This window comes from Trachurus trachurus (genome assembly GCF_905171665.1).
Source record: "Trachurus trachurus genome assembly, chromosome: 23".
Lineage (NCBI taxonomy): Eukaryota > Metazoa > Chordata > Actinopteri > Carangiformes > Carangidae > Trachurus > Trachurus trachurus.
In genome coordinates, this window is record NC_139912.1 from 9543756 (window position 1) to 9679877 (window position 136122).

Below are 136122 nucleotides of genomic sequence, written 5' to 3' on the forward strand. Positions count from 1 at the left end.
GATAGCAGAAGCAGAGGCCAATAAACATGGGACCATATGGTGAACATGAGCATGGAGGCCTTTAAAAAGATGCCAGATCAGAGCAGTGAGGCGTTACAATGGGATGTTTGACATGAAGCATCCTCTTAAATTGATTATATCCTGATCAGCAGAGGGAGGAAACCTGCTATTCATATGCATTTTAAAACTAACTAAACAAGCGTTTTCCCTAAAAGTCTTGTTTTTATCCAGCAACACAATATTCAGCTTCAAAGTTTTTAAGATCTGTCGATCATATGGTGGTTGGGCAGAGTTAATACGATTCAAAATATTATATTGATGCTGTAAATACTTGAATAGCATTTACTATACAAATTTGGCTTGGAAGAAAGAGATCAGACTTATTCATTGATTTATGTTCTTTTTTTTAACCTTCAGATATGTTTTTGAAAAATGTGTTGTACATGCACAAAAAAATCCAACTTATGCCCATATAAGAGCACAGTGAATGAGAACTCCTCATATAGTGTGTGTTTTCTCTCTATGTGCTTCACTGTAACATTTCCTCGCATGTTACTATTGAAATATTGAGTGAACCTCAGTATTTATTTTCACTAGACGCAGATTTACGTGCGTTTAACTTGAAATAACGGTGAGAATATCAGAGTAGTTTTTAATGGAAACATCCAGACTGGCTGTAAAACGGGGTGATGTCTTCACCAGGCGATCCCGAGGCTCTCGGGTGCCGTTTGGCCCCTGGCCCGAGTCAGAAAGTGTCTGACTGGGAAAGACATTACGGGTCCAAGCTCTGCCATGGCACCGGTGGCAGAGACAATCAATCCTTAACAAGGGCCGGTTTGTGTCCGATCACCACTGTGTGCGTCTGAGTTTAAGTAAGTCACAGTGGAGTGTTTATGGACATGAGGAGCGCTAATGTGGTGATGATATTAGGGAAAGAGAGAGAGATTATGTAAAAGACTTAAGTGGTGAGAGAGAGTGAATGAAGTCACTCTGGATTTTTTATTTTTATTTTTTTACATCCCCTCTGCTAATAACAGAATATGAAATTACAGCGAAGTGTCGTGAGCTAGTACATTTGGACTCTAGTGAGCCAGCTCTTACTTTGGAGGAAACAACGGCCAAATAACTGGATAAACAGATGTTGACATAACACGCACCCCCGCATACACACACACTCATACACACAAACACACACTGGGGTAGTATTAAGCAACATTTAATGCACCATACCAATGCAGATAAGAACAGTCTGGCCTGTGCAGATGTTCAGATGACTGAGGGGCCAGGGGACATTTGTTCCTTAGAAATATTCCCAGTATTTTTCAACATGCAGCATTTACATACATGGTGGTTTTATAAACAAGCTGCAGACGAGATGACAGCAGCACATGAGGCTGCTGTCTATTATTCGCTGTCCATTTGAAAAAGGGATTCCAGCAAACACAGCAGGAGGTCAGTGGAAAAAAAAACAAAAAAAGAAAACAGTGACTTAATGGCTTTAAACAATGAATTATAACATAAATGGAAAATAACACATCATTCCCCTCAAGTCAACAATTTGGATCCCACATTCTCATAATTTCCATTGCAGTCACCGAATGCTGAAGATGGCAAAAAATATGGTACTGATCAGGTCACAGCTTGTTTTCGATAAACAACTCAAAATACAAAAAAAAAATCTTAAAGGAATAATTCGACTATTTGGGAGATGTGGTTATGAACTCTGTTTTCTGCAGCACCTCTGTCATACCTGTATGTTAAAATATGAATCTATGGCTAACCTACATTAGTTTTGATCTCTTTGTAGACTTCCCTACCTGAGCACATTTACATGAACATGAGTATCCATGTTCTGACTGTGTATCCTACAACGTGTTAAAAACCAAGCCTATTTTCTAGCCATTTTCTCTATCTCTGCAACCACAAGGTCTATTTGAATACTTTTGGTATCATAGTAAAGGGGAAAAAAATAGAAATAGCTGAGATGTACATGTATAAAGTTCAGTAGGCTATATGTGTTACTGGTGAAGAGTAAATGAAAATGGCACAGAAAAAATTGAATAAAATTAATATTCGCCCCCCCCCCCCAAAAAAAATAATATTTTAGATGAGTGTCCTTCAGAATGATGCTGCTAAAGCTCAATACCTCTATCAAATGATTGTACAATGTATGAACATTATCTCTGCAGTGGTTGATTCTGATAAAGTGAAGCAGTAGGGCCTACAAAATCATTGAGATTTTACTATAAAATATTCAGGCGAGCTCTCCAAAATGTCCATTTTTGGCACAGCTTGGAACCACCTCCACTATAAACCATTGTTTAATATTTATCTTCACACAATTTGCATGAACTAACTGAAAAAGGAACTACTTTCTAGGCCCTCTGTGTCCCTCTGCGTAAAGCTGCACTGACCTGCTTATTTGCATGCAGTTACGCCTGGCTCTATCTCTGCAGCGGATTGGTTGATTCGAGTGATTGACAGCTCGTTCGAACCGTTAGAGCCAATAGAATGAGGCTATAGCCACGTGGGTGTGATTGACTGTAGCCTACTGGCAGCCAATCAGAATCAGCCAAATTAAATGTGTGACGTGCACTGCAGGCTGTTGTGTGCGGCGGAACCTTTGTCCGCCGCTCATAAAGCCCGTCCGGACCGATTTAGATGTAACACCGGCCAAAGTTCAAACTGGAAATATTGTGGATTTACCATGGGATTTACTCATTAAACGAACTTTTCACGGCAAAACAGCAAAGGTAAGAGGAAATTTACAGCCATGTTTTGGCCATGCAATGTCTGTGTTTGCTCGACTTTGCTGGTTTTTGGCTTCTCTCTCTGCAGTGCTGTGTAGCTTCTGTGTTAGCCGTGGGTGCTATGTAACGTCCCAATCTTTGTAGCTGGGTCTTTCATATGAGCGGTAGCTGATGTGTTTTGCATAATGTACAGTAGTATACGAGCCAGAAATGTTGCGACTGGGTCCACACAGAGGTGCTTCATGAAGTTTGATGTTTAGCTGTTTATTTGAGTAGTGTTTGGGCTGTGTTTGGGTCATATAAACATGTTTTTTTACACGTTGTAGACCAGCTTCTGCTGTTTAGTTTCATAAAATATGACTATTCTTTTATAATTAGTGCTGTAGAGGCTCTGTGGTTGTTCTGTATGTCTGCCAGTTGCCCAAATGGGGGACTTTGGGGTATAGCAGGTTTTAATCAATCTAAGCCAATGTCAGAAACCTGAATAAGTTCATATCCCATTTTCTCTGGCCTTGTGACAATGTCATTCACTCTCAACATGTAGAGTTCAGCTCTCTATTATACTGTAGTTAAAAGCTGGATGTTAAAAATTGCCAATCACCACATGTAGGTCTAAAAGGAAAAGTAGGTAAAAGTTGTCTCACTGGTTTGATTCAGGTGGTTGATTAATGCATTTGGAAAAACAGCTTCATTTCTTTGTGCGCAGCACGTCAAGCTGTTATTTCTTGGAATATTTTTTTTCTTTTTCAAGCTGCTTCTCGTTTTTCCATCCTGTCCCCGCTCCTCCTCCTCTTCTTTCCTAGAAGTATCGACAGTGGGTCTCAATCACAAATCAAATTCGCAGTAGCCAAAATTTCCAGGTTGCTTCAAACTCATGGATGCAGTCGACACTTTTTTAGTTTATTTGACACCAGTTTCAGTGGGATCACTGCGTTTTGGGTTTTTCTCTTTCTACTCGCTGAGTGTGAGCCATAACTTGAGTGTTCTGGCCTGGTTGTTGCAAGCAGACCACTGCAGGCCCTATTGATTTTATCACCGACTTGGCAAAACATTTGCTGTGTTTGGCTAAAATTTCAGCAGATCTGCAGGAAAATTCATAGCAAACATCTGAAACTGTTATACAACAACATGGAAACTGTTTTAATCTATTCATAGACTGAAAAAAAGCAACAAATCAACTGATGTCATCAAATGTAGCCTAACATTGAGAGATTATTTAAGTTTTCAGAGCTTGTAACTGCTGTAATATCTAAACTTTTGAAACTTTACATCAATTTTTTTTCACCCTTCATCTTCAAACACGTCCATAACAAACTTCACTGTGGTATCCGGCCGACATAGTCCCTCATAAGCCATCGCAGCGTCCACACCCTGCATTGGCAGGATAGGAGCAGCGTTTGGTGAATAGAAGGTCAGCCATCTTTCCTCACCGTGAATTCAGGCCAGATGAGTCGGCACCGATCCTAATTGAACAGAGAGCGCCGGCTAAATCTCCTCAGACAAAACAATTCCTTTGTATACGTCGCAGGCTCGTTTCCAGCCAGACTGACACTAAGACAGACAGATGGCACTGTTTGTATTCTGAGAAAGGTTTTCTCCCGCTCCGTCCACATTTATCATCCCGCGTGCCAGAGGAGCGGCGGTCCAACTTCCCTTTTTAGCCGTGAAGTTTATTTCTTCAAGAGTGTGCGGCAGGAACCTGCAGGTTTGTCACAAGAGCAGTGTGCGTGTGACCGTGGGTAAAAGGGAAAGTGAAGCAAAACACAGGAGACACTTCTCATTGTTATTTGCTATACTTCCGAGGGGTTAAATAAATATTCTGTTCTTTTGCAGAACGACCGACAGAATGAAACAATGTTTGTGTATTTTGGTTGAAGGAGCAAGTGTTCCTCGTTTCCTCTGTTTTTTATTTGATAGGCTGTGCTTACTTTTCACTCCCAATCCAGCTGTGACATCATAGCGCAAGTATGAAGCCGTATCCTATCTCACCTACCACCGCTGCTGCTGCTGCTGCACATATACGTCCACACTCACAAATTCCACAACTCACAAGAGGTCGAAAAAGGGGAGTCGGTGGGAACCATCGATATTCCACGACGTGATTGCATTTCAGGTGGTAGGACCTGTTTGTACAGCGACACAAGGGAACGCTTTGCCAGACGATGGAAAGCGCTTTCGGGGGATGCTTGTAATGTGCGAGACACATGTTATTACGGCCAACTTGAAAACAAGTGATGGATGCTACTACGGCGGAGCTTTTGGTGCTGAGTATAGAGGATGAAAGCTGCTTTTAGAGGAAGGGAGTAGCAGGAGAAGGCAGAACAAGAAGAGAGTGGGGAAAAGCATCGGCAGACGGCGGAGGGTGTTGGTGGAGCCAATTAGGTGTTGGCCACATCTGTTCTCTTCCAGACTCTTGATAATTTATCTGTGGTCAATGGCAGACCAGCTTTGCATGGAACGGATGAGATGTGGTCGGACTTTTTCTCCAGCGTTCTCATGGCGCTTTCCAAAACGCCCTGAACAGTCCAAGCCTTTAAACAGTCCATGTGTATTCTGGTTTAAGATGAAATTAAATATTCTTGGATGGGCCGCCTCTGACCAACTCGCTGGTGCTGTAGCAGCCAGCGCATGGCAGGGAAACAGAGGATCTGAAGCCAATGACTAAGTCTAAGATTTTACTTATTGGGCCCGGTGGTTCGGATCCAGAACTTCTGCCTGACTGGTTGAATCTGGATATTTTAGTTCTTTAAAAAAGACCAGCGGGCCAGAGGATCATTCAGTTGCTCTTGGATCGGTCTGAGTTTACTCTAGAGTCTGCCCCCATTCTTTCCACATACTTCACATTTTCACGTCCAAGTTCGCGTGGCTTTGCAGTGTCTTTCCCCGTCTGAAGTCTACAACCGATGGGGAAGGTGACCACACAAAAAACAGAGGTGTGGTCGCAGTGTTTCCACCTTTAAAAAAAAAAAAAAAAAGAAGTATGAATCGTAAACCTGGACAGGAGCGACTCAAAAGAGCGGGACGCAGGTGTTTACATCTCCTCCGCTTGGCTGTGCAACACTTTTCTCTTGTTATACATTTTCGAAGAAGTCAAACTAGAGCAGATGTGGGTGTTATTAAAGGCCTTGACCGTAGAAGGACTGAGGTAATGGATGGCAGAGGAGCTGAGTCAGAGATCATCAGGTTTCGATTAAGATTCAAGGAAATTGGGGAAAGTACAAGAGATGGTCAGACCCAGAAACAGACTCGGATGAGAGCAATGAGGCCAATATAAACACACACACACACACAGTTTGGCTTGAGTTGCTAAATGATCACAACTCCATGAATATAGAGGTGGGTGCCTATATCAAACAACATTTATGCATTTCACCAATTGATGTCAATTAATTTATAGTAGACGAGTGACTAAGCAAAACAAAAATAGCTGAGTAATGGCTTTAGGAGATACGCAGGCTTATCTACTTGGACAGATGTGAATAGGGAGAAAAAACAACAAACTACAACCTGTAAATGTCTGGATCTGAGTCAGAGTCAAGAAAACTCAACGGTCCACTGGCGTGAGATGAGGCGTTTTCCCATAATCCTTCAGTGACATTCCTTCTTTGAGACATTTTGATAATCCTGGAGGAGGAAAGAAATGGGCAGATGTTAAACTTGGCTACATCGTTTTTCACACAAAAGCGGATGAAATATCGGAATTAAATAACAACCAGGGTGAACCGTTGTAAGTGCTGTAAGAAAGTGTTTGGCGTCAGGTGTCCGTTTCACAATAGCTGGCACAAACAGCCGTGTATGTACAACGTCCGTGATTCATTTTTGAAATTGCACACTAAGCAAGTTTTTTTAAATGGGAAGTTGGCTCATATGGTCTGTGTGTGGACTCTGTTTGGGAATTGTTGAATCAGACATTAGGCGTCTCACTTTACTGTAATAGTGTATTTCAGCACTGTGGAGTACAACTACTGTACTGTGAGTAAAAAAAAAAACACCTCATTAATGACTTATTTGATCAGAAGGGAAATAACTAGATACATTTAATGCAGTAAGTCCAGATGTTTTTACTGGTTTTTTGAATCTTTAAACTGTTCACACTATATTATATGGCTTTTCATGTCGGCACCATTTTCATTGAGGATAGAATGATAGATTTGAAAGAAAACTGAATTTGTGCTTTTTAATAATAATAAAAAGATAGTGATAAGTCCCAACTCTGTCGATGAAGATGGCTTGTTCGAGTGGGCCATCCTTCACCACTCTGGCCTTGTGTCTATGAGAGTTGTCACAAAATTTGACACATCTGTTTTCTGTCTCCCAGCTCCTCCTTCCTGGAAACTTTTCCCCTTGATGAGGAGTTAAGTGTGTTGTCTTGCTTCCAAGTGTTGCTTCACTCTCTCTGCTGATGCAGCGAGAGTAGTGAATCCTTGAAGACGGATCAAAGTCGCCATGACACGGGGTGAATATGTGCAATTGGGGTTACGATGTCAAAAACATAAAACATAAGGATTAGGAGCTCCAAACAGGAAATTTGAAGGACTAAATCATTAATTTGACTTTTGTAGAAATAAAATACAAACTAGTAGACCTTAAGTGCCAAAGTGCAGCTTGTTAGCATTAGCAGTGCTTATGCACTAAATGTCACATCATGTTCAGTTGATCTAGTTCATCAGTTGTGTTTTGTTGCAATGGAAATGTTTTTTTGCTTGCTGGACAAACTCCCAGGACAAACTTCCAGGTGAAACAGTGAAGTGTGTGTTCACATACCCCATTTCATTGCACTTTGTATGGCATCTCCTTGTGTTTAGACTTGCCTCCCTTTCAGCAACGCTTCCAGTCCCCTGTGCCCTCGCGCCCCATGCCTTCCCCAGCCTGCGTCACATCCCCCCGCTGCTCACATTAAAGCTGTGTAATACCTGCTGTGATCAGAGAAACGAGTCACTTCTAATTTGCCATCTTGTTGCCAGCGCTACTAATTCATTTTACGGCTGTCGAATTAGAGGCGAAAACAGGAAGTGGAGTCAACTCTGATGTCTCAGCGCCAGGTGATGACAGAAAATCATCATGTCATGACAGGTGATTTGTTGACTGTTTGAAAGCCTTGTAATGTATTCGGTTGTCATGTCATGTGGCGCTGCTGCTGCTGCTGCTGCTGCTGCTGCTGCTGTAGCGGCGTAGGTCCGGAGAAATGTTGGAGAGCTTTTTTAGTAGTTCTTTCCTCACATCCTCGTTTAATGACTCAACTGGTTTTGTCTGCCTCAATTTCTGCTCATTGACATTCAAAACAGACATCAGTAAAAATGGGAGTGGGGGAAATGATTGCTTAGGTAATGTCTGCTGCTTTGCATGGAAAACACTGTGTTCCAGTTGCCATCCTCAAGAGACATGCAAAATGAAAAGTCCTTAATTATCTATTTGAATCCTGTTACTTTCACTGTCTGACCCTTTATTCCACTATTCTTAGACCATTTTGCTATTATTGACCTGTTTCGCATCATACGAACCTGTCTAGACATGGATTAAGAGTGTTACCACGGTGATGGCCAACACAGGAAGCTGAAAAAAACAAGATAAGTGCTTCCTGTGATGATCTGGTTTTATAGTTAGACTGTCCTGTGCCTGGGGTTAGACAGATGGCTGAGGAAGAAATACGCTGAGTCGCGTAAAACCACCTGATCCGCTGGTTTCTTGTGCAATGAGAAATAACCAGCGCTAATTGAGTCAAATCAGATCAACAGGTAGAGACAGTTACTTTATTTAATGGTTAAAAACAGAAAATGCTTCCTTAATAGGACTTACTTAAAACCGATGGTCCATTAATGAACCCTATAAAAAATGTTACGAGTACAAAGTGGAATGCTATTAAAGGCCGTCTGCAGTTTTGACTTGCTTTCATTCACGTTTGGGGGGGGACACCTGGACGCCTTAGGGGTTTTCAGTTTCACTGGTCTGCGGGAGTAAAGCCAGGAATTTTCAGGATATCAATAAGGAAGATTGACCTTTGACTCGCAGGTGATCAGATGATCAAATCAAAATAGAAGATAAAATCTGCTCAGACTTGACAAACATTTCAGGATCAGGCTCAAATACCAACTCAACAAATGGGAGGGGACATATAATCATAGGGATGAACAACATATATTAAGATCCTATTAAATAAAATTGTGTAATCTTAACTTTGAAACACCCTTATAGATGTATGCTCTCCAACATACTGTATACTGTAAAAAAAAAAAGAAAGAAAAAAAGAATAATGAACAGGAATTAGGGTTAAAACTCTTTCAGGCAGGTTAAATATGGGCCAGAGATCCAGAGCGGCACAGAGGAGACTAGAGAGATTAGCTTTACCCAAACCTCAACCCATTTGTGGACTGATAAATAACCACTAATGATATGGAGGGGAGCACAACTTGAGCCTGACCACTGAAAATTTTAAAGTGGGGTCTAAGACCACATAAATTAAAGTGGGTTTCACATTAAATTCAGTGGAACTTAAACATTAACATTAAGTGTTCAAATACTTGATTGTTATTTGCTTCCATAATTACACTGTGGAAGTGAGCAACAACCATATGTGGAGCTTTCAATCACAGCGGAGAGTCAAGCTAATTCAAATACAAAACTGTATGTGAGGACAGATTTCTTTCAACTCTATGTACTACTATAATCTGAATAAGTGTGTCATCTGCATAGAGATGTATTTAACGAATAATTTATGGGAAATTACCATTCATATATTGTGAATAGTGAACAGCAGAGGGCCGAACACGCATCCCTGTGGCACACCAAACCAACAGTAATTTCGATTGGGCTTCCCTGAACTTCAGAAATTGATAAATAAAGAACAGTCCATGGAAAGGATATAAATTATCTTCAGAAAAATAAGTAATTGTGTCAAAGACTTTCAGAACGATACATGGAGACGGTGTTTCTTATTGTCACTACCAGTAATAAAATCAATCTGAACTAATGTAACAACATGGATACTGATTTAACATAGACCAAATACTGACTGTGATTTTCGCAAGTCTAACAACCTGCAGAACAAGTTGGACATTGGTCACCAGAGGTCAGTGCAATCTCCAAATTTATGCTGAGGGATGATATAGATTAATTTACTGCAAAAAAGGTGAGGGGAAGTGACATACTCATGATTGTTGTAGATGGAGAGGGGTCCAAATTGTGCTCATCCTGAACAAAGAACAGATTGCAGGCATGCAGGTTGACTGCATGCTATTGCTCACAGGGTAATTGCTATTTGCAGGAGTCCCTGTGCAAACAGTCTCAAACAAATGGCAGCTGCAGGGAAATCTGTTGAAAACTAAACAGATATTGACTTAATGGTAAACAACCATCAGGCTGAGAGCTGGCGGCTTCATTTTATGCGAATTTTTTTACTGCCGTTCAGCATTTGGCCCGTTCCAAGGTGGAACTTGTGAGAAAGTCTGACCGGTCCAACTAGATTTGGCAGGTCTGATCGTTGTGTATCCAACTCTGAAATACAAACATGTTGAAGGTGAATGTCATTATATTTCATTACCAGCAATAACTCCAAATTGCAAATAATCTGACATGTGGGTATTTCGACTGAGTGTATAAGTCTTTGTCGCTAATTGACATTTGAAGCCTGTCTCTTCTCTCTGGTGGGTATTTTGGCTCTCTTCAATATTAAAAAATCAAATACAACCTGGACCAGAAACAGCAAAGAAGCAGACTGAAGAGGGATGAAGAATTCATACTTGGTTGCTGGCAAATTACTCTAAAATGTTGAAATATGATTCCTCCAGATTCTGATGTAATACGTGTGAATCTCCTGCCAGGAGTTGTAGTGTTAATTTGGCGTAAACGTATTGAAACTTGTGACCAGGTACAGTAAAGCGACTCTAATTTAGTGCAAGTAGTGGCATCTATGTGTGATAATAGATCACTCACACATAGGCCCCCTTGTGGAGCCCCTGGATATCAAAGTGCATGCGTGTGCAGCAGGAAACAGGGTGCATCAGAAGTCTTCATTTAAAAGTCTTAAGTTGATTTGTGTATGGAAAACTTTACAATTTCACAATGCACAGCTTCTCATGCTGCACATGTGCACGACCTGCAGTGATATCCATGAATCGTATACGCTCTTGAATGTGTGTGTGTGTTGTCAGTGCAGGTCCAGACCAGGAGCAGATAGAGGTCCCTCTGGCTCCCATGGTTTCTCTCTCTATCCCCTCCTCCCTCTCGTTCTCCCCTCCCCCTTTGCCTTCCTCCCTTCTCAGTCTCACCCCTGTCTCTCGGCTAACTCAAGCGCCACCTCCCTCTCACACGTGCAATAGCACTCTGCTCGGTTCCCTGAAGAAGGAGCCATTTTAACCCTTCACAAGGACTTTTTTATTATATGTCCTTGTGAGATTAAGTTTGAATCTCAGAGGAGTGTGAGGTCACCGTGGTCAATCCTAACTTCAGAGTTTGGGTTTTAGGTTGGAGTTAAGATTAGGCTTGCTTTGGTTTGCGGTTTAAAGTCGAGTTAAGCTGAGATAGGTGGGTTTTAAAAGGATCGGGGTGGGCTTCAGGGATGAATGCAGTCAATGGGAGGTTTTCATGGTACAGTACAGCAACACAAACAGATGTGTGTGTGTGTGTGTGTGTCTATGACACAAGTTGACAAGCATGCCTGTATACAGAAAATCTACGTCTGCATGCAGATTTCTTACAGCTGCGTTCAATTGCTCTATGTGACAAGGACCGGCCGCAAATTACATGCTGTCAGCTACAGATCTACTTCATGTAGACGTTTTCTATAAAATTCTTACTGCAGCCCGTGAAAGTTAAAATTGCAGTATTCAAGGGAGCAAGCTGTCATTTATTAACCAAATGGACAAATTTCCTGATAGTCCCCTGTACTCGTGATGCATCTTGGGAACAAAGCCTCCAGGGTTCATCATCATGCATTTGAAGCCGACTAGTACCACAGCCCTGTCTGTTCGTCTGGCTGGCTCGCATGCAGGGTGTGGTTTAATATCCTGTTCCCTCTGTTCTTTCTCATCTTCCTATTCTCTTGTTGCGTGGTCAGATTCCTGTAAGAGCTTATTGAATGTGGTCAGCACTGGAACAAAAGAATGGGGCGAAGAGGGCTCAGTTTCAGCTATACTATTTAAATCTAAGGGAGTTGAAATAAATATATAAAATGTAAATTATGGAAAGCACGATGTCCCACTGAGGAGTTGTGCCATTTGCTTTCAAAGAGGAGACTGTTGGTTGCTTGATAATGATTGATGCTTTTAGCTGGAGCTTTATATCTATTCACACACTGAAACTGCAAATATTTCTTATGCAAGGCAGAAAATGAAACACCCACTGAATTATTCCTGCAGACATACATAAGAAATGTAACTTTAAAAAAAGAAGGAAAAAAAAGACAACAGGCTTTCCTGAGCAACCCTCACTACTACTAATCCTACAAACCTCCTGGTGGGATAATCTTAAATATCAGACTGCATCCAACACAGGATACAGAGGTACACAAATAAATTCAACCATCTGCCAAACTACTTAAATGAGCACATGGGTTCAGACTCTGTCGAGGGAGCAGTTCACATGATGATTACGTCTGCGACTCCTACGCACATACTCCAGACTACTTTGGAAATGAGTGTGCACACAGGTACTGTATACACATCTACTGTAGGTATGCACGTCTGCATGCACGGACACACAGTCCGAGCTTAAGAAGACAGAGTGAAAGAAAGAAAGAAAGAAGGAAAGAAAGACAGGGTGCAAGGGGAGGGTAAAAAAAAGAAGGGGGAAAGAAAGAAAGAAAGAAGGGAGAAAAAGCGAGACAAAAAGAAAGGAGGAGTGATTCCAGGGGATCCAGGTAGACATGTGGTGTTGTGATACGGGGTCGGGGTCCTGCTGGACCGTAGGGAGGTGCTGGTGAGCTCCCTTGCCCAGCCGGAGCTCTTCCCTTCTGGACATGCACTGAGCCAGCCTGCGGAGCCTGGATCCATCCTTCAAGCCCTCCCTCCTCCTCCTCCCCTTCACTCTCTCTTCTTCACTCCCCCCTCCCTTCCTCCCTCCTCCTCCTCCTCCTGGCCCTCCCTCTTGTCCCCCTCCTCCTGCTCCTCTTTCCCAGGCCCTGTGGGTGCAGTGCCACGTCGCTGAGTGAACTTATTAGACTGAGGGAAACAGTGAAAAGAGAGAAAAGTGCTAAGCACCTCCACGTGTGCTAATGCTCCGATTCCTCTGTTGCTTTTCTTCCCGCTTCTCTCTTGTAGGAAAACTCCACTTCTTCACACGTCGATATACATTTTCCAGGCTTGTGGTCAAAGTCAGACGCCCTCACGTTATTGAAAGAGACGTCCATATGTACATCTCTGCTCATGTGACTGTGAAAGTCTCTTATGACTCACGCCTGTGTGTGTAGATGTGTGTTTGCATTGCTGCTGTGAGTCTTAAATACACCAGTTTTTCCCCACAAGACAAACTTCCTGAAGCGTATGCATCTTAATTGCGACAATTTTGTATTTGCTGACTGGAAATGAGCCAGATTCAAGTTCCTAATATTTTAAAATCTCGTTTCACACTCTCTCCTCACAACGGCCACCTTCATGGAAACTATTTTCCTATACGTTGTTGCCATCTAGTGGATATTTTGTTAACGGCATGTGTAGATTTTATTTTTTATTTTGGCACATTCAAAGCTGTTTCTTAGACTTCTGTATAAAAAAAGGCCAAAAAGATTTTATACATTTGCAAACAGCTGCTGGACAGGGTGTAATAACATTTTATATAGCTTTATTTTAGGTGCATGTATAGGATTATGTAACCATTTGTATGATATTGTTTGTTCCACGCTGCCGTTCATCGTTTCCATCAGTCGACATGGCACAGATCCTGACAAGTTAATGACGTTGTGTGAACCCCCCGAGGAGTCGGCGCTGCACAAACACGGCGGAAAAACAACAACTTTGAGTGGTTTGTTTATGGAAGCAGCAGAACATTTGAACCATTTATCAGCAGAGTTTGGGGCTTTAAACTGGAGCACATCACAGCTGTCACTGATGTTTTCCCCCAAAGTTTCCCACACTTCTGCTGGGGATGATGGTACAAACCCAAAGGAGCTCAAAATAACAAATTTGAGTTTGACTTCAGTCTTTTGTGCAGAACGCAGCTCTTTGCTGGAGGTGGTTCTGTGGCAATAATTTCATGCAGAAACATTTTACATCTGTGCTGCTGCTTGTTTAAATTATTTGGCAGATGAAATGTTTTGGAGAGCATGTCTTCCTTTGTCTGGAGATGTCAAGATATTTTGGTTTCAGCTAGGCCTTTGACAATCTTGAAAATGTTCTTTCTGTGCATCCAAATGTTCGCACACATGTTGTCATCTTCAGGGGGAAAAAAAATCTGATGGGAAGTATTTCAGCAGCATATACAGGCCAGGTGAATCCAATCAGTGAACTCACATGGGGCAATCAACATGAACATAGAAGTAAAGTCCATAGAGAGGTAATTCATTGCCCAAGAAAAACAGTTTTATCTCCACATTTCGTATACGAAAAAAAAACACACAATAGACAACATCACAATGTACAAAAAGTATTTATTTATTTTTAATTTAACACAGAATATGAGCTCAGACAGATTTGATGATGTAACTCCCACTTGATTAATACTAATCTGCAGGTCATCTCTACATTTGCTGACAGGACATAATGTTTTCAGTCTTATCTTCTTGCCACTTTGCTTGAAAATGTGCAAGCCATTTTTTATAAGTATATTCTGTTTTGATGCATGATCTTCACAAGCTTGTATTTTATTTTTCCTCTGTAATTTGTGTTTAGTGAATCTCCGTGTTAAACATTTTTGGTTATTTAAAGAAGTTTGTGGATGCACTGTCTTGAAACCTCAGCTATTCCTGCCCTCCGCCCTATTTATATCACTCAGAAGAGTTCTGCTTTTTCTCCTGACAATATGTGCTGGGGAGTTTTGATCCATGGAAAACAAGAGCAAAAATATTAAATAATCTGAAGAATGTTTCTGCAACAGCCATCTTTCCACCTCCCATTTCTCAAAATTGTTTTATTTTCAGGAGAAAGCTGACTCAAGTCTCTTTCTGGTTTTCAAAATTCGGGAGCATAACAACTAGGACTAAACTGTTTCACATTAATGTGTACAGAGCTATTCAATTAATGTAATTTACAATATCTACAACATCAAATAAAAACAGCCAGTCACATATAAAGTAAATTGAGTGATGGCAAAAATTAGCTCACAAAGAAATAAATGAACAATCCTATCACTGTGTGCACAATTATTAGGCAAGTGAGTAACTCCAAGCTATGAACTTGAATGCAGATTGGATTTAAGCATTAACAGGTGATGTGTATTTGTGTAATGAGGGAGGGTGTGGCCTAAAGTGATGAACACCTTATATCAAGGTGTGCATAATTGTCATGCAGATTCTTTTACACCACTTTGAACAGCATTTGGGATTGCTGCTGAACAAAATGCTAATTGTCAACAGAACAAGAAACTAAGGCCTTGTTCACACAGCCACTCCAAATTGGATTTTTAGCAAATTCAGATCTAGTTAGATTTTTTTTGACAGCCTAAACAGCCAAAAACTGTATGTGACCATATACCGAGGTGGTTTCAAATTCAAATTCTGAGTGGATTTGTGTAGATCTGTTTCAATGTGAAAGGCTTCTAACAAACACCATGGATCGAAGGCCCATGACAGATACGGAAAAGAGGGCTGGCTAAATTGGTCACTGAATTTTAACTTTATAAATTAATAAATTAAATAATAATAATAATAATAATAATAATACATGAAAATAAACAAACAAAAAAAGTAAAACAGGTTACTTTGTGTTGTTGAAAATTCGTGCTAGGTTTTGACTAAAAGGAATCCTCAGGAATACAACTTGCCTATTGTGCATGCAGTGTGGTCAGGGGAGAGGATTAAAAGCCCAAGTTTGTTGTTTTTTTCCGGCAAATGACTACAAATAAGACCATATCAATTGAGGTTGTCTGAAAATATTCCCCAAAATGCAATTTTAACCAATTTACAAACTTGCATTTGTTTACCTGTGGTATGAAAAACATCCATCAGATGCGCCTTTTAAGCTACAACTTAAATAACGTAGGTCACTAGTCCATCAAAGGGCCGACATATAGAGACAAATGGATGAAGGAGAGGTGTCAGTTGCATCAGAATATACTACTTTTCCCCCCTCCTTTTTAATATGTGTGCATAGATAGTCATAGCAGCTCAATTTGTTTTGTTTTCTGAAGGTTCAGTGGCTCAGTAGAAGTGCACCACCTGAGATCCCCGTAAGCATCTAAACGCCTGAACATCCAGTTTCCCCATATCGATTAAATTGTTTTCCATTTGCACTCGTACAAGCCTGCTGAGAGTCGGACCTTTGTCGCCCCAGCAGAAAGCATCGCGAGGCACCGACTGGATCTTGTTGTGGGTGAGCGCTACTGAGTGCAAACCCTGCGGCAGCTGTCTGGGCACTTGGTGCAAGGTGTTGTGGCACAAGTCTAACTGGTGCAGGACGGGCAATGTCCTGAACGCACCTATTGCAACTTTGGAGATCTTATTCCTCGCCAAGCCCAGATGTTCCAGGTTTTTTAAGGCGCTGAAAGCCGCTTTCTTTATGGAAGATATGAGGTTTCCTTCAAGATTGAGCGTTTTTAAAGAGCGGGGAAGGTGTTGTGGCACTTGCTTCAGCCTGTTCCCTTCCAAATTGAGGCTTTCAAGGCGAGTCGCGTTGACGAGCGACCCCCTGAGAAGACCTTTGTTCGTCAGTTTGTTTGCACTCAGGTCCAGCACCAACAGGTCTGAAACCCCTTCGAAGACTCCGCCGCGAAACTGCTCAATGAGATTCCCTTTGAGATACAGCTCTTTGATGGTCAAGGGAAGACCCAGAGGAACTGATGTCAGCTGGTTGTGATCCAGGTTGAGGGTGCGCAGGTTGCATAAAGGAGAGAGCACTGCGTTGGGAAGAGATACCGATCCATTCCCCAGCGTGTTGTTGCTGAGGCTCAGCACCAGGAGGCCAGGGCATCGGGCCCAGGCTGCCTCCGACATCACACCCAACTGGTTGTTGTCCAGACGTAGTTCCTCAAGAGAAACTGGAAGGTCAGTTGGCACGCTCTGCAGCATGTTCCTGTCCAGGTAGAGGCGTTTCAGGGCCGGGACCCCCTCAAAGGCCCCTTCTATGGCGCCATCTGTCAGCCGATTGTTGCTCAACACGAGGAACTCCATAGAGATGTACTCATTGAGCAGGTCCAGCTGGATGCTGTTGATGTGGTTATTCATGAGGAGGACGTAGCGGGCGTTATAGGGAATGCCGTAAGGAACTGTATCCACACCTTTGTCCGAGCACTGAACCACTCTGTAAAACAAAAATGAAACTCAGGATGAACTTCAAACTTTTGGGAGACCAAGAAAACACCAGAGCTGCAATTTTCAACAATAGCTCTTGGAGATGTTCATATTTCTTCAAAAGACTTGCCCGAACCCGAACCCTAACCCTTCCCTGTGTTCAGTCTTTCGTCCTACGCTAAGCAGAGGCTCCTGACTCACCTGCTGACTCATCTGATACTTGGTTAAAAAAAAAAAAAGAAGCAAATTTCCCAAAATCTCAAACTCCCACTTGATGATTCATATTCGAAAAAATGTGAATTGTCTTGCTGTTAAAATGGCAAAAACACCCTGAAGTGTTCCCAAAACACTTAAGGCCACATTTCAAAATTGTTAGTTTTTATCTTGTCCTAAACCCCAAAATATTCAAAGTATGTGAAACAAGGGGAAAAACTGGGAGATAATCTTGATGGGAAATCTGAATGTGGTTTAGTAATCTTACTCTTTATCATCTTACCTTCCGTAGCAGGCGCACTCAGGTGGGCAGTAGTTATCCTTGAAGTATGGAAAGTACGTTGGTGTGGCGACCTCCTCCTCCTTCTTCTTCTCTCTTGGCCTTTGGGTTTTATTGTCCTTTTTTCTCTTCTTTTCCTTGGACTTTCTAATTGTCTTATTTTTACGACCTCTGTTGATTTTCGTTGGCGCTGTCGAAGGTGTCTTGGCAGTCGCCGGCCGCGGTTTGGCCGAAGGTTTGGTCAGTTGTGGTTTGGGAAGAGATGCTTCACTTTGTTTCACTGTAGATTTAAACATTTTGGGTTTGACTGTGGGCCGTGCCACGTTTGGCTTATGTGTAAGCTTGACTAGTTTAGCCGTGGGTATATTTTCACTAGATTGTGGTGTAGGATTTGGTTGTGTGATGTTTAAATCTTTGGGGTTTGGTGTTGATGTATTCGATTCACTCTCTGCTCGGTTTATCCCCTGGGCTTCGTGTGTGGTTTGCAGCTCTTTCTGTGCAGGTTTCAACCATGTTGTTTTGCCCAGTGCATCCTCTACATCTGGGCTAGCTTTCACTACCAGTTGATTCGGCTCGCCGTGATGTCCGGGAGTCTGCAACACCTCGATGAGGACATCCTCAAGGAACGAGACGGACCTCACCTCGCCAGGAACCGCTGTTGAGACTGAGGATGTGGGAGCAGTGACAGCGGGAGGAAAGAATTGAGGAGTAACTTTGGCGTAAACAGTGGAAGGGAATGTGGAGGGTGACGCAGGAAATGGTGGAGGGACATTATGATGATGACGAGGAGGAGGAGGAGGAGGAGGAGGATTTTGAGAGTGAGTGAGAATTTGCCGAGAATTTTCCTCCTCTCCTTTCTCTGCTACTTCCTGTTTTACACTTGATATCTTTTCATCCTCGTGAGCGTCTCCTCTCGTCTCCTCGTCAAGATGAATCCCAGCGACCAGCCTGCTCTCTCTCTCCTCTTCTGCCATTTCTCGTCTCCGCTTTTCCATGTGATAGCTTTTCGTAAATGTCACCTCAGTCTCATCAAACTTTGCATCCTTTTGTGACCCTGGACTATGACTTTTGACAGTTCTAGTTATTTTCCAGTTTTTTATTTTCACCTTTCCGTTCTCATCCTGATCTCTCTTTGAATTTGGAACCAAATTTAGTCCTTCCTCTGATTTCTCCTCTCTATCTATATCCTCCACTTTCTCAGCCCCTTTTTTCATTTCTTCCCCTAAAATAAAACTTTTAGAAAATGTCCCAACAGTCCTTTCTTCATTTCCTGTAAAGATTTCTTCACCTTTGATCCCATCGTTCCCTCTTTCCTCCTCAGTCTCCTCCTTCTTGACAGGCTTCCTCGCAGGATTTGTCTCTGGACTCATTCCTTCACTCCTCTGCTTCTCCTCCCTCCTCTCAGTGGATTTGGCTGATTTGTTTTCCCCGTCTTCTCTCTCCTCTGCTGATAAAACACCTCCCAACACAGACTGGTGGTCTCTGTCCACCACAGCTACCGCCACGACACTCAACTCTGTAGAACAACACAGATCAACAAAGACCTCAATTAGAAGCTACATTAGTCAGATACAGTAGCGACACTTATCATTTCCCCTTTTGAAAAGGCCTGTGATATAATTAGCATGGACGTGTTTATGACCTGTTGATTGCAGGATCATCATTAACGTCATTATATCAGGATGAGTGAAGTCAAGATTCTCACTATGGTAGATTTCACTACAAGCTTGAAATGTTTTGTCGATCTAATGTGATACTTACTTGGCTGCAATACGTGTGAACACCCAGGAAGTGTGAAGAACATGAGCAAGAGTATGAGCACTTTCATTGTATCTGTTGAAGGACATGCGAAAAACAATCAGCACATGATGAAAAACATTTTCCTGAACTCCTCCTTTAAAAAAAAAAAGAAAAAAGAAAAAACTATAATTAAAACAATTCTCTGCTATCTTTTGATGATCACACCAGCATCCTCAGACCCAGCATGGGCCTGACATTGTTGTATCACCTCGAAACTCTGCTACTGGCTATTTCAAATTAGAAATTAGATTAGAAAAATCAAACAAAAGACCGATCACATGTTTAGGAAGTTAATAATTACACTATTTTGTTGGCATCTCAGAAGCTGCCAGTTAAACCTGCTAATATAATATGTCCTTTTATTCATATATTCTAGTGAGTCCTGTGCAGCTCTACTCATAAAAAACAAAACAAATTTGTTCTGGCTTCTGTTGCTGGAGATTTTATTCACAGTTTATCTTCTAAAATGACTCTGTCTGATAGACAAGGTGTTTTTTGTAAAATAAAATAAAATGACAAAACAAATTTGAAGGAAAACAGGTGTGCATCAATACAATAAAACAATACGTAAGGTTTTAGACATTATATACACAGCCTGAAAGACATACGTTTCGCAGATGTTGCACTGAAGCCTTAATTAGGTTGATTTATGAGCGCTGCTTACCTGCCTCCTCGTGCGTCAAATCTGACTTCTTGCATTTGTCAGTGTTATCCGCTTGACCCTACACCTGCCTCTGTGTGTGGACTGAGAGAGCCCAGAAGAAACGAGGGCAACCTTTGAACCGCACACAGTACAGTACACCAACCGCCAGCAGCAGCAGTAATAGATGTCTTTTAATGATGCCCCCACCCACCCCTTCACCCCCTCACCCTCCCTGTATGGTGTGTTTTCACACACACACTCAGGACGAGCCATAGTTAATGACTCCTCACATGCCTCTACCTGGAAGAGGATTCTCACACTTACCCTCAATGTCAGAGGAATCTGAAGGATCAATAGCGGGAAAGAAGGGCAACTTTAGGAAGAGGGGTCAGAGGTGACGGTTGGTTTTTTACAGTGGTTACTGTTTGCCCCACTCAAGGGAGGCATTAGCATCCCAGTGGTTATACAGAGGGGGGGGACTGCTTGGCCTTTGACCTCTATGCTAATACACTGCTGTACCTCAGGAAGTCTCAGGGCTCATAATGCTAATGTGTAACTTAATAGAGGGCAGTTTCATGTAGTGAAAGGCTTAAACATGGATACTTGAATTGGCTTCATCTCAGTCATTTTTTAAATCTATTGTCCCTGCTAGTCTGTCAAATGTAGAAAATTCACAACCGAGAACTGATAGTCACTGGATTTGTTTCAGGTCTTCAATCATTTTTACATAAAATTGATGTTTTTTTCCCCATGAGAAATTAACTGTAACTCCAGACTTTTTGCCTCTTGGCAAGAAGATATCAACCCATTCATCACCTGTCCCACAGGCCTCAGTTCATATCGGGTCTGATTAGGGCTATAATGACTATTTTTTGATTAATCAGACCATTTGTGTTGTGTTGTGACATATTTCGGTATACAATCCGTTAGTCCACTGTTTCTAAAACACATTTACAAGAACCAGCAGACAGATGATTTCTTTTTCCTTCTCAGCTTCACCCTTATGTATTTCTTCTGGGAAGAAAAGGTAGTTTTCTAGTTCCCATAATCAGGTATCAGATTGTGTTTTGTTTTACAACCCACTGACTCTCAGGATATCAAGTTCCCATCTGTGATCCTTCATGGTTTGGCTACATTGTGCGTCATGTCGGCTCACGTCCTGTAAAACCTTTCCTTCAGATTTCCCCAAGGTCTGATTCTGTCATATGCATACATATTTTCACATATACATACTGTAGATGTCTATCAGAACCTGCACGCACTAAACCAAAACACATTTACACTGCATGACAACATTTATGTATTACAGCTTCAGTCCAGAGTGTGTAACAGATGAGGAAATGTATAAGATGAGGTTTATCTTAAGCTGTTTATTCGCTCAACACAAGTATTTGACTTTAAATTAAGAAGCAGTGACTGGTTTTGTATCTGGATAACTTTAAAAACCAAAACACACATCCCATAAATGCTAATATCTGGTGCACAGAGGCTGTGAAACAGAGCTGTAGTACCCTTTATACACCACATAGAGGCGGCACATCCCCACACACGACTGCATGAGTTGCCCCTGTCAGAGCTTTGTATTGCATAACATTGCATGGGAAAACAGAGCAGATGGGTTTTTAAATGTCTCGTCTGTGTCTGTGCCCAAATCGATTTCTGTTTTTCTGGACCATGACAAGCTTTGGAGCGATTCCACATGAATACCGAATGAATGACAGGGAAAAAGGGAAGACTGATTGAAAATAAAAAAAAATCCCACAAGGAGAAGTGGAGGAGTCGCTCTTAACAACTTGAGCTGTAGCATCTCATTTCCTGTGGAAGGTGACGTAATGTACAGGAGAGGAGGTGTGAAAGGCAGCAATAATGGAGGAGGCAGAGAGGAGGGGGTGGTTTGTCATTAGAGTAAAAAAAAACTGTGTCTTTCAGTCATTTTGAGGGATTTAAAGTGAACATACTGTATATAGGCCTATTTACCACAAATAAAAGGTCACAGATGGGAATCTTCTTATTTTGATGCCACTGTTTCTCAGGCATTTACAGACGTAGCAAAAAGCCACAAGATTATGATCATTTTTGTGTTTTAAAAAATGAATCCGTAGACGTCCCCTGATCTCACAGGACAAATAACAACCTCAGTGGTGAAGAGGCGACCTCGAAACAGTCATGTGTCATGTGTTTGTCACTGAAAATCTGAGGTCAGGGCAGCTGAGCGGCCTCACAGACTGGTGTGGTATTTCTATGGGGTTTTGAGGGGTCTGAATGGATATGTATGTGTTTGTCTAAATGCAGGGGCGTCTGGTGTGTATTGATGTAGGTTATGGTAATTGGACAGGTAATTGATGATAACATTAACACCATTTACCTCAGGGTTTTTTCTTTTTTCTTTTTTAGAAGAACACAACAATCTAATTTACAGAAACCAGACCAAACATCAATATTATGTTACTAGAGGGCATAAATACATGATGGAGGGTGACAGGAGATGGAGTGAAATGAAATATTTGGAAATACAGACGGCACAGAAGCTTGACTGACAACACGGCTGTGTCAAAAAAAAAAAAAAAAAAAAAAGGACCCTCCCCCATATTATCCCATCTGCCTTTCTGCTGGGAGCCTGTCTGCTGCCTGTAGCGGTGGCGGCGGCGGTGATGGCGTTGTTGGGTTAACAGGGGCAAAGGCCAGAGGTCACAGACTGATCAATTTGTTGGCTGAGAGCATCAGACACACATTTGTGCGGATTTCTTCCTCCAACAAACAAATATTCCTCAATCACACGTGTGTTTCAGTGTCTGACCTTGTTGCATTGGTCAAACCTGAAATACTGTAGCTTACTGTACGTGTGCAGTGTTTAAACTGTGAACAAAACCAGTGGCATGATTGAAAAACTGGGTCAAACTAAGAATAAAACCTCATTTTCAGGCATCATTTAGCCATTAATGTCTGCCTAATCAAGTTTTATCAAGGCTGAGGTGCAAAATACAATATCTGTTTGTGTTGCTTTGTTTCTATTAAAACACTGTGCAATCCTCACTTTTTGTTCTGTAGCTTCAATTTAGTTCATAGTCCTCAAATGATATATAATTAATTCTGGTTTCAAACGCGTGAGGATAAATTAATCATTAACAAACAATGAAAAATTCTAGTTCAAAGGGCATCTGGCAGCAGAATAGAGACCTGGTATTAGTTGATATTTTTTAATGAACATCCAAAATGCTGTTAGAAAATACCAGGCTGCCATGTGTTGTTCTTTCTTTAGTGTATGTTTCTTCCTAGGAACATCCAAATATTTTTTCTGCTTTATTTTTATTTCTTCATGCTACGGTTGTGGAGCCGCCTGTTGTCTTAACCCTGCCCAGAATAGCTCCGGCAAATTAAACTTGTGTTTTTGTTTTCAAAATGAAGTTCTTGTTTCAGTCAGTTCAACATGGCAAGAGGCTTAATAGGAAAAAAAAAGAGGGATGGAGAACGGAGGAGTGGGAGAAGAGCGAAGATAAATGGACTTCAAGCAGGTTCAAGGTCTTTTTTTTATTTCATTTTTTTTCTCTCAGCTTTGAAGTCTGTTTGAATCAAAGACACAAACTGGACTAGGAGTTGCTGCTGTGGTGTTAACTCATTGGCTGCCATTGACGTCTATAGACGTCAATCTAATTACAACCGTTCACTGCCATTGACGTCGATAGACGTCAATTGCGTTTTTCAACGGGAAGGGCTGGAGGAAGGTCTGGCGGAGCTTGTCCATCAATATCAGGCTTGTAAACTAGTGTAAAGATGTGTAGCGGCCTGTAGGGGGCAGCAGTGCCCTCTTTGGATGAGAGATCAGCATGTATTACGGTATGAGAAGAAGAAGCGAGATGACAAGAGATATGCTAAAGAAACTTATGCACGGAGCGTATGTGTTCCGCACGCCGGCACATTATGTAGCCTACCGTGTGTGTCGCGGTAGTTCGGAGAGGAAGAGGGTCGCGATCGTGAGAAAATGACGGAGATCATTGAAAAAGACACCGACGACCGACACCGACGCTGGACACCGGCGATCAAGCCGGGCCGAGCGGCCGGTGAGAATCAGCAGCTGACGGTGCGTCACCACAGACCAGAGCCCAGCTCAACTGACGGCTCGGTGGACGTGACCCGAGCGATTCCATCCGGATCAACCAGGAGCAGCAGAGACTCGTCCCCACGCTCCAGAAAGACATGAAGGTAATAATATAATACATCAATGGTAAAAATAATAAAATAAACTAACTTGCTAGCGAGCTAACTTTTACTGCTTAGAGAAGGGCGGATCGCTTTGATCGGAAAGGTTAAAAAAAAAAAAAAACTCCACATCACACTTGACTACATCTAAGAGATGTATTTTTATGGTAATTCTATATATTTCTATAATTTACAGGTGGTGGATCGAGCAGTGGTCGACCATGGGGCAGAGGTCATGTGACAGCTACAAACGTACAAAAAAGTTAATGCATTTTTACTGATATTTGTAAATAAATTATTATTTTGCCATCAAAAGTCCTTTCTCAGTGTTGTTTTTGTTGTTTTATAGAAGGAGAACACTGTTCAGATGTGTGAGGTGTCACTAAAGCAAAAAATATCAACGTCAAAGTCACTGTTCTGCTTGACATGTTTCTTTCCACAAAAAGCTCGTTTTCTCAGTGTTTTGGTCAAAAACTGCTGTTTTTGGCGAAACCAGCCTACGTTCTACTGCTGTTTACAAAAGAACGGAAAAAGGTAGAAACAAACTTTTTTTTTCCTATTGAACAAAGAGAGTCTACTTTTCTCTTGGTAGTTTCGGTGTTTATATAGTCATAGAACACAATATTCTGTGGGTCTTATAAGATCGTTCAAAATGCTCTAAAATGGCTGGCAGTATGGGGCTCTCTGATCTGAAAATGGCTGGCAGCCAATGAGTTAATGAAGCTTATCTAACCCGCGGGTCGCTCAGCTCCTCCAGCATCACAACCATGGTCAGGACAGACTGATCAAAACGAGGTCGGGTCAGGAGAGGCCGGACAGATAGGGGAGGCTGAGAAAGTAAAATGTTATCAAAATAAAGATTTATTTCATTAGAAAACGCAGTTCCACTGATTGTTTTTATCTTCCTGTTTGTCCACGTAGATGGATCCTCTCTTTCTCTCTCTGGAGAACACACTTAACCTCACAATCACAGATGTACACACACACACACTAAAAACTGATGTTTTCGGTGGTGAAGACAAACGATGCATTTAGTCTTTCTTTCCTCCCACTGTAAAAGAAAGAGAAGCAACAATTTTGAGGCGGCTCTGACATTTAGCCGCCGCATATTGAGTCGAAGCAGGAATACAAGAAGAGCTGTAGCAGAGCGGCTCCTATTGTCCTGTAAATTACTCCATTGTTCCCTCAGAGTGACTCATATGTTGAAATCTCCATTTAGAGCATAATGATGATACAGCTCAGTGTGTGTGTGTGTGTACATGGGTGTGTGTGTGTGTGTGTGCTTAACTGATTATTGATGCTATCAGCCAAGAAAAGCTCATCCACCATATGCTACGTGATGCATGTGTCAGCGCGACATATTCCAGTCGATCAACCGGTCTGCACTGTCGAACTCCTCCATCTTCTCGCCTCTGTTTTTGTTTTGTCTCTTTCTTGCCACCCTGTGCATCATCATGCATTAAATAAGATTTCTTGTTTGTTGTCGCTATAATGCAGAAGCAACAAGTGTCCTAAAGGCCTGCATGGTTTGGAAAAATGTACAGGATGTGTATATATAGAGGTGTTATTGTTTCAGCAGGACACGGGGACAGATGGACCAACAATGTGTTTTTTTTTGCTGGGTGATGTGGGTCATTGGGCCTGGTTAACAATTCTCCAGCGCTATTAAGCAATCTGTCACAGTGCAAAACAAGCCCAGGGAGTGACGGACGGACGAGGTCAGAGTGTGATGTGTTTTGTCATATTCCAGCTCCTGATTTCCTCTTTCAGATTTAAAGCAAGAGGCAGCAAAAAAACATACACTGCAAAAAAACGTGTCTTATTTCTAGTCGAAACAAACTCATTATACTTAAAATAAGACTCATCACATTAAAAGTAGCTTATTTTTAGATACTTTTTAACTTCTTTCAAGCATATTTTCACTTGAAATAAGTAGAAAAATCTGATAGTGGAGCAAGTTTTTCTTTCTTATTACAAGCACAAAAAAACTTGCTTTCACTGGCAGATTTGTCTACTTATTTTAAGTGAAAATTAGTTTGAAACAAGTGAAAATTATCTAAAAACAAGTGATTTTTAGGTGATGAGTCTTGTTTTAAGTGGAAAGAGGTTAGTATTGAGTAGAAATTAGACATTTTGACAAGAAATAAGACAAATATTCTTGGAAAGATCTGGGGGTTTTGCAGTGTACAGTCATTACAGAGCTTAACGCTGCTTAAAGTTTGTATTTTTATTTGTATTACAGCTTTTTAAGACATTGTTTTTGGTTGTTGTGGTTCACTCTCAGTGCTTTCATTAGTGTCACTTTCTGCAACCTGCCCGGCAACAAATGGCAGGCAGATAAAGTTAGTGAGCGTGAAGCTGCCGAGGAGCCGACAGCCCATAACCCTCCCCAGCAGCCAGCAGCAGTCGTTGGCACAGACACCAAAAGAGCAGCGAATAGTGGATTTTATCATTCTCCAGGTTTTTTCCGGGAACAACAACAACTGCACATTCTCAAGTTGCTCTGTAATGAGGAATTGTTTGCTAACCAGTTCACCGTATCTGCTTTGAAATGCAATAAGTGGTCTGTGCTGTTTGTTTACAGCATGACTGCATCTAAGCAAGAGGCCAAAAAAAACAAACAGACAAACCTGTCCACGCATGTTTAAAGCTCCAATACCTACCTGCCTGGATAAAGATGATCAAACTTTTCCTTTTTAAAACACCTCGGGTTGTATTTGTAAACCCTTTTTTCATTTAGTTCGGAGCTCTTTACTCTGAATTCAAGTCAGGATTTGAAAGAAAAACTTCACCCTGCTTGTGAACTCGGCCCTGTTGGCTTTTTCCTTTCATCACATTGAAAACACGAGAAGTGAAAACAGCAGAAAAAAAAGTCAAGAAAAAAGAAATCTCTGTCCTCTCACCTAAAGCTCCACCATGAAATTAATGAAACAAAACTTTTCTTTTTTTCAATCCAAAGTCCAAGTCGGCCTTCTTTGTGTATGTGTGAGTGTGAGTGTGTGTGTGTGTGTGCGCGCGCGTGCACAGTCATGGCGAGGGGCCCCTGTTATTATGTCCTGCTGCTTTTCAATAGAACAGCTGTGCGAGTCTCCAGTCGTCTCCAAACAAGGCACAGGCTGCCTGGCAACTGCCCTCCCATTGGTCAACTTTCCACCTTCTCCGACCAATCGGACGGGCCACGCGATGAGGAAGTGAATGGGGGAGAAAAACACAACAGAGAGAGAGGCAGGCAGGCAGACAGACAGAGGGAGATTGTGAGAAAGTTTGCCGTGGAGTAAAAAAAAAAAAAAAAGATTGAGAAAGCAGAATGTGAGCGTATAGAGACTAATCGCACTCAGAAAGGAAAACTTTGAAAAGCTTTAATCTCTTTCCAGACAGATTTGCATTGAAAGCTTTTAATGTTTCAGAAATCCAGTCTGCTATAAACTCCAACAAGCTGCCGTATTCGCTTTAACCTCATGTATAGGTGAGAAATGTGCAACTTTCTGAACTTTGTCTGTCTTTATCTTTTTTATCTAGACCTGGTAACAGCTTTTTATGGAGGTTTATAAACACAGATGAAACTAGACATGAAAAGTTTTGACAAAAAGCATAACTCTTGGATGTGGTTTGTGAATCAACACATGAACACTTTTGAGTTTCTTGAGGTTCTTGGAGCTGCAGCGACTCCATGTGAGGCCCCGTTTTCTTTTTCTTTTTCTGTTTTTTTCTTGTTTGAGGGACAACAAGAAAGTGGTGACTTGTCTTATTGATGTTGTCGGCTTTGTGTTTGGCAGGCTGAGACATGCCACCGCAAAAAACCTGCGTTTCCAGGGCTTTGAGTGGGATTACAAAGGGGATTTGAGTCACATCTCTTGGGGATAATAGATGTTTGTTTTACAGTAGCTGTGACGCATGCGGTTGCTAGACGTGAGGCTGGAAGACGAGAAGAAAACGGTTTGTGGGGCTGGTGGTGGGTGATAAACACAAGTTTGGGTACAGATGTATGTGCAGATGTAGCTTTTTTTTTTTTTTCAATCTGATTCCTTTTCAATACCTGACCTTTACGCAGCTATGTGGGTGAACAGTGTGTGTGTGTGTGTATGTGTGTGTTGAGGATAAGTGGGTGGGCGCCGGGCTCAGATGCATCCTGTAATTACCAATCAAAGCAGTGGGTAGATCTTTCTGAGAACGTTTTCGAAGCGACGCTCTCAGTCCCCCCCCCCCCCCCCCCTCTCCCCCGGAGGTCACACTTCCTACGAAATCACAATTGCAGCTTCTTCTCCTGAAAACAACACACAACACAACGCAGCACATAACACAAGAGACGAGAGCGAAGTCTGTGGGATGCGGTGAAGACGACGAAGAAGCCTCTGAACTGTACAGATCTGCTGTAGAAGTGCAAACACTCCTCTAATTACAGATCAAACCTGTTCCACACATAAACACCTGCTGGGTCGACACCTACGACATTTGTCACAGTCTTGAGTACACACACACACGCCGTGTAAAGATGGTACGCTATGCTATGCAGACATTGGCCAAGAGGTGGGCGACTCTGTGCCGGTGGATATGAGATGATAACAACAACAACCAGCAGCAGCAGCAGCAGCGACGTAACTGACACAGTTCTCACAGCTCATGGTACACACACACACATTACATAACCGGCGTCTGTCATGGAGATTTTATAAGTGACCTTAATGTGCTGCACAAACCAACAGCAGAACATTTATAATGGCGATTTACCGATGTTAATCTAAATTTAGAACGTTTTGATTAGTCAACAGCGTACGTTAAGTTAAGTTATGTAACCACAATCATACGGGATTAAAGGGAGGTATGCTGAGGTTTTATATCCACAGAGATAAAAACAAACCTTTAAACGTTTTTACTGTAGACGTTGATGTTATCATGTTAAAGGGATAGTTCAACATTTTGGCAAATTGGCCCATTGCCATAATCCCTATAGTCATAGCAGTAGGTTTGTTTCGTTTAATTGTCGGTGCAAGCTATTTTTAGAACGGCGGAGCAGAGCCGTGAGCTGCTCAGAGCTACGCTACATAGGCTCATGGGATTTCTTGGTTTCCCTCATCAAACTCATCAAATAGCTACACAATCCAACAACTCCAAAACGCTCTTGTGGACAAGTTGTGACCTGCACATTCACCACGCTATGAGATAATAACGAAACGTTACGAGACAAGAGTTATTTTCGAGGTAAATTCATGCAAATCCGCTGATGCGCGTTCCTGTCAGGGGCAGTTTTTCGGCAAACAGTCTCTGCATTTGCCTCTAAAACAACCAAGAAAATCCCATGAGCCTCTGTAGCGTAGCTCTGAGCAGCTCGCGGCTCTGCTCCGCCGTTCTAAAAATAGCTTACACCGACAATTAAAGGTAACAAACCTACTGCTATGATTATAGCGATTAGGGCAATTTGCCAAAATGTTGAACTATCCCTTCAAAGCAAAGTGTGATCCTATAGTGGTGTTGTGATTACACTGATGTCTTCATTTCATCTAAATGTTATGTACCATAGCGTGATGCCCTGACATGCAAAAAAAAAAAAAAAAAAAGATCCATAAATGAAGGCAGGTGTTGGCAGTTTGCCTGTGGCTGGTAATTTTCACGTTGAAGTAAAGCAAAAAATTTACCCCACATGTCAGTGTGACTGCAGACTAATGAAGGCTGGGGCCTGCGGGGGCTGCAGCTGAAAAATCCCTCATTTCCTTTCTCGCTGCTAATAATTAAAGCAGACTTCTGTTACTACCTCTGGTTTCGCAGCACTGGGACACTCACTTTACACTTTAATTCTCAGAACATAAAACATTTACATTTAATTATTTTAATTAACGCTACGGTGTCGCCGCATCAGGTCAGCGAAGTGTTTGCGGTCGCACTCCAGCAGTCGTCGTCCATCTTGACGAGCCGTCTTGCTCTGAAATGACGGCCACTGCAGCCTCGGGCCCCGACAGGCCTCGACTGTGAAGTCACCACAGCTGTTGAAGAGGGACACAACAAGTGTTGGCAAAGTGCCATTAAAGAAAATAGCAGCGCTGGGTGCTCAGCAGGGACGGTTGTGTGTGCTGCAGGGTTAGCACCGCTGCTCCGTCCTGCTTCCCTTCCTCACGCTGCTGTTGTTTCTGATGATGCTGCTGCACCGTGTTGCCCCCGCAGGTCTCTCAGCTCGGATAAACTCACAATAAATTGTATAAACCCCCCCCCCCCCCCCCAAACTGGATGTAAACTCTAATGAAAACTGCTCACAATATGGATTTCTCAGAGTCACCGGGACGTTTGTTGAAGGATGCTTAAATGAAATGTGGATGAATCGCTGTAACTGTGATGAATTAGCCAGGTTTTATCAGGCCAGAATCAGATCTGTGTGACTGTGTTTATGAGAGATTATTCTATATTTAGGTGGTTGTGTAAGAACTGTTATTTGTACCAGAATATATTAACAGTTGGCACTACTTCTGAGACATCGCTTGGGTTCTTTTCCAATCATTTTTATTTATTTATTATTCGGATTTAAATTCATGACGCCAGCAAGGTGTGAATGTCTCATGATGTTTTGTATCTGGTGTTTTTTTTTCTTTTTTAATCACCAGTGCGGGGCATCTACAGGGCATTAACCCATAATTGCCCCTCATTGTGCAGCGTTGAACAAAAGTCCAAGGGGAGTTTCCCGCGACTGACCAATTGCTGCTCGGATCAATAATTGACCTCGGTTCTTTCCAAGACTGCGTGTGTGTGTGTGTGTGTGAAAACAGCTTCAATCTGCTCCCACTGTGCTGCCCAGACAATCCCGGCTCTAATCCATAGAGTCCAGTCCTGGATTATCATGTCTGCTCCACCCACCATCTCTGCATTATGGAAATTAGACAGGATTATAAGAACTCTTAAAAAAAATGGGGAAAAAAATCCACCACACACACATACAAGGACATTGATCCTTGATATGCACAAAACTCACCAGGCATCTCTCTTGTTTTTCCTGAAACCAGTGAACACACCTGTCATTTCCTCAGATTAGAGTCGATTTAAGGAGGATCAGCTCCTCACTCACAACACAAACAAAGCCTTTCGGGCTGATTTCCACTTATCTGACAGGAAGGACAGGAGTGGGATTCGGCAACAACAACAACAACTTGGCAACTCTCAAATATAGATGTGTTTTGTTTTGGTGTCTGTGCATGGGAACATGTTGCCATAGTGACCGTGATGATATCTTCTTCTCCTTCTTCTTGGTGGGATGGGATGTGCAATGTGGATTCAAAAACTCTAGCAGATGGTATCGATTCAGTGTCACAGGAAGCGTGTGTCGAGTGAATGAGGGAGATTTTGGTGAATTTGTGTCAGACATTATCCACACCTGAAGACAAGACCCTGTGTGTGTTTCTTCGCGTGCTCTTGCGTGCGTTAATAGCCCTGAATTGGCCGATCTTCTGCAGATGAAAGCCCGCATCATTAGCAGATGGTTCAGCGACTGTTTCTGAAGCACCGGGCAGAAGTTTCATTAGCCACGTGATCTCTCTCCGTTGGTCTTATTTTTCTTTCTCGGGCCCAGCGTGAACGTGCTAAACCACTGATGTGGTCTCTCTTCACATGCACCCCTCATTTTCCACCAGCTTTATTCCCCCTTTCACAGCCGGTAGGAAATCTCTCAGGAAAGCTCATGCAGAGACTTTGAATTTCCTTCCCCCACCCTCCCAAAGGTGAATGGCTGTGTTTTTTGTGTCTTTGTTTGGAAATGAATGAACATGCAGGTGAGAAACTGCTGCTGTTCATAACGTGAAAAAGGTGCAGGATGCGCGGAAGGAGCAAAAACGTGAAATACGGCTCTTTATAAAATATGAGAATGCGCCACAAACTAGCAGAAAATGACAACCCTGACCCATCTTGTATAACATCTGCAACAAGTAGGAACTATTCGAGGCTGACAACACAACAAGGCCGACATCTAAAAGCATCTGCCTAAACAACCTTCAGTGCAAAAACTGTGCGCGCCGTTAACCCATCCACACATAAGTGCACCTAACATTCCCAGAACATAAAATCATCCTTTTTCCTTTTCCAATTTTCTAAATAGTTTCTTTCTTGCCATTATCTTTTAAACACAACCCTCAGTAGAAGTGGATGATGAGTGGTTTAGTGTAAATGATCCTGACTTAAACAGTGATTTACATCCCTGCGGAGAGACTCAGTGGTCCAGACACAGAGGTTGTATTTTCCCCTCGAATCTGCAGGCTCCTGCAAACCTCTGCGGGCAATAGACATTAAAGGGCAATGTATTTCTCTGTAATTAAACAGTGAAACGGCACATTGAGAATAATGAGCAGTGTGTGTGTTTGTGCGGAAATGCGGACGTATGTGAATTAGGAGTTTTTATGCAGGCGAATACCACTTCCTCTCCTCCATCTGAGCAGGATGAGTGAACACTTCAACGGGAGCTGATGTTGATCCGAATGAAAATTTATCTGAATAATGTGTGTTTTCTCGAGAGGTCCCGGTGCTTGTGCAGTTTTCAGCGCCAAGCTTCGCCATCCTCGCACAAGGAGGCCTTCTCTTTACCGAATAATTTGAGAGCAAATCTCAGCCAATTTCAGTCAGAGAGTTTTAATAAAAACAAAGTCGGTGTGATTTGTGAAATTGGCTGTGATCAAGCCTAACGCAGCAAGGTTTCTTCAAAGAGAGATGTATTGGACTCTTGAAGCAGAGTTAACCAAAACTCTTGGGAGCATGTGCATCGCCTTCACAGTCATTTGCCTTCATTTATGTACGCTGCAAAGTTTTTCCTCGCATTAGAGCTGAGCCGTTAAGGTGAGATTTTTCTGGTTCAGTGCAATTAGGAGACACAAAGTTTGTGTTGCATAATAAAAATTATGCTCTGTCTGGGAGATTTTCTTTTTTTAGTTTAATATTAATGAGGAGGATACACTCTGTTTGACCAGGTTAACATCGCTCCGGTGGGACGGCTGTGTTTTTAGCTGCACCCCATCCCCGGTATAATCCTGGCAAAATATTGACGGAAGGTATCAGTGGTGGTGGTATGATCTCTGCAACACCGGCAAATAAAGCAGTGCACAGTATATGTTATTGGTGTGTACATAAGGCCTCCACATATACCTCCAGAGAGCGGCTAACTCCCTATTCCTCTGCTTCCTGGAATTATAAAGCAATAACCTGTTGGTGTTTTCCATTTACCTCCATATGTACAGTCTGTCACGGTGCCCACAGAGTCAACAGAGCTGCAGATAGCGGCCGTGGATAACTGATATGCAGCAGGGATCTATGTGGGTCACCGAAGAGAAATTATACGCTGTAAAATGTTTGCAATGTTTGCTCTATGACCTAATAATATCATCAACCATTATTAAAAAGCTGCATTTCTCTCATGTGTGATTTCACTCACTCACCAAAATCTGAATCATTCAGCTCCGCTCTTCTTCTAAATCCAGTGTCTCTTTGTGAAGCTGCAGTGATTTCGGCGTCTAAACTTCAGCAGGCAGCTGAACAAATGTGAGATTAAACAGGCCGCGTGTTCAAAGCTTTGAGAGGGAGCAAGAGAGATTTTGGATGTGTTTTTTGTGTGTTTGCTTGTGTACTGTGTCTCTTTGTCTGCGCGACTACATGTGTTTATTTTCCCCATTCGCCTCCCACACACTCAGAAACATCATTTTTATAAAGGAGTTTGTATTGTCTCACGTTTCAACACATTTGTAAAACGAAACCAGAGCCTCAAGTCATAAGATCAACAACATAACATCCAAACAATATTCTCTCAAACATCTCATGAAATACAATATGTATAATATACCTTGTTACATTCATGGAGCTTTCTTCGTCATCAGTCATATCACATCGACAGAAATGCAATCAAATCATCTTGGGCGAGGATTAATTCTCAACAAAGGATTATTTGAAGCGGTGACATGCCATGTGGAAATGTGATGCAAACATGGAAATGGAAGAAACATGTTGACAAATTGTGAAAATCCTCTTAAAAAGGAATTATCTGAACATATAGGAGAATTTAGCTGTTATCTCTGGTTGCTTAGTGACTAATTCACCGAGCAGAAACCTCCTTTAGGGGCTATTTGCATATGCAAAGTACAGATAGGAGAATAAACAATCTCTGGGTATTTGGAGGTGTGTGTGTGTGTGTGTGTGTGAGTGAGTGTGTGTGAGTGGGACTGACATGGATCACGGGATATGTAGGAGCAGAGTGCATCAGCAGCTCCTCAACTAACTGCTGTGTGTGTGGAGATAGCATGTCAGTGTGTGTGTGTGTGTGTGTGTGTTTGCTCCAAAACTTTTATCTGCATGGAGCTCCTCAGTGAATCACTCAAGTGTGTGTATATGTGTGTGTGTGTGTGTGTGTGTGTGTGTGTGTGTGTGTGTGTGTGTGTGTGTGTGTGTGTGTGGGTGTGGGAGTGAAGAGCCCGCAAATGTGGTTGAACTCAAATTAGTTTTTAATTAAAGATTGACTTGTTTGAAGAGTAAATAGGAGAAGTTTGTACAGAGTCATCGGAGAAGTCGGTGACTCAGCGTCACAGCTCAGTTACAGCGGTGATGGAGACTGTTGTTATTGAAACAGTTGTTTTACTTTTGAAAACGACTGATGTGACTACAGGTTGTAATATTAATTCAACCCACGCTTGTTGCCTTACTAAAGTCTGTCAATACTTATGATCACAATCTAATTTCATGCAGCGTAATGGCACGAAGCTTTCCACACAATCCTCTGTAGGCCGGACCATCTCATTTCAGCTCATGACCTACAACCAGGGCTTCATTCACAGACTGAGTCGTTCGAAGAATGCAGCTCCAGTCAATTAATGATGTGTTTCGAAGACTTATCTTTGATGCGACTGCTGCACAATAAAAGCTACTTTAACACTTGTGATGGAGCAGTGGAGCAGTGTGTTTGCATTAGCAGTAACTTGACACTCCTTTGCAATGACTGTGGGTGAGTAAACTTCAAACATGGTAGTTTTATCCTGCTCACATCAGCCTCACACAGACAGTTTTAATAAAGCGCAGGAATGATGGCGTGTGCAAGGGAAAATAAAAACTAATACATACAGTAGAGAGATAGTTACGTTTACCATTTGACTTGCTAATGCTGAAAAAAAACAACAGCAGCAATGTCAAGTATGTTAAGTTTTGATGTCTTCATGGTCATTTTAAGTTTCTTTTTGTTATTGCTTGTTTTCCTTTTGTACATGAGTCATACAGCCAGTTTGTCAAACTGGATAAAATCAATTGAAATGAAAATCTTCAACATGGCGCTTAAAGGTTAATAAACAGAACATGTTTATGTAAAGTATGACAATGGCTAATTTTAGCCACTTTACCACTTAATGCAAAGCCCTGTCGAGCTCTCTTTGTATTTTACACTTTGCCACTGGGGTCAAACTGTGCAGCTGTTGTTGCTTTTATGATTGATTTGAACAGAAACACAACAGGTGCATTTGACCCACTTCACGACAACACCAACATTCGCACTGCCACAAAAAAGACGAGCGAATAAAAAAAGAAAAACATGTTTGCTGTGTGTGATTGTGGCTTTCACAGTGTGCACGGCCTCGCAGACACTTCATTATAACATGTATTAAATACAGGCAGAGACAGAACATCCTGTCCTCATAACTGGAACCTGTGTGTGTGTCTGTGTGTGTGTGAGAACAATAACCATCGAGATAGAGAGTGCAACATAAAAAACAGACTGATAAGACTGAGAATAGGCCGTGCAGTCAGTTTGCATTATGTGCATGTGTGTGTGCTTGCGTCAGTGCAATCACGTAACTTGTGATGAACAGAAAACAAAGAGCTGAAGTGATAGATGAACACTGGCAGGCTTCACTGACTAAATGCTGGACCATTAGCGTTTGCCTGCTGTATAAACAGCAAACGTAACTGCACTTTGGATAATAGATAATATATTACGAGGCTCCATTATAAAAGGCTCTCTTTAATCACACATAGCGCTGTTTGTTCAACCAGCTATGGAAGAGACAATAAAGTACGCAAAGAGTGATTTATCAAGTGCAAAAGTTGCAGAGTGGTGCACACACACATGTAATACAGTAAATACAGGGATGGATCGGCCTACTGTAGAAACCTCCTGCATGCACCGCTCCTGCAGCTCAACAGAGAGCATGAAAGTGATGTCACAGTTACAACAGCTACTTCCTTCGTCCTTCTGCATGCCTTCTTTTCAGAGTGAATGACTAAAGGAGAAGTCCGGTCATTTTTGACGCCTAAATCGTTGTCCTGATGGTCAGCCAGTGTTGGGGGGAGCAAAAAACGCGACTAAAATTGATGCAGGCAAACTGGAGTTACACCATGGCTACCCGGCGCTAGTGATAGCAACAACGCTAAGGGGCAACTTTTTCAACCACAACAAACACTCAAAAAACTCAAATATCTATGGTACATGAGTGTACAGTATAAACCGGTATAAACAGTATAAACTTTGTGTTTTTGCATAGTCACTCACCTCAGACAGCCGAACTCTGAAACGACCTGGAAAGACATTACTATCCGATCGCAGAGCGCCTGCTCTCCCCGCCACAGAAACAAACACTTTTTCCTTGTTGTGATGATTTCTTTACAAAAATAAACGGTCAGAGATATTTTGGACATTACCACTGCACTGCTCGACCGTTTATTTTTGTAAAGAAATCATCACAACAAGGAAAAAGTGTTTGCAGGCGCTCTGCGATCGGTTAGTAATGTCTTTACAGGATGTTTCAGAGTTCGGCTGTCTGAGGTGAGTGATTACATGCTGATTCCGGTTTGCCTGCATCAATTTTAGTCGCGTTTTTTGCTCCTCCCAACACTGGATGACCATCAGGACAACGATTTAGGGGTAAAAAATGACCGGACTTCTCCTTTAATGCTGCGTTCAGGTGACTGTCAGAAACACCATAATTTGAGCATGTGTAGATGGAGGATGTTACCGGTCACTTAGGATCTGTGAGTCTGAGAGGCAACAAACCTGAGTGTGTGCATGTCCGTATGTGTGTTCATGTGTGTGCATGTGCGTGTGTGTGAGGACAGAGCGAGAAAAGCAAACACATGAACAACCACAAAGGATGATGACAGAGAGAGAAACACTAACATAATGGAAAGCTCATCATTGTTCCAGTTTTGTTCAGACTCATTGAGCCTGACAGTGTGATCACTGTGGGGACAGACATGCGTCACTTCTCCTCATCGAGCCCTTGATGCTGGTGTGTGTGTGTGAGTGTGTGTGTGTGTTCGAGTGTGTGTGTGTGTCCCCGTATGTGTTTGCATAACCCACTCAGCCACGATTTCATAACTGCATTCATCTCGGACATCGCTGCCTGCTTCCCACACAGCTGAATATTGATGGAGCTTCAGGCCTGAATTACATTTACTTTTCCTCTAAGATGCTTCCTAAAGCGCCTTAAATGCATCAAGGAGAACAAATCCGAATGACCTCAAGAAAAACATACAAACAAAAAAAACATCCAGAATGAGAAATATATGCATCTTTGTTCTTGTTCAACCTTGTTTTAACTCTCACTGGACCTGCGGGTGGCGAGAATTCAGAAGTTGTATCTTTAATGTAACTTTAATGTACTGATTCACTTATTTCCTGAGGGTCATATTTGCATTTTGGACTTTTATCTAATATTAGGTTGCCATATCAGCTTCTTTTTGAAAACTGAAAATGCAAGTGTAGTTTTTAACATCTTCGAAATCTGTGTTTTCCGTGTTTGGGGACGTGATTTTTTCCCCCTCATTTGTTTATAAAACTGATTGAATCCCTGATTCTGTAAATATTTATACATGACCACTTTTAACAAGTGACCTGATGAACTTATGTGACACACATATGCACACACCCACAGGCACTAACAAGCTCTCGGCCCTCTCTTGGGCCTGTGCCAGAATCACAGATTATACAACCAGCCCTGCCTGCAGTAGGTTACCATGTTCCACAGCCGCAGCTTACCACCAGCTGTCTGCGTCTCACTGTGTGTCAAACTGTTTTAAAACTGGATTGCATTTTTCTTCTTTTTTTGCATGCTGACAAGTGACATTTGATTTTTTAGATTTTTGACCTTTTGCAACTGTGGGTTCATCAATATGTGAACGTGGATGCGTCTGTCTGCAGGGAGGGAGGGACATGGCAGTTTTTTGGGGCGTGGGGGAGAATTTGCCTCCCAGGCAGGGAGTTCCACATGAGAACGCCTCACAAATCTCTCCAGCTGTCTTTCTTATCTCTCTTTCTCTCTCTCTTTCTTTCTCTCTCTCTCTGCCTGTGCCCAAGGCTTTGACATTAATTGTTTCTGTTGCTTCATATTTCACCAAAGATGTACTCACACTGAGCTTTAAAACACCCGTCACAGGGTGGCTGCTGCTGCACTTGCAGGGGAGCGAACACTTCAGGTGACGAGATGAGCAAGCTCTGCAAGCTGACTCCTCTTGTTTCACAAGTGGGAGGTTTTAACACTTTAAATAATGCAGGGATGAATCTGTGAGACTTCTGTCGCCTGCTTTCTCTCTGTTTCTGTCTGGGCAACCGGTGTCATCTGCCTCTGCTCAGGTTTCTGCCTCGCCAAAAAAAGACGGGGGGTACAGCTTTTTTTTTTTTTGCTCCGTTTCCTGTCACTGCTCCCTCCTGCCTTGTCAGACCAGATCAGATGATGCATCTTTTCTTGCAACACATCCACATCCACTAGGAGAATTACATTGTTTCCCATGGCGCTAAGAAAACGACATGATGTGTGTTGTCATCCCTCAGCACAGAGAAGCATATTTACCTCATCAGTGACGATTGCTGCGTAGGCTCGAGGCTACTGTCATGCTGTTGCCATGACATCTGGAATCCACAAAAAAGATGCTGGTGTGATTGGTTGCAAACGGGTGGAGGCCTGTTGACAGAAACACACACTCACTCACACATGGAGACACAGAGTCAGACACACACTCACACATCCAGAGATATGTGCACATATTTTATCTACTTAGATAAAGGAGGGGGGTAATAATCCAACTGACTGCTCTCATGAAAACACATGAGTGATTAGAGGTCATTACAACACAGAGCGCTCTCAGGTAGCCAATCTGATTCATCCCGACAGGAGCCGATGACAGACCGAGTGGCTTTCAGTCCGACTTTGTGTCAAAACTCATTCCCGGTCTGTCAGTGCGGGAGTTTTCAGATCTCTCGTGACAAATCTCTTGGATTCTGTCAGTAAATATTTCATACTGGGTGGGGGTATATGGAAATGTTGTGATGAGGAAAGTGTTGCATAAACATGTTCAATGCGCCCTAAGACAAAATCTAAACCCGAGGAACTCGACTGTAGCTTAAAGGGACCTTAGGGAAGATGGAAAAGGGAGGGAAATGGAGTGAACTGACAGAAAGGAAAAGACTGATGTAAGACTATATGTAAGGTTTAAAATAAAATAAAAAATACAGATGTTTGTAACGTCAAAGAGCAAATAGGCAGACTTCAGGCGCCTTTATGTGCACATACACTTAGCTAGGATGACGCACAACATGCACATGCTTCCATACATCCAACATTTTAATGGACTATCTGTGTATGTGTGCTGTATATTTTATTAATCTGGCAGCCAGGCACGCAGACATCTCATGGTACAGAGTGTGTAACGAGTGGAGACAACACTTCATGGATTTTTAAACACACGTGCGCACACACACTGTCTCTCAGGAGCTGTTTGAAGTCCAAATTAAGGGCAGGATCTATATAAAAAAAACTTTTATTGTTAAAGTTTAGCTCCAGCTCACACAGCTGGTGTTTGCTGGGGACCACATTCAAAAACAAATTTCGAAAGTGCACATTCGACATTAGATAGTTCCCACATATCAACACAGTGGAAATGATTAGAGAGTCGAACACAGGTGCATGCGCTACGCTATCATGTGCTAGCCAAGAATTGTCATGAAGAGACTTGTTTTGTTTTGTCCAGATGTGGGAACAGAGGAAAACGCAGCATTCGGATTAAAAATACTTTAGTAGAGGAGGAAAAGCAGGAAAGCCAACTTGAACGCAGCCCACTTCCTGTGAACAATTCCACAGTAAAAAACAGCACAACTCCCCTTTTTGACAACATTGTCTCAAGCCCTCGGTGGGATTGAGCGAGTTTGATCGCTTATGTAACCGCTGTCAGACGGGTTGTCATGGTAATCTGTGCGAGGACCACCACCCCTGACCCGCGGCCCCGCGCTATGCATCCACATAACTCTGTTACGTTTACTGGCAGTGATGTAACCGGCCATCAGGGAGACCGGGACTATTCCTGGTGGACCGCCACATAACTGTGTGCATGTGAGTTGTGCCAGTGTGTACAAACTGTAAAATCAATATGGGGAATAGGCTATAAACTGAAGAATTTTCTCCAGAACCAATGAAGAAGACATCAATGACACATTACTTCCTGTTTGAGCGCCTTGCGATGCAAAAAATTCCATTTGCGTTCCTGTTATTCACATCTCCTGCTGCATATGGATCTGTTAAATGGCTCGAAATGAGAGCACAGAGGCCGGCGCTGGCTTCCTGAAAATGTCCTGCAACCAGGACATATGTGTTTTAAATTGCACATATGTACAACATATTGTAACTCACATGTACAGGAGGAGAACAGGGGGCAGGTTTTGGGGGAGTAGTTCAACCAATGAATGTGCCTGTTCTCAATTTCCCACATACCATACCATCACAGCAAAGGTCAACAGCAAAGTTTTATTTAGCAGAGTAGAGATTAAACCTGCAGATAAAGAAGACGAGACTCGCTCTGACCTCTGTGCTCTCCCTCTGTCTTCATTCCTTTGAATTTTACTCCAAAACAAAACACTGCCATGTTTATTTGAACAAGTCTTGTCGCAGAGGCGTTCCTGGTAACAATGAATGGGTTCACATGAAACCAGCTCAATAACAAGTGTCAACCATATTTTGACTCCCCGCAGTTGCAAACATTTGTGCCTTGAAGTTTTGATTTAGAGATAAATAGTTTGCCCCGTGCGGTACCGGCCTATTGTTCAAATCTGCTGCTGTAATCAGCTGCTGTCTTGCTCAACCGGACCTCCGAGTTGGCACAGCGCTGAAGCACTGAGCTGCTTGTACCAGGAAGATTTGGCTTATAGGGTATTACAAGTTGTTTAAAAAATAAGCCAGGTAGCTGCCAAGTCAAAGTATTATGTCGAGAAGGTGAAATCTTGGTCTAGATTTTCAAAATTTAGGACAGAGCCGATGAAAAAAACATGCAGACTAATGTCTGATCATTGATTTTCTCTTTTTTGTCTCATCTAAACACCAGTGTTATCCTAAGTCTTTGAATCCATGATGGATTTAACATGGATTTAATGCACTTTTATTGGAACTATATCCAAAAAAGCACAGCAGAACATTGAAAAGAAATGAAAGAGGGAGTATGAAGTATTTAGTCTTTTTCTCTGACTTCCTTCTGTGCACACATTTAATCAGTTCAATTGAATTTATTAGCAGGGCACAACTCTGTGAACTGAGGTAAAGACATTTCAACTGTACTGCAGGTCACACTGTTTCAATTCACATCACTCATGGCAAATATAATTATCAAATTTGCTAATTATGCAACCTCAAAAGTAATACGTTTTATTAATCAGCCCAGCCCAATTAAGAAAAATGTTTTGTAACAACTTTAAAGCGACAGTATCCACATCGTCTGCATTTAAAACAGGAGGAAATAGAAAAACGAGACCATGTGGTTTAACAGGTGGCCCACCTACAGTCTGGAAGTCTTTACTGGCCGTGAACAGCGAGTTTGACATTATCCCAGGTGACTGCGCACAGCACTACAGGGTTCAAACAGCCTCCAACTCTAAACAACACTGGGGGGGGGTTCTTGAATGTGAGCTTAGCAGTGATTAATGTGAGCAAACCAGCCTATTAGTGTTCGGCTTTGGGTTTGCTGGGAGGCAGATTCCTCTTTCTCTTATAGCAGATAGCTTATAACAGTTTCTTTCAAGATGAAACGTCCATAAAACCTCCAGTAACACACAGAGTGGAGCCATTACTAGATAACAAGTTAATCTCGACTGCATGGTTTTCTCTGATGTGCAAAATCTACACTTCCGCAGTGTCTTTGTCCATGTGGTGCATTTACATTAAATAAAATGGAAAAAAATCATGCATTTTTAATGAAATGTAAAAATGGCCTTGTGTTTCATTGATTTGACGCACATGCAGTCCTTTACACAGCACTTCTATTTATTATTAAAGGCTATTTAAAGCCATTTAATGACTTGAAGCACCATAAGGGAAATTCAGTCCAACATTTCTAAAGGGCCTTTAAGGAATCACATCCTCCTCGCTGAAGTCATGATCTCAAGTGAGACACTGAAAGGAAAAACTTTTCTTTGATGTAAAAGTCATTTTTATTCCTAGAAGTCGCCCTTGTGGATATTAAAAAGCCTCCATACAGGCATTGATCTGTATAGGTCATCTTCTTGAGCATTATGTGTAGTAATACGCACCAATGGGAAAGGTATAGTCTTCCCGAGTAACTCATTTTCATCGCACGTTTGACTTATGAAACTCATTCTGTCATGCAGGAACTTTTCTCGCAGGGCTTTTTGTAGACTAATCCCCTTTCACTTTGGGGAGTGAGATGAGAGGAGAAGCACGCAAAGAAGCAAAACAGACCCGAGAAGAAGTTCTGAAACACGACAGGTGGAGTCAGACCTAATCAGTGAATGCAAATGCCGTCCCCGCATCAGCCTCGGGTGCCGACGTGACTATAGATGCCAAGAACGTGTGGAACTAATCCTTGGGATTTGCTATGCTTTACCCCCTCACCTTCCCGCCGCTTTAAACTCCTCTCCCCATCTCCCTTGTCTGTCATTGCCGCATCAATGTTTCCTCTTTTCTCCACTTTTTTTTGTGTCCACACAGTTGCCGCCCGTGACCTTCCTCCTATTAATCTGTTCAGTGACTCCTGCTCACTTCCACCAATTTCCCATCCGCTCATATTTCCAACAGTTGGATAGCTGGCCCCTTCTTGTCCTCATTTCGCTTGTCACTCATCCTCCTACTTTTTTTCCCCTGTCTCCTCACTCATTATCTCCTCCCTCTACCCCCCCCCCCCCTCCCCTCGTCTCCCTGTGGTGACTTCAGTCCCTGCTCCACTTCCCCTCTCCAGCTTCATCCTCTTCACCCTCCTCCCCCTTTTCTTCCCTCATCCTCTCTCTCCTGTGGCATCACGGACTCGCTCACAGTTGCAGCGACCTAAAGTTCATTTGCACCTTTTGCAGCAGAGCCACTGAACCATTTCAGGGTCACAGCTTTGACCTTGGGGAAAACAGTGCTGCTATGGCAACAGTGGTAGAGCCATGTTGAGTATAATACCGCCTCCACCGAAGTACGGTTTGAGATCTGATGCCACATTTTGAAGTAGCCTACAACAACACCATCAGAAAAAAAACATAATAGTTATGGACTTGTCATTGGTTTCGGAGGATTAAGTTATTTTTGGCTGTGGTGCGACTGCGGTGGTGGTGGTGGTGTGAGGTCGAGTATTTTTAGGTTACGACCATTTTTCTTCAGGACCACCCCAGGCGTCATGGTGGCTGATTTTTCTTCTTTCCCCCCATGGATCAGTCATCAGGACAATTACCATCATTTTCTAGCCATGGCTCGGTCATCTCACTCCGTTGGTCCAGTTTTAGATACTCAACAGACAGTGTCAGTGAGTACAGAGGATGAACTCTTCTGACTGATGATCCTCTGACTTTCCGTATAACACCACCAAAGAGCTTTTATGTGAAACTTTTCAGCAGCTAAATTTGAAACCTACTTCACTCCTTTAGTTTCTTTAGTACCTCCAACATTTATGCTGTTTCCAACACTTTCAAATGTTTGGTTAATGTTGGTATGTTATGTAACATACTCGACGAAGGTGGTGAACATAGTAAACAAAGTTAAACATTAGTATAGTACAGGGGCATCAAACATGCGGCCCGTGGGCCAAAACCTGCCCGCTAGAGGGTCCAATCTGGCCCGCTCGATAAATTTGCCAAGTGTGAAAATTACAAAGAAGACACAAGTGGCATAATATGGTTGAAACTGCATGTATTTTTCTCAAGAAATTCCAGTTTGTTAAAAATGTTTTGTAAAAGAATAGTCAACATCTTATACTTGCACTTCTTTGCACTAAAACAAAGGGAAAAATTTAGAGCTGTAGTTATTTATCTATTCATCCGGCCCACTTGAGATCGAATTGCACTGTTTGTGGCCCCTGAACTAAAATGAGTTTGACAACTCTGGTATAGTATATAGTTATTATAGCATGCTGGACTGTGGATGTTAACATTTTTCTCAAAGTAACTGGCCTACTACTGCTCCTAAGGACAAACATGCAGAATAGTGTGGTTGTTGATTTGTTGAGAAAAAGCTTCATTCGGTTAATTATGAATCTAGTGAGAAAGTCAATTGACCACAGTGGGGTTGAGATAATGTCTTGGATATTTCAATTATTTACGCTACCTAACTTTATTTGTTAGCTTTATTCTAGCCAGGCTTCTACATGCAAACACATAGGCTATGACTACTTTGGTGAAAAATGATTGAAATTTCCATTTTTTTTATCTGTTTACTTTACATAATCACTGCTAACTGCATGTTAGCAAAGAAAATGGGGGGGGGGGGGAATGGATTTCATAGGTTGCTCCTGAGTCATACAGCTAATCACTTTCCGCCTCTTGAACAGCTGTATATCTGAGAAAACTGAGCAACCTGTGGTCAGTAAAACTTACTTTGCCTGCAGTTTCCAGGAAAGAAGCTTAATTAATGTGCCAATGAAGAACTGCCAAACAGCAAGCTGGATCAACAGGGTGAAGCAATTGGACAATTGAGGCTGTTATATCACACTTGAAATTAGGGAACATTGCCCCAAGGTGAGGGTCATTACAGGAACACTAATGTCTGGGCTGGATGGTCTCTTGCGTCAATGCCCGACTAAGCGAGATCAAATAAGGATATCCTGTTTGAACTGGAAAACAATCTGTTTCTCCGAAGGACCTTATGGCTTAATTGTTTGACTGTTCAGTGTGTGTATGTTAATATTTCCCTGTGTGCAAGTTGGAGCGAGTGGCTGGAAGAAAGACTTAGAAACGGTACCAGTAAAAGAACAATGACAGGATTACTCAAGTAGCCCGACTGGATCGATTATTTCTCTTTTTTTTTCAGGGTTAGGGTTAGAGTTGCCTTTTTCTCTCATGGTTTAAAACACAAACACTTTTTTTTTGATAATTATATTGCATTTGCATTGCCCAACATGGTAGTACATCCAGTTTTTCCTTCAAAAATGAACACACTTTTCTGCTATTTCTCATCTAATAATTTCAAAACCTCAATGATTGAATAGTTTGTGTTTATCGTGGTATTAACTGGTCCCAGTGGATGATGGATACTCTATAATTCATAGTGTCTAACCCTTGGATTTTCTTTCCATGAACCCAAACTTATCTCTTTCCTTCAGACAAAAATCTGTGGTTGTGCTTCCTCTCTCACGTCTGCAAACCTTCCTCCCTCCCCCAGTCACTTCTGTATAAGTTTCTCCTGCCTGTCATATTACAGAGCCGACAGCTGGACTGTGACTCCTGCGTCACCGTGGGCCCACTCCAGGTAGCAACAGCACAGTTTAAGTGCCGTTACCAGGGAGACCGCTCTCTCCGAGTCTCCCGGAGATGAAAATTAAAGATTCCATGTGCTCACGTTGAAAGTGCTGCTGTCAAAGCTGCAAGGTGGATAACGTGGGGGTGGGGGGGGTGAGAGGAAACTGGCTGACAGGGGGCCAACGTTTATGGAGTGTGATGAATTTATCCTCCAGCTAATCAATAATATGACAAGATGTTTATATTTTTTTATTCTCTTATTATTCAGTGAAGAGTGTTTTATCGTCGGTGTCTTTCCAGGAAGAACAAATGGAGCAGTAGTGATTTGCAGTTTTAAGCCGGGTGCGGATGGATTCTCATTTTTCCATGAATTCATGGGTGGAGAATGGTTTCCATGTATGGCCGGGAGCAGCTTGCATGAAGCATGGAGTGAAAAAGGAGCTTTGCTGAATAATTAACAGCCTTTCATGTGCTATTATGTACAGTTTGAACTGAATATGTACCAGAGATTCAGCCATGTCCGATTTTAGCAAAAAGTAAAGCTTGATTCATTTTCGCTTCATATTCAAACACATCAAATCTTCTTGGATTGTCCACATCAAAAACTTTTTTTTTTTATCATATCCCGGGAAAAAAAAAAAAAAAAACTTGAGAGGCCGTTTCTTTCCAAGCTCATGCTGCGGTGAACTAGTAATCACACAGTTGCCAGGGAACACGCCGTGTAACATATTCACTTGCGTGCTTTTAAACACATTAGAGGCATTTTCCTTGGACTTGCATGCCGATACACACGACTGACACAAAGCGGTAAATCTTCGCATCAGCCTGGTCGCAGAGGGGGCGTAATGCTCACCCTCAAACTTGACACAAATGCACATCCACACACACGCTTTGCACAAGTAACTTCACATCATTACCACATGATGTTAGGTTACTCTGATGTTTTATCAAGACGGATGCGCCGCACACTCCATGAGGCACAGTAGGGATATATGGTGTGCATGCATGACTGGACAATTAGCATCATACATGGCACTTGTACACACGCAGAAGCCTCCTCTTGGATGCAGAGGGGCACTCTTATTTACATGCATGCGTTCACACTACGCCACACACATACACACACACTATTCTGCCCAGAAACTGTATAATGATGATGCCACTTTGGTCCCCAAACAAGATTATTCATGCATCTTTCTTTATCATGCATCTATCGTTCAGCGTTGTTCTCTGTTGGCTGAAGAAAAGTGCCTTTGTCAGACGGCCCCTTGCCCGCTGACAAATTTACATTTTGTAATGGTTTTCCTGGAAATGTCCTGCATAGGGAAATAATGTTAAGAAGCTGCCATGTAAAATGTTGGAATCTTTACACGCGCATGTGAATAATTTAATAGCAAAACACATTCTTTGTGGCTCTGAGGTAGCATGGAAAGTGGTGAGCTAAAAAGTAGCTTTGAGAATCTAGTCATATGGGAAAAACTGTCTTTTTTATTATTACTCATGTGCATGATGCAAAATCTGCAGAGTACCATTTGAATATAAAATAACATGCAGTTTAGTCAGTTGCTCCCACGATGGCCTACATCTGTCAACTTGTTAAGAACACCATACTTCTGTCCAGGAAGTGAGGCTGCCAAAGTGGGATAGTAGGAGTGTGTCTGCATAGTAACATGGCCTGCCAAAGCCTGTGGAATAATGGTGTGTGTGTGTGGTGTGGTGTGGTGTGTGTGTGTGTGTGTGTGTGTATGAGATGACTGTCTGGTGCACTGGTTACAGTCTGCAGGGGGTCTGTTCCCCTTCACTGCGCACAGAGATACAGTGTAAACAACTCCCTCAGTCAGCCAATCAGACAACACACTACGGTGACACCCATGCCCTGACTGTAACCTCACCAAAACACACATACACATACACACACACACTGATGCCCATGACCAAACCCAGTCAGACTGGATGTAAGACACACAAACAGTCGTGTGAAAAATTAAATACACCCCATGGAAATATTTGAGCAAGCAAATATTTGATCCTTTTGGAAACGGTGCCTGCAGAGGAAGGTGATACGCTTGAACAAATGACACATAAAACATTAAAAAACTGCTCCAGATTGGGCGCCAGTGATTAAAAGCTTTGTCTCCAAGAAGCCAAAGAAAGATTTCATCAGAGCTTCTGCAGCTGTTTGGTGTCAAAGTGCAACAGCATCGGCAATCTGATTATACAAAGATTTAGTAGAAGATCGAGGTACTTTTTTTTGCAAACCACATAAAAGCAACACAGCAGTTCGCCAGAAAACATATAGACGGAGAGATAGCGAGCAAAACAAACCAAATATTTGACTTGTTTAGCCACATTAATAGTAGACGGAACCTGATACTCACTGTGAAGCTTGATGGTGGATATGAAATGGTTTGAGGTTGCCTCTCTGCCTTAGGGACTGGGCATGCAGTCATGGATTCAACCATGAATTCTGCATCACATCAGAGAGTGCTTGAAGATAATATGAGGCCATCTGTCCCCCAACACTGAAGCAGAACCAGAAGTGGACCTTTTTTTTTTTCCCAGCAGGGTAATGATAACTAGCAAATTAGTGTGTGCAAGAAAACATCCTACAACTGATCGAATGTTTCCACACAAGCGTGACCAGAAACTGTTGCAGATTTTGTGTTGACGACACCACATCACTGAAAAACTCTCATCCAAACAGTTTCCCAGATTTAGCCCAAACATAATGACTCACAGCTGACGGAGCAAAACAATGGAATTTCAACAAGCACGCACCAAGTCCACACATAAAAACCAGTGATATGGTGCTATTGAGTAACATGAAATCGGTTCCCAAAGTCATAAAAAATGTAAATGGAAAACATGAATAATCATCAAGCGTCAGTGCAAATGTGTTTTAATGTTATTGCCAAGACTCTGAAGAGACCATAACAGGATGTACCCAAACGAGATAGAGGAACTATCAGCTAATCTGGGGAGGAGCTATACGAGTCGACTGACCCTGACACTGGAAAGCACCTAAATGCGAGAGCCATGATAGAGCCGCATAGCGAGATAAACAGCAATCTTCAAGGATACATGGCACAAAGACGTGTCATTATGAAAGTTCAGGAAGAATCGTGCTATGATGTCTCTGTGAAGGCATTTCTTTTCAACACATTCTTCAATAGTTAGTCTTCTCAAACTAAAGTAAAAACAGAAGTAAAACTTTAGTAAAAAAAAAAAAAAAAAAAAACTAAATCCCAACCATGTGAGACAACAATAAAATGTCAATAAAACTAACAGCAGGCCGTTATATAACAAAGTACAATAAACCAAAGGGATAAAAGTCAATATGAAACAATAAAATGCGAGTGAGCAGTAGTCACCATCGGACAAAGCAGGAACGGTTGCACGCAAGCGAAACTCCTGGGATGCCTGGGATAACACACCAAATTCGCAGCAGGTTTTGCAGCGAGTTGGGAGTTTGAGAGCGCAGTCTTGACCCCAACAGGGCCGCAATGCAGCAGAGACAAAGACGATCAAGTTGTTATAGTGCAGGTATTTATTTATCTGCAGAAGACAAAAGGTGCAAACTCAGTACGGAGCTGACTTAAACCTGCTGGACACAGAAAGATGGGCAGAAACTTGTTTACTGTATCACCTTTCTCTGCAGGAACTGTATCAAAATATGTTGTTTCTATGGGACAGACTTGTTTTCCACATGAAGATACATGGACACACACACAGACACACACTCACACATCGATGCACATGTGCGGCATGAAGTGCTAGAGGACACACAGCAGAGACGTTCATGACACTATCTGACCTCATTTCAGTGTGAGTGTGTCTGAGATGGGGGGAGGCTGCAGACAGACATACATTAGTGATGGAGCTGGGTCTGGGGTCCCATGCATACGACTGTAACACAATGGCACACCCACACACACACACACACACACACACACACACACACACACACACACACACACACACACACACACACACACACACACACACACACATACAGTAAAAGGTATTTCACAGTAGGCAGCAGTGTCCATCCACCTCCACCCAGGCATGATGGCACCATGTGTGATAGTGTCACCACCGCTAAAATACAGTGTGAAGAACTCACAGCACGGCCTGTTATGATGTTTGTCCTTGTCCAAGTCCTTGTTTGCTGCTGTTTCGTTCGTCTGGAAGGAAGCCATAATGAAATCCCTGTGCGGACCCACAGAATCCCATCATCCTCGCCTGTCCTTGTCTCAGGGAGAGCAGAGTCAGGAGAACGAGGAGAGGTGTCCCGAGACAGACAGACAGACCGACAGACCGACAGAAAGACAGATAAATTAATTAGTAATTAAAGACAGCGACAGAAATGTGCGGGTCTTCTGGGTGTTGTTAGAGAGAACGCAGACAGAGGTGAACCTGTCTTTGTGTGACAGCTCTCTGTCTCTTTGTTGTTATGCAGGTTTCCACTTGGGGATGTTTAATAAAAGAATAAAAATGATCAATGCTGTGGGCTGCTTCTTCTTTTTCTTCTTTTTTTTCTTTTACCTGCATTGTCAGGTCACCACCTTGGACCCAGTGTTATTGTGGCTTTTTCTGATAAAACGTGGTATTTGTTCAAAGAATTTATGAGTCAAGCGCCCAAATTCTGTACTTTATGAGTCAAATCCACAACAATGAATTCTTTGCAGGTTGTTTGTCCTTCTGACCTCAATAAAGTTGGACAACAACAATGGAGACTGTAGGCTAAACCTTGCGTTTGCTAACCTAAAAGTGAGGAAACCCAATGATCAAGACACAAAATCATCTACAAGTAATGTCAGCAAACATTTTGGTCACATTTTTCATCATGATGAGGCTGTTTATGACTTTTTACATTGCCACTGGCTGCTTAACATGCTGCTAAAAAGAGTTAGCACTGATAGCATTTAGTTTTCGCTGTAAAAAAAATGAGTGAAATGTTTTTGCTTTGATAAATCTAACACTAAAAATGTCATATGGCTAAAACTAATAATGAAAAACATATAGAAAACTTCCACTATGGAGGAAGGCATTATGTAGCCTATTTATTATGTATGGAGGAGCGATAGAAACAAACAAAGCAGCAATGTTGGACACAGTTGAACAGTTTGTTGTGATGTGGGAGGCTTCATTGTGATTTTGTAGTGTGCTATCATAAAATGACTTCCCTGATAGCATCAACATTGAAAATGTTTTTTTTTTTTTTCATACATTCAGGAAGCCTGTCCATGTGATGGAGATATGGTCAAATTAGCATTTCAGTTTAGTTTTGGAGGGATTCAAAATGTCCAGTGCGCCGGGTCAGCTGGAGGGAAACACACACACACACATACACACACACACATACACACTCTTTCTCTCTGTGGGTGCATTACCGTGTCTGTACTTGTGATTTAGTGAACCATTTCAGTCGAGGGCGTGTAAAGGCAGCACTGGGACAATAGACCTCAGGGTCAGATCCATTTTCATTTTTACATCCCATTTTTACACGACACAATACAGATAGATTGATTCAATCCTCCTGATACATGCATAAACAACAGCAAACGTACCGCACCTGCCTGCCTCAAAACAACACACACACGCACATAGATACACACACTGACACGCAAGTGCAGACGACAACCAATACATCTTCATAAAGTGTACATGCCACTGTAAATTTTGAATGTATTGAATGGGCAGAGTGCTTCTCTCCCTCTTCAATATTCATGGTGATGGAGATAGAAGAGGACCACGAGTTAAACAACACACACTCACACACACACACACACACACACACACACACACACACACACACACACACACACACACACACACACACACACACACACACACACACACACACACACACACACACACACACACACTCATTTTATTGAGTGTATTAGAGGTAAGACATTACTTCTGGACTCTAATTTCCGGCTGAAACATTTCCTTCAATACTGCCATATCTGTGTGTGATTGAAATCGCTTTCACATTAGTGAGATGTATTTTTTCCTCCTGTAAAAGGTGATATCTTGATTTTTTTTTAGAAAAGCACGTGTATGTTGGGAATGGCGTAACAGTTTCCTGTGACTGCACCTGGGATCCTTCTGTTCGAGCGGTCTCACATTTTTTCGCGCTCCACAGGCGGATCCATGGTCTTCGAGCTCCTCCACCATGGGTAGTGTGGGATTACGAAACAAAATCCCAGCATGCTGAGTTGAGAATATTCAAATCTTCTTTTCTCCCCAGACAGAGGATGAGCAGAGGTGTGGGTGCAGTCAGGCTAAAGATGGGATTGTCTTTTAAGGACACGCTCACTGAATCCACAAAAACACAGTCTGGGAGGCTGTGAGCCTCTTGGGATATTGTGCGAGTGAGCGTACTGCATCCATCTGCCCCATCATTCCTTTCCCCCCCTCCGTCTCTATCTTCTCCCCTGTTCGTCTCCTTTCATCTCCAGGTGGGCCCTACTACAGCCCACTGCATGCATGTATTAGTGCTTTCTTGAAGTGAGGCGACCTTCGGATGCCCTTCAGTTTCCATAGCAGCAAGCAGGGCAAGTCATGTAACATTAACATTCGCCAAGCTAGAGCAGCGGCCTGATCAAAGCGCCATTGATTTTGTGTCCCAGATTCATTCCGAATGCCCCCCTACTCCCAGCAGGCTAACATCCTTCTTTATCACTGAAAAATGGGGCTTGTAAATTAATTTTATCCGGAAAACTTGTAAAGATTGAGGGGTGGGAGAAGATTTAAAATGTACAGTTGTGTTTTATTTTGAAGGTCCTATTGTCTCTGACTGAGGATGGCACTGTTATCATGTGACTTTTGGGTTATTTTAATAACTGACAGATTGATTTCCTTTGGATTTCGTGTTAACATCTGTGATTTTCCCAGAGCATGCATCATTATAACTTTGATAACCCAATCCCCCCCCCAATGCTTTTCCTCTAGTGCATCATTAGGTTAAAATTTTAATGATCAATACTTTGCTTGATGACAAAATGCCTAGAGGGCTAATGACATTTCCATTAGCTTCAGGTGAACTTTGTATTTAGCGCAAATTAGCAAATATTAGCATACTAACATGCTCAATTATACTTGCTAAACATCAGCATGTTAGCATATTGATATAAAGTGATACAAACTCTGCCTTTGGAAGGTTTTATCATTTACAACTTACAGGCAAAGTCAAGATTTCCTTCGGTCAAAACAGTGTGACTTCATTGATTTTGTGTCCTTCATCATGCCATAAAGTATACTGTAGTATGGACGATGATTTCCCTGCGAGGTAGAGGTCGGTGGTGATGTTGAGGTGTAGTAATGGAGATTTGTCCTCAGAGGCTCATTGGTGCATTGATTTGTGTTTTTAAAAGGATCCCAGTTTAACCCTTTCAAGGCCAGGGGACGGTGGTGCAGGATGAGGCTGGATCAGCGGAGATCGACTGTGACTGTGACTGAAATCCGCTCATTAAATCCATGGAAGTGGCAGCTCTGGACAATATTTTGAGATTTTTTAATCCACAAACGCACAACACGGGCATCCAAAGTGTTTGGTGGGGCAGAAGGGTAGTGAGATTAGATGCGAGGGGGGAGTCTGGGATCAGACAGAGAACAGAGACAGATAAGCAGATACGGATACAGGATTAACACACACCTACTCAAACATACACATACAGTGGATTTAAGAGGTGGCGGCTCGCCGACCTTTGACCTTTAAGCTGTGGCAGTATTGCATCTAAAAGCCCACAAAGAAAAGGATAAAGTTACAAACTGAAAGATGCTTAACATCTTTGTAGAGGATTGTTTTTTTTTCTCTGTGTAGAAAATGGAAAATGGATGAAGACAATGAAAGAAAAACAAATCAAGGCCAAATAGAGATTCACTAAAATACTCTACAGAGGCTTGTGTGTCTCCGCTGGTTATCCGATGTCTAGCCTCTCGTTTAGCTCCTGGGTTAGGATTTAGCATAATCAATTACAACGCGACCCCCTTCAATCCTCCTCCTCCTCCTCCTCCTCCTCCTCCTCCTCCTCTCCTTTCGTCCTCCTGCTCTTGGTCTGTCTCCATCCGTCCCCTACTGTATTTCAGCCTGTGAGTGCAGATCACTGAATGACAGTCTCTTTTCATGCATTTGCATCTGCGCTCAGAATATAGAGACATCGTGGCATTTCAGCTGCCCTTTGTCCCCGGGCCGCTGCGAGACGCCGATAAAGGACGCAACAAGCTCAGTCACAGATCAACCTTTCAGGGCTGGAGTAGGAGGAGGAGGAGGAGGAGGAGGGACGAAGAGGGAAAGTGCTTCAGAAGGGAGGGAAAGACGAGGACGTAACGGGAGAAATGATCTAAGAAAGCAAGTGGCTGAGTGTGCATGTGCAATTTCTGTCTCGTTCTCGTGCAGAGGAAGGTGTTTGTGGCTGCACGTGCACAGTCTGGCTCCCTCAGACTGCTATTTCAGTTGATGGCTCCTTGTTTGTGTCTTGATTACCTTAACCTATTACAATGCTGCGTGGCCTAGCTTACCATACGGACTGAGCTCGGGGCCATTGCATGAGCATGAATAATGCAATGATCAGCCACAACCACTCTGTTTTCTCCGTCTGTCTGTCTGTCTGCTGCACCACCGCAGGGTAGGGAACAGAAAAAACAAAAAAATTGGCGCAAATCATTTAAAACTCGCCCCCGCTTAAAGGCGGACTGCCTCTGCCTCTGTGGCTCATCGCTGCTGAGCTAATTAATGACTTTTTATTTGAATCTTTAATTTATTAAAATGCATTTTGGTTGCATTTATCATCAGTGTTTGAAGCTAAGATGAGCTATTGCTTCATAGCATATAAGCTTACATTGAGGAGAATGCAAAGACTCCAACGACAGCTAGTTAGCTTAATGTAAAGCGATGAAAAACATAAACAAACCATAAAATAGTTGTCCTTTTTGCACTTCACACTTGTTTCCCCTTGATTTCTGTGTTGTGCATGCTAAGCTAAGCTAACAGGCTTCTCCGTATGACCTTCAGTTGAATGCACAGGCCTTTTTTATTATTATTTTTTATTAGTCTTTACAGTGTATTTGTCATGATCAAACAAATCATTAATATAGCTAGCAATTAAAATGTATATTACTCTAATTTAACCATAATTCACTATAAAATCTTGCCTATGTCACAAAAACGTGGGTTTCTGTCATTCAGTCAGGAGAGGGACAAACTGTTGTGCTGTGGTAGCCTACAATACAATACAATAAGATCTGTTTTGACAGTCTAACATTACTGACTGCTCCTCAAAATATTGGCTCTGGTTTAGATTCAGTCGTATCAATCATTCTATCACACTTTGCTATCTCTCTTTTTCATCTCAGTGATGGATGTCTGTTTCAGAAAGCATCGCATAAACTGACTGTCTATTAAAGGTGTCACGAATGTGTTTGATTCCTCGGCCGGCTTTTATTCCCCAGGGTGCTTTTTCCACAAAACATACATGTTATTCTTCGATTAGTGTGAAGGGAGAGTGGCCTCTCAGTGGCTGATACCATCCGACAGGCTGCGAGTATCGGTGAATATGCAGAGCGATTCAGTAACACGGTGGCACAGAAAGAGAGAGTGTGTGGAGATGTCCATGAATAGTAGAGTGCAGCATAAACAGCAGTCTGATGCAATGTGCTGTAATCACGCGACTGTCAGATACACACTTTAGGTGACTCTGTGTGTGTGTGTGTTCATGCAGAAGGAGAGAGATTAAAGATGACGAGAAAATCCATTAGGGCTCAGTAATATGGATGAACCAGAACTAATCAGTGGCAGTGTGTTTACAGTATATAAATGTGTGCGCTCGTGTGGCAGGCAGTAATTAAAGCAATTAACGCAATTGCACAACAGTGACATCTGTGGCTCGTCTGGCCGTACAAACAGCAGCATCTACAAAATGGCTGCTGACATACTTGGAAATCAGGGCATGAGGTGAACGCTGTTGCAATGAATTAGTGTAAATGTGAAACTTTTAATAAAGTTTTTTGTGCCGTTAGTCAAAAAAAAAAAAAACTTGACGGAAAGTCCTAGCTTCATAAAACGTGGGTCTTCGTATTTTGTGTCTTTTTACCTGTAATTATGCGGCAAAGAAGAATTACAATCCGCAAAAAACTGTTGCAGTAAAGCGTCATCTTAAAATGATGAGGTCATTGTCAAAAAAGTAACAATAACAACATAAATGGACCATTAAAGAAAAATAGTTAGGATATAAATGAGGCTTTTTAGGCAGTTTGAAGATGATGAACGAGCTTCAAGCACAATGTTTTCATTTTGCATTTGAGATGGTCTCTGCCATCCCCCGAGGGCCGTATCTGGCTCTTCAGATGCTAAATGCTCCTCTTTGTGCATCAGCTATAGCTGCAGCCTGTTGCATTTAGGAACATGGTTTATTAGAGCGAAGAGACTGAACCAAAACAGGCGAGCATGGCAGGTCATAAAAACCAAAACCATGACCTGAAAATCCGATCAAAGACCCCATGGAGCTGAGGAAAACTGTCCGTGGGTTAGTTACAACAAATGACTGTTTTCAAATTACACAGTCTTTTTATTCGCAGTGGATATAAAATATTGATTAGGGCAGCTTTAAGTTTTCTTTATGCAACTGTGTTATTATTGGGCAACACGAACCTGCATGAGCTGCTGTAAACCTGTTTATATTCAGATTTCTCCTATTGTCTCTCTGTGTGATGCTTAGCTGTTATTTACAGTCTGAAGCGAGCGCTCTTCTGTTCAGCATTATGTAATAGCAGACTCCAGTGGAGGCTACCGTTGGATAGACTTATGTAAACAGCTCTCCTGCTGTTCTTTGGGTGACTCATTCCTGCTCAAACCTGCGCTTTGTGGGTGGCTGTGTGCTATTCAGTGTGTGTGTGTGTGTGTGTGTTCTTATGTCATGATTGCACCAACAACCGCCAATGACGCTCACGCAGAGCCTGCAATCACTGCACTGGCGTCTGCACCTATGTAGCTATAACATGGCAAACACACACATGCACAGAGCAGGACCTTTGACTTTTTGACTTTTACCGTAATTGGTTTTTCAGGGAAGGACAGAATATCAAGCGGAGCCCCCCCTGCCGCAACAATATAGAGAAACGATTTACGAGAACACATTTTTATTTTCTCTACATCCCTCACCCCTCGTGTCCTCACCCCTCTCTCTCTTTATCTCAGTCTTTGTCCCTCAGCCTGTGCTTATGTAACTGTCCTCACACTGAGGTGGCCATGTTCTTATGTATGCGTAGATGTGACTATTAAAAGAGAGTTGTATGGTGGGTGGAGGGCCTTGTGGCTCGCTTCATAACAGAAGGAGAGGATGAGTGCCTTGGGCTAAAAGCTGCTTTTCAAAGTATAGAGGCCCAGTGGAACAAAAAAAGAGGAGGGGACACACCCTTCTCAGGTGGGCTTTTTCATGTGCTAACACTGTGGGATTTAAGCCTCTTCAGGTGATGCAGGCATCAGATGCATGCATGTGACACCCATTTGAGATTCTATTGTTTTCTAACATTGTGTTTCCTCCCATTGGGCAGTGGCTGCTATTCACGGCTTTAATCCACTTTTAAGAAAAACTTCTCTACGGGACAAACAAGTAAAATGATTGAGACATTTTCCCACAACTAGAATGAAGTGAAGCGAATTTCACCATCAGTTGTTTAGTAAGAGTTTGGCTGTTGATCTGCAAGAATCTGCCTGTAGATACAGACATTGATTTTGGTTTATGTCATGGTTTAATGATACGCTTCATCCACTGATAGAATACAGTGATCAGATTTCTGAAATGAAAGCCAAAGACATTTAAAGTCAATACCAAATCATTGGCCAACATATTTTTTAAATATTCACGTTTTATCTATGAAATATAAAGTTGGACAGTTTTAGTTTCATATATTAAACAGGTATGTCAAACGAATCTTCTGCCTTAATGTTTGGCAGCCTACATATTGTGAATTGAATGTTACGCATCAGCGGTTTTGCATGAATTTACCTTGAAAACAACTCTGTTTTGTAACGTTCTGTTATTATCTCATAGTGTGGTGAATGTGCAGGTCACAACTTGTCCACCAGAGCGTTTTGGAGTTGTTGGATTGTGTATTTGATGAGTTTGATGAGGGAAACCAAGAAATCCCATTAGCCTCCATAGCGTAGCTCTGAGCAGCTCGTGGCTCTGCTCTGCCGTTCTAAAAGTAGCTTGCACCGAAGGTAACGAACCAACCTACTGCTAAAACTATAGGGATAATGGCAATAAATGTTGAACTATCCCTGACCAAACAAGTGGTTAATAGTAGAAGAGTGATATAGGACAATCCCTGTTTTGGTTCGTCTGTCCCTGGAAAAGGAGGACATCTGGTCACAACACTAGACAGACATGATCAGGCCATATCAACCTCTGATTACAACCCCCCACACAGTCCAGACCTGGTCCACACTGGGGCGTGGAACAGAAATCAATCTGTGCTTTGTGAAACTTGGAGAAATATACAGGAGCTTTCCCACGGGGCTAGCTGGCGAGCTAATTGCTAATACATTGACCAGTCAGGCTATAGCGCTAATGAGGCACATTGGTGCGCCGGGCTGCTCTCAGGGCTGCTCATCATTTCATTTGGTGAAGAGCTCCTGAAGACGGGGGAATAAGCTCTCTAACCTCATTAGCTTAGCTAACGGGCAATATGTTCAGACTGTAGCTTCACAATAAGCTCTGATCCTGACTGAACTGTTGAAGTCTTGTAAAACTCAAGGCTTGTCCCTTTTTTTTTAGTGTACGGCTTTTATATAACACCTACAGTTTAACCCCACAGGATATGTTTGACTGCAGTTCCAGTAAATTAGTACATGATACTAAAGCTTGTTCTTCTTCATTTTTTTCCATCTCATGTGCCAACCGGAGTGTGTTCCCTGAATACCAGTGCCTTCTCACATTAGGGGCAACATGCTTAGAGATTTATGAGGGAGATAACTGTATCCACTGACTTAGAGTAATTATAGGAGGATGGAATAATTAAAGGATGCATCCATCATTAATCATATGTGCCATTAAGATAAGAATGGTTCATGCGTGTGGCCTGTGGTGGGAGGTGCAGTATGCGTGGAGGCGAGGCAGTCGTGAAAGATTTATATCTCTATAGGTGGTGAAGGGTATATGTCGTGGACACAGACGTGCCAGCACATAGACAAGGTCATGTAAGTGCGTAAAGCTCTGCACCATCCCCCGAAACCTATAAAACAACAGAACAGGTCTGTGCCTGCATGAACAGGAAAAGCCAAAATCAGAGTTGCCACCCTCAGCAGCATCCATTATTGAGGAAACATAGAATCGCTTTGTATTTATGATATTCCATTATCTGCCTTCTGACTTCCTCCCACAGAAATGTGTTTTTCGCTAAGCTAGAGGGATTTTTGTTTTGCTTACTTGCCGGGGCATTGTCAGCGTGTGGGGGGGGAAGAAAACCAGCGAGGAGTGCGCACACTTGAATCTGCTTTTATGATTATGTACAGATGAGATTTAGATTGCATCTCTTGATCTATCTGTGAAGCTCAGCACTTCGCAGCAGTCGGGAGGGAAATCGAGCATTAAGAAAATGGACTGAAAACAGGTTGAATGTCAAATACCTCGGCCAGTTTGTACAAATGCTGCACAAACCGGTGGCATCACATCCGGCACGCACGCGCGCGCACATTATCGCCGAACAATTCCCTGCCAAACAAATTCAGTCTGATGGAGCTGTGTTTGTCTTGAAAGACACAAGAACGTCGAGCCTTGTGTTCTTCAAACAAAAACACTGAGCTGCTTGGGCCCGTTTGTCTACATGATGAGGGATTTGAAGACAAAGCGGGAACCAGCTGCTGGTGCCATCATCCATCCCAATACCTCCTATGTGAAACCAATCAGTTTTAAGGATTAGGAGGGGGGGAAAAATACAAACCACAACAAATAAATCTCAGTCATTTAATCTCATATTCAGTCTTAAAAGCTTATAGATTATATGAAATATTCAAGTGGACTACTAGTAGTGTGTTTGCAGGAACTTTCTGTGTGACTGCTCGGCAAAAGAATTGAACTGCTCTAGTTTTGTTAAGTGCTAATATAAAGTAAAACTAATTAGACAGTATGAAACAATGTTCAGATAAGACTTTGAGAATTAAGGACTAACGGCTGTGCTAGCAGCTCTGTGAGGGTGCATGAGAATAAGCTAAAAGTTTTGGCCACATTTTAATTTCAACCTAATAACGGCACTAGATGAAAAGTCAAGGGATCACGAAGGTTATTACTTTTCATCCTGAGGGTGAACGTCTGTCCTAAATTTCACAGCGATCCATCCAGTAATTGTTGAGATACTTCAGTCTGGACCAAATTGGCGAACTGGGCCGACCGGAGTGAATAAATAAAAAAAATATTTTATTCATCATTTCGCTATTATACTTTTTTTGTAAAACATATTATCCCATCCTGCCACAATGCAATCTCTGCAGCACCAGCAGCTCATATTTTGGTATAATATCTCTATGGCAATGTTACACTGTGATGGTTCAATCTCTCAGTCAGGGGTTAAAACCTTCCATAATGGGGCCATCCATCCTCATAGTGGGACATGGGGGAAAAACTTCATGCTCTGTGCTCTCTGTCTTTCTCTCTCTCACACACAAACAAACTCACACACACATTGCTCTCACACCTGAGCCAGAATAAATGAGCACCCTCCCTCCTCTCTCTCAGTCTCTCTAATATGGATGAAGGAGCTACTTGGCGACTTGACGACCCTCATTTCCACACCAATGGAGAGCGTCCGATACAGCTGTAGCTGATGAAATACATTAGCAGGAGATGCAACTCTCCCTCCACAGATGATACCACCCCACAGAACAAAGGCTGTCAGCGATGAAAGGACAATGGTACGAACACCTGTTTCCACTGCAATCTGCGTGTTAAAAAAGAAAAAAGAAAAACGCACGAGGAAGAGATTATTCAGCCGCCCCAAAAGAGCTGCAACACTTGAGTGTGTGTTACAAGAACAAATCATTCAGTTAAGACCAGGAAGTTTTCTTTTAGCAACAGAAAGTGCAAGTCCTCTATATAGGCTGTTGAAACCCAAACCACTGAGTTGCAATTCCTGTTTTTATTCTATAATCATTAGATTTTAAAACATCACAGCCAGACTTTGCCTCAACCAATGATCTATCTATCTATCTATCTATCTATCTATCTATCTATCTATCTATCTATCTATCTATCTATCTATCTATCTATCTATCTATCTATCTATCTATCTATCTATCTATCTATCTATCTATCTATCTATCTATCTATCTATCTATCTATCTTGAAGCTAATGTAAACACAAGGTTAAAGCTGTCAGTTTTCAGAGCTGTCAGAGTTATTTATATGAGTTATATACTAAGATTCCCTATAAAAGGCTAGATATTTTCTCGATAACAGCTGGTGCCATAGATTTTACTGTAACAAACCTTACTCATGCAGCTGTAAACAGTGTGTTTCAGCTGCAGACTGATACTACAGTAATTTGGTGCTCAAATGACTATATTCTAACTTTGATAAGACATTAACCTTTAAAAATGTACACATCCATCATGGGCAACACAATGATATACTATTCTATTCTCTGATCTTTACACATGTGTTAGTCAGTGCTCAAATGTCCGTGTGTGTCTGTGTGTGTTAGTGTGTCTGTGTGTGTTGGGCCCATTGCTCCACTGATGTGTTGAGCCCATATGGTCGGCAGGTTGGATGGTCCAGGAACAGTCCATTATGTGGTGATTTGGCAGAGCACACACCGTTACCTCCGCTACCCTTTCATTCCCTTCACGCTCCTGCACGGATGATGTGGCACCACACACGGGTTGTAGCGTGAGTGTTTATGAGCGTTCAACTGCAGTTTGCTCGTGTGTGTGTGTGAGTGCGTGCGAGGTAACGAAGCATCCACTGTGTGGGAGTTTGTCCTGCCAGGAGAGTGTGTGTGTCCTCGGGGTGGGCATATGGGCACGGAGACGGCCTTCGGCCAGCCTGGCTCAGGTTGCTGCTGCCTCTCCGTCACCTCCCGGACCACAGCAGATGCCACATCAGCACGGGCCGAGGAAAAAAGATAAACACGCATACACACATACAAAGACAGGCATGTACGCAATAGACATATAGAAGACAACGAAGTCACTGCAAAGAGCTTTTAGGTGCTGAAATATAACTTTAATTATAGATTCCCCACCTTATTTTCCCTCTGTGAGACGTTTTCTCCACTACATTATGAAAACCATCATTATAAAACACATAAGTGCAGAAATATTTCAATAACTTGATCCTCTCATCTTCAGATAATAACTTTTGAAAACTATGCACATTTCTGCTGTTGCATGAGCCTTTGTTGTTAAAAACATTAATGTTGATGAAAACTATACAAAAAGGCCATACATTACTTTTGTTCCTACCTGTATGTGAGTGGTTTGAATTCTTGTTCACTTGGTGCAGTCTAGACCAGTGGTTCTCAAAAGTGGGGTACGGGGACCCCCAGGGGTCCTTGAGAGGGTTAAAGGGGGTCTCCAACTTTTTTTCAACATTTTACCAATTTTCTTCCCCAGAAATATTACATTTTATTCCAGAAATTCTTCCATTGGCAGTAATTTCAACGTACACTGACTAAAAAAACTAACATCATTCAGTCTCAGAACAAATATCTGTGTATTTCTTGTGTTTGTTTCAAAATTTTGGGGGTCTGTGGTCTAATTTGTGTCAGTTTAGGGGTCCTTGATGTAAAAAAGTTTGAGAACCACAGGTCTAGATGACTGTGGTTAGGTGTTGGTAGATAATTCTATGAGGCAGAGAGGAAAAAAACAACAAAGCATCAGCACCAGAAACCACAACAAAACCATCGCAATGCCATAAAATCAAAACAGCTTTCATCAAGAAACAGAAGTGCTGACTTTTTTTTCTTCTTTTTTTAAAATGAGGTGAAACTCTGTGGAAGAGAAAGCGTGTTCCTGTTGCTCGTCCACTGTGGTGTGTATTTCTTCATAAGGTTTAGGACAGACACAAGCGCAGCATCCTGTTCGCGGTCACGCACTGTACTCACACACATGACATGACATGCTGACATATGCAAACACACTAGTGAGCTAATGAGGAAGCTAATGCGCAAAGTTGCAGCCGAGTGTGTAAACACTCACAACCGTGATAGAATGAGATCAAATTAATCAATGTAAGATGAGATGAAAATTTAACCAGCGCACTGGTAAAAAGTGGGTCAGTGCAGCTGCAGTGGAGCAGGACACAGATTTATTCAAATCAATCTGAAGTGAACTACTATAATTAAAGTTAGCAGCCACATCTGCATGAATATTAGTTTATTTCCTTTTGTGTTTCATGCACTAGTGTCGAGATAACGGTCACTATTGTGTCTGGTTTGTGGTTTAACTGTTGTTTTTCAATAGGAAAGGTGAAGTACAATGAGGACAATGCAGCAGGTTTAACATGTTAAAAAACAACAAAATGCAGGACGGTTAGTAAATGTAAGAAAGGAGAGGAGGAGGCCGACACCGTCTGGATTTGTGTGTCTGCCGTCGCTCCAATATCAGTTGTAAGAAGGACGCACAAACACAACAAAAACAACACAGTGTGAGACGTCGATGCTGAGCAGACACAACCACAAAAACAGTCCAAGTGTGTTCAGACAGACGTACAGACCGAGCAGTGGAAGTGGGTCATATCTCGATGGGGCAGGAGAATAACAACAGAAATATATAAATATAACTCTGTCCTATCAAAATCAACCTCGCCACTGTCTGCACAAATGTAATTACGCAGCGAGAGGTTGGGATACACATCGCTGTTTTCAGGGCATGAACATCCAGATTGTTCTTTTTTTCTTTTTTCTTTTTTTTATGAAACAGAGGAATTAGGAAACCATTGGCAAGTAAACATTTTGCCCCGTGTTTGTGTGTGTGAGTGAGGATGGGGGTGGGGGAGGTGAAAGGTCGAGCTGCTGTCTCGTCTTTTGTCCTTCTGGCTATGCCCGGTTGCATTACATTTCAGACGAACGTGCACACGCTAATCATTATGCGCACGCACACACAAGGGCTACATCCCCCTACTTGACCTAGCCATTGGCCATTAGCTGTCTACATGTATTGTGCACAACCATGACCTAATGCTGCCAAGGCAAAAAAAAAAAAAAACAGAAAGAAGAAAAAAAAAAAAAAGAGGTTCAAGCTGGAGCCTGTGCAGGAAGCAGGAAGGCCAAGGGCAGAGATGTGCGTCACAAGCCTCACTCGTGCTGTTATTACACTAAGCTGAATTGGTTATATCCAATAACTGTAAGATGCCCTTATTGGTTCCTTTCCTGTTAATGGGATTCAGCTGACAATCAATCATGTGCACACACATACACATACACATAAAATAGACTCACGCACACTCACATTTCCACTTGTCCCCCCACTGTATGGTACGCAGAGCTAACTGTCTCCGACCATGCTGGTTCTGGTCCCCCCCCTTTGTGACACACTCTCTTCCCTTTGTTGTTTGTGCTGAGTGGATACGCATGCTGAGCGTCCTTCAAGCCTTTGGAAAAGTACAGAGGTGTCCAGCGAGGCGCCTGCCTGCCCTTTTACACCCTCGCAGGGCCAAACATGGCTTGAAAGGCACCAGAGTCGGGGCTCGGATTAAACTGCGGCGTGGAGAGAGTCGACACGACTGGAATTTCTGAGCAGATTTTGTTGTTGCTTTCTCTCAAAAGAGGCCAGTGGAAACAGGAAAGCAACAAAGCTCAGTGCACCTTTATGTCCTCAGGCTGTATTGTATCACTTTATATTGTGATACTTGCATTAACTAACCTCTGTGGTGCCCTATATTGTATTTCCTGATCGTTTCTATGTCAACGTGTTGTTTATTTCAGACTCAGCATCTCCTGTAACTCAAGGTTATGTTTTCAATATGTTATCCTGTTGAAATGGCCCCAATGCAGATTGAAATGCGGAAATTAAAGGAAAGTTTCAACCGTTTTTCTTTTTTTTATGGTGCAGATGATGCTGAATGAATCTGTTTGGTTAAAAATATTCTAGGATTTTGAATATTTCCTCACAGAAATGAATGACCACTGGAAGCCAAAACTAAATGAATGGCTATTTAGACTGGGCAGCGATGTTTTATAATGGGCCAAACACAGTATAATCAATCAGTACAGGCCAAAACTGTGCATAACTGGGATGAATTGATCTCTTAGACATTTGGGTCTTTCCCCATGGTAATTAAAAGGTTGTTTACTAGCGCTCCGGACAGAGGGCTGCCTACTATGGTTGAGTGGACGTGCAGAGAGGAGAGGTGAGAGCTGTCCAAAAGGCTGCCAGCGCCAAAAACACTCTGGACAGGCCGCCGTTAGCCCAGAAACCCCACTCAGTGGCAGTGCCAAAGCCCCATACACACACACATGCACATGCACACTCACCCTCACACATACACTAACACACACTCGCAGACGCAGACGAGCACTAGGCTGGTCGGCTGTGCCAGAAACACCCCTGGGGTGGAGGGTACATTAACTAATTGCTCAGCCCAGCTTAGAGAGCACAACAGCATGAACAGAGCGAGAGAGAGAGGAGAGGAGTGGGAGAGGAGTCGGACATGAAGATCGAGGAGGAGGAGGAGGAGAAGGAGAGACGAAGAGCGGATAATAAAGTGAAAAGAGTGATCACAGTGACATGAATAGACGCAAACAGGAGGAGCGGAGAGATGGACGGACAGACAGGCAGAAAGACGGACGGACAGACAGGCAGGGAGCTTGTTTACATGGGCATGAGTCCAATGCAGCATTAGGACTTAGGCCAGCAGTGGCAGGACAATGGAGCAGGCTTCAACGCTGTGTGTGTGTGTGCATGAGTGTGTGTTATTCAGTGTGTGTGTGTGTGTGTGTGTGTGTGTGTGTGTGCATGAGTGTGTGTTATTCAGTGTGTGTGTGTGTGTGTGTGTGTGTGTGTGTGTGCATGAGTGTGTGTTATTCAGTGTGTGGCGTCTGGGACAATGGGCCAGTGGGGTATTGAAGGATAGGGGGATTATAGGTCAGGGCAAAGAGAGAAAGGCATGGGGTTTGGACGTATACAGAGGGAAACAGGAGTAAAAAAAAAAAAAAAAAAATGCTCTGATTATCAACCCAAACAAACATCACACAGGTACAGAGATATGTCGACACACACACACATGCACAAATGCACACACACATGCACATGCACACACACACCGGCTGTTGCTGTAGGCCTCTGTCTGGCTGAGCTTCAGATGTGCCCCTCCATCTTTGCCCACGCTGCCCCCGAGAAAGTGTCTAAAACCAGCATAGAAAACAGCCTCTCTCCTCCTCCCCCCCCTCCCTCCTTCACTCACTCGCTCACTCTCTTCATCCTAATACACAAAGGAGACCTACAAAACGAATGGGCCAAACAAGTGTATGTATTGTTGCCGGCGGTTACGCAGAATGGCGAGGCTTTGGCAACTTTGTGGGGTTGCGAGGGCCCTTTGGAGAACTTCTGCTGGGTATCTATGGTGATGAGTGAAAGAACACAGCACTTTTCTTCACAGGAGTGTGTGTGCGTGTGTGTGTGTATGTGCGTGCGTGCGTGTGTGGTGTGGTGTGTGGTGTGTGTGTGTGGGAGGGGGTACTTTCCAAAGGCCCAGAAACGCAGGTGTTGGTATCCTCCCTCGTGCTATTTATTCTCTTTTTTCTCTTTTGTTTTTGTTGTTTTGTTGCTTTTGTTAACTTTTCTCTTTGGCTGCCTGAAAGGCTTCAGCGCCGAAGCCAGACTTACTTGGGAAAAACACACCGCTCGCTTTAATATGCTCACATGAAACCCAACAACAACCAAGTCTGTGGAGTCAGCTGTGAGCTTGTGTAGATGTTGGGGAAGGGTTAGCGAGTACATCAGATCTCCCTCTCTTTTCAATAAACACAGACAAAACTGAATTAAAACCCCAATCAACTCACAACTCTAAAGGATATCAACTCATCATCTGCATATAATGTCATATTAAGGCTAATTAACACTTATTTTGCATATGAACATAGATCTGTACTTTTAATACATTACAACAGTCACTTTTGGTTTGTTTTTATTTCAATGTTCTTTATTTTCACTATGTAAATGGAAATCTTATGTACAAAGGATAGGCATAATAAGCTATTGCTTCAGCCTACACCTTTTGGTTGCATGTGTTACTGACCAATCTATGCATACAGTCAGTCTCTTCTTTTTTTATCAACCAAATAAATAAACTAAACTAAACCTAGTTAGTCCTTCATGTTGTGATGAACGTTCAACAGTGTATCCACTAGAGGGCGTCCCCCGCCACTTCTCCTCCGCTGCTGTCCCATTAACAATCAGTTCCCGTTATATTAGCATATTTGTTCATAATTTCTCACCAACTTCCACACTCTTTCCTGGAAAAGACGTTTCTTCTTTGTTATGTTTTGCTGGTTTAGCCTGAACTATGTGCCATACACTGCTCAACACTGCCCCCATGGTTTCCTGGAAGTACTGCTACCTTGGCCCATATCTGTACATTTCCATGATTCGTGCAGAAATACAAACGAATTGAAAGCGAACTACAGGCTCCATCCTAATCCATGTGTATATGTGACTGTTAGAGATGAACATTTAGAAATATCCAACCTAAGAGACATCTTGACCTCACAAAATCGACAGAGCCATGCTGCTAACATGACCAAAAAAACGAAAAACATTCAGAACCCCTGTCTCCTGTTGTGTGCAGAAATAACCACCAGTGTTTCAAATGTTCACAATCACAAATTGGCCAGTTTTTTTCCACAGAACAGAACAGAACATCTAATATCTCATCCATTAGTGACGGTAAATATAGCCAGTAATGTCCCCCGATCACCAGGGTGATGCAACCGCCCCTCACAGAGGTGACCGGCAGGGTATTTCAGCCCGCGGCGGCTGCAGGTGGCGTCATCTCCATTCAGGCACCGATAATGACCCTTTACTGTGTCTGGGGAGCCGGTCCCCGCACAGGAAGACCGAGGCGCACGGCAGCAATGGAGGCCGGTAATTGCACAGCACTTTTCAATGAAAGCTCTCCCGCTGTGTGACGTCCTTGAGTGATGGGCGCTGCAGTGCCCTACTTTGGACGACGAGACCTGCAGTTTTCGCGTCAATTGTGTCTAGAATGTGCGTGTTGCCTCTGTGTGTGTGTGTGTGTGTGTGTGTGTGGATGTTCAGCGTCTGACTGACAAGCGAGATGATTCAAGTTGTCACAGGCATACAGAGCATTGTGAACGGCTTGTGCTCAGCCTGTGTGTACGTAGGGAGATGTACTGTGTGTATATATATAATCCTCTCACACCATGTCTGTGTGTATGTGTGTGTCTGTGGGGAGTGTATTGTGTACTTCCTCCGATTCTTTTCAGCAGATCTGTTTTCCTGCCATGGCTAGAGCTCAGGACAAGGTCGCATTACCGCTGAGATACACACACACGCACAGACAGACACACACAGACAGACACACATACGCAAATCTTGTGTCTTAATCCTCTTTCAGCAGGCGAGGCCCACCTGCTCAGTCACATCTGCACTGGCACCATTTAATGAGTCAATGATGCATCTGTCGGGAGCTCTGACTGTACACTTAAGATGGCAGAAACCCAGATACAGCTCACGCACATGCACGTGTGTGTGTGTGTGTGTGTGTGTGTGTGTGTGTGTGTGTGTGTGATCTCCTGGCTTCTTGACCTTTCACCTAAAGCCCAGCTGTCTGATTGGCCCACAGCGCAGGCGTTACCTGTGGCAAACTTGTTCTTGGACGGGCAGACTTCACCCTCCGCCTCCTTCTTCTCCATCTTTGTGCTCGATAAACAACAACAACAAGGCAAGTTTCCATGACCTCAATGACTATCTGGACTTCTCGCTTCTTCCCCCCCCCGTCCCACCACCTCTCTGCCGCCGCTGTATCTATCTACGCTCAGATTGGGGCTGTAATGACAGATAATCACCGCAGGATTTTGGCGAGAGAGACGAAAAATGCCGCGGCGGAAGAAATTGCCACGACGTAAAGCGAACAGTCTGTGATTATAGGGCGATCTGTGATTACAAGAAATGGCTTCATAAATACACACAGATAGCAGAGAGAGAGAGTGGAGAGTGGAGAGAGGCTGGCGAATTATCGGATCAGTCGCACAATGTATGGCACATCTCTTTAAAGTGATCATTAGGTTTTGATTGTGGAGTGGGAAGCGTGTTGATTACTCGGGAAGACTGTGTGTGTGTATGTGTGTCACATGCAAAGATCCCAATCTATAGATACCACACTGGGTGAGGTCACTTCAGCTTCCTTCACTGCCAGGAAGACTCACACAGACACACACACACACACATGCAAATACATACAGTTACACATTTTCTTCTCCTTTCTCTCCTCCCCTCTGGTTATTTGCCTTTTTCATTCCAGGGAGTGCCCAGCGTCACTGTCAGAATTGATTTGCAGCACACTGACTGCACAATTAGCTGTTAAAACAAAAAAGAGAGAGCGAGAGAGAGAGAGAAGACAGAAACCCTCTCCATAAACGCTTTAAAACCAGTTCCGCAACTTCTGTGCGAGTCTCATCTCACGTCTCTTCTCGCTCAGTTGCAAAATATTGACTCGAGCGCTGAAATAACATTGATCTTTATAACAGTATAATAATGACATTTTTCTGTGCACGACCTGCAATAAAGGTTTTCAATATTGTTCTCAATATCCTGAAGCCAAAAAAGATTTGAAACAAATGGCAAGTGGAGCAGACAAAGAAACGCGTGGTTCAGGTATTAGCTGTACTTTCTTTAACTCTTCGCTCACCAGGCAGGTGGAGCAGGAGCAGATACTCAGTTTGACTGTATTACTGTAAAACCATATCTCACTGAAATGACAGAAAAGCAGAAGATTTAAGTGGCTTTAATGATAAAATAGTCATGACAGCTGATGGTCTATTTGTGGTCATGACACAGTGACACCTATGACACTAACATGTCACCATGCCGCCCTTAAACTGGGAGTAAAGTGGTTTCTTTCAGTATATTTTATTGTATAATACCGTAAAATAAATGCCATAATAACGTGCAGTGACAACTATATATTTAAATTATATACTAGATTGAATTAATTTGGTTCATATAGCCTGTGCAAAGACACAGAATCACCATGGATACTTGATCAAATTAAATATAATTCAAGTAAATATAGCTCTACAGAGAGAGATAGGTAATCAAACACCACACCCTGTCATATGACCGTATATGGTCAACCATGTTTCACCGTTGGTCACATGCTTGTGTGAGTATTTCTGTGGCAGTAAGTCATGAAAATAGATGAAAAGAGTTCTGCAGAAGCACTTGTGCACACGTATCCACACAGAAAACACACACACACACACCAACACCAACACCTGTCACTTTGGCGGGGCCATTTCAGGGTACGCTGGGAAACCTCACCGCCATCGTAAACTTTCCTATTGCATAAGATGGCACAGGATACAGATGTTGCATCACTCGCACCCCGTCAGCCACACACCCAAAAAAAAAACAGAGACACAGACACATATAGACTTGCAGTCATGCAGGGTGAACAGGTGTTACCTTAGGTTAGTCATGTACACACACACGCATTTGTATAAATACAGTTTCATACACACATTTTCCACTGGCAAACCGGTGAAAAACAAAACACAAACCCAGCTCAACAGTGTCAGATGAAATTATATTATTCATCTTCTACGGCTACATGTCAAAATGTTGTTGTGTCGTCTGCGATACACGGCAATGTGCCCATACGCGTCAGCAGGATGTGACTGGACATGATTCACAGATAACGCATAAAGGTTACAGCAAGTGTGGCATCTGTTGTCATGACAATAAATACAAGGAGAAAAAAAACAGTCTAAATAATACATAATTAAAAGCAAGATTGCCCCTTTAATCTGAAATTAGGTTTCATTTGTTTGCTTTCTCTGTTAAATGAATGCATATTATCATTTTTTATCATCAAATCTCAGAAAATTAAATCCACAGGAAAATTATTTTGTGCTTTTTTACACTTTAAAAGTTGGTTTTGAAGAAACATTGTGAGAAAACACTCATTTGTTTTTGTTCTCATACTGTATTACAGTAATTGCTAATAAAAACATATAATTGTTAGGTTGAAGACAAAGACAGAGAGCTTCACTTCCTCTTTAGACAATAGATATTTATCTAATTCCTCTGTCTTTCACCTCATTTCACTTCTGCCTTTTCTTGGCGATGCACTGATACAGCAGCGTCGTCGGCCAGCAGGTCAAAGGTCACAATTATAGAGAGAAATGCCACATCCTGTCTCAGCTCTGGGATCAGTGGTTATTCATGTGGAATGAGAGTGTGAACGCCACCCTGGGCTTCCTGTCCCCTCTCCACCTCCGTCCTCAAAGACTCACGCTGAGTGTGACCTTTTCACAGATGGTTCAGCTGTACATATATGCAAAGCGGCCATCTTGGCATTGTCACGTGACGGTCGCTGTAGCTGCAGCATTCATGCATGTGACACAAAACATTGGCAGAGATGATTGCACATTTGTCAGCCGGCTTAATGGCTGTGGGTATGGGTGTGTGTGTGGGTGTGTGTGTGTGTGTTTATCAGGCCACATTTCTCACCTCTGTCATCATCCACAGTGAACATTAAAGACTGTTGTTGTGATAGATCATTGTTGCAGTCACCTCTCAGTTATGGTGTCCTCTGATCCTCACCTGCAGTCCCGTCACGCCTCTCTGCTCAGACAAAGTTTTACTGGGCAGTTTATTAAACCGCACAACACAAATAAAATTACTTTGGCCTTTAATAGGAAATGAGGATACGATTTTATGAAACCAGTTTGTTGTTGGCAAAGGAAAGCATTTCCCCTAGGAGGCATTCAAAGCCGCTGAGGCCTATAGCTGGAGAGCAAACTGCTGAAAGTCGACCTTTCTTTGTGATCGGGAGCCGTGAGAGATAAATGAGAGGTGGATGAGAGATGGATGGAGGGAGACAACAGAGCTCCGTGACTCTCTGACAGCTGAGGTTGTTTGCGGAAACCTGAGAGAGGAAAGATGGATTCGACTTTCTAAACAAGTGGGTTTCGGCACAACAGGTGACAAGCTAGGCCTGTCCATATACTATCTCTCTATCTGTGCTATCTTCTCTTTTCCTCCCTCTGCAGCTGCATCCAGCTGTCTCCTTATCATATTGGAGAACAATAAAGAAGAAGAGAGAGGAAAAGGAGGAGGGTTGGTGAACAAACAGGAGGAAGAAAGAGAACAAAAAGTTCTGGACGCAAAAAAAAAGAAGAAATTATTGCACGTATCACGCTCCCTTAATCGACATAAAAAGAAGAAAAACTTGGCACAAAAGTGAGATTGTAAAAAAAAACTTAAGGCACACAGAGAGAGATAAAGGAGCTAAAGTTTGAAGGAGGCCGGGGGTTGTTGTTGACATGCAGGGTGGGTGTCTATGCCTCATTGTCTGCCCCATCTGTCTGGCTTTATCTCCACTTACCACCCCCACGGCCTTGCCACCTCCTCCTCCTCCCCGTGTGCTTCCCTCCCCCGGAGTCGGCGCACACCCTCCATTGTGCCGTGCATGGTCACTCCCACCCCGCACGCTGGCAGACGACCAGGGAGCTTCCACCCGCAGCAACTGGTGGCATTGTTCGCATGCACCACGCACATATGTGCACAGTTGCCCGGCCCCCGTCGTCTACCGTGTGAACACTCGAGCAGAATGTGAGCATCTGCTGGCATCAACCAAAAAAAAAACTCACAATGATACACATCAGAAAGCAGAAGTGCTGTTTTTTTCGGGCAAAGTCTGACCTTAATTTGTACTGAAAAGTATCAGTTTATGAATAGAAAATGAAAATATGAATGATACTAAACATTTATTGGCTCAATAAGATTTGATAATTTAATATAAAAAGACGTGGAATCAATTTCAAGTCTCATTGGGCTGTAGGCTTTGTAGCCAGTCATTTTGCAGCGAACTTAGAGCATAAACACAGGAAGCAGGGAGCTAACACATACAACATTTCATATAAATATAATATGGTTTTACATAGACTTATTTGTTCTTACTGTTTCAAAGCCACGTTAGCTATTCCCCCTGCTCCCTGTTGTTCTGCTAACCAAGCTGTAGGCTATAGCGCCATACACACATTAGAGTGGTATCTATGTAATTAAGCCACTCTCAGTGATTAAGTTCATCCACATACTTCCCAAAAGGTCAAACTATTTAAAACAATTAAAACATTTACTCATAATGAGCCACACACATGTCCAGTCACAGTGTGTATAATTATTGTTTTCTGTTTCCTGCTGTCTCCTCCCTTCGCCTGTGGCACACACACACACACACACCCTGGATACACACCTAGCCTATCAATGCAGCATATATAGGGATAACATATAAACAAAGCTGGATTGCACAGAGAAGATAAACATTGTTTTGGGTGACAGCAAACATGTCTTTGGTTGGAGGCACTGATGCTGGAGAAAAGGGTTTAGCTTCTCTCTTTGAACATGTTTTGTTGTTGGCAGGAAACATGTGGACACTCCTTTGTTTGGCTCCTATATTGAATTCTATCAGCAACAACAACACAAAAAAGAAAGAAAGAAACCTGTAAAAACACCTTCTGTGTCGATATCTCAGTTGAAATTAGGTGAGCAGGCAAATTAAAAAACAAAAAAAACTTGGATAGCTGTGCACTCCTGTTCCCACAGAGAAAAGGGAGTGTACATATACACACACACACACAAAGACATCAAATGTGATACTTTGCACGCTTGCACTATCTCTCTCTCTCTCTCACTCACCACACAGGCTCATTGTGAAGAAACGCGAGGCATTAAACGTTTGCAGACAATCATGCTCTCAGTCACGTTGTAGGCTACTATCCCTCTCCCTGACTGACAAGCACAAATGCAGCCACTGAGGACTGGAGCTCATCGGATCTCCACACAAAAAGCCTCCCTCACGTCGGCCACTTCGTCATATCCACCATAAAAAACAGTGGAAAATTCTTGACCTATCAAACCAAATGAAAAAGCCATTCATCTGCCTCTGCATTTTTACTGCCACTCATCTTCCTCTTAATGTCAAGACCAAACAAAGAAATTATTGTTTATTTTTTTTTACAAACAGTCACTTCTGAAAAATGTGTTTCAAAGTAATGATGTCTGTTCCAATGCTCGACAATAATAATTATTTATGATGTGTCAGTCTCGTCTGTTGTGGTAGGTTTGTAGTTTCACGCCAACAGTGCTTTAATTATACATATGTCTCCGGATTAAAGGTACCCAGTGGAGCCGTTGGCCTATTAGTCACACTGTAGAGTAACTGGTCCACCTTTTCTTTATAGCTGGTTGCAGTGACATGGACATACAGTAAGTGCTGTGATTTACCAGCAGAGGCTGTGAAGGTCATAACAATGCAGAAAATTACACATGAGGAAGGAAATTAATCATGGTTACACATGCAAGAAACACCCAAGTTTTGTTGTTTGCACAAAATAAAAGCACCAAGTGTTGTATAATGCACAAAAACAGTTTTTGGTACACTTTATTTGATCTCTATAACCCATTATAACCATACTTATAGAGTATTTTTAGAGTATTTTATAATGCTCTATGATGTGTTATGCTTATTGTTATAAATCCCTATGATAATTTATGAGTGTTTATAATGATAGTTATACACGTTTACAAGCTAATTATAACACATTATAACTATATTTATAATGCATTATCGATGTGGGCATTGTTAGCGAGTTACTAACAATTATAACATATTATAATACCTGACCTTATAAGTCATCAAAATGCTTTGTAGTGTCTTATGATTATTGTTATAAAGCATTATGATCATTTATGAGTGTTTATAACTATAGTTATACAGTGCTATAACTGCATTATAACTCATAAGTATGGTTATAATGCGTTATAGAGATGGGCATCAAATGAAGTGTTGCCCAGTTTTTTTTCCTCTTGGAAAAAATGTGAAGACCTGACATTTTGCCGTACAAATACACTTCCTGATATCCAGCATCCATGTATAAAGCACTTTCCACTTGTTTTTAAAAAGAACAGCCCATCAGTTAGACACTACCCAGCAGCTAACAAGCCACCCGTTTGTTTTTTTTTTCCGAATTTTCGACATGCATCACATCCTGTGCATGCAGCAAATTTACATTTTTGCCAGGAATGTTGGCAGAACCAGTGGAAACATGCAAATAAAGGAGTGCTCGCAGAATGCAAATAATGAATGGCTGAATGGCTTGTGTTACAAAGAGCGAAAACCAAACAACAGAGCCACAGAGTTCACACTCACACACCGTCACTCATCCTGGGACATGTTGCTCCAGGTTCTACCGCTCCGACCAACCTCTCCCTTCCCCATTCTTTGTAATGCCTTTCTCTCAGCTTGTTTACATGGTGATACAGAGCTCAGATGACTCGCTATTGCTTGTCTGTGTTCTTTCCCCGTGTCTCACATGTTTCAAATTGAAACAGCACAATATGGTCACTGTCATGTATCCCGTTGTTTCCTCACTTTCAGCCTTTCACCAGTAGCTATTGTTGTTCTGTGGTTGATCCTATAAATGGAGCGTGATACTGACTGAGATGCGGAAATGAATGCAAGTTCAGTTCAGATGGTAATGGAAAAAAACTAAAAAGTGTATTAGTGTGAGGATACAAACAAAAAGTGAACATAATACAAAGCTTATGTTTGAAATGGAATACGTCACATCCATAATAAATATTACGCTACTGCGCGCACCGAGTCTCCTAATGAAGCACAAATAAACAACAGACCCTTGCATCCATTAGCGCCGACTGAGTCACACGGGGACAGTGCACACACACACACACACACACACACACACATATATAAATACACACTCATATACCCCATCTGACATCCAGTTTGCTAATACTTAAAAGACAGCGCAGTCTTTTCCTCCCACCCACCCAATAATTTAATGGAATCAAAAAGTAGGCCAAGCGCATGCAGCCACAGTCAAAGCCTTGCTTTCATGTTCCAGTGTGCCACTGCAGTTTACATGGTGGATCTACACAGTGTAACATTTCCATTTTCCATCCTTATAGAGGAAAGAGGAAAGGGAAGGGAGCGGAGACAAATGGGGGGGGGGGATTAAAGTCCCAACTGTGAGAGGGTGCTTTTATATTCTGCACGTCAAAATGCAATGACTTGGCCAAGGTGCGCAGTTATTTTTATTGGATAATTCAATAACTGTAATGTATTTCATGGTAGAAATATGGAGTGGAAGGAAAAGAAACAGAGGTATGATTTGATCAACGTCAAGGACACTAAATCAACTCCTAATTTGTAATTTGTGTAGCAGTTTATTGCCATGTTTGGTCGGCCCCTTACTTCAGATGGTCACAGAGTCTTGTGCGTATAGTCCACATTTCCAAGAAAACCCAAAAAGTTGTGCTGGTTTTTTCTTTTTCCGGGTCATTTGGTACGCCCAGGAATTCTGTGTTTTGGCAAAGTGAACTATGGCAGGATGTAGGACGTGAACCACAGCTGTTTTAACCTCCCGTGCATAGTCATATAAAAAAAATAACTGAATAAAAAAGAAAGAAAAAAGGCAGAAATATGTGAGAAAGCGCAGACAGAAAAGGCCACTTGTGCCTTTTGGAGAGGTCAGCAATTCTATACAGGGAGTGGAGTGGCTTTTTCACGGAGGCGCAGCCCAGTTGTTTTTCGGCCCGCCGACACACACTCGACAGCTGAAAAACAACCCCAGCTGTGGCGGGGAGTCATCGAAAGAGGGGGCACACTGAGAGAGAGAGCAGAGTGGAGAGAAAGGAGATGAGAGAGAAAGCAGGAGGGGAAGAACTTCACAGAAGGAGAGTGAGGGGGAGAGAGCGCAGGAGAGACATGGAGGGAGATTAAAAAAGAGGAGAGGACTCGGATATGAAGGGTAGCAGATGTTTCCCTTATGAGAGGTATTAAGAGTTGAATCCTTCTACCCACACACACACACACTCTCAATAATGTGCTTTCATGCTCACTGTGATATAGGCCAGTGGAGCACATACTGTTTACTCATGTTATGGGAATGTGCAAAGTCTATACATTTCCAAATTTAACTGTACTTTCATGTCCGTGTGCCTGCATGTACAGAGTGTTTGTACAACTGAAGGTACAAAGCTTGTACCAGCATGTTCTCAGAGCGAAGCAGCATGTGAGTGCATGTGATGCGGGCATGCCGGCGCCTGCGTGCGCGTGCGTTAGCCTGTAACGTGCGTGTCCACCGTGCGCTCTTTATTTACAGTCTCTGCAAGGAACAGAAAGATGGCCTCCTCTTCCTCTCCCTCCTCCTCCTTACACTTGGGTGTGGGTATAACGTATGTGCATTTTTCCCCCTGACACAAGTAGGCCAACAGAGAGCGCACGGCGGCACTGGAATGCGTGGCATGGGTCCAACCCATCCCAAGCCAAGCCTGCACTAAATCCTACTAGAACTGGCCCGAATTCAGGCGGAGGGGTTGCTGCACATATCTCACCCCCTGCCACCTCCTCCACTACCACCACACCCCAACAGCTGTGATGGGGCAGCAGTGGGGGGTGGTGGTTGTGGAGAATGTGTGTCTGTGTGTCTCCTCTGCAGTCCTCCAGTGACTGATGTAGTGTCTATATCTTTGTGTCTGTATGCTATCACCTACTTCTCCTGACTCGTGCATCTGTTCTCACTCTCTCGCACTGGGCTTGGAGTTGAAAGTTTGGCCCAAAACATGAAGGATGAAGACAGACCAAGACGCTGCATGAACTGAAGATTATAGAAACCTTTCTAATATCGAGTTTGCATGCTTTTTAATAGGTGAAATCGAAACAGAATAATGGCTTCACCTCATCAGGGCACCTCATTAAAAAGAGTCGCTGTCTTCGGTCTGTGCTGGTTGAAATGAATAAAAAGAAAAATGCGCTCTCTCTGTGACTTCTCTGCTTTCTCCATTTATCCTCTTTCCTTCCCACAGTGTCTAGCGTTTTCCACTTCTTCTGATTTGCAGCCAGTGTCCCCCGACTGCTCCGACTGTCTCCAGGTGCCTCTGGAAAGCTCTGTGGCAATGCTTCAAATGGTTTATAATCACTGCTGAGGGTCCACAATAGCAGGAGGGCCACGATAATGGAGTGTATACACCGGCGTGAAACACACCGTCTTCTATCTACATCCCACGACACACTTAAAAAAACTTTCCCTCCATTAACCCACTCTCTGTATCCCACCATGTGCTGTCCCATATATAACTGTAAGATAACCCACAGTTATATATTCTCTACACTGACAAGTTCAGACGCACAGGGTGCTGCCGAGTCCCACCCCGCTTCTGGGTTACTTTCTGTTCCACTGGCTTTGATTGCTCAAAGTAATTTCCCATATGACTTTTTCATCACTCTCTCTGAAAAACTAAATGCAATTAACATTAACATTAGGGTATCATTCATCCATATACTAAACTGTTATCTGCTGCTAGTCATTAGTGTTTGAGCTACGGCTGCAGTCAGACCATTTCTCTACTGTTTTAAGTGTTATAATTGATGATAATGAACTATAATTAATAAAATAATTGCCACCACGAGTTGTCAGATTGTTTTGTGGAGTCGTGTTTTGGCGCAACCAACGTAGAGCTAAAGATAGTAGAGAGCAAAGTGGGACTGGCTGTATAGAGCACCAGGAGTTTTCCCAATGGGCCACTGCAAGTGTTTATTTTATTGTGTATATATGGTTGGCTGTTAATTTTACACATCATTAGCTACGGTCTACCAAATAATTTCACTTTTCTCTACGTCATAGCAAGTTGACTTCATCCCAGACCCTTTCCCATGTTGTCAATCAAAACAAAATGAAACATGGAATGTCATATGTCTCTGGAAAAACATGGATAACAAACATGATACAAAGGGCTAAGGCAGAGCTGGAAAGTAGAAAGAGAAGAAAAACAAAATTCACTCCAAGCAGCTGCAGCAAAGTGCCTCAAACTTCCAAACTCTTTGTTTGGTGGATAAATTTCCCAGGCCTCCATTTTGCCCCAGTCTGCCCCAGTTACTGTAACAGGGAAAAGTGTTGAGTGTCAGTCGGCCTCGGCCACAAGGGGCAGCATCGGTATCTAAAAGTGGAGAGAAGATTAGCCAAAACTTCAAAAGCTGGGCTCCGAGTGAGCCCATCAGAGAGCTCTACCTGTGCTCATAGAATCAGGGTTACAATGCATAACCTTCATTATTTATCCAATTCCAGGTTGTGTATCTTTCATGGTGAAGTGGTATGTGGGTAATGAGTAACATATTAGTCCCGTAGGGAAATTAGCCTGCTACAGTTACTCATTAAGCTGCCAGTCTTATGTAGGTCACGGCTGTTTTTGCACGTAAAATGTTTTTTTTCCTTCATCTTCTCCTATTCGACGGTGCTTTATCATCCATATCTCAGAGCCACAGGAGCCAGAACATCACCCAGAGACACAAACTCACCCACTGTGGACCAGTTACACTCAGCGGTGTTTGGAATAAACACATTAGTCTTGGGTGTTTCAGGTGTTGCTCTCATGGTTTCTGGTAAATGTTTCTATTTAAAGGAAGAAAAAAACAAAACAAGCAAGCAAAGAGACAGTCATGATTATTCAGTAAAATTGAATAATTGATAACATCTTTTCATACGCATGCATGTGTGTGTGTGTATCATAACAACTAAGAGTATTTTGTCTGTTGTTTTTCATGTTTTATCAGCTCCAAGGTGCTTCTTTCTTTTTTTTCTTACTTTTTTTGTCTTGCAATCTTGTTGTTGTGCTAGAGCTGCAAGGCCAAGTGTGTGTGTGTGTGTACGTGTTTGTGTGTATGCTTATGTAGATTTGTGCGTACCTAAGTCATGTTCCCTCTTTCACTCGGGCACAGAGTGTGCTGTACATTTTACATCTAAGTGTTTTCACTAACACATGGCTGCTGCTGACTGTTACGTCTTGAGGTGTGGGTGTTTTGAAGCCGTTTGACACAGCTGTGGAGAAGAAAAGGAGGTGCACGACTTCCTGTCAGCTGTTTTCTCTCTTGCTCTTTCAGTGTATTTTCCTGGTATTTTTCAATTGAAACCCCGTCTGTCTTGTTTCTGAATAACTCTGCTTTCTTTTGCCATCTATCTCCCTCCCTCTGTCTGTTTTTGTCCTTCTTGTGCTCTACATTTCCCCTTGGTGTTCGTGATCTCTCAATTTATCTTTGTGTTTTATCTCTAATTCACCCTAATTTCCGATACCATCCTTCTCTCCACTGAATCGCCTCCTTTATCTCCCCCCACGGTCGTATTGCTCCATCTCTCAGCGTTGTCTCTCGCTATACCGAACTGCATCTTCTCGTCAACATAAACAGGAAACAGCTGAGGTGTTGTGTTCACTTGTCTTGTTCCTGTCAGTTTCTCAGAAAACTAAACCAAAACCATCTGAAACAAAAGCCATAGCATCTCCGCCAACCTTGTACACCGAAACAAGGCAGGGACGGCAAGGCTGAGCATGTGGTTGGAGGTTAGCAAGCTGCAGCGTGTTTACAAGCAGCAGGGGCTTTAAATGAACACGTGCTTTAGGGTAAAAGACAGGAAGGAGAGAAAAAAAAGGCGAAAAAAAAAATAACACAACTGCTTTTTTGGTTTCCTTTTTTCTGCCAAACTGCAAGACAATTTTCACCCTAATTAAACTCGAAACCTGACGAACAACGTCAAATTTACACAGCTTTCAATAAAGGAATCGGCAGCTTGTGATGCAACGGCGGCTCAAAGTCGAAAACAACGTATGTGAAGTGCAAGATTTTGAGGATGTGAACCTTGTGTTCTGGTGTTTGTGAAACAGCTGCTGTCATAACGCCTCTCGCTGGGGGATTTTCTCCTCCAGTCAGCAGAAAGCCGACGGCCACTGATGCAAGTGACCTTCAATCCAGGCCAGTGTGTGTGTGTGTGTGTGTGTGTGTGTGTGTGTGTGCTGTCTGTTTATTGAAGTGAGCACAGTCTACCCACTGTGTTTGTCTATGTGAATGAACTGTCTACACACTAAGAGCTTGTGATTGATTGCAAGTGCCTGTGTCCTTTTTATATAGAGGGGTTCAAAACTAAATAAATCTGTGGGTGTGTTTGTGCATGTGTGTGTGTGTGTGGGTGGGTGTGTGTGAGAGAGCATGCATGTATACATACTTGCACCTCCGTGTGTGTGTGGCCAGACCTCATGCAGAGGCCCTCTTGCTGAGCCCGAAGGCCAGACTATATTTAGGTGGCTGGTTTCTCTCTCTGTCTCTGACTCTGAGTGGTTGAGAGCGTTGCCTACTGATTGGGAGAGGTCGACCACAGGAATATGTTGCCTCCATGTCTCACCGCTGACTTTCAGATAACCATATGTGGGAGAATACAAACGGATATGAAGACATCAGCGGTGGTTTGCCCGGTTGGCTTATCATTAGGATGCAGAGCTTGTTGGTATCACTGCTGTCGGCCATGCACAAAATTTTGAGTCAGATTCTTAAAAAACAAACTGTTTCGTTTTGACTCTCTAGAAAATTCCTAAAGTGGCTGGAGCGGCTGCTTCCACTTTTACCAATGGTAAATCCCCCTTAAAAGGTTCTAATAATGGTGCATTCAATGTTCCACAATGGTGACACATGGGAGTTTCCAGCTTAAGTTAAAGCAGTGGTAATAAACACAAGAGATGGCGTGACAACCTTCTCCATACAGGCCTCTCTGCAGGAGCCTGATGAGTCAGGTGTTCACCTGATCTGGCTGCAGAGATGACATCAGTCAACTTGTTTCCATCTCCTCTGACTTCTTGTTTGGATTATTTGTCCATAGCTTGCTTTTTAGTTATGTCAAATCAATGTATTTTCAGTTTATGACTAGCCCCTGAGTTCTACTTTCAGCCTCTTTAGCATCTTTGAGATCATTGTTTTGAATTTCCAACTTTCCAGCAACAGCATGCAGCGGTTTTCAGCACAAAAAGCTTTGACAAACTGCACACAACCTGTCCACCAGCTAGCAGCAGTCACAAAGACAAGCTATAGTGACCACAGTGGAGCATTTAGCAGCTACAGAGAGGGAGAGACTGTTCTTGGTGGAAATAACAAGAGTGTGGACATCTGATTTTTATTGGTCAGAAGACCAGAAACATGACTCTAATTCAATTAGCCCTGCTCCATGTCTGCTGGAAGTAGAGTGTAATATGTAAAGGTATCTGTTTGCTACAGAAATAGTCTTGTGTTTGTGTTTACAACTTGTTCTGAGGCCCACAAACAACCAAAACAAGTAGGCTAAGCTTTAAAGACACAAATGTTTTTACATACACTTAATGATTATTAATTTATTTAATTCCCATGAGCCCCAGCTGCTTTTGCTACGAAAAAGAAGTTCAAAATGGTTTCTTGTTGCAGTAGGATTGAAACAGCTGGCTATATTTGCTGAATTCATCCAAAATGGGCTCATAATCCAAATGCTGAAATGCACACTTTGGTTTCCTTCTCACCCAGACACATAAGCCCTGAAAACACAAGGGCGACGTGCAGACGGAGACACACTATCACATGATTCCCACTGAGACCCCTCACCTTACCCCAATAAGGCCTGCTGCCAGACTCTGGAATGAATTCCTGTGCTGTGTGAGTGTGAGCTGACTGGTGACACCGGCCGGCAGCCTGGTGGAGAAGGAGGGATAAAGATAGACAGAGGGAGGGGTGGTGGAGAGGAGAGGAAGGGGTTGAAGGAGTGGGGAAGAATCTGGGGAAAAAGAGAGGACATAACCTGAGAGGGAGATATAGGGTGAGTAATGAGATTAGCTATTTTTGCCGAAAGAAAGGAGAGAAGGCATGAGGAAGTGGTGGGCTGCCTGCTGAAGATAGACCATGAAGAGATGCAGATCAAATCACGCGCTCTTCTCTTCACTTCACTTCTTTCTCTCGGTTGGCCAAGAAAAAGACAAGACAGAGAGTTAAAGACATCAACAATTAGCCAGGACAAGGACAGAGAGATAAATGTCTCAACCCAACCCAACCAAAACATTAGGCTTCACATTATATAATAATGATGTAACACACAATTTAAACAGCAAATATATTCTAGTTTTGTCTGCGTTGTGGCTCTCAGTGGTCACCATTCAACCCAGTTCTTACTAATCAGTTGGTCTCTTCCTATCTCATCTTATTGTTTCTTATTTTAACTATCTTATAATATAATTTCCTTTTAAAAGTTACTGAAGGGGAAAAGCTATCAGCTAACTCAAGTATTATTTTGCTATAGTTAATTAGCAAGCTTGTTAGCATCTGGTCTAACGGGACAATACGTTTGCACAGTTTGGTAAAAGCACTCTGCATTTGTACAAATGAGTCCAAGTGTCAACAATGCCCTTTTTATGGAGCACCCAAATAAAGTTGACAGTGCTTCATGCTAAGGAGAGCTCTGCCTCCACTTTGAACTCAATAGAGGATAATTAAATTAGACTAAAAGTGCAAAAGATTGTACAATTTTCGAAGATTAATGTGCAATAGCAGAGATGGGATTGATTTAGAGTTAGACGAACATATTTCATACCCTGTCATTTGTCCTGTGTGTCACCTGTCTGTTTAATTTAGAGCTCTTGTTTATATGCCCCCCGGAGCAAAGTCGATCACAGGGATCGAGGACACACACACACACTATGCACACTGGCACATGTCTAAGCCGTCACATGTGTATTTACACAAACTGTAAAAAAGCAGTATACACACGCTGCTCACACAAGAAACTAAAGTCACTGTTTGAGCACAAGAGCAACTTTTTTACACCCCCATGTTTGACTTAGGACCAGGCTTTCCACTGCTTAACCGTCATACTATAGGCCAGTAACCTCTTCCCTAAAAAGACCCCTCCCTCGGTCAATCCACCCAGTGTCAATGACGTGGCCGGCCCGACTCGAGCTGGAAGTCTTTGTCCCCCAACAGTCTTCTGTTTCGTTCATTGTCCCTGTTTGGACGCTGGTGGGAAGGGCGTATGCAGAGGAGGCAAAGCAGATGTCAGAGTGAGGATGAATAGTGCCCTGAGGGGTCGGAGACAGATAGCTGGTATAGTCTCTATACCCTGGAGACCAACACGGGCAAGGCAGGGATCTGTTTCAAAGAGGAATCAGCTTGTCCTTGGCTTTTGAATGACGCACACTCACACTCACATACACTCTCACACACAAGGAGCACGGGGATACTAATACAGCGGAAACCCAATGGAAAAACACTAGAGTACTGCACAGCTGTGGTTTTCTGTTACACAGGTCGTAAAAAATTTTGGTTGATAAATGTGGAAAAAAAAAAAGTTTTGTGTTTCTGTATTCACAAAACTAGTCTTCTTTGTGTGACCAATGCCTGGCAATAACACTCTTCACTTCACCCCTTGCACCTGACTTTGACTGACAAAAGTGGCAAAGTACCCTAAAGACACACAAAGCTCACAGTGTGGTGTACATTTGCAGGAGGCTGTGTGACTTATGCAGCTGCGGCATAGCTTTTGTCCTTTAAGTGGAAGAGCATAAACACACACACACACACACGGCCACACTCTGCAGGAGGGCTACCCTGTCATCTCACTGGCAATAAAGCGGGTCCCAGATGTCTGCCTCTCTTCCCCCTCCACCCTGTTAGCAGACACACAAGCTCACACTGTCACTCACCATGCCTTTGTTCTCAGACAGCAACATATTGCTTGTAAACAAGGTCCAGAGCCAGTGAACAATAAATGTTGTCACAGACTCTGCAGACAGAAGTTTGGTACAGAATATTAAAACCTAAAAAAAAAAAAAAAAGAAAGAAAAGAAGAACATCTAAATCAAGTTTACAGTCAATAACTTTATATAGACTGATCCGACTAGGACAAGTACGCTCCTTGTCCTTGCATGGTTATCATCAGCCGCACCTTCAGAAACTTTCTACCCCATCATACCATCTCTATCGGGTGACCTCTGTTGCTATGTGAGTGGGAGGGCAAGGCAGAAGATATTACACTGCTGTTTCATCAGTGCCAAGCTGAAACTCCAGTGCAATTCTTAGACGACAAATGTGATGATATCCTGACATGCGCTGCAATAGAATCTGAACAGCGATTGATTCGGTGTAGAGAGAAAATATTTATGATCACATCTTACTATGTCTCTTTTTAACATAAAAAGCATAATGTTCATTTCAATAACTTGGCCTCAGGGACGTTTTGAAACAGTCTTTTTTTTTTTTCTCAAAGGTTTTTGTGTCAAAATCACCAACGGCAATCAAGTGTAATATCAAAGAGAGAAGTTTTTACACAACCACAGCCTCTGCAATCCACTTCTTATTTTTCGAGAGATGAAAAACGTGTCAAAACATCTTGCTCAAATGAGTCACTGCAAAACCTCGTCCAAGGAGGATTGCAAAATCTTGTTAAATCTGGACCATTTGTGCTTTGTGTGTTGCTTTTGGATGGTTCTTCATTCGCTCCCCCCCCCCCACAGGATGATATTTTCACACAAAACAAACCACACTGCGCCATTTAGTCAGGCACACCCTGGGAATCTTTGACCTGCTTCCTCAGAGATCGAACAGGGAAGTTGATGAGTACACAGCTCTGAGAATTTGTACACAAGAGCTGCCCGTGGCATTTTAGTCGGGCGGGCGGGCGGGCGGGCGGGCGGGCGGGCGGGCCGGGGTCTGACTGAAAACTCAACATTTTGGTCCACGCTGACAGCCTCCCAGTCATTTAAAGCTACAACGTCAACACATCCCAGCTGCTGAGGCCTCGTGTCAGCCCGTGTTTGGAGAGGTAAAGCCCAAATTTAACACAAGCCCGGGCACCTTCCCTCCCGGTGCCCTCCGTCCCCCCTCCAATGCCCTCGGCTCCTGCTAAGCCAGCTCTTCTCGCTCCCTCCTTTTGTCTATGTGTCAAAATGAGCCAAATGTTTTTCTTTTTCCTCCTGCTGCTAAGCAACCTGGGGGATTCAGAACGCAGCAAAGGATTGCAGTCTTAATCCAAAACCCTGGGTTTTGCAGAGTCAGCCGGTTCGGCTGCAGCGGTATTGTGCATTTCAGTGCCCTGGCCGAGTTAGCACTTTTTTTTTTCCCAGCGTTTTTTGATAGAACCCTTGCTAACGGTACCGTCTGTCACATCCTATCATTTAATAGGTGGAAGCACTGGCAGCTCAGTTGGGATGGAAAGTGGAGCACTCAAGAGTTTGATTCCAAGTGTTCGAAAACAACATGTGCCTGAGCCTTTGGATGTGAAGTGATTGGATTTGCTGATCAGGCGAGCAGGCCTTTTAAGGCAAAGCAGCAAACAATTTTCTGAAACTGTTCCACAGTTCCTCCCAAAAATATGGAGCTCAATCAACATCAGGGCCTCCCAGTTCTCCACCGAAGCAGATTGTTCTCGCTTTGCATGTTTAAATACATTTTTTTGGTGCTATTTGTTTTCAAACTCAGCAGCTGCGTGGAAGGATAATGAGCTTATCTGAGATCGTTTCATACATGGAGTGTACTTTGCTGTGAGGCTGGAGAATCGCTGACTTGATCTCCTCTCCAGTCGTCTTGGCACAAATGGTCCCCTCAGTCCTCGAAGACCGGGAGGTCAAATTCCAATCTGGGCCACCACATACATCAGAGTTTAGGTTTGTGCAGCTCTTAATGTACCAATATAAAACTCCCCCAGGTGAAAACCAAACTGCAAGTCAAGTCCTGACTTTATTTTTTATGTGGAGCTGCAAAGCTGCTAACTTCACAGTATGCAAATAATGACACAGCTCAAAGGGGAATATGATGCCAAGATAGGAAATCTTTTATTACAGAGAAAAAAAAACTTTTCTTCCAAAATATAGAAATCTGTACAACTTCCGCACAATCAATTTACATGAACTGTACAAATTTACAGCAGTTCATCACAACATACCCAAGGAAAAGAAACTGAACACAATAAAGATGTACTGACATGAGATCACAAGATAGACAGCTTTTCTTCTTGGGTAAGCTCAGATTTTTTTGTCTATTTTCTGGTTTTGTACGTAAATAGAAAAAAAAGGAGAAAAAACTGAAAAGAAAAAGAGAGAAAAAAAAACAAAGGATACGTCTACACTTACAGATCATGGAAACTAATATTTTTTACCAAAACAACTTTGGTCCTTGCCAACACTCCCATCACAAATGGCTTCACTTACGAAAAGCGTTATCCATGTTAAAAGATGAAATACAAAAAAGGAATACATCTAAAAACACCTCAGGATAGCAATTATTGGCACTTCCCATGTGTAATGTTATGCACTCTACCATTTTGTTGTACAGATACAATACATTCTACAATATGTAAAACACCTTAAATGTGAAAGTGGCAATAATTCAACTAAATCGATGACAATATTGACGACAACAACAACAACAAAACTGCTGTTCCCTTCCTGTTTCATGTCTTAACATGCACAACTTTTCCATAAGGGTATTTATTGAATGTCCGAGGCCTGAGTTTGGCAATACATTCCAGGAGAGACTCCTCGCGTCTCAAAAAAATGTCACACAACTTCAACTTGACATATTTAGTGCATTTTATGTGCTATTTTTTACCTCTGACTACTCAAAAGCACTCCACGACAATTCTGTAACCTATGTGCGCACAAGCTGAATGGATGCCATTTAAATAATCAATACCGAGGACTATTGAGGACTTAAACCATTTCGGATGGTGGTAGTACAGTTGAGAAGGTGTCGAAGGGGATTTGGATTTGATTTTTTAAGTTTTTTCTTTTTTTGTAGCTCTAAAAAAAAAAAAAAAACGAACAAAAAAAAAACCGTCGGTTAAAAGCGGGTTAGATCACCAGACTAAAAATCCTCTTAGACGGAGGATAAAGAGGAGAAAATGGGGATGGCAGAGTGGAAAGATGAGAAAATCTACCAGTGTGACTTTAAAATACATCTAGAGGAAAAAAGTGAGACGAGACGATCATCCCGCGTCCGAAATATAGACCAATCTCAAAACATCTTGTCACATGACATTAAAAAAAAAAAAAAGCTATAATGGAGCAGTGTGATTTTAAAACTGGTGTCCACCATGGAAACCAAAGCTCTGGGCTTCCTTCCCAGCGAGCTGCTCTCCATCTGGCCAACATGGAACCACTGCTTTTCACAGATTGCTGAAGGGAGTATCAGCAGAGAGCAAGGGAGGGGAGGGGAAGGGGAGGTGGTGGTGGTGGTGGTGGGGAGGGGGGGGGAGTTAGGGGGATGCAGTGCGTCAAAGGCTATAGCTCTATTACCCATGATCCTCTCAGGCTTAGGGGAGCTTAAACACCCATAGGTCTTGGTGATGAGTGGCGAACCAGCCTGCCGTGACAGATTTGGCCGGCGGCTAAAGGCCCGAGCGACACCGGTAGCCGAAAAACCACCACCACCTACCCCCCTCCCCTTCCCCTCCCCGCCTCCCCCTCTCCTTGCATCTGGCCCGGGCCCGCCTGCCGTCATCAAAACTACTCAACCCCTGACAGAACCGGGAGTGAAGTTGGGGGTACGTCGTCATCGAGACAAAGCCATCACATCCTTTCATATGCATGTAAACAGTTGCTACTCAAAAAAACTCAGTAAATCAAGTGCATACGCGATCCAGTGAGATGAAAAACAGAAACAATGGCCTAGTACCCTCAATTCTTCATCTTTGATCCATGTGTTTCCTGGTCTCTCACTAGCCCCCCTAGTGCAGCTTGAGCACGCCAAGAAGCGCGTGTGCTGGTTTTTTTTTTTTATCCATCACTGCTGAGGGAGGGAGGGTGGAGGGCTTCTGGTCAGGGGTTTGTGGGAGAGGGAGAGTGTTGAATAAGTCCAGAGGGTGAAGAGGGGGGGGCTGGAGGGATTTTAGCTGCCCTGGACAAAACGAGTCCGGCCCTGGTTCCCCCCCCCCTCTCCCAACTGCCTTCTTTCACACCACCTCCCCCCTCCTCCCCGTTCCCCTCCTTTACCTTCCTTACCCAACTCCCCGCGGTGATGGATGATGATATGTGTCACATTAAAAGTCTACCTGCGTCCACAGGGGGTCAGCTAGCAGCATGCTGGCTCGCTATTGGCTGGACAGGAGGTCTGAGCTGAGGGGTGATATGTGACACTTGAGGCACTCTATAACCCACCCCCCGCAGAGGGCAGGGGAGGTGTGTGGTGTGGTGTGTGTGTGTGGGGTTTGAAGCTGCCAGGCTGGAAAAACAAGGACACCTCCAGTATATTGTGGGTCCAGGCAGAACAATGCACCAGGCCCCGCTCACATTAGCCTGATATTAACGTTTAAAAATCACGAATGGCTCATAATTCATGACACAAAGAGGTCTCTGTAAGGCAATGCACCTCCAATGCACACAAAAAGGATAAGTCTCTTCCTTTTTTACAAGACCTCGGAAAATAGCTAATGCGAGTAAAAATAGAAGGCTGACGAGGCCTGGTGTTGTTTTTGATTCAAGTTAAAATTAAATCTCTGAACAGTCGGTGCTCCAGACCTCCCTTTGGCCAAAGTCTCACACAGTCATCACTTAGTCCAGACCTTTCAGACTAACTTTTTTTCTGATTTTTTCTTCCTATCAGCAACACAAATCACCATCTGTGTGTGTCTGGGTTGTGAGGAGAGGGGGTTGGGTTGGTTGGGTGGGTAGGTGGGTGGGTATTTGGGTTGAGGGGACAGCTTAGCTCTGCATCCTGCCAGAGCGAACAGTGCCATATGAACGGATGACAGAATGTTTCTAACATACCACCAAAAATAATCTCCACCTTAAAAAAGGAACTCAACAGCTCTGAAATGTTCACAAATACAGTGTAATAATAGAAAAAAAAGGGGTTTGAAATCCAGAGTTGCACACTCCCGATTCTAGATATAGACAGTGGAGTCTATCCCCAAACGTGGGAGCTACAGTATGAACAAACGGCTTAAAAAAAAAAAAAAAAAAACGGGCAGGGTAGTAAAAAGCGGTGTGAAAACATGACATTCGAATGGATGGAATGCAGGCGATTTTCTCTAAGAAGTTTACACATCCCACACAATCTCACGTCAAAGTGCATTCAATGTCAATTCTAACAGGGCCACGTGACCAAAGATTTGGATTAAAAAAAAAAATAAAAAAAAAAACAGGCCCCCCACTGTTTTTTTTTGTTTTGTTTTTTGCTACACTTTGAATTTTGGTGATGCAGGAGATGACAAAGTGGTGAGGGGCGGGGAAGAGGAATAGAGGGGCAAAATAAACAACAACATACACCAAAAAAAAATCAACAACACAGGAACTTGATTGTGAGTTTCAACAACATTCATCAACTCGAGGGAGGGGTGGGGACCTTCCCTCTGAAAGCTACACATAACATGGGTGATGGGAGGGCGACAGTGCAACGGGACACGCTGGTATCCATAGGTAACAGGTGTCGCAACACATTCCACTTGCACTTAACGTACAGAGGCCGAGACGAGGTTGAGATGATGGGTTTTGTTTTTGTCTGAAGCTTGGTGATGGATGGTGGAAAAAGAGGGAGGAAGAGGAAGAGGAGGAGGGTTTAAAACTGAACGCCTTTCTCCAGCTGCAAGATAAAGAAAACTAATTCCCTGTGGTCCAAAAAGGTGTTTTTTTTATAGAAAATAGAGATGCTCTTATCGGGGGGGAATGTTTCTTTACCTTGAGCTCGGGTTGTGAAAGGCGCAGTCTGAATGAACCTCTACTTCCTTTCCTTCCCCGGCCAGGAAACAAAATAAATTGCAAATTGAAAAACCTCTGGATTTTGTGAGAGGGGAAATTCCTGGTTAAGAAAGATTTAAAAAAATCCTTTACAATTTAGGGTTTTGGTGTTTTTTTTTTTTGTTTTTTTTTGCGGTGGTGGTGTGTTGAACATTGTACCCATAGTTACCACAAGTAAGAAAAGTGCAAAGTCAATGATAACCCCTTCAGAGATGGAGCTGATCACCATGTTGTTTTACAGTCGAGAGGGAAAGGGGGGGAGGAGCCGGTCTCCATGAGGCAGGAGGAGGGAGGGGGAGGGGGAGAGGAGGAGGGGGGGAGGGGGTTCCTGTTTGGATGGTTGGTTTAGCTGCCCCAACAGTTCCATTTCCACAAAGCCTCTCCTAAAAAAGCGGAGTGCCCAGCTGATCCAATGACACAACAGAACAGATGACAATGGGGGGAGAAGAGGAGGAGGAGGAGGGGGAGGTGGGGGAAAAAATATCAAACCTACAAGGTTTCCATCACCTGGACGATAGGCCACATCCTCTGTTTCTTTTTTTTTTTCTTTTTCTTTTCTCTTCTTTCACTATTTCATTTCATATTCTTAGCTTTAAAAAGGCTCACCCTGATCTGGTCACATGATCTGACCGAGCACGGCGTGACCCTGAACAAAAATAACAAAAAAAAAAAAAAAAAGTAGGCCGGGGGGGGTGACGGTTGCGCCTCTTTAGCTGGACACAGTCATCATATTGTAGGCTTTGGAGGGACTGGTTCTGCCCAGCACCATCAGTTCCTCCTTGCAGCTGATGTGACTGTCCACCATGGCGCTCCCCGACCCGCCGTTTCCTGAGGGCGAGCCGACGGGGCCGACGCCCATCGGCATTCCTACGGGGCCGGGCTGCGACTCGTACAGGACGCAGATGGAGCCGTCCTCGCCGATGCGGTAGGACACCTCGAAGGGGTCCACCCAGAGCGTGAGCTCGCTGGGCAGCAGCAGGTAGAGTTGCTGGATGGTCAGGCCGATGCGCTGGCCCGCCTGCCACACCAGAGGGTCCATCTTGTGGTTGATGCGGATGCAGCGGTAGCCCGAACCCTTGCAGGGCCTGTCTGGGAACCAGTGGTGCTTATATTGCTCTGCAGGAACACAGAAGAGAGAGAGAAAGAGGGGGGAGAAAGATTAGCTTTGGGTTGATGAGCATCAATATGTAGTGAGGTGTGGGTGAGATCAATAGAAGAGCAGCTTTAGAGAAAAGAGTTTGGTGCCTTGTGTGACTACAGACGTCATTAGTGGCTGCACAGGAGCGACGTGCGGTTTAGTGGAGTTGACCAAAGGTCGGAGCACGGAGCAGACAGACTGTACTTTGTGTTAGATAAGTCCACGTGATTTAATAGGCACATTATGGCTGTAAAAACAGTTCATGCAAAACGAGAACATCATAAAAACAAAACAAATAAAAACCCCTGGTTGTATCTGAAAGTGAACTGTGGGATCTAAAATCTAATAAATTAAATCTCAAATAAAAACACGGCGCCTGAGGTTCCACTGTGTTGTTCTCGTTGACAGTGTTTTCAAATATTAAACAAGAGAAGTTGCTTAATGATTAAGAGAAGTAGATCTTAATCTCATGTAGTGTTTTTGCCAGAGGGAGATTTCTGCAGTCGTAAAAGTAGATGGGCTCTGACATGCCAAAATAAAACAATATTATCTTGAGGAATCTTTTTTATAATCCATTTACTTTCCTATGTAAATGTATCCGTCCTGTTTTACAAAAAAAGAAAAGAGAAAAGAAAAAAGGAGTTCAGTTTAGACAATATCTTATCAAAATTAACTAAGTAGGATGATTTACACTTCGGCACAGGGCGTCGTTTGTGTGCTGTTGCAAAAGAAAGGAAAGAAAAACATCACCACCTGTTCGAGGCCTGATAAGCAGCCATAAACAGGCGGCCAGCGGCTCCCTGGGCCTACGTGACTCAAAAAAAAAAAAAAAAAAACTGGGGGAGTGGGGGTGGGCCGCTGAATTGCACAATCCCTCCCCCGGCTGCCGTCAGTGTCACAAAGTCTCCCACGACTGGCTGAACAAAAACACCACAAGTGTCGAAGGCCTCGGCCAGGCATCGAGACACGGCTCCGCCTCTTAAAGGGACAAGAGCTGCTTTTTTTTTTTGTTCTTCTTCCTCGACTGTGTGGAAGTTTTGGAAGAGCAGTGAAACCAGTGATTCACAGTGACGCCACTCACTCTCTCTCTCGCTTGTGTTTGCGCTTCAGGCATTTCAGTGGTTACGATGATGAGCGGAAAATTAAAACCGTCGACTGTCCGAGTCGTCCCGACTACGAGGAGGAAGTGAAAAACGACTCATTCCTTCCCTAAAACTTGGGGCGACACTTTCCCAATCTTTTTTTTATTTTAGGGGATATTTTCAATCATTTGTTCTGACTCCTTTTGTTTTTTTTGTTAATCAACCTCCCTCCTTTAAGAAAAAAGACTCATCCATATTGAATTCCCCATTGATGGTAACTGCATTGTGGCCCATGAAAGACAGGGTGAAGTGAAGTAGGCCAGCATTCAAGCCAGGGCCCGAAGGCCACCTGTATGCATCTACAGAATAATAACCCCCCCTCAAACACACACACAACCACCACTCCTCTTCCTGCCATGTCTTATCACTGGGGGCTGTTTTGCTGCCGAGCTAATGGAGGGGCTGGCACTCGAGAAAGAAAGAGCACAAGGGGGCTGGATGATCTTTCAGGCCTCGGACGGAGCCACAAAAGGCAGCAGCAGCAGCTACCTACAAACCCTGGAGCAGCTGGGAAAGGATCAGCTCAGCAGGGCCTATTCTTAAAAACCAGGGCACTGGGGAGGTGGGGGTAGGAGGAGGAGGAGGGGAGGGGCAGGATATGGGAAACGGAAAAGTAAGCAGGCAAGTGTGTGCTGCTGCTGCTGCTGCTTAACCTAAAGAGTTTAACAAAAGTGGGTTGTTTATTCACACGTGCTGACCTCGCCACACCAGAAAAACAACATCATCATCAGCTGAGAGGTGGTTGTGGGAAGTCGCAGCTTCTGGGTCGTTTCCCCCCCCACAAAGAGTCAAAAAAATGAAAAATAATAAAAGAAAAACACAACTGCACAAGTCCAGTGGCAGTTACACAACTATGACAGTTTCAGTCGGGGTCACCAGGACTTAATTTTACCCCCCTCGCTTCCCTTCGCTCAGCACAAACACGAGGAGCCGGGGCACCCAGCTTTTCACCGCTCAGACACAATAGTGGGTGATTGTTGCCGTTCCCCCCGGCACAAAAGAGCTCTGGCTGGCCTAGTTGAGTAGCCTAGCCGCGAGCCCCACAGGGTACTACCACACACACGGACACACTCACTTTTGTTTTCACACACTGGCCTCGTGCTCCAAAATGGACGTAATCAGAGAAATTATGTCATTTAATTAGATTAGAACGAGCTGTATGGTATTTATATGGTCAAAAACAGGCGATTAAGGAGCGAAGCTGAAAGAAAACAGGAGAAAACAGAAGGCCAAAATGGAATAAATAGCTTTTTCTTTTAAATACATGATGGTTGTTATGTCCAGTAAACACAGGGGATGGTTTTTACTGTGTATCTGTGGATTTCCCCTCCATTTCCTGCCTGATTACGCTGCTCTGCCTTCGTCTTTAATGTCCTCCTATAGGCGCTCACCAAAACATCCCCTCCCCCACTCTCTCTCTCTCACACACACACACAGGCCTCCCAGCAGACTTCATTCAGCTCTCAACTTTTTGTCTCTGTTTACAAACACCACGGTCCACACTCAGCTCTCACAGATGTTTGGATTAGAGGTTATTTCTACAATCAAATAAAAAGAATTTCACTTGTGATTTGCTTCATTTAAATCTAAAAATGCAATTAACACAAATCCATAATCATTCAGCACAGGGATTTAATTAGCCATTAGAAATTAACTGCAGTTTGACCACATGGTGAGTTCAAGGCTCCTTGTAAAAACTATTGTTTGTTTTTTTGAGCTTTTATAAAAGAAAACATGTGCAGACATGTTTATATTTAATACTAACTATTACACTATCTCTGTTTGTCTTGTTTATACACAAAGGATCCGATTTATACATTTTCCTCACCGAATATATATCTTGCTTTTGAAAAAATCACTGCAAATTGCGTGTTTTTGAATCAGTGAGGCCCTTGTGTAACAAATGTAGGTCATCTGCTGCTGTAGATGGAGCGAGGCAGATGTATGGCAGCTTTAGAGCTCTGGGACTGGAATGTGTTTACAGCAGGAAATGAGACACAATCCTCCGAGCAGCACTAATCTAGAAAAGGAAAAAAAACTCCCATAATACTCGCTTATATTAAAACTAAACCAGAGGCAACGAAAACTGCAATTTTGATTTGTTTGGAAATAAAAGGGAATTAAAACAGATAAAAGTGGATTTTGATTCGACTTCCGTCCATTGTCACCAGTCGGTGTAGCTACTATTGTTTGTGAGCTGTGGGCTACTTTAATGAATGGGTGAACGTGGTATAAACCGAAATCCATCTTTTAACATCATAAATCCGATCAAGATGAGAAAATAGCGCGTTACATAAACAAAACATAGAATCGCTCGAAATGTTGCAAAATTCGACGTTTTCCAATGGAGGTGTTGAATGTAACGTGAAAAACGACACATTTTCCATCATAATATCAAAAGTTTGGTCAAATATCGCGCATGTTTTCATTATTAACCTATTTCGTCGTATGCATTACGTAATTGATCAGCCTCCACCAGCTCACTGGGGGCTGTTTTGCTCCATTCTTTGAGAGCTCTATCGACCGAAGCGCACTTCCTTGTTCGAGCCAAGCGTTTCTTTCCAACCCCCCACCACCCCCCTTCTTTCCCTTCTTCTCGTTTTCTCCTTCCAAACAAACCAACAAATCAACCTCTAACCAAACACACCGCTTCTTTTGTTTTAAATATCACATTCTGTCCGTGTAATTGTCGACCGATCGTCGTGGATCAGCCTCTCGGTGTTGATACTGTGTGTTTTTTTCTCTTCTCCGACGTGCGCAAACGGTGGTGCGCGGTGGAACAGCAGCAGCAGCAGCAGCGGCGCTGATAGTGATACTTAACGAGAACAAAGAAAGGCTTCTTGTGAATCCTTCCCAAACACACCAGGAGCCGAATTTAAACACTTAACCATCAAACAAACACCTAGATGCATTACGGTGCGTTTGGAGCGCTGTTTTGTGTGCGTAAAAAGGAGAAAGAGGGGGAGAATTTTCTGGTTTCCTTACCTGCCAAAATGTCCTGTAAGCTTTGGCTGAATGTTTGGACCTGTCGATCGTTTACGTGTCCTTTTACCCTCAGAAATCTCGACAGAAATCCGACGGCGGCGGTGATCTCTGGTTTCATCGTTCCCCGGGCACAAAGGGTATGCATTGAGAAAGGCAACGGCGACGATCCGTGCGCGTTTGTTGGGTTTCTTCAGTTTTTTTCCTCGTCTCTCGCTCTCGCTCTACGTGTTCGTCCGACTCTCCACTTCTGAGCAGCGATCCTTATCTGATGGCGTTTGTGTTGTTTCTCTTGGCATTTATTTAGTCGAGGTAGAGGGAAGCTTTCCTCACAGAGAGAGTCCGTGCGCTCAGGACGGTACAGTGTTGGGAGAACGGGCGCCTGTTGTTGGTAAATACAGGGGGTTGGGGGGGGTCCCTTGGTTTGCCACGTTTACCAACCCTCCCTGCTCACTTTCCACCTCCAGAGTGAAGCTCTCGGACTGGGGGAGCAGCCTTTTATAGCGCCCCCTCCCTCCCCACGGCGTCGACACAAGCTGCTACAGCAACAGCCTCGTCCAATCCGCGGCCTGCATCGGTCTGACGAGCCTCATATAGGAGGAGTGCGGCCTTCGCGTCACCGCGCTGAAAATAAACAGAGATACACAGCATGAAACCGCGCCGCCTTCGCTGGCCGTCGGAAATACGGACCACTCGGAGATAAAAAGGGAACTAAACAAAAGCAAACAAATAAAAAAACCAAAAAAAACCCAAACAATCTTACACGAAAAGGCTGGATTGTGCACTAGCAGCTGGATTATGATAAAATACTTTACAGTTAATAAGCTAATGGTAGGTTTATTTATACACAATGGGATTTTTTACATTTACATAACAAAAGGACAGAGTATGATGTGTTTTAAGAATTAAACAAATCAGTGAGTGTGATTTCAGTAAATTAGATCATCACTTAGCCCAACACTGTGCTAACTGCTCCTGTTGTCCCAACTAAACATTGACCAGCTGATTAACATAACATGGGCCTACATATGACTCAACTTTAAGTAGCTTTAAAATCCATTCGTGTCAACCTGGAGAACTCATTTTGAACGTATAGGCTTCAACTTTAACTCTTTTGGTTACCATTATTGAAACTTTTATAGATTTTTCTGCAATTTATTTTTAACAAGATGTATAAAAAAGCACTTTTGAATTGTGTCTTTGAACTCACCGTGCTTTAAATTGATACCAGTGCAGATAAAAGTAACAGACTGTGTAGCCTACATAAAAATTAAAAATAAAAGTTTCATGCTACATTGAACTTTTCAGTCATGTCTTACACAGCAGGGTCTCAATCAGGGGCCAGAAACTACTGTTTGTAAACAACATTTGGGTCCTAGAGGCGGTGGGATTGTTTTATGGCACCATATGATTTTATTGCTGCTTATGTGTGTGTGTGTGGGAGAGAGAGAGAGAAAGAGAGAGAATTTATGTAAAACAGAGACGGGAACAGTGCCCAGTTATTTCTCTTCTCTCTCTTTCAGTAGTTTGTGTGCAGGTGAGCACGTCTGTGGCCGTTTTTCTTTTTTTAAACATATATAACAGGAAGAGTCTCAATCAACAAGACAAAAAAACACACACACATCTAGTCTGACCCTCTGAGTGACACAACATCTTTTCGGGGGCCGGCCCCCTCCATGTATGTGCCCACTGAAGTGAGTGGAAAAGTACTACAGGCTGCTGTGCTTTGTTTGTTGCAGACACAGTCGTGATGACCCGCTCGGCTCGAGTGCTCCAATCATGATGCAATCAAACGGAGCGGCCCCTCACTGATTGGCTCAACCGCTGACCTAAAGGTGCAACAAAAACACACACACATACACACAAAACGTAGACATGTGTGTACATGTACAAGCGTCTTGGCTTCCTCACTCACTACACACTGACATGATGTTGTGTCAGATTAGTTTTCACTGCCACTTCACACACACACCTGTTGTTTATTTGTGTTGCATTGTGGGAGATAAAGTAAAACCAAACTTTATTTATAAATTCATGTTACTGTTACTGTGTCAATGTGGATTTTCCCTAAATTCTCTGTGACATTTAGCATCAATCCGAGAGGCCGCTTGTCACCACCAGTGACTCATTTCCTGGTCATGTCAGATAAATGTCATCTTATATGAACTGTAACAGACTGAGTTGTACACATACAAGTTCATACATGTGCAAACTACAACCTTTACTGCACACATCAAGTCACAGTTTCACCCGCAGTTGCACGCCATCATGTTTTTCTTATGAAACAGTTGCAAGTTTCGGTGTCACACGCGAACCAGAACATTTCTGTTTCCATTTTTTTTTCTGTCTTACAGATGTAAACTGACACACAGCTGTAAAAGCTGTGGTTTCATACTCTTCATATGGGAGATGTGACTTTTCACATCACTCCCACATTCCTGTTGTAGCAGTCACGTTACAGTGGAAGGACATTTCTTATAGCCAGAGTCTTACTGACCTAGTGCAGAATAATATACAAGTTTGTATAAGATTATATGTGTCTCTTTGAATAATGAGTATAGTGATGTTTTGGTGCAAATATTGTGAATTAATGATCCCATATTTTATACTTCTCCTGTTTTATTTTATGTTTAGACATTAATAGGAAGATATATTTGTTGCTTTAAGATAAAACATCTCGGTATAGTTTTATATCTCCTCCGTCAGACTTGTCCCTGGAGCTCTAGTAGCAACATGTTGAGGAACCAATCAGAGGAGAGAAGAGGCTCTCAGCCTCTGATAAATAAATGAGCCACTCGTGGGTTCGCCAGGTCATCCGAGGAGTGAGCGCAGGAAGAAAAAGAAAACAGCTCTGACCAATAGAAGGTTGGATGACGCTACAGAAGTGGTTAGAGAGGTTCTTGTTAGTTTTCTTTTCCCATCATAAAAACAAAAAATCACCAGTATATTCACTATGGGAATCCACACATTCGACAGGAATTTAAGATGCAGTGAAAAACAAAACAACGACCTCGAAGTATAAGAGCACCACTTTAACTGGTGGTGACACCAAGGTGGGAGGAGGGGTGTGTGTGTGTGGGGGGGGTGATTCACAAACTCCACACAGTAGTATTTTTCACCACCAAGTAGTAGCCGCTGAAGGAAGTCGTCCTCTGCTCCCTGGATTTTCCTCCTGGGTGTGCAGCAGCAGCTGCAGTGGCAGCGGAGCGAGTTGGATATTTGCAAGGAAGCAAGATTGCACACATCTGCATCACACACACACACTGTGGACAGGCAAATGCCACATTACTGACAGAGTGTGTGGTTGAGTTTTGGCAGCTCTGCGGGGGAGATAAAAGTCAAATGGAATAAAAGAGAAAGAGAAAGAAAGTAGCAGAGTGAGGGATGATTAAACCCTGGAAAACCCCCAGAGCTCCCGGCTCTTTATGATACAGTGTAAATACAGAAATGTTGTGGACACAGTGCACCTGAAACTTGCAGCAGATCTCCTGTTCTCCTGGTTGTTTTCCATGTGAGGGCCACCAGTGCAGCGCTGGGGTAAAATATGGCCGTGTGGTTGTTGCCAGACAAGGGTGGGGTATCCTGTCGTTATGTTGGGCCCTCAGTCAGACTAATGAATGGAGGCTTTTATCTTGAAACCACACGTGAACTACAGTGGAGGAAAGAATGTCAGGTCGGGAATGAAGAGAGAGACCTTGGCTGCTTGTGGGCAGAGTTTTCCAAACATACTCCTTTTTTTTTACATGGTGGCGAACACACACGCTGCATATGTACGATGTAAGATATACACACACACAAAGCAGCAAAGACAGCAACATCTGCGGGTCACACAAAAGCTAAATCAACATAGGGCTGCATTCATCCAGACACAAGACAAAACAACACCATCAACCACACACACACACACACACACACACACACACACACACACACACACACACACACACACACACACACACACAGAGAGAGATCTGAATAACACTCTCTCAACGCTCACAGATAATCATCTGTCTCTATGGGCAGGATCCCACTTATCATCTGAGAGCAGGGTCACTGTCAGTCACTGTAATGTCCCTTTGTACTGTAAAATAAGTGGGGATTTTGACCTATTTAACATGTTTACATTCACTGTACGGAAACCTGATACCCCATTATACCTACACTGCAAAAACTCAAAAGTCAAGATGTCATTTCTAGTCAAAACAAATCTCATTATACTTAAATTAAGACTCATCACAAAAAAGTATAGCTTGTTTTGACACTTTTTTACTTCTTTCAAGCATATTTTCACTTGAAATAAGTAGAAGAATCTGACAGTAGAGCAAGTTTTTCTTTCTTATTAAGCACAAAAACTGGCTTTCACTGGCAGATTTTTCAACTTTATTTCAAGTGAAAATTAGTTTGAAACAAGTGACAAGTGTACATTTTTAGGTGATGAGTCTCATTTTAAGTGGAAAGAGATACATTTTGACTAGAAATTAGATATTTTGACAAGAAATAAGACAAATATTCTTGTTTTTGCAGTGTAAAACAACAGCTGCAGTGCTACAGGAGTTCACTCAAGCTCCCAAATACAGTTTGAGCAGCTTGTTTACTTTATTATTTACGTTATAGTTCCATTAAACAGAGATATTGTACTTTGTATTTCATATTTATCTGAAACGATTACATGTCATTTTTTACAGTGTAGGTTAGAAACATCCTAAAAGTCAGATATAAACTGTTACTGAACAGCTAAATGTTACTATGTCCTCGCTGGAACAGGCTATTCTTGTCTGTTTGTGGGAGCAAAGAGCAGCTCCGCTTATCAACAAAATGTCAAACATTAAAAAAAAAAAGAAAACGTTGCACAGATCTAGTTAACTGTCACTCAGCGATGAAAGATGTTACGCTAAATGCAAATTGCGAGACTCCAAACGAGGTGTGATGTCACCGTTGCCGTGAGTGTGCAGGCGTGGCGGCCCAGACGCAGTAATCACCTCACAGAAAAACAAGTCACAGAAACTCTCCGCCGCCCTTCCCTCTGTGTTCCTGCACCAGGAAGAGACTCATCTGACAAAACCACAAACTTTCCATGATGCCCCTCAACAACCCCCCACAACAACCCCCCCCCCCCCCCCCCCCCCCCCCCCTCCTCTCTCCTGATGTTAATTTATGCAGGAAGTTGCCCCCCCGGCCTCCTTTACTTTTACCCCTGGCTGGACTGTTGCTCTGTGCGCTGTGGCCTTGCTTGACTCCCACTTTTTTTATTTGATGTTTTCCCACTTCTCTTTCTGTATTTCACTTAATTCATTCCAAGGTTGAAGACCAGCTGGGTCCTCTGCTTTAAGCTTTATAAAAAAAATAAAAACAACCTCTCTTTATGTAGATATCCCATTATTCTTATTCAGATCTCAGTCTTGATTTATTCACATTCTGTGCTTGAGAAGACAAAAAAAAAAAAAAAAGGATGGCGTGAACCAGCCCTGGGTTGAAAAGGATTAAACGTGTCCGTAGCTGTACATGTTGATGTACAAATCATACAGTTCCTCTTTCCACTCCAACATGACGCCTTCGATGCCAAGTGACTCAGTTCCTCAGTAATCTAAAGCCAGAAAGAAGAAGGAAGAGCTAATACATCTCTTGTCATGTCTTCTTGTTATGTTGGAGTTGAACAATATAAACCTCTTATAGCTGAGTGTGTGTGCGTGTGTGTGCCCCTGTGTGTGTATTTATAGCGGTGACATTTGAGATCATGAGGGACCTGCCAAGACCAGTCAGGGTCCAGTGTTGAAAAGCGATACCTAAACCCTTCAGCACCTTCATGTGTTGGTAAATCACAGGTAACAACATACAGAAACTGAAAAATTGAAGCGATATATATTTATTTTTTATATCTCATAAACTAACTTTAGAAAACACTACAAAGATAGCGTAGAGTGTGTGAGTGTCATTGTGTCAGACTCGTGAGTATCTGTGTATTCAGACCTCGTTCAGGCCGTGTTCAAGTTGTCTGAGCTCCAGACAGCTAGCGAGACCATGATATAAGATACACCTGCTTCACTGCATATAACTTATTCTCTGATCACCATTACCACCACCTTTTATGGAGGTTCAGCTTAAGCCGTTGCATAATAGTCAAAGGCCCAATTCCCCCACCACTCGCTTTGGTCCAGACTGAAAAATCTCAGCACCTATTTAACAGAAACATCCAATATCTCCCCAAAAGAATGAACTGTAGTTACTTTGACTGCACTTTGCAACATGAGCAGGTTTTCACTTATTCTGCAAATTTATATTCCATGAATTGGCAAACAAGCTTCTTCTAGGGACCTCGTGATTCATAGATGATGAATCCCAGTGACTATGGTCAGAAGGCTTTTCCTTACTGACACTAATGTGAAATGTTACAGTGACAGATTAGAGTGTATTCTGGCTAATCTAATGAACCATATATCCTGATAAGCATCATAACTGCTATAGCATGGGCCACGGACTTGTATATTGACAGGTTTGTTGAGCCGGGATGTGACGTGTTTTTGTTTAGTTTGGATCACAGTCTGCGACTTCAGCTCTGGTGTCATGTGAGAATTGGAAACAGATGTAACCCTGCTCTAAAGTTGTAGCTATCATTTCTGTAAAACTACTCGTACTGTTTGTGTGTGTGTGTCTGTGCAGTCTCCACATGCTGACTGGTCGGTGTGTATGTGGCATGTTGCATGTGGCACGTTGTTGGTCTCGTGCAATGACTGGCTGCACTTTCCTTTGGTGGAATGGCCAAGTTTCAAGCCCCAAGGCTGAGTCATTATACACTCAGACAGACACCGACACTGACGCACACACACCCATACCGGGTTTTAACACTGCGTTTTCAGGGTTATATTACGGTTCACTTCTACAATCAACATGGTAATTTAGCTAATCTGCCTAATCAGACCCATTTAATAGCCAATCAGTTGGAAATGAAATGGAAAATGACATCATCTTTCAAATGAGATCTTGCAGAGTTTTGTCTTCATTTAATTTTTCCCTGTTGACTGAAACCAAAAGTCAAAGCCGTTTCACTGTGCTGAACAATATTATCCCACAACAGTGACTGATAGAAGCAATAAAGTTAAAATTTACTTGGGTTTATAAGATGTAAAAATATAATTTTGTTTTTACATGTTTATTAGTGTCGCGGGGCTAACACTCAGAGCAACGACCTCTATGAAATAGCAGCAAAAAACAAATTGATGGTGCAGTGACATCACAGCTTTTGCAGCATTTTTTTTTCCTCATGTGTTTAACACGTTTGTCTAATCTTGTCATTTTCATGTTTGCGATTGGTCACATGCTGCAAAAACTCCTCACATTTTTTGTATTGATACTGTCGTTGGACTCGGTGAATACCACATAACGCGAAGTGATCCTGAGTGTGTTGCAGCTCCTTCGTAGTCCCACGGCCCCCGGGGCAACACAGCACAGTGTCTGACTGCAGCACATTTGTATGGGATATAAATATGTAACATTTCAATGAATATTACATACATGTTCCTCTCACTTTAACTGGGACACTGTCTTCTTCACACATACTGGATGTTTCTGCGTCGTGAGAGGAGCGAGACTGTGTGCTGCTGTTGTAGCTCAACCTAGATTAATGCCGTGTTATATTATGCCCTAAGTGAGCATTTAATTCTGATTGGTTGAAAAGAGGCTGTTATTTTTAGTTTTGCTGAAACGGACACTTATGGGGGGGGAAAGCATTTAAATTCTGTTGTAGCGAGTAACGGGGTGAAGTTTGATCATTATTCAAGTATATTAGAACCATATTTTAGACTGACGTTTAGGTTCCCTCAAGGCCGCAGAAACCAGGGTTTCCAATAACATTCACAGCAGCTAAGTGGAATAACCAAATATTTAAAGGAATATTTTGATATTTTTGAGAGTTATACTGTGAGTTTTGTTATTATGGCAAAAAGATCCCTTCCTGATTATACAGGGCAGTGAAAAATGAATATGGAGCCTCTGGATTAACCATAATCAAACACCAAATGTGTCTTTCAACGTTTTGTCTCTTTGCAGACATGAAACAAAATAGATCTGTGTGAATTGGTGAGCTTTGAAAAGGGATGGTACGCGGATTTTGTTACTTTCAGACAGAGCCAGCTGTTTCCAGTCTTAATGCTGTAAGCTAAGCTAACATCTGCTCGCTGACTGCATCGCTATGTTTACCATATACAGTACAAAAATAGCACCAGTCCTCTTATCTAAGTCTTGGCAGGGGGAGTGAGAGGCAAAGGTCCTGCAGGATGCTAAATTATTCCTTTAATAAGAAAAACATTAAGCTTTTTTCCAAAAAAAGAATCCAACTTATTCTGCAGAGTAAAGTGTAGAAAAACAAGATCACCCTAATCTATTTCCGTGTTAATTTTTCACTCCCATGTGTACTAAGGAAGTTTAAATGTCTGCCATATAACAGTATTACCCACAATATAACTTGAAAGACCAATAGAAAGTGAATGGTAATCTTATTCTTATCACTCAGATAAGAAGGAACACACACAAACAGGTTTTTATCATTGGCTCCTGTCAGTGTCAGTGAAATAAAAAACCTCCCTGAGAGAGACAGAGAGTAAAAGAGAGAGAGAGAGAGTGTGTGTGCATGTGAATGTGTGAGCGAGAGTTGGTGACTGTGCTACTTAAATCCCTCAACATGACTCACACTTTAAACAGCCTCAAACAGCTGGGGATCAAATCCAGTCTGGGCCCACGCAAGCTGTCATTTCACTGCGAAGCTGCTATTCATGACACAAGCTATAGTTTCACGGGCCACGGCAATAAAGTCCGTCTCTCACTCTCTCTCACTCTCTCGCTCAGACCTGCAGCAGCAATAAGAGCGCCGTCCCGACCAGAAGCTGCTGCGATACCTCGTAGTGACTCACACAGGTTTGTTGGATTTTCCATGAAGTGTCTGCTGCTGCTGCTGCTTCCATCATTAAAGTCAATGTTGTCCATATGACGAGGCGTGTGCACACTGTCAGGCCGTATTAGTCATGCATAATGGCCATGTGATTGTTTCCCATGGAAATACTTAAAACCCAACCAGTTAAAATGCACAAATGTTTGTCTTCCTGTCTCCACAGTCACTTGCTGCGGGTCTCCGTTGCTAATCAAGGACAGATACAGTGGACAAAAGCAAAATATTCAAATGACACGGTCCAAAAATAGACAAAGCCAAATATTTGAATAAGGAAAAAAAAGGAGCTTTTCATAATCGCTATGGTGCGATAAATGCTGTAAATTGAACTTTGGGGTGAAGAATAGTAGTAGTGCGGTTTCTCTAACGGGGAAAGTGTTTCACCAGGTGAGACTTTTTATTTTATTTTATTCTATTCATCAAAGAACAAAAAGTAGATTTGTTCTCACACAGGCGCTGGTTCAGTGTCGCTCGGTTCAGTGCGCTGCCTTGGAAGAAGAAAGTCAGATCTCTCCTGTGTGATCAGGGCGAACCAGGAAGGCAGAGATGGAAGTGATTATGCTTCTCTTTGTATTTGATATTTTCGCAATCTGTTGAGTCACAAAGGTTTCGAGCGAATGAATGACTCGGTGTGTGGAGGTTTAAAAAAAAAAAAAAAAGGGTGTTTGAAATAGAGACCTTTAAATGAACAAGTAACCCAGGAGGAAAACCTTACAGCAGTGAGGAGTGGATTTGGGATTTATTATCATTTTTCTCCTTGTTTTTGGTGTGATCTCTACATTTATAGACATACATGAGTGTATCAAAAAGTGTGCTGCTTGTTCATTGTTCATTCTCTTCCCAGTAACACACCCAGCAGTGATATCACGCGCCACAACAGCCCTGACAGCCGCTATTTGAGCCATCCTCACCTAACAATTAGGGACAGCATATAATCAAAGTTGCGAAGCTTTGACTTAGACGTAACCTTTGACCTTCCCTGGGTTGTTACTTAAACCACACTGTGGCTGCATGTCAGAGAGCACTTTAAATAATGACATGTGAATAAAAGAAAAAAACTATCGATCGTGGTATCGCCCTCATGCCTTTGCAAGTTAGCTGAGACAGGCAAAGCGTAACTTGGATCAAGGAAGTGAAAGCACAGACGTCAGCACGGAGGGCATGATGATATGAGGGAGATACCCCCTGACGTGCTGTTGTGGAGATTTAACGGGGCCTCTGAAGCTGCTGCTGCTGCTGCTGCTTCTGTTGCAAACGTAAGCAGGTTGAGCTCATGCCATGTTGTGGATGCGGTATTCAAAGCAGGCCGCGTCCACAGGGAGTTCACAAAGACACCCAGTATTGACTTTTTCTACTGTATGTGTCGCTCTATACCTCCCAGAGCTCCACTGTTGTCCGAAAAACAATTAAAACACATCAATGAGCCGCTTCTTTCCTGCAAAGAACAGAGGCCGCTGGAGTTTATTATGAGTCAATCACGCACACATGGTGCACTAGTGCTTTAAATTGTCACCGGGGCTTTACACGTGTATCAAATCACGGCTGAAAATAGGCCTCAACAAATAAACTATTTACTCCTGCTCCGCCAATACATACTGTGGCGATGACAAAAAAAGACTTTGAATCATGAAAGTTGAGGCTATTTCTAGGTGACTCAGTGTCAGGAGACATGCCAGGACATGTTGGAGAGAGAGAGAGCTGCAAGACTGATTGTGAGACTGTGGGAGGTGAATGAGAAAACAGGCAATCTGCTCAAATTTCACTTTCATCCTCTGTGGTTTCGGAGTCGAGCGAGGAGAGATAAGAAGATTATGAGAGGAAGAAAAAAATAAATATGTCTTTTATATCCCGTTGTTTTTGTGTTTTACGTGCGTGTTGCTGAACTCCAACCCAAGTTAAAGCTGCGTTGTTGCAAAGTTTACAGAACATCTTGTCGGTGTGAGATGTGTCGGGACACGTTTAACTGTATCTGGAGTGTGGCTCAACAGGATCTCAGAGGTGTGTGTGTGTGTGTCTCTCTCTGTGTGTGTGGGAGTGTTGTAGGAGTGTTTTTCTGCAGAAGAGGCGTTAATGGCTCTTGAAGTTCCCCCAGCTTGTCTAATTTCTCTGGTACAGCAGCTACAAGCCTAAAAAAAAAAAACATCACAGACACAGCGCAGCAGCACAGTGCAAAAGCTGACAGACTGGATCCAAGCCTGGCATGTTTCAGGAAAACAGGCCAGTCTGATGTCACGTGGAAGAGTTCAACAAACAGCGACACAGCAGGAGAGACATTTCCTGTGTCAAACCACAGCTCGACAGCAGTGGCAAGCCTTGAAAAAAGAAAAAAACCCAAAAGAAAACGTGTGAGTCGCTGCGTTTATAGCGATTTTATTCTTTTTCTAAGAGGAAACAAACATGTTTTCAAGGGGAGAACATGTGGTCGCAGTTGTTGCCATGGCGATGTCCACAGATCCTGCTCCCATCATCTTCCTCCCGATTGCTGCATGGGAGTCAATCCCGAGCATCAGAAAAAAAGAAGCTGCGAGCGAACAGTGGCAGAGAGCGAGCGTTCCTGTGGGAGGACAAATTAAGTCACGCAGAGGGAATGAATGTGATCACGTACGAGCTCGGCGACGGGATGTGGTGTCGTTACAATTAATGTCATGCGGCCCCCGAGACTGAAAAGTTGATTGAAAAATCCTAAAAAGGCCCACAAAAGCTTTTTAATAAGCCTCTTCCTGTGTTAACTTTTTCCCTTTTATTTCTCATTTGCTGACAATTATCAACCCACTTTCTTTGTTTTAATGTAAAAAACTGTGGTTTGACTCGAATAGAAGACGAGTAGAAATGACAATAAAACAGGTAACAGGAGCAGTGGTACAGCATCTAATAAAGCTCACATGTTGCATTAGCTGTTAGGCTAAAGAAAAAAAAATAGAGGAAAATTAAAAAGGCAATAAAACCTTGCAACACGATGGGATTGTTGTGTCCTTGGGTGATGATGGGCTCTATAGGAGTCAACACCACATTTGTAAACAATTTCATTCATCCACTTGCTACTGATAGGAGAGTTTCTTGAGGGTAGTCCATAATGGGAGCTCTGTTTTCTTGGCAGTGTGCATCAGCTGCTTAACTGGCTTTGGCATATGTCTGCTTACTTCTCAGTTTTGCATACACATTGTTTCTTTTTTGTTTTTTTTTCTCTCACAAATCTTAAACTATAAAGCTGGCAGTATTTCCGACTTTCTTACTATCGCCAGATTTGTAACACAACAAAGAGGTTCTGCAGAGACAGAGACAAATCCTGGGCTCCAGAAAGCTTAATGCAAAACCACGGGGCTCTTTTTTTTTTTCCCCCTACAAGACAAATGAAATCAGAGTCTACAGACAAATGAATTACCTGCACGTTGTTTTTTGATGCTGAAGGCCTGCACATGATGCCACAACTCCCACTGAGACACATTCCACCTTCTCTTTGACACCATTTATAATCCCAATAGATGCCCGCAAAGAGGTTTCAGATGTGTGTGTATGTGCATGTGCATGTGTGTGTGCAGAAAGCAAGAAAGAGACAAAATCAAAGGCATTCATCCAGCATTCTGGCCATATGGCTACCAGGCCTCTCAGGACTGCTACAAAGACAACTAATCTCTGGCTGTCAGCTCAGGCCCGTATAGAAGCTATAGAATATGACAGGTACTGCCCCCACCGCTGATGTCCCCTAGGACAACAGGAGTTGTGAGGGGACCACACTGATCCAGGCTAAAGCTGTGACAGGCCCTGCCTCCCACCTCTGTCTCTGCAGTAATTAAATGAGCAGCACTCAGGAAATTGGCCCCGTGCAGCTTCTGTCTCTGCTGTCACTGCTTCCAGGAGGTGGGTACAGGTGGTGGAGGCAGGGGGTGGATGACGACGACGGCTGTTAGGTATAAGCAGGGTAAATAAGAGAGAGATGGGTTAGGTGCGTGGGGGAGGAAATGAGGGAATGGAAACAAGGTGAGATGGCACCAAGTGAAGAATCGAGGGACAATCTAGATTGAGACGTGCAAGAACCAGAGTGAAATGTCCATCAAGATTAGAGGGGGAAATGAATTTGCTGCAGAGGAAGTGTGAATGTCACGGCATCGCTCGTCTTTTTCCCTTTCCTTCCTCCCCCCATTTGTAAATTAAGAGGAGTATCAGAGTGATGTCACATCCCAGAGAGAGCCCTGGGCGGTGCGTTTCTGAGCTCCCGTCAATTTGTCCTCCGAGGACGTGGGTGAGGTGAAGATTGTGGAACGGTGACGATGAGGAGGCGCTCGGCGTTGCTGCAGAAATAGTGAGACAACAACTGCAGGGGGGGACGTGATATTGTGTGAGGGTGACAGACGTCTAAGTGTGGTCCAAAGAGTCTGAGCTGCTATTTGCCTGTGGTAAAAAATAAAATAAAAAACAGTTGTAAAAACATGCAGTAAAATAAATGCCCTCGCTGCTTTTATACTGCCGCCTGATCACCTCATAACTCCTGATATTAAACAGCAAGGAGACATTAAAAAATTAAAGGAGTAGTCCAACCTTCTACAACCTTAGCTAGTGCAGTTATTGTTTTCACTCTCTAGATAAAAACATTTATTTGCCAATATATCGGCTAGAAATATGTGCAATCACCCAATTAAGTTTGCCATTTCATTCTCTGTCGTAAATGCTACAAAAAATTGTTAGCCTGTGCTAGCAAATGTGGTTTTCATCTCGCTAATTTGGTTGGTTTATGACCTGTACTCAGCCTTAGATGTACTAGCAAAAGTTGCTAGAGCTGTCATTTGCTCACATGCTAAAATAAGTTAAATATGATAAACAACTCACTATCTGAGTGTCAATAGGAGCTTGGTAGTATCTTGAGGCTAGCACGTAGCTGAAAGAATCATGGTGGTTCACAGAAAGAGAAAACTGTTTGTGTTGCTATGAATTAATATGAAAATAAAATATGATATTTGTGACTTAAGTGGTTTAGCATGAGTTTGAACTTTTAAGAGAGCCATGCATACAAACTGCCCCATGTTTGTAGCCTTAGCTGGCTTGCTAGTTGACAAATAAAACAAGTGTTTGAGTTGTGAGAAGGTGTTTGTTTTTAGATGGCAATTTCAGTTTTATGCTAAGTAGGGCTTAGCCTATACTGGATGCACAGAAATTAACTTGACATCCACTGACCTGTTCGCTTCAAACTGCTCCACCTTTAGGTTGAGATGCTCCACCCCTCCCTTGGCTGCTGCCCGGCCTGTAGCTCAACGACGAGAGCAACTTGGACGGGTCAAACCCTCATTCTGAGCAGCAAGTGCAAGTCATCAAATTTCCTCAGATTGAATTTTTTGCTGTTCTAAAGGGGCCCGAGGTGTGTGTTGATCTGAAATTAGATTCCTGCCTGCAATTTGTCCACCCTTCAGCGATGGTTCCACTTAGCTGGAAGGTGACAGAGGAAGTTAATTGGCTTCTTTACTTGCAACGGCAAGGCTGTTGATCAAGCGTTGGCATGCTGCACACCCTGGGAGGCAAGACACATTCGCACTCTGTGAGGATTTGCTGATGGTATCTGAACGGGCCACCCTCTGCTATTGTTATTTGTGGCCAATCATCAGATAAGATCCACAACATGAAAGAGAGCCTGTTTATTTAATATATTCCTTCTTAATAGGACAGAATTTGAAAAGAGGCCGGTGGTCAAATCAGTCGGCGGACAAAGGGAACGATTAAATGTCAAGGTTGCTTTGAGATTACAAACTCTAAATAGCAAATGAGCTGTGACAAGACGAACAGGGCATGAGATGTGAAAAGCGACATGTGCAAAATTGCCAAGGAAAAGAGCTCCAACAATGTAAGGTCAACAATTTCCAGTGGCGGAGGATATTAAAAAGGACAAAGGTGAAGTCAAAGGGAGAAATAAGGCTGGGATTGCTGTGAGTGCACAATGGGTAGTGGATAATACATACAATACAAATGACTTTAGAGTTAAAAATAAAAGAGAACGTGGGGGAAGTTGGCACAGTGTCATGTACGGGTCAGAGGCTGGCATCCAGTGTCGAGCCACTCTGCTCGTTACAGCAGCTGTTCGACCTGCACTTGTTCATATTTCTGTCCAGCTCCCGTCATTTGCATTAAGTGATAATCTCTGACCCTGCGGCGAAACATTCCCAGCACTGTCCTGACGCAGTTGAGGGCAGATGTGTGCATGTTTATATGGCTGTTTTGCATGTTTGAGTGTGTGGGTGTTTTTTATGTGTGTGTTTTTTGCTGGTGCACATACATGGGTACGCATGCATTTATTACAGTCTGTTTGAGAATATTCCAGTGGGAACAAGGTACAGGAGTATATTTATGTCTGTATGTACTGTACTGTATGTACATGTGCAGTATATACAGTATATATAGTATGCACACTATTTATACATGGGTATTTGTGCATGGGTGCTTTTATGCTTGTGCCTGTGTGCATCTATTTTTCATTATCTGCTCCCAGAGTCAATAGTAAAGTGGTTCATTTGCTGTATTTGAGTGTGTGAGACTCAGTCAGTGTAATTACCTGGTTAGAAAAAGATCAGTGAAGCTTTGATCAAGGCCAAACACACACAGAGAGACACACACACACACACAAATGACACTCTTAACACCGATATCACATTTGATTCAAATCTTCAAATGACCTCTTCCTACGCATACTGCATCCCTTTAAACACCCTCCACAGTGTGACGCACGCCACCACAAGTCTATGTTGCATGGAAGGTGATAGCGTGAATACTCATTACAATGAGCTTTTCGCTTCTGGAAAACTGTGATCTCACTGCCAGATTGTCTCACTAACCACATAGTTACTGTGTGCACGAGTCTAAGCGCTGTAATATGTGATCCCATGAGTGTCTGGCCATAGTTTAATGGCTTATCAAGTGGGTTTTTGTTTGTGTTCATGGGTTGATGGAGTCGAGACAAAATTGCTGGTGAAAAGGGAGGTCTGGTTAATAATAACTACAGGTTTTAACAACTTAATTTGTAAGCTTGCTGCGTATACTTAAAACACACACATACACAGTCATTTAATATGTATACAGCATATACAGTGTGCGCACACCTGTCACAGCAGGCAGACACAAACTCAGTCTAGACTAAATCTGTCATCACCCCACAACAACAGGGCTCCTTGTTGCTGCACCCAGCCAGAGCTGAGCCCTCTGTATTTATGAGGGTATTTCCTATACCACGTGGTGGTAAGCAGGAACAGGTTAGTGGAGCGTAAAATGCCCCTCAATGTATAACAAAGCTGCTCTTTGAAGATTAGTGCACTGTTTGCTGTTTGACTTGGATTTGGTCTCAGTCAATACAACTGACATGATCAAAAATGCACCTTTTTCCTTGCAGCCAGGAGTTCACGCTGTCCCCGAGTGGAGCAGCGTGTCTGTGCAAACGTGCACAGTTCAGCCTAGTATGTGTCACAAAGTGGATGATTACGGTGAGGAAAACGAGAGACAGCTGATTTTAATTGGCTAAGGCAGTGGAATTCCAGTGTCTCGACTGCAGAGGTTCTTTGATTGTGTGAAATTAACTGTGTTCAAATATTTTTCACTCAGGCAACGACTGAATCTCTCTCTGGAAAGATAGTTTCCAACATGACTTCATTTTGCCATCAGGCAGAATAAGACTATAATCTGCAAAAATAATCCTCTGAGACTTAAAAAAAAAAAAAAAAAAAAGCTTGTCTTAAATATAATTTGTTAGTTCATTATGTAATAGGTATAGATCTAGAGTTACCGACTCGTGGTTGTCTGCCTCCACCCACCAGTCACGTCGCAATCACAATATCCCAATATGCTGAGTTACAGAAATTGTTTTGCATAACATTGTGATGTTACAGTGAAGATGACCTTTGACCTTTGCGTATATAAAGTGTTTGTTTTGAATTGTGTTGTGATTAGCGATTTGGCAATAAAAAAATGAAATGTTTTATGAGGAAAAAGTGACCTTGACATTTGACCTTTGAGTCCAAATGTACAAATTACAAAGGCTACAAATGTATATTTTAAAAAAGTTCTTCATTAAATACACATTTTTATCTAATTCTCTGTGAAATAATATTAAATGCAATTTGATTTAAGGGTAGAATATCAAAGCTTTATCGTGTTTACTGCTCACCCCTGTGAATTTATTGGTTGATAATCAATCAGTAATAAAAAAATAAATAAAAAAGAGATAAGCTTTAATGTGTTATCTAATTGCAATGAAGGTTGGGTTTAACCAGAGACGTTCTAATATTGCCTAGAAGGACTTTGGTTTAACTGAGCATGAGACAGTCCCCGCAGGGTCACCAGTCCAGCAATTCAAACTAATTTAGTTTCACTGGAATGATCAGGTAAAGGAAATGATAAGACACAACTTAATAGATGCTTGAAAGGATAATTCTTGGAATTTGTGCTCAGTAGCAAGCGCATGTTCAAAATTGTGTTGTAACAAGATCAAATCTATTATTATATTTGCTTGATATCATGTTACAGTGTGAAAGACAGACCTCAGTGTGAAATTATATGTCTGCGAAAGATACCTGCTCTTTTACGGATCATATAATAAAAGGAGCATGATATTACCTGTACACAGAGAAGCACTCTACCCCTTTATTAGCAGCAGCCTATTCAACAGTCTGGCCAGCCAAGGAAATCCAACCATATGGGGCAGAAGGCGAGAAAAACGACAGCATGTGTTTGTAAAAGATAAAGCTTGGCTTTGTAGTGCTGCTGCCTTCAGGGAACACTGCAATTTGCGTGCACCATCAAAGAGAGGAGGGCCATCAGGAAAAATGTCACATTAACAATGGAACAAATGCTTTTTTTTATTTCTTTATGGATATCTGAAAGCTGTCGTGTGTCTGTTTTTACCTGTGACTGAGGAGTTAAACATTACAGTGCATTCCAGGGGTGGACTGTATCACTTACTGGCCTCCAGCTCCAGCTGTGTCTCTATTTTTCTTTTTTCCGCTACTGAATTTGATGGCATCTATAAAAGCTGAGAAGTGTTCCCGAGTCCACAACAGAAGCACACTGTGCTCCGGCTCATGTGTGCCACAGGGGTCTGTCCTAGCCACAGCTATTGCCATGGTGACAGGGCCTTTGAAGAATGTGGCTCGCGTCACCTTCAAGTGACTGCATTTTGCTTTTGTTCTTGGTAATTAAAATGGATTATCAGGCCTTTTTTTCCCCCCACTGCAAAGCTTTCACACACGCACTCTCCTCCTCCAGTGTTTATAGGGCTTTGATTGGAACAATTTAAGTGGAGGAGAGAGAGAGAGAGAGAGAGAGAGAGAGAGAGAGAGAGAGAGAGAGAGAGAGAGAGAGAGAGAGAGAGAGAGAGAGAGATGAACAAAACTAATTGATTATCAAAGGGCACAGTCATAATCCATGATGGCCCCTCAACCTTTAAAAACAAGCAGGGTGAATACTTGAAAGATGGAGTGGCCTACTGTACTATGGTCAACACAAATAATAGGCTTATGTGCACTGTTTGAAAATATGTTGGAAAAACAGTGAAGCCATAGCTACACAGCTAGCTTGAGTCTAACCCAGCTGCAAAACCATATAATCTTTACACATATCACTATAGGTGGATTTTTGTAAAGTGCTACAAAGGTAACAATAATGTTATCCATCGTTTGTGCTAAGCTAAGAAAAGCTATTCGTCTCTTATTGGCTGTAGCTTAGCTGGTAGCCTACACATAAGGCTGTGGTTGTAAAACCAACTTGGAAAAATGCTAACAAGTGTAGGCTATTCCCAACATATTGAACCTTTAAAGGGATAGTTCATTGTTTTGGCAAATTGGCTCATTGCCATAATCCCTAGTATGTTCTGTAAAATCCTACACTGCCTTCTGGGTGAGAAAGCAAACAAACAGACCACAACCTTGTGGTGATGAGTCTCTGAGTGGAAAAACTTCATCTAATAATGCATTTTATGATGTTATTGTAATGATGATAAGATGACCCAGAGGTTAGAAACATTGTCTCATGACTGCATGATCTAACTTTCAATTCCTGCAACACCCATCTCCTCTGTCAAAATCTCCTGCAGCATTACACCGATCCGCATTATGGAGCATAATTTGCTAAACTGCGCCTGAGATCACTGTAAAGGAGCTATCTGAGAGACGTAAGCTGAGGTCAACCACAATGTATAATTTCAGCGGCTCGGCAAAAGAGGCAGAGGTGACAGTGATGGATAACCTGGGGAGAGGGTAAAGAGGAGAAAAGACGATCGGATGGACCGAGGGAAGGGAAGAGAAAAAGAGCAGTTTGCAGGCAGATATGCAGAGCAAAGCAGACATCAAGGGGAGGACTGAGAAGAAGGCCACAAAGGGAAAGAAGAAATTAGCTTGAAGCAGAGTAAGTAGAATCAAAGTACCCGAGTCTCATCTCTCCCTCTCTCTCTTTTTTTCTTTTTTTCATAGTGAAGCACTTTGGATAGGGATTACATAGGAAACAGTGCCAGGGAGACAGAGAGCGGTAGAGAGAGGATGGGGAAACAGAAGGAGAGAGAGGGGGCGCTGACCTACTTTGAATGGGAATTCTAATTCGGCATCCGAACCAGCGAAGGGGAGAGAAAAAGAGGAAATGAAAAGAAGAACGAGATGATAGAGGCTTCTTGCTATTAGAGGCTCCTCCAGCAAATTTAAACCAGGCAGTAATTCTACCACAGAGGACTCTGCGCTCCTGCACAGGCCTTTGTCTTACAGAGACTCTTTGAAGAAATCGTCCGACTCCGTAGCTAGAACTTGCACCGACCGCTGCTCACACCAGCACTAATCAATCTCCCGTCATAATTTGTCTGCATTAGGCTTTAATGAAAAAAAAAAAACCTATACAAAGCCCATTCGTCTTGTGTCGCAGTTTGTGTAATGCCCTCGATGTTTGTTTCCTCCCCCCTATACCCCAAAGTCAGAACCTGAACTCTTAATCCATTTATAATTAAATGTCATATATTTTAAAGGACAGGAGATTAATAAACAGGAAGGTGAGAAATGGCGGGCAGAGAAACAAATATTGACCACGGCAACGTAAAGGGACTGCGGGGAGTGAGAGGAGGGACTGTGTGTCTGTGTTATATTTGATAGATATGACAGAGAGATGAATGGTCAGAGCATTTTAATCTAAGGGTTCAGTATGAGTAAACACACACACACACACACACACACACATACACACACACACAGTCATATACACACCAGCTGTAGGCCTACTGTCCTTGAGGTATACGGCTCTTATAAAAGGGATTTCCACTTCAAATACCTTGATACACACGCACAAAGACAATTTTCCTGAGTGCAAATAGATAGAAATCACAAAGGAATCACAGCTTTGAATACAGATTGATGCAAACACACACACACACACACACACACACACACACACACACACACACACACACACATAGGCAAACATAAATAAATAAAAAGCCAGTGAAGACAAAGCAATTACAGCAGCACCTTCTTGCCCCCTACGACATCACATCATTTAAAGGAACAGTTTGTTATTTTTTGGGGGTGAAAAAATAACCTTATGCGTGATCTTGCCAAGAAGAGCTTTACATTTTATTTAGACGCTAGCTACCATTCATGAATCTGGCTGCTAAATGTGAAGCAGCTGCACACAGCTAGCAGCAGATTATGTGAGCTTAGTACAGTTTAGTTTAGCATAGCATCAAGGCTGGAAGAAAACAGTGTGTGACTACCGGCACAACTGATGCTAATGCAGGAATCTTGCCATCATCCAGTGGTATCTGGGCAACCGATGAGGTCACTGCGCCTATAGTGAAATCACAACTTGTTGTCTCTTTTTACACATGGGCTTTGTATAGATTAAACGAACCACACATAACGTGTTAATTAACAAGCGTCGAGGTGCTGATGGGTTTTTTTTTTGCCATTCTACCTGTTTCCTGTCTGTTTTCAGCTTTTATGCTAGGCTAGCTATGCTAAACTGTGCTAAACTGCGCTAATTTGAGTCCTGGGATCTATAGCTGTTCAATTTTTGTTCATTTATTTATTTAAACACACACACACAAGGAAATACAACCTGAACAAAGGGACATTACACAACAGTTCATGGTAGCCTAATATAAAACTGCAGAATCTCTGTTACAATTGCTTTATCCTCCACCAACTCAACACATGTGGAAAACAACAGAATCACTCTTGTTACAGGGTATTATGCCAGGAATGCATCATGTACTCATGCAGAGTTTTTCCGGAGGATGTTGCACGCTTGCTGGAAAAAACTTGAGCCATGTTAGTGTTGGATGAAACTGTGTCTTATTTCTTTGCTACAACCCTCTGCACATTTAACAGTCACTTTTCAGAGAGAGAGAGGTCAAAGGTTCGGATCAGTTGTAGCCCAGCCCCGGAGCTGCAGCCATGTTTATCTGTATTTTGTGTAAAAACGTACAGAAGACAAAGGAAGTTAATGAGTGCCACTCTCAGGTTGTTTTCATTAACAACCACAGCCAAGACACCCTTGGGCAAAGAGCTGAACTGTCAATTGTGGAGCTTTTAAGTGGCCGACGGTGGAGGACTGTGGTATTTACAGCATCAACTGCTGGGTGTTAATTTAATTTGAAGCAGGGCATGGCTGGTGAGCTTGTTTACTCATCATCTCTGGAAAGCCAAGGAAACAAAATGTTTGGATCCAACTGATTTGTCTGAAATAGCCTAATATTAATAAAAAAGAAACAAAAGCATTAATAAACCTCTGATGCTGAGGTATTTGACAGGTCAAGAAGATGCTGCTTTGTGCTTCTGTTTGCAACTCCTCAAATAATAAACCCGAGGCGGTTTTTCGGAGCATTTTCGTGAGTCGAACCCCAGAGTATCTGCAAAGTGCAGGTGGTCATGCCCGTTCTGGCAGGAGATCTCATCAGCTCCCCGGGGCACGGAGAGAGGGATGAGCCGGGGATTGAAGGGAATAGAACAGGGCGTGCTCACCCTGGATGAGTCACCCAGTACTTTGAAGACACACACACGCACACATACACACATAAACAGAGAGGGGTGAACATGCAACTGCACAGAAAACACATAGGGAGCACATATGCAACCACATCCAGCACTGTAAACTCTCAGTTGCACATTACAGACGTGTATTTTTCCAGCATTTGGCTGAAGTGCGGTTTATATATAGGCTAAATGTAGATATTATGGCTATCTTGCCTGTTTTTACGTTTCTTTCTTCTAAAACAACAACATTTGGTTCTGCTGAAGTGAAAATTACGGACATAAATCAGTCCAGACGTTAAGTGCAATAAAAATATTTCATTTCTCCGAGCAACCCCACAACCTTTTTAAAGCACCCCTCATTTATTAGCAATCCAAACCAATTAGCTCTGGTACGTCCATATGTTGCAGAGCTTCATATGGAACAAAAACATTTATAAGGCTGAAAATAAGCACAGGCTGCTCGCTCGCTCACCCTACACGTCACCACCACTCTCCAACACACACACACACACACATAGGCTCATATTCATTAGCTCTCGCCCTAAGTGTGTGAGAAGCTTTTCCACTCCTACTTGCAGCTCAAATGTAATTGTCTCATAGATTGTCTCTTGCAGACTAATGTGGAAACTTCTATGCCAGAGGTAAAAAAAAAAAATCCCCCCACGCAGTGCAGATGCCCGTGCACGTGGACAGTGCACGCATATAGAGTTGTTTGAGGGAGCAAATGTGAGACAGGTGAAGACAGACGTGAGCAACACACTCTCCTCCTGAAAGAGAATCTCTCCGGGTTAAAGATTTCTCTCCCTACTTTGCTTCCTCCCGTGCATTAAAAGGCTGAAAGAGAGAGAGGGATGATGTCATTCCTACAATCAATAGAGCTGTGAGTCAACTTGATGTGATTTCTGCTGAATTTATTACTATCATACACCACAGGAGCCCCAGGGGTGAAGCAGAGTGGCAGCAGGGGGGGATAACATGACTGAGTCTCCTCTCCGCACACATCTGCTCGACATGTTACGTCAGCTTGGCGTCAATATACTGATGGATCATCGCACGCCGTTGATATGTGGCCATATGGAGAAATCGACATAAGCCAATCACTTACTGTAAGACCAAAAGGTCATCGGGAAAAAAACTGGAAGTAAAGCAATACTCCATGTGGTTTATCACGTTTCTTGTAACTCATGGGGAACTCAAGGGGTTAAGGGTCCTTGCAGGTCTCACCGGTACTGACTTCAAAGCCTTATAAATAAGATATAAACCCATCAGACGCTTCGGAGCAGGCAGGAGGAGGGGCGGCTATCAGCGGCCCGGGACCACAGGCAGGGTTGGATCCATGTGAGCTCATTGTTTGTCTGTCCTCACCTTTTTCTTTGCCAAAAAAATGAAGTAATGTGTGTGTATGTGTGCATGTGCAATGCATGAATGAAACACGTGTATGAAATGCATTATGACCCTTGAGATTTTGCTATAAAAGCAAATCAGCCTCCTTTTGTTGTTTTCAAAGAGTAATCTGTCGGATGACAAATCATATCCATGTCTCCACTTTATACTTGCGGTTGTAAAAAATCTGCCTTAAAAATATACTCATTCACAAAAAAAAGACATAAATAAACAGGGAAAAGTGTACAGATGGCCATTATGTTGAATATTTTATTGGCTGGTCTGAAACACTACAAGAAATAGCTGGAGAAAAGAAGTGAGAGAAGGGAGGAAGAATGTTATGATGATTATATTGCTTCGTAAATGACCGTGCCCAGCCACAGTTGGAAGGAAAAGTATCCATAAAATGTGTGCAGAGATTCTCACTGTGTGTACAAATGCATCCATTTCACAGAGACTTGCATGTACGCCATGTGCTATGTGTATTTTAAATGTGCGTTGGTGTGTGTAGAAACATTTTGCTCGTGCTTTATGTACTTATGCAACTATGTGGGAGAGGATAAAGGGAAACAATGAGGTATTTGGACAATGAAGCCTAGATTGGAGGCCAGCCAGGAGGTAAAAATGCCCAGAGATTACTGGGATCCAGGGTGTAACCGCATCCCAATGTCACCCAGTGCCTCATAGCTGCAGGGATAACTCAGGTCCGGTTCAGGGAATAATGGATTTACACCAACAGGGCTGAGAGAAGACGGCCAGGAAAAACCAGCTGGGAACTTGAAGTGTGTATGTTTACGCCTGCACACATGTGCACCCCCTGTGTGTATGTGTGTGTGTGTGTGTGTCGTTATCCCCCATGCACAAGGGTCATTGGGTTTGTTGAAGTGCTTTGGTGCAGATGACCTTTCACAGCATCATGCAGAATGTGTCACACCTCATCAAGCCTAATTACATGTGGGAAAGCAGTTTAGACACATAAATGACCTTCATGGTAAATAACAGGTTCCAGTCTCCTTGACAACAAACACATGCATGTGTGCGTGGAAATAACGTCGATAACACACACACGCATACCTGATTTATGCATGCTGTTGTGTGCACAGAAGTGGCCACTATGCTGCGGCCCATAAATCAGTTCAGTGTTATTATGAACAACATTTTAATGGTAGAATTTTAAGCTGTGAGGAGATTAACACAGAAAACTTAGGGACAATCATCCCTCAGGCCTCAGGTATCACATGACGAAGACACCAAAATTATATCAGATCAGTTTACTGAATGCCTTGTTTGCTAATCGAGAAACCATTTGAGCTGGCCATTACGATTTAATTTACAGTAGTAGTGTATATTTTACAGCAGCCATGTTTCATAAAGATATACATGTAGGATTAACTTCTATAGGCAACATATAACAATACATGATTCATAGAAAACATGATACTGTGGTATAAAGATGTAGCCTTATACGTGCAATTTACATATACATATAGCCTACTAGATGCCTCAAAGGAGGAGCTACAGTTGCTGAAAGATACATTATTAACAATGAAAAATAAATGTAACAAAATATTCAGGTGTAATTCTTTAAAAATTAAATCATCATTTGCTTACAATAGTATAGCTACGGTGATATTAGCAAAAATGACCACAGGCAAATGTTATGTAACATGATTAACAATTAACATCTCACACTGCTAACACTTCCATGTTATCATAATTTCAAATTAGCCTATATACCGCTGAGCCCTAACATTTGACATTATAGAGTAAAATTTGCATATAAGCAACAATGATAGCGTATGACCACCAGTGGTTAACATGCTAACATACTATTAGCATGTAATATTTAGCTCGTTAGTGTTGTAACATTTGCTTGTTATCTGAATTTTCAATTAAAGCTGGGTCTATAATTGACTGAGTCTAGCATTTACTTACAATAATGAGGTGTGTTAGGACCCTAATCCTAACAATGAGTGTTTTCTATATAATAAAATGTGGTTTCAAATCAATCAAATCAAGTTTATTGTCATTCCGCTGTACATACAGCAGTGCAGACAAAATGAGAATGAATCCAAAAACACAAATTTAAAACACAGTCACCCCCCACCCACACACAGACACACACACACTTGTAGTAGCCTACAGTACAGTTGTTGTTAAAGTGCCAAGTGAGGATGATGAATAAATCATTTAAAAACAAAAAAAAACAAAAGCAGCTACAGGTGCAATGCAATTGTTATTGGTATGTTTTACAAAATAGCCTAAAGTGAAGAACCAACTCTCAAAGATATCAGAATAAATTTAGCTCCAAATCAACTGATCTGAACCCCCAAAGTATTCTGGCCTGTTCTTCACCCAGCTCCTGATCTCAACAACATCCACCGGCCTGGGAGCGTCAGAGGAGAGAGACAGTTAACACTGGGTTTGGTCCATTTGTTGTGCTGTGATTCCTTTGTTGTCTTTGTCTTTTAGTTTTGTGTCCAGTGTCCCTCAGTTTGTGTTTTTTATTGATTGATTGTCCTGAGGTTGGGGGGCGTTTTACAGCTGAGAGTATTTTTCCTTGTTCATCCCTCTTTCTTTCCCCTGTTGCTCCACCCAGGTCCTGATTGCTGGACTACATCCACCCGGCCTGGGAGTGTTTAAAAAGCTCTGGTGCCGTGTTCAGAGGAGGAGAGAGGAAATTAAGGATGAGGGCTGCTGGGTTTCGCTGCCTCTCGGCCTGGGTTTAGTTTGTTATGTTCTGATTCCTTTGTTGCCTTAGATTAGCGTCCTGTGTCTTTGTTGGTTTCCGTTTTTATGGTAAACCTGTTGCTATTTTTAGCAGCGTCTTTGTGAGGGTCATGTGGGGTCACTGGTGGACCTTTGTGGGGCCTTGGGGCCGCAAGACATTTACATAAAGAACTGGCACCAAATTAATGTGTCTTTTTGTGCTTTTGACCATTTCATGTAAGATACTGTGAACTCTCCTTGATCACGGCTTCTAGAAATCCTCCAATTTGCAAAATGAGAGGAAGAAAAGTGTTTGTTTTGGTTAATTATCCACAGCTATGACACAAGTAGACATAAATTCATTTTAAGGGGTCGAAAGCAAACACCAAAATGAAATCTGTGAACCTCTGCTCTGAAGAGTAAAGATGCTAATTCTCTCATGGCTACGTCTGAGAGGAAATCTCATCTTTCTTTTGCAAATTAAAGACTTCTGTCCTTTGAGAGACATCACAGTAGTAATTTACACGTCAGGACTAAATGCAGATACATGTATCATTGAGCTAATTGCTCTTTATGAGTAAAAGAAGGAGTAGATGAAGCACAATTAGTTTTGAGTGTCGTTTCAGACGTGTTCTCATGCACCATGGATGCAACCAGATATTTTCCACTTCTGGCTAACAGCAGCTAATTTATGTAGCTCTCTGCCGTACAGTAAGGGATGATATTCCTTTAAAGGGATAGTTCACCCAAAATTGAAATTTCACTCATTATCTAGGCTACTCACCCTCATGTCGACTAAGGACTGGGAGAAGTTTCAGAGTCCTCCGTGGCTTCTCTGAGTTACAGGGGGTCTCGGCGTAGCAGTGCATGTCCATATAACGGTTGCAAATGGATACCAACTGTCTTCGTAACAAAAAGAAAACATCCAAATACCTTCATATTGCTCGTATGTAATATCCGTCTTGTATTGAAGCCCCGAAATGCGAAATTGTCCCGAAAGAACGAGGGTCCGCCCTCTTCCCGGTTTGTCAGAATTGGACAAACCAGGAAGAGGAGCTTCCGCTACAAAACAAGCTTGAAATATAGACTTATTTAATTTTTTTCGGGACAATTTCGCATTTGGGGGCTTCAATACAAGACAGACATTACATACGAGCAGCATGGAGGTATTTGGATGTTTTTTGGTGTGTATTTTTGTTACGAAGACAGTTGGTATCCATTTGCAACCGTTATATGGACATGCACTGCTACGCCGAGACCCCCTGTAACTCAGAGAAGCCACAGAGGACTCTGAAACTTCTTCCAGCCCTTAGTCGACATGAGGGTGAGTAGATAATGAGTGAAATTTAAATTTTGGGTGAACTATCCCTTCAAGGTTAATTCACCATTGTCTGTTGCTATAAAAAAAAAAGAGATAAGTACAGTTTGTAGTGTATCTTAATCCCCGGGCGCTGACCAGAGTGGTCAGTAGCAGTGTAGTGTGGCCACAGGGCGGGACAATAAACACTGCCTTTCTTTTCAGCCTGCCAGGAGACATCAACAGGGCCGATTGTACTACAGGGATCGGTGACATCATTCATTCTCTCAGCAGGGCGACACACACACCCCTCCTGGGCGCCCTCTCCACAGGCCAGTAGCTCTAAAAGAAACCTCTCACAAAGCACGGGGTCAAAAAGTCCAGCGGGCAGCTAGGGGGCGGGCGGGCGGGCGGAGGACTCCATTGACCTACATCACAGACATAATCGACAATGGTCATTTGATGAGTTTCCACAACAACTCACGCACACTCACTCAGTCACTCACACACACAGGCCCACTATCACTTTTCCATCCAGAAAACATAGGCTACTACGCCACAACCTGCATCTGTCTCCGAGCCATAATAGGCATCTTGTTATTAGCGCGCTGCCCTCCCGACCCCCGCAGAACTGTCTGCCGAGGCCTCGCCGCTTCAATGGGCTCCTTTTTATATATCTGCACAGAGAAGAAAACGGCCGGTGCCAAACAAGACTGGCACAGAGAGGGAACAGCGTGGGCACGTGGGAAAAGCATGGGCAAATCCGAGGCTCGTCTCGTGATCCAACACAATGCGCTCTAAACGGGGGGGGAAGCTGGCAGACGAGAGAAAACAAAACCAATAGATAAACAAGACCAGAAAGTCTATATAGCCATGGGTCTGGTCCCTTGTGACATGATGCTCATTTCACACCACAGAACAAAACAGCTGATTGGATGAAAAAAAAATAAATAAACAGCTCAACATTTACTGAGTTCTTCTTTTTCTTTTTCTTTCGGTTTTTGAAAAGTGACAGGCACAGCTGCCTCAGGCTGGAGTAAAGAGGCCAGAGAGAGAGAGAGAGAGAGAGACATGGAGGGTTTTAACTTGTCTCTTGTTTCTCTTTTAAAAAGTGTTAGTATTTTGTCCCAAGTTTGTGTTATATGTGTGGAAACACTGACATGTTGATGGTGCGATAAAGGAATAAAGTGATCACCACACTGCAAAAACTCAAAATCTTTCCAATAATATTTGTCTTATTTCTTGTCAAAATGTCTAATTTCTAGACAAAACAATCCCTTTCCACTTAAAATAAGACTAATCACCTAAAAATTTACTTGTTTTTAGATCATTTTCACTTGTTTCAAACACATTTTCATTTGAATTAAGTAGAAAAATCTGCCAGTGAAAGCAAGTTTTTGTGCTTGTAATAAGGAAGAAAAACTTGCTCCACTATCAGATTATTTTAAGTGAAAATATGCTTGAAAGAAGGAAAAAGTGTCTAAAAACAAGCTGCTTTTTTAATGTGATGAGTCTTATTTTAAGTATAATGAGATTTGTTTTGACTAGAAATAAGACAAATATTCTTGGTAAGATATTTGCAGTGCAGGATGTTGAATGTTTCTATCAAGATTATTCAAAACACAAGTGAAAATTTCTAATCTAATCTAATGTATTCGTTATGAGAAAGATCTTCTTCTGACCCAAGCAACGTACTATCCATAACTGGGATTCAAACCCCTCAGCCTCTCAATCCAAAGGTAGCCTATGACTTTACCCACTGAGCTATCAGAGACTCCTCTGACTCTCCACACACACTCACAAAAATGCACACAGATGAATGACAGCTCCTTCATGTCAGTGGTCAGAGAGAAAGAGAGAGAGATCAGGATCATGTGTCTGTCTGACTGGCTGTGTCTGTATAATGTGTGACTCCTTTTGGCATTCAAGTTTTCTCTATTCATATATGTCTCATGCTGTATTGTTGAAAAATGTGCATATATCTGTCTTTTTTTCATTCTTCTCTTTGTGTAGGTTTATATTTCTTCCTAGAAATAGAATAAAAATGTGATCACAAAAAAAGTTTTCTCTGAGTCTATCAACATTTTCAGATTCAGAATCAGCTTTATTTGTCCTTGATTTCACCTCCCCATACAAAAAAAAACACACAACCTCAAGATACATAAATATTTTAGACAAACTGTCATTGGCAATGGTTGTTCCACATTGTCCCACATAAAAACCATCTTTGTCCCACATTTGTGGTTTTGGGATACGGTCACTGTAAATGTAACACGTAACAGAACAGATCTGAGTGGAACAGATATACAGTACATCTGCTTGTTTTGAGGCTGTAATCCACTCCAGCGTCACAAAATGGCCGATTGTTTGTGGGATGCAAATCACCGAGTCTCATGAGGATCCACACAGATCTGCCGTGAGTGGGAGATCACTATCTGCTGTGTTTGCATGTCCTGAAGGGCACGCTGTGGAACAAAACAGCCCGGGGACGGACCGACGACGGCCTGTTGGAAAAAAACACACACAGGTGACTGACTGTGTCGGCCAGGACTCGTCTCTGAACCAACAAAGGAAGCCTAATGACGGCGGATGATGTGCGATGATCTGATGGCCCAACTTTCAGTTCCTTATCCAGTTTGTTCTGATAATCCCTGCACCATGGAGGCCTGGGTATGAGTGTGTGTGTCTGTGTGTGTAGGAGGGCAACAGTGTCTATGGGTGTGCACATAATGGATTGTGTGCATGTGTGTGTCTGATAAGCGTAAACACTCCTCTCAGACTGTAGCATTTGCCTACGCTGATTACATCTCGTATGCCTTCACCAACCAAATCAGTCTTGCCCCTTCTTGCTGCAATACACACACACACACACACACATACACATACATACATAAACACACAGATGAAACACCGAAGCAGCCCCTGCACAGGCATGTGAAATGTAAACACTCCAAACGCAGCACATCCAAACCACTGAGAACTTCCCCTTTTTTTCAGCTGCTGCACTGTCAACAAACAGGCCGTTTTGCCCATGCAAATTTTTTAAAGCCCCCAGAGGTAGGGAGATGGAAATCTCGGACAATGATGAACTCATACTGTACTTTCCTGTGCTCCTGTATATGCTAATGAAAGGCTTTATGTGGATGGGTTGTCAGGGGATTTATAATTACAGGGCTGCGGAGGAGGGCTAAGGAGCTGTAATGAGCCGTGTAGCTTGGTAGGTCCTCATACTGGAGAGCTAGAGGCCAGAAAAGCCTCCTGTGGATCCGGATTCAGCGTAGTGTGTGTTAGAAATGTGTTGAGGTAAGTTGTGGGGGTGCTAATTTGAGCGTTATTAAGTCTGTTCACATTCTCCAACTATCTCTCAGACATGAAGATGGGTCTCTTTTCTTTTTCTAAAGTTGGATCAGTCAGATGTAGATTTGCGTGTGTTGCTTCAACATGGCAAAACAACCTGGAGCCTGCGGCCTCATTGTTTGGCTGCTTCAAGCTCCAAGATGAAAGGGAAAGGCTCTTTGGTTAACTAAGATTGAGTTTGATTAGTGCTCAACCCTTTTCTTAAAGGAGCGGCTACAGTCCTCAAAACAAATGAGGATGTGAGGATGTTGGCCTCCTCACCACTTCACCGGCTGAGTCTCAGTAGAACAGCAGATGTTGTGAGACATTCACGAACAAATAAAGTTGTTTAGAGTCATCTCGCTCTGCGTAACTTGCTTTACAAAAAGAGGAGCCGTTACTGCCAGATTTCACTCAGAGCGTGCCAAACAGGGCTCCTTACTATTTTCTCCCAACGCCGTGAAATCGTTGTTTATGAAGCTTAAAATGTGAGTGACTCTGAGCGGCCGCCCGGCCAAGCAGCATCTGGCGAGGAGCAGCTGTTAGCCTCAAAGCTATATCGTCCACAACTGGTTGTGTGGCTACCTGACCTTTAGACACCTTAAGCCATATACAACTCACCAGTAAACATGAGATGACGTAAAACTAGAGCAGCCACTGCGTCTGTGATTCTCCACCTGTTATCTTTAGTGCTGTCTGTGTGACGTGAATGGGAAGATGGAAGAAAGAAGAGTTAGGTGGTTTCTACGGTAGCCCAAAGAGCCCAACACCATCCTATTTTTAAGAGAAAAAAAACAAAGACAAAAGACAATAACAGACTAGAAATTCAGAAAATAGCTCCAATTATTGCAAATGTTAGCTTAGCCTTAGATTTTAACCAGTTTTTGCAGCAAATGTGTTGTCAAACTGATGAAGATGTTTTACTGTAGTACACTATTGTGGAGGATATGTCTCCTTTTTTCCCTTTTGTATCACATTGTCATCATGTTTATGAAGCAAACTACTTTTTAAAAACATAGTATCTGTGTTAATTTGCACCACATGCACGTCAAATTATGTTTTTTTTCCCAGCCACTGCATCTGTGATTCCCCACCTGTTATCTTTAGTTCTGTGTGACGTGAATGGGAACGTGGCTGCTGAGGAAGAAAGAAGAGTTAGGTGGTTTCTACAGAAGGACAGAGAGCCCAACACTATCCTATTTTTAAGAAAAAAACAAAGACAGAAGACAATAACAGACTAGAAATTGAGAAAATAGCTCCAATAATTGCAAATATGTTAGATTTTAGCCAGTTTTGGGTTGGTTTTGCAGCAAATGTGTTGTCAAATTGATGAAGATGTCTCCTGTTATGTCTCCTTTTTCCTTTTTGTATCACATTGTCATCGTGTTTATGAAGCAAACTACTTTTTTAAAACATAGTAACATAACATCTGTGTTAATTTGCACAACATGCACGTTAAAATAATGTTTTTTTCCATTGACTTTGTGAGGAATCAAACTGCCTTTTAAAGTTCACTGCATGTTCTGTCTGAACACTCTGTTTGGGAAGATGTTTTGCAGCTTCATCCGTCTTCTCTGTCAGCGCCGCCGCCGGTCCACATGAGTGCTGATCCAAATTCAGCTGATTGCGGAGACAGACGGCAGACAGGGAGGAGGAACACAGGAGCTCATTCACCACCACCACCACGCTCACATCGGCTTGTGATTTGGCCTTTTAACATCTGTCGCAGACTGAGTGACCTTTGCACCGTAGAGAGAGAGATCTGCAGAATGCTGTTTGCTCCTGTTCGGCTGCCAAACCCCACTGTGTTTTTCCACTCCACGGTTGTTGCAGTATGCCAGAGTACTATGGTTTTACTGTCACACTCACACTACACCACTCTTCTTTCTGTAAATGTTTTTAGCTGGAACAATGACTGAAAAAATCCCCACACTTCCCTGAAAGAGGAAACCAGCGACCAGAAAGAGAAAACTGCTTTTGCCTCCGAGATGGAAACAACTAGGCCAAGTCAGTTTTTGTTTTGTTTTTTCTTCTCCTGCTTACCAAAGGAGGAAAAAAAAGAACATACACTGATAAGTATGTTTCCATCTTCTCATACCTCTGCAAGTGGCTCTTCAAGGGCCTCTTTGAGTGATATATGACAACACAGAGCATCTTGGAATTTGCCTCCAGTCACTCTCACATTCACACAGTCTTTGTTAAATTGGTCCCATGCTACATGGTGTTACACACACTATCAATCTGGCCGCTAATTAGCCAGGGGGAGACGAGGTAATGTATAGACCGAGGCAGACTCAGCAGGGCAGAAACTGAGGGTAATAGTGCTGTTAAAAAAAACAGTAAAATGAGTGTGTCTTTAGGGAACCTTGACGCGGTGCTTCCCCTCCTTTGTGCCCTATGGTGTTAAAAAATGAAGAAGCATCTACTTACAATCTGTTTTATCTTGTTGCATGTGTCAGTAAGTTCTGACCAGAATTCCCCCTCATGTTTTCATCTTCTCTGTTTCTTTTGAATAACTTAATATTGATTAAACATTTTCTTTTTTTCTTTTTTTACATAGCTGTGCCTTTTGTGTTTATTATTTTTATATTGGTTACTGTTATATTCTCTCCTCTGATGTTCAAGTGGTGGAAAAGCCACTTAAAATTTGATTTACAAATTTCTAAACTTCTAATAACAATAATACTCAGTGAAGGACACTGTGTTAATGACATTGTAGAGGCATACAAATCAGAAATGAGAGAATGAAATGTTTCTTGTTGGTGTTGGTTTTGCCTCTTTGTAACCTCCAATCCTAGATAAGTGAGCTATTGTGTCTTTTTTGGGAACAGAATTATTGAGTCAACTAGAGAGAAAACCCACTTCCTCATACACACCAGCGCTCGGCCTGCAGACATCCCCACATGTGTCCAGTTGGGGGAGGTGTTTGTGTGACTGACCTCAGTGCTACTCCATTATTCCCACTTTGGCAATCACTGATTGCGACTGAAAGTTGGCCCAGTAATGTCCTGTTAACATATATAAAAAGTCATCGGTTGCGAGATTTTGAGTTACCACCTTCATTATCTTTCCTGGTTGTGGTATCTTCTGATTTTCTGTTGAGGTCGTTTGGGATGAGGCAACTTGAAGAGCACTCAAGCTTTGTAACACTTTCTTTCCTGCCATAATAATGATACGTTGAAACAGGAAATTGAACTGATGCAAGAAATAACTGCAAAAGAGACACAAAGCCTGTATGCCAATGCCATGGACGGATACACACACACACACACACATACAAAAAAAAATGCAAATTGAGAAATAAAAGCCAGCGGGTCAACATAACCTGATTTGAGATATTCAGATCAGCTCTCTCTGCTTGCGCCACATATGTTGAAAATTACATTTGTGATCAATCTCCACTCCTCTTCACTTGCACTTGGCAATCAGCTCCGTGATTGAATCCCCCCTCCAATCTCAATAATAAGTTGATTTCATGCAGACACGCTGTGACAGAATTTACACGTCTTCACCTTGCTGCAAGGACGCTCGCCGTAAGAACCCGACAGGTTTTACATACATTAGAATACAGAGCGCTTCATAGCTTAACATCTTTGGTTATGAAAGTATGATCCCTACAATATATCAGTCAGGAGTATTGTCTACAACTAGGCGTGTTGTGTCTTTCTTTGCTGCATGGTGCCGTATGGATTACCTATATTTGCATTTGTCCCCTAAAGATGCAGTTCCCTGCAAAATAAGAAGGTTTTCCAGGGGGATGGGAAAAAATCTCAAGAGAAATATGCTGCATACAAAATACTGCATCCCCCTCAGTTTGTACTATTTCTGCATTGGAAATGGGAAGATTTCATTCGCAGCCTATATACCAACTCAATCATAACCATTTGATCATGGAAGAACACCTGCAGCAGCCAACCAGATATGTTGATGTAATTGCAACCAGCATGCGTGTGGAAAGGCCACAATAGCCATTGTGTCTTTTTTCTGGTTACTCTGGGAACATAAAATCCATTATATTGACTGACAACACTGAAAACCTGTGAGCCAGATTTGTCCTAGAGGCCAGGTTTTGGCCGAGTAATGGCAGCCGTCTACGCACTGTGACTTGGCGGTGGAGCGCTGGTCGTCATTTTGCAGCCAGTGGCAGTCGTTCTCTTTCTCCTCTATGCCAAGGAAAACATCCAGGCCACATTCAACCACTGCTTCATAAAAACTAATGCCACACTGCCTCTTCCAGCCTTTATATGTTACAGTAGTTCACTACATGCTGGAGTATCAAGAAGCCGAACAATGCGTCCTTTCTTTCTGCCTTGTTGTTTACTCAATTGTAACTACACATTATAAATTAAATGATAAGACAAAAATAGATAAATAAAACACATCTCTAAATCAAAAATGAATGAGCAAAGATGTAAGATATATATTAAATGTGTAATTAAAGATGAAAACGGGCGGTCAGACTTTTGGGCGGTCAGACTGACGTATTCCCCCCTTTTTAATAACAATATGCTATTTGTTATCTACACAGTTACAGGTTGAATTAGAAAAAGACCTTGTGTGTCCTCTAAATAATAAACATTTGTGTGTCATGTTAGAAAGAAATAACATTTTCTTTCCTTACAGACCTCCTGTAGCCTAATATTAGGGCTAGCTAGCTCTACCATGCTAAACATAACTCTTAATTCTCATGTATTATTAGCCAATTAAACATGCTTTATTTATTTTTAACCTTTGTCTCTATTACTAATTTCTTAAGTCAGAGTCATATTGTTTTAAAATCACAATGAAGTGATGAATCTGCCTTTCAACAATGTTATTTTGTTTGATGTCAAATTGGAAAGCTACATTTAGCAAAAGGAGTAGTCCTATGTAGCTTGCTTAGCAACAGGGTTAACGATAAATGATCCTGCTGGTAAAGATATGGTTTGTTTATATGTGATATATTCAAATGGATGAGTTGAATGAAGAACTGATCATTAAGAACACTACAATTTACTCCATTAAAGATGTGGTGTGCACTAGCAGGCACGCAGGGAGGAAGACAGATGATGGGGGAGTGTGGGGAAAAGCACTGGAAGGAGCAGACATCACCCATTACCTCATTACCATTACTCCTAGGAGTTGATGAATGAAAGTGTATGAAAGAAATTTCATTACAGGCAGCAAATAGGGACGAAGGCTGGAAGAGGATGTGGAAGAGTAAGAAGTAGATAAAATAAAAGGCATTGTACAAATAACAACCGAGAAGCTATTATTCCCACACACTGGTTTAATATAGTGTATTAAAAAGCCGCCTTTTGTACTGTGAAAAACACATTTCATTGTTTAAACCTCACACCAAATGACATATACACACAAAGCAATGCATTAGCAACTTGCTGTCAGTATATTGCGATTGCTATATCGTCTCTCACATCAATCTACAGTACGAGCAGCGAGGTGTGACTGCTCATGTCTAGACCCAGATTAAACAATGGGAAAAAGCCACCTGCAGTTTTTTTTTTTCTCACATCGTGCACAGTACAAACATTATCTACTTTCCAGTAGGACAGGCAATTTTCGCTAAGCAAATGAGATACATTGTTTGCTCTACTAACATAATCACTGGAAACCAGCCGTACCTGTTGTACGATGTACGCTGCAGAATGGGTGTGTGTCGGGGGTGTGTATGTGTGTCAGGACAAGAAATATAGAGCAAGGTGCCAGATTTCATAAGAAGTCTAAAAAAAAAAGTGCTTTCCCGAGGACATGGAGGTGAGTTATGAAATGTTAATTATCTATAAGTTCAAGTGAGAGGTGTGTGCTGTTTTGGAAAGTCTCCCCGGGGGTAAAAGGAGACAATCAGCAGCGGAGACGGATTAGCAGGAGGCCTCACAGATACACACTCACTGCAGCTGTGATAGCAACAAGAGGGTTAGTGGTCAAATCCAGTAGTGTGTAGCCTACATGAGTGTGTGTGTGTGTGTGTGTGTGTGTGTGTGTGTGTGTGTGTGTGTATGTGTTGAGTGAGTGACAGACAGAGGATCTGTGTTTAAGAGTCCTGGATGATCCCTACAGTAAGTAGCCTGATAGTAGCCTACGTGTAGAGGCGTATCTCTCCGGAAATGGAAACATGGGTTGGAAAGAGCTGATAAACAAACAAGCAAAGCACTTGTGTGGCCGGTCAGAGCATCACAAGGACAAAATTAGAAACCACGCTCACCCTGACCAAAGGTAACGATCACAGGAGTGAGCCCCGCAGCTGCTACACCACCACCGCCACCACTACCGCCGCCGCCGCCGCTGCTGCTGTGACTTTTTCCATGCATGCATCACCTGTTTGTTTGCAGGGGTCACCTTCTCTGGTACAGTATGACTAATAATTTCAGTATGTTCAGCATGCTCTGTGTCCCTGCTGCTGCTGCTGCTGGAGACGATCAGTCTTTTCAAGAAATCTTCAAAAGTCTGATGTGGGTTTCTTTACAGTATACACATGCAGCACAGATACAGGCGGCACTGTGGTAAAGAGGAAACACACACAACAGATAGCTTTTCATGGTCACAGGATTGCTTCCCAGAGATACGGTATACACACATTAATGTATCATACCAATGTGCCTATTTTTCCCACAATGCAACTGCTTTTTCTGCAACTTTTTTTTTTGCATCTCCTAGAAATTCCGTGAAAATTACTTTACTTGCAACTTAACAGCAACAGTGGAGCATTTTGTTCCCGATAAAACAAATTAGTGGTGTATAAATGCAACTCACAGGAGACTCGACTGATTGTATTTTGCATCACATTTTGTTCGTATATCTGTTGTGTTGTGTTGTGTTCCCGAGTTGCTCCTGTGAAGTCTGCTGTAAATCTGTGAGCCAGGATCTGAGGGGAGCAACAATGAGCTCCTGCTGAGGAAGCTGAGTCTGGGCTTTTTTATACGGTCTGTAACGACACAGTTCTGGCTCGCTGACACCTGATAAACTCCGCTCCTCGGGAGACAAAGCAGTGGGTGTATATACGATGATGTACATTCATATGCGGATTTGTATAACTTCTGTGTGTGCGACTGTACACTGAGGGAATCTTTTTTTTTTTACAAACGTGGACAGAAAAACACACAAAAACCACGAGCAAATACCAAAATCTATCAGGCCGGCTGCCTGTGGGCCCCTGTGTTTTTATGACCACACTGGAGCCGTTCCCCTCTCTGCAGGGTCTGTGTTAAAACTGTTAACTATGTCAACATTTGCAAAACACAAGACAACCGTCTCTCTATCACCAAGGGAGGAGCACCTTGTGTCTAACAACACAGGTCACAGGTCATAGTTTACAGCAAAACTATTAAATCAAACGAGCTCGGCAACCAAAACCCAGGAGGTAAAAACACGGTTTATTAGCTCTTCAATTCCAACGGGGAGGTGTGTCGATGGATTATTACATCTTTACAGCAATCAGAGTGTATCTTTAAAAGAAGCAACGTTTCACTTTCTTCCCCCCTACATTTATTTTCCCAGCCCATCCTGGGAAACCAGCCAGTTTTGTTTTGTTTTTGTTTTTTTCAAGATAATCCTGCTTCTTTAACCTCTAGGCAACCGCCGCTCCCATTCGACTGAGAAATGATGTGTGTGAGCATTTTCAGTCTGCAAACAAACAACAACAATGCACTTCTCTTCCTCCAAGGCAAAGGGAGCTGGAAAGTTATAAATAGGAATATAGGGGGAAGCAAAGGAGCACGAACAGCACAAAACATTAGGGAAACACTCCTATATATGAGAAGCACTTACTGACTAAGCTTTGATCTTTGTGTATCTGCCACATCGTCTGCGTCTCTTGACAGAAGTGGGTTTTATGGTTGAAATTATAATTAGAGATCATATTGTTCCAAAGTATTTTGAAAAGAGAGGAGAAGTGGGTCCTATTGTTAGGAAATCTGCAACACACTGGAGCATGTGTTGCATATTTCATATGTTGTGTGTTAGTGGCAATACTATATGTGGAAATCCACATGAAGAGGAAGATATGGGGGTTTTAAGCTGCCAGACCTTGTTAGGTGAAAGACATGTTATCTCCATGATTAAATGGCCCTCTATGTAACAGTCCCTGGTAATGGAGACATGCCTCTTTGTTGCTCCCTGCAATTCATGTGTGTGCATGCATGCATGTGCCATTCTGGTGTGCAAATGTGTGTGCGTCGCCGCCGTCTTCCCTGTGTCATCCATCCGTCCCTTGCGAACTCTGTATGCCATTAAAGGACGGCAAGACTGCAGCCATTAGTGTAACAGGATCAGACCACTGAGAACCTTTAGGCACACACACACACACACACACACACATACATACACACACTCACACTCAAACATACATGTGCGGCAGACATTTATGCTCAATATCAGGATGGCAGACACACACACTCCCAGAGACGTACTGGAAACCATTACCTCTATTTCCTTCACAGCACTTAAGTGGCCCTTTAGTTATTTTGTATGTATGTGAGGTGAGTTTGTGTCTGTGTGTTTGTGTGCGTGTGTGTGTGAGGAGGTACAGTGTGTGAATGCAGTGTTGTCTGGGCGGGGAAGAAGAAAAAGAAGAAGAAAGGGGATCAAATCATGACAGTGGCAAGCTTCCACCTCTACAGCCCACTTTTTGGCAGGAAGTTAAAACAAGACAAGAGAGGGAGAAAAGCAGCTGCAGTCCTGCCTCACCCCTCTTTCCCCCTCCTCCTCCCCCCCCAGATGTCACCCACACACAGGCCTGGATTCTGGAGAGAAAAAAAAGTGGGGGGACGGAGAAAATGGAAGTCTCCTTGTTTCTTTTCTTTCTTTCTTTCTTTTTTTCTCCTGATGTTTTCTTTACCCGAGAGGCAGAGCTGCACCGCCAGCCACATCTCTTCCAGTAAGCTATAATTATCACCAAACCGACGCAGATTACTGGAGGAGGGAGAGAGTGGGAGAAACAGCAGCGAGGGTTTTCGAACAATGGCGGAGAAAATGATAGGCTTGATATTGAGGTCACATAATAAAGGCAAATAGAGCCCAAATGAGTTGATTCTATGGCTCACACATCTTCCCTGTGCCGAGCCAATAGAGACAGAGGGGCTTTTTGTCCTTGGCTGCTATTAGCATTTTTGCACAACATGTGCTGCTGGTAATTACATTTGCCACTGAAAAACACTTGAATGGTTTGAGAAGACAGAGCAAGCGGGAAGATGAGAACCGTCTCGTTATCCGTCTCTGTTGTGCTCCCGAGTACCGAAAATTGCCGTTGATTGAATTAGGAACGTGATGAACGATTTCTTGCGCTACGGCCTTTTCGGGGCGCGGGGCGGGCGTGACCAAATGGGCCGCCGGCCATATTTGGACAGCTTTGGGCCAAATGGTGTTGCGTTTCCACACGGCTCGTGTGACATGGGAGGCCATTTGCCGCGAGGGGCAGAGATCAGAGATGTTATGAAAAATGATCTGAGGAGGAGAGGCGGGGGTGGTTGTGTTGGGGGCTGAAATGAAACGCATATGGCTCCGGAGCTGTGGATATACACACAGGCACGTCATGCACACAATGAAACCAAAACACACAGAG

At 42.7% G+C, this 136122-nt stretch overlaps 2 protein-coding genes across 2 annotated transcripts; both read right to left on the bottom strand.

The window, feature by feature from the left end:
- Positions 1–16035: 16035 nt before the first annotated feature.
- Positions 16036–68769, bottom strand: LOC311006542 (podocan; the record flags this gene model as incomplete). The annotated part of the gene is made up of 4 exons (XM_083999388.1): positions 16036–17134; positions 17621–18281; positions 18906–19133; positions 68712–68769. The coding sequence occupies 4 exons, from the start codon at positions 68767–68769 to the stop codon at positions 16036–16038; spliced, it is 2046 nt and encodes a 681-aa protein (XP_083855514.1).
- A 17971-nt stretch (positions 68770–86740) lies between these two features.
- btg1 (B-cell translocation gene 1, anti-proliferative) lies at positions 86741–96511 on the bottom strand. The gene is made up of 2 exons (XM_084000054.1): positions 95930–96511; positions 86741–91780 (listed from the first exon to the last, which is right to left on the bottom strand). Exons 1-2 carry the CDS (start codon positions 96072–96074, stop codon positions 91374–91376), a joined length of 552 nt encoding a protein of 183 aa, XP_083856180.1. The 5' UTR covers positions 96075–96511; the 3' UTR covers positions 86741–91373.
- Between the last annotated feature and the right edge of the window lie 39611 nt (positions 96512–136122).

Coding starts and splice junctions, on each gene's coding strand:
- btg1 (XM_084000054.1), bottom strand. CDS start 96,074: ATGCATACCCTTTGTGCCCGGGGAACGATGAAACCAGAGATCACCGCC. Junction 91,781..95,929: donor CTTACAGGACATTTTGGCAG/GTAAGGAAACCA, acceptor GTGTTCCTGCAG/AGCAATATAAGCACCACTGG.